At 47.6% G+C, this 138,950-nt stretch overlaps 6 protein-coding genes across 11 annotated transcripts; 2 read left to right on the plus strand and 4 right to left on the minus strand.

The window, feature by feature from the left end:
* Positions 1-10,924: 10,924 nt before the first annotated feature.
* On the plus strand, positions 10,925-24,300 carry LOC309883045 (endothelin receptor type B-like). Of its 2 annotated transcripts, none has more exons than XM_082770703.1 (8): positions 10,925-11,278; positions 14,052-14,574; positions 16,449-16,561; positions 17,048-17,252; positions 17,938-18,087; positions 18,752-18,885; positions 19,466-19,574; positions 20,339-24,300. In XM_082770703.1, exons 1-8 carry the CDS (start codon positions 11,220-11,222, stop codon positions 20,486-20,488), a joined length of 1,443 nt encoding a protein of 480 aa, XP_082626829.1. In that variant the 5' UTR covers positions 10,925-11,219; the 3' UTR covers positions 20,489-24,300. The 2 variants fall into 2 exon arrangements, with proteins under 2 accessions (XP_082626829.1, XP_082626830.1); XM_082770704.1 differs by having other exon boundaries at positions 10,927-11,205.
* Positions 24,301-25,453: 1,153 nt separating this feature from the next.
* LOC309882952 (DNA-directed RNA polymerases I and III subunit RPAC2-like) lies at positions 25,454-27,902 on the minus strand. Of its 2 annotated transcripts, none has more exons than XM_082770494.1 (5): positions 27,852-27,902; positions 27,665-27,762; positions 27,169-27,245; positions 26,175-26,257; positions 25,454-25,626 (listed from the first exon to the last, which is right to left on the minus strand). In XM_082770494.1, exons 1-5 carry the CDS (start codon positions 27,888-27,890, stop codon positions 25,582-25,584), a joined length of 342 nt encoding a protein of 113 aa, XP_082626620.1. In that variant the 5' UTR covers positions 27,891-27,902; the 3' UTR covers positions 25,454-25,581. The 2 variants fall into 2 exon arrangements, with proteins under 2 accessions (XP_082626620.1, XP_082626619.1); XM_082770493.1 differs by having other exon boundaries at positions 25,454-25,629.
* A 2,992-nt stretch (positions 27,903-30,894) lies between these two features.
* Positions 30,895-44,636, plus strand: VAMP7 (vesicle associated membrane protein 7). Its single transcript, XM_082770610.1, has 7 exons — positions 30,895-31,053; positions 34,035-34,092; positions 34,656-34,793; positions 38,162-38,252; positions 38,795-38,862; positions 40,314-40,406; positions 41,000-44,636. Exons 1-7 carry the CDS (start codon positions 30,908-30,910, stop codon positions 41,045-41,047), a joined length of 642 nt encoding a protein of 213 aa, XP_082626736.1. The 5' UTR covers positions 30,895-30,907; the 3' UTR covers positions 41,048-44,636.
* Positions 44,637-45,484: 848 nt separating this feature from the next.
* On the minus strand, positions 45,485-71,844 carry LOC309882928 (SLAIN motif-containing protein-like). 3 transcript variants are annotated; one of them, XM_082770436.1, is made up of 10 exons: positions 71,706-71,844; positions 71,144-71,237; positions 69,446-70,170; positions 59,747-59,883; positions 57,106-57,255; positions 52,130-52,270; positions 49,840-50,157; positions 49,485-49,622; positions 49,005-49,323; positions 45,485-46,985 (listed from the first exon to the last, which is right to left on the minus strand). In XM_082770436.1, exons 3-10 carry the CDS (start codon positions 70,150-70,152, stop codon positions 46,919-46,921), a joined length of 1,977 nt encoding a protein of 658 aa, XP_082626562.1. In that variant the 5' UTR covers positions 70,153-70,170; positions 71,144-71,237; positions 71,706-71,844; the 3' UTR covers positions 45,485-46,918. The 3 variants fall into 3 exon arrangements, with proteins under 3 accessions (XP_082626562.1, XP_082626563.1, XP_082626564.1); XM_082770437.1 differs by lacking the exon at positions 57,106-57,255 and having other exon boundaries at positions 45,486-46,985; XM_082770438.1 differs by lacking the exon at positions 45,485-46,985 and having other exon boundaries at positions 49,159-49,323; positions 49,457-49,622.
* A 1,899-nt stretch (positions 71,845-73,743) lies between these two features.
* Positions 73,744-116,913, minus strand: ZNF185 (zinc finger protein 185 with LIM domain). Its single transcript, XM_082771114.1, has 33 exons — positions 116,774-116,913; positions 103,345-103,421; positions 101,661-101,799; positions 101,018-101,077; positions 99,451-99,489; positions 98,760-98,834; positions 98,259-98,333; positions 97,543-97,623; positions 96,464-96,547; positions 95,252-95,290; positions 94,546-94,629; positions 92,877-92,951; positions 92,164-92,244; positions 91,671-91,739; positions 89,986-90,063; positions 88,639-88,683; positions 88,110-88,259; positions 87,154-87,237; positions 86,607-86,705; positions 85,830-85,928; positions 85,220-85,327; positions 84,465-84,560; positions 83,100-83,180; positions 82,769-82,870; positions 82,157-82,315; positions 80,732-80,845; positions 80,366-80,461; positions 79,125-79,226; positions 77,973-78,041; positions 76,382-76,462; positions 75,920-76,022; positions 75,276-75,374; positions 73,744-74,551 (listed from the first exon to the last, which is right to left on the minus strand). Exons 2-32 carry the CDS (start codon positions 103,367-103,369, stop codon positions 75,276-75,278), a joined length of 2,691 nt encoding a protein of 896 aa, XP_082627240.1. The 5' UTR covers positions 103,370-103,421; positions 116,774-116,913; the 3' UTR covers positions 73,744-74,551.
* Positions 116,914-126,719: 9,806 nt separating this feature from the next.
* On the minus strand, positions 126,720-138,016 carry NSDHL (NAD(P) dependent 3-beta-hydroxysteroid dehydrogenase NSDHL). Of its 2 annotated transcripts, none has more exons than XM_082770763.1 (8): positions 137,914-138,016; positions 136,772-136,822; positions 134,254-134,415; positions 133,202-133,348; positions 132,145-132,273; positions 130,077-130,219; positions 128,378-128,480; positions 126,720-127,720 (listed from the first exon to the last, which is right to left on the minus strand). In XM_082770763.1, exons 2-8 carry the CDS (start codon positions 136,790-136,792, stop codon positions 127,385-127,387), a joined length of 1,041 nt encoding a protein of 346 aa, XP_082626889.1. In that variant the 5' UTR covers positions 136,793-136,822; positions 137,914-138,016; the 3' UTR covers positions 126,720-127,384. The 2 variants fall into 2 exon arrangements, with proteins under 2 accessions (XP_082626889.1, XP_082626890.1); XM_082770764.1 differs by lacking the exon at positions 137,914-138,016 and adding an exon at positions 137,817-137,889.
* Positions 138,017-138,950: the final 934 nt, after the last annotated feature.

The following is a 138,950-nucleotide window of genomic DNA, read 5'->3' on the forward strand; positions in this document are numbered from 1 at the left end:
ATGGGAGAGGTGTCTGAGGACTGGGAGAAAGCCTATATCATTCCAGTCTTCAAAAGAAGGAGGTCCCATGCAACTACAGGTCAGTCAGCCTCACCTCCATCCCTGGAAAGGTGATGGAGCAGCTCATCCTGGAGGTCATCTCCAAGCATGTAGAGGATAAGAAGGTGATCGGGAATAGTCATCATGGATTCCCCAAGGAGAAATCATGTTTAACCAATCTGATATCCTTCTATGACGATATGACTAGTTGGGTAGATGAGGGGGGAGCGGTAGATGTGGTCTACCTTGACTTCAGCAAGGCTTTTCACAGTCTCCCCTAACATCCTCATAGACAAGCTCAGGAAGTACAGCCTAGGTGAGCGGACAGTGAGGTGGATTGGCAATTGGCTGGATGGCAGAGCTCAGAGGGTTGTGCTTGGTGGTGTGTAGTTGGAGGCACGTAGCTAGTGGTGTCCCCCAGGGGTCTGTACTGGGCCCAGTATTGTTCACCTTATCCATCAATGCCCTGGATGATGGAATGGAGTGCACCCTCAGCAGGTTTGTGCTGCTGTTCAGAGGGACCTCAACAAGCTGGAGAGCTGGGCCATGAGGAACCTCATGAAGTTCAACATGGGCAAGTGCAGGCCCCCATGCACCTAGGAAGGAATAACCCCAAGCACCAGTACAGCTGGGGGCTGGCCTGATGGAGAGCAGCTCTGTCCACTGGTAGACAGCAGGCTGACTGGGAGGGAGGCAGCAATGTGCCCCTTGTGGCCATGAAGGCTGAGGGGATGCCAGGCTGCATTCAGAAGAGTGTTGCCAGCAGCTCAAGGGAGGTGATGCTCCTCAGCTGCTCGGCCCTGCTGAGGCCACACGTGGAGTATTGCACCCAGTTCTGAGCTCCTCAGTACCAGAGTGAGTTTGGAGAAGGGACTGCTGAGATGATTAGAGGATGGGAGCGCCTTTCACGCAAGGACAGGCTGAGAGAACTGGGCCTGGTTAGCCTGGAGAACAGGAGACTGAGGAGAGATGTCATTAACATATATATAAATACCTGAGGGGAGGGTGTCAAGAGGGTGGAGCTGGTCTCTTTTCAGTTGTGCCCAGTGACAGGACGAGAGGCAACAGGCACAAACTGAAGCAGAGGAGGTTCCAGCTCAATATGAGGGGACACTTCTTTACTGGGAGGGTGCCAGAGCACCACAACAAGTTGCCCAGAGAGTATGTGCAGTCTCCCTTCTCCGGAAATATTCATAACCTGCCTGGATGCCATCCTGTGCTAGGTGCTGTAGGTGATCCTGCCCTGAGGGGGGGGGTCCCACCAGATGATCTTCAGAGGTCCCTTCCAACCCCACCCATTTTGTGATGAGCAATTACACAATTACGCAGGAGAATTTGCTCAGCTCTATGATATGGTCAATTTTAAATTGAATACTGAGAATTCAGCCAATGAACTGATAGAAAGGAATGAATATAGCATTTACAATGCAGCCCTGTCAATGCAGTAGCCTACCTTTAATCATGGTTATTGGCTGCTTCCAATGCAGGTTCATTGAGACCTTCCCAAAAGAGCTCAGAAAAAAATACACCTCATGGCATTTAAAATTTGAATGAAAAATAAACAAAAATAAGGTTTCCACATGCATTGCACATGTCCCAGCAGCACACCTGGCTAGTCTGGAAGAGCTCAGAAGCTGAAACTCAAATGGTACCCATGTCACCTCATTTCCAAACTCTCAAATCAGTTAAAGACCAACTATGAACCGCTACGGGAACAGTTCCACGTTTACCCAGGACAGGGAGGATCTTTCACCTGGGAGCTCTGTGAAGAGGAATGTTCCTCAGACAGGGCAGCAACAGCACTTGGGGGAGACTATTGTCATCTCACAATTTGGCAGCAGCAGCCCACCCTTCAGAACCTAAAGGGATCTGCACTCACTCATTTGAACGGTTTCACTACAAGGACCCCAAATGCTCCTCTCCATCCATACACAACCACTTCCTCCTCCCCAGCACTGCCAAAACATGCTACATTGTCTTTTGGAGAGCTTTTCCATTTCCTCAGCTCTACTCACCCCAAAGCCAAACCCAGGAGAGGAACAAAGCTCTGGGGAGACCCAGAGAAGAGGATGCCATGGGCTGCTTTCTGAACACATAGAGAGACTATTTCAGGACTTAAAAACATTCTTTATGCCTATCACATCCAAAATGAGCTGGGATTTTCCCTCCACTTTCCCAGGAAAAGAAAAACCAAAACACTCATTTACTTCTGTTGATGTGAAACCACTATCATTTTCTTTTTCTTCTTTTTTTTTTTTTCTTTTTGGTCTGGTTGGTTACCATCTGTTACCCATCCAATCCTAACATCAGCCAGAGATGGTTTAGAGAAGAGATTCTTGAAACACCAGGCCTCAAGTAGGCCTCACTCACTTGCCAGTTTTTTTTTTGTTGTTGTTTTGTTTTGTTTTCTAGAGAAAATGAATACAGAAGTAAGCACGGAGACAGGCTTGCTACAGGAAATGCAACACCAAACTCCTGACCCAGGCTTCAAGATGGGTGAATATCCAAATTAACCCAAAACTTGAAAAGGCTCTGGCAGAAAATCCCTACTAGATGCAACACAGAGGATACTGTTCTCAGTTTCCTGAGAACAGTTGGACCTTTAGCATCTCCCTCCCTATGGAGCTGAAGGTCAACATGCTTCTCAGCCCTTTACATCTCACTGGCAATGCAGAGGTGGCTGGAACACCAGCCTAACACCTGGCAGATGCTTCCTGTCTCTGCAGTATCCAGAATTTGTGGAGTGCCTGGAGAAGCAGGTCCCCTCTCCACATAGGTTGGGATCAACATTCTCCCATCACGCTGGTTTCAGTGGTATCTGAGGAGAATGGAGATGGCCACAGTTTCTATGACTTCCTTAAAGGTTCCCTCCACCCATGAGGAATACAGAGTTATCCTGAACCCTGACAGCTTCTAATCAGTGCCTTGCTTTAAGGCATCTGAAGGAGACGAGAGGCTTGTCCACACTGCAAGTCCTAATTTATCTAGTGTCAAGCAGGAAGTCACAGACGTGCTCCCTCAGCCCTGAGGCTAGGACCTGATGGACAACCTTCAAAGAGAAGAAGCTGGCAAGCATCCCTTTCTACTTGTGGCTACTGTCATGGAACTCCCTGAGGCTCAGAAGTCAGAGCTGCAAACCCTCTGTCATCCGCAGCCAGCTTGACTTTGCTTGTCCCCAGCTGATAAGAGCATTGCAAGCATAAAAAAACATCAAGTGCAGGGTCAGTGCAGGCTCGTGGGAACAGCGGAGGTCTGGCTTTGCGGCACGGAGATGCTTTTTGATACATCCCCTCCTCCAACAGGAAGGAAGAGGAGGAGCACCCCATGTGCTTTAAGCGAGCCCATTCCGCCTCACACCCATCCTGACTGGTGGAAAGGGATGTGGCTGCAGGCACACTCACAAAATTACTATTTTCCAGCCCTTTGCAGGGGAACACACTGAAAACATTTGGTGGGGTCCAGCCATAGTGCTGCTGGTGGTTGTGTTGTGTAGGGCCCACACAAGGCTGCCTGTGGTTCTTGAGCTGATGCAGACCAGTTGTGGGGACCACTGACTAAAGTCTGGGGAGCTGGGGCTTTCCATCCCACTGCTTCAAAGCTTTCCCAAGCCAATGGGACATCTCTTTGGGCTCTTCAGAAGAAAGGAAGAGAGCAGAGGATAAGAAAGGTCTTATCACCATCGTTTGCTCTTTACTGTCCATCACTACAGCAGTTGCACCAGGGGTTAAAGCTGGAGAACATCAGCCTGGAGAGGGTAAAGAATAAGACAAACATCAGAGTGCAGCAGCAGCAGAGTGCCCAACACGAATGAAAACGTTTGCAGCAGAAAAGCACCCCTGGAAAGATGCCAGAGCTGTGCTCCAGGACTCCAGGGCTCCCAAGCAAAAGTAAAAGAGTAAAAAGGAAAGCTGGTGGCAAAATATAGAGAGAACTAGAAACAAAGGCACCTTGCTCTTCCTCTAGAACATTGGTTTGCTAACAGGTTTCTGAGCTGTTGACATCAGCATTCCTAGAGCCCCAGAACTAAACCCAAACCTTCCTGGAGCATCACCAAACAAAACCACACCAAACTTGTAAATCAAATGAGAACAGAACCCCACAAATGCAGGAAGATTTGCCTCTCATGTCCCTAGGGAAGCATACCCCTAAAGGATTTGTTCCTGCAGGTCCCCAGCAGGCTCCTCTCCTTAACATTTCACCTCTTCGAATTCCTGCCTGTCTCTGAGCTTTGCTGTGCAAGTCCCCAAGGAGATCCAGTGCACTGACACCTGCAGGTGTGCCCTGTCCTCCCAGAACTACTGCACATTGCTTCCTACAGCACACTGCTGGAATTTGGGATAACACAGACTCGCATTCCAGGAGATACCAGCTTGGACAAGGGAAAAAGCAAATAGCTATTCCCCCAGCTGATTACACTGACTAATTGCAGGCAGTCTTAAAATGATATTGACTGAATTATATTACTTCCTAGTGGCAAGATAACTCTTCATCATATTTGTTTTGGAGTGGAGCATAGGGGAAGATGAGGACAGGACAGAGAGGAGGGGAAGGGCAGGATCTGTGGGAGTGGATGAGGAGACAGCCATGGCACTGTGACAGGCAGGGAGGAAAAGGAAGGGGAAGACGAGACAAAATGAAGGAGCAGATGACAAGGTGGCCCTTGGGGCAGATTCCTCTTGCTTCCTTAAGGGGAGATCGAGGAGAACCAACTTTAATGCAGTTTCTCCCCATTGAGACAGGTTTTTCCTATACACACAGTGTCCACCTCCCCATCATTGCTCATGCAGGCAGGCCACCATCCCATATGGCACCACAGTGGCAAGCAGCTCCCCAAAAACCATAGAACCAAAGGGATACCCCATGGCAGTGCATCATCAGCTGTTGCTTGTCAAGCAGGAGCTAGCTCCAACCAAAAGCCCAGATCACTGGGTAACAAGGCAAGCCCTGAAGTCAAATCAACCCACAAACAGGAGTGCAGCAGAGAGGAACCCTCTTACAGCTGGTCTGAAATAGGGCTTCTGGGCTAGGGCTGCAGGTGGAGGTCTCAGGTGAGGCTGTTCAGAGCCATTAAGGCCAATTAGTGCCCTCAATCACCTCCAGCCCAGGCCTGAATGTACATCAGGGTACAGAGCTGCTTTTGCTTGGCAGGATGGACATGGGTGTCTGTGTGTCCATATGTCAGGGGCTGTAAGTTGAACCTCTGATGATTCTTCCAGATGTTCCTCAGCTCTATGACCATATCCATATGATCTGTGTGACATACGATTGCACAAACACACAGAAGCACAAAGAAAAAAAAAAAAAAAAAAAAAAGTATAAAAAAAGAGCACAGTTTGGGGACAGTTCCAAACTTAATTACCTGCAGGCTAAATCCAGCGATTCCGGCTCAGAGTGGAAGTGATTATTTTTATTTACCAGCACTTTAAGGACTGCAGTTCCAGTGGCTTTGACTAGAAAGCCATCAACATAGATCCTCATTTCCAAAGCTAAGGAAGGAGGCACATCCTAATCTGTGCCTCTCTCTAGACAACAGAGGAGAGCTGATCACACCAGTAAGGGGATTTCCTGCTGTAGCGCAGCACAATGGGACTGGGGTTTTCCTTGGTTTATCAGCTTTAAAACATTCAAAGTTAGCTCCCAGGCAAAGCTGTGCATTGAGATGCCTAACTCTGAGACGAGCAGGAGGCTGCAGGCCAAAGGCTGGCAGCAAATTCCAGCTGAGCTCAGAGCTCTGGAGAACTGCTTCCCAGGAGTATCTCAAACTGGGAATGCTGGACCTCAAGTTACCGGCCAGAGATGGTCCCAGGGGGCACAAGCAGCCTGAAACTTGATTGCCATTCATTTAATCTTGGATTGACCTCTTCCATCACAGTAGGACACTTTTAGTTATGCTTATTCACAAGACCTTTTCTATGATGTAAGAAATTCATGCTTCTTAGGTTCTACCTATTAGCCCTTTCTATTGTGAATGTCAAATATTGTGATATTCGAGTACCACAAGGACAGGAATAGGTCAGGAAAGAGCAAAGGCTGTCAAGGTAGATGGCCACCAGCTGATCCAAAGCCTATGATAAGAGGAACTAAGGGATGCAAGAGGATGAGCACTGGACAAATCAAAGGGCTGATTCAGGTGCTTGAGAAAGCTATGTTCAGGGTAAAAATGTGGTTTTTCCACAGTGTAGCTTCTTGCATAAAAAACAAACTGGAGAAACCACAGAAGTTTAGTTGCAGACATCCATTTTTACAGTGCATCCTTCCAGCAACTCACTAAGTTAAAAGCGAAAGCTACATGTTTTTTCTTGTGGTGTGATTAAACCGTGGTATTTCATTTCACCACAGACCCATCGTTCTTCTCAATGACAATGACTGAAGCATCAGCAGGAGACACTGATGGGCAGATGGCAGTCTTCAGCAAGGTCTCATCCAGATGCTCTCTCAAGGACTTGACAGCGCATCTGATTTCCAAATGAAACTTTAGCTCCAGGCTGCACATCAATCATCCAGGCTTAAACGTAGAGCGAAGACAAAGTATCTGTCTTCATCCCTTCTAACATGTCAGCAAGGACTCGGTGTATTTCTGAGCCATGGTTCCCCTGAGCTTGCCATGCATGGGACTAGCCAGCTTTGCCAAGCCACCTTCAGTGCTGAATGCACAGGAACAAGTTAAGGACAATAGTAGCAGAAAGCAAAATTAATTATACTTGATGTGTTGTTTTTAAAATGGAAGGGCAGTTTGTGCCAGACATGAAGCTGTTGTTTGCCTGCACGATGCTGAATGGTTCAGAAGTAGTTTCTTCACTCTGATCGTTCAAGTGACCCTTAACATCAGCCCTGAATTATGTTTCGGGGACAGCAGTTGACTGTACAAGAAGATTGCTATTTTCCTGGGGGTCTCCAAAGGGGGCTGGAGCCGCCCTTTGTCTCCAGCAGAACAGAAAGTCCCATTCATCCCCCTGTCACATGCCAAAACATGACCATCCCAGAATAGGGCTGCAGGATGCCTCCCCCATGGGGTGAAGAGAGAGGTGCTGTGCAGACTCGTGTGTGCTGGGAAGAGAGCCAAGGAAGGGCTGCAGCCCTCCAAACAGTTTCCAAAAGGTTGCAGGAGGGGGTGACCGATGTGCAGTGACTCCTGCCCTAGGCTGAGATGAGCTGTTGGGGGTGCCTGGGGAGCATAAGTGTGCAGGGGAACAGATTCTCTTGGGGACTGGGGAGAGGTCACCTCAAAAGCACCCCAACCCAGGCCTGTCTGTGTCAGGGACATCCACCAGGGTGTAGAAAGAGTTCACCAAGGTCCAGAGTCAGGCAAGCTGGAGACATCTGTGAGCATTGCTGACCAAGGCAGGAGGTACCAGATGAATGCCTCTGGCATGGGCTGTACCCATCCAACACAGACCACTAGCTGCCTTTTCCCTACACTTCCAACCCCAGAGGTGCATGGGGGCTACCTGGGAGAAGGAACATTGCTGGGGAGAAAAAAGCTAAGCTGAGATAGGCAATGAAGCAGGAGAAAAGAAAGCAAAATGATGCAGTCCAATCACTACGTGGCAATGTCAGCACAGAGGGTGAAAAGCAGGATCTACCCCCTACAACAGCATAAAGTGGTTTTAAATAAAGCATTCAACTTAAAAACAAAGGGTGAGCAAGCAAAAATAGATCCCTCAACACCTGTGCATCACCTCTGTTGCTTCTTGTACCTGAGCAAAGTAGTGGTGGGAATGTGTCATCTCCATCTGCAGAGCAGGCATGTGCCAAGGCATGAGAAAACACGGAGAGGCAGTAGTGACAGGCCTTCCAACTTGGGATGCTTCATAGGCTGAAGAGAGGAGAGTCTAAATGGAAGTTTTGTTCCCCTCTCTACTGAGCAGGAGTCATCTCTAATAAACAAGGGTTAGCACTAAATAAAGACATTAACTTTTCTGTGGATTATCCACAGCTCTGATTCATCAAAGCTGCAAGGAATCGTGGAGACAATTAAGCGGAGAAACACGATAATTTGCTTCCACACCAAGAAGAAAGTTCCCAAACAACCAATGTAGATTATCTATACCCTATTTACAAATCTTGACCACTGAGAAAAGCTAGGCTGGTCAAATTCTCATTGGCTTCTTTGGCCAAATCTCGAGATGAAAGGGAGTTTCTTTCCAAGTCCAATCCATTCTTGTGCCTTGGTCCACTCAGGAAAAGGCTGTAACAGCACATAAATGCAAAAATATTTTATTATAAACTGCTAAAGCTTTCCCACAAGTAGCAGAGCCCCCGCACAAATTCAGTCATGATATCCATGAAAAGGGATAGCCACAAATTTGAATGCTATTGGAGTCACTTAGAAGTAAAGGCAAATGTAGCATCTTCCATCATATTGCTTGGCAAATGCCAACAGTAATGCCAGCAAGTTTTCTCTGCTGAGAGTTGTCCAAGTTGTCATGGTCTGATTCTCTTTTCCTCTTGAAATTACAGGTCCTTTAGAATCACAGAATGGCTCAGGTTGGAAGGGACTTTAAAGATCATCTAACTCCAACCCCCCTGTCACAGGCAGTGGTGCCACACATTAGATCTGGTTGGCCAAGACCCATCCAGACTTCAGGAATTTGTCCCTCATCAATTTGGTTCTTCTTCAACACTAAGCTATTTTGTTACTTTCTCAGTTCCTGAAGGAGACTTGAACAATCTCACTTAATCTAGTTTAAAGTCTATGATTCATGCCAAGACCACATAAATCACGTATATATCTTTATTAAAAATAAAATGGAAAGAATAATTAATTAATCTTTTTTTTAAAAAGAAGAAAATAAACCAGACCAGAAATAATCATCATAACCACAATCTGGTCTCTAGTGTGGGAATGGACAAGATTTGAAAGCATGTACTTATGCCAGATGTAGGTCTAGGAAACTAAATGCTACTCCAGGGTCTTAGGAAGTCACGAACACCCCTTGGACAAATGAAGTTTGGGCAGCACTGGGGGAAGAAGGCATGCCATCAGAACAGTCGGGCTCTTTTTAGCTGAGGGAGCAACTGAGAGAGACATTTATAGCCATGAGAAGCAGAAAAAGAGGTCGCTAGAACAGAGGAACACTGGCAGGAGAAAAGCATCCACATATTTTAATCCTGTGTGTTAATCTGTCCATTGATTGTGTTACTGCAAGAGAAGAGTGGTCTCACGATTTCTTGCAAAATCCACAGAAGGACCTTCAACTATTTTGTGTCCTCAGAGTACTAAATGGTTAAAGATGTATGAAAACATGTTTTAAGATGCAACAGCTGAAGACCAACAACGACTAGTGGGGCTGAAAGGAGCTGGAGTCCAACCACTTCCAGTAGCAAGCAACAATTTGCTCCCAACCAGAAGGCAGGACCCAGGAGGGTGTTGTGCAGGAACCTGCTCAGACTCAAAAGTCACAAAGTCACAAAAAGAAGCAGAGTAGAAGGGAATTAACATTTTATTTGCCATTTTCAATGCTGGGCACACTTAACTGGCTATTACATTTGAAGACTATGGTAATGGAAAGGTAATGGAAAACGTAGCAAGAAAAGAGAGTAGAAAAGATCATAGCTTGAAGATAAAACAATATTCAAACAACATGATGCAACTGGACAATGTTCAGAAATGGGCAACAAGGATGGGCAAGGCTGAGGGATGGCTTCCTAGGAGAGAGCTAGGTTGTTCCTCCCTGGGGTAGAACTTGGGCTTCCCTCTCCTGACCTGTCAGAGGTTGCTGCCTGCCCTTCCCCAGCCTGCTCCTGTCCCTCTGGATGGCAGCATGGCCCTCTGGTGTACCACAACCATCATCTCCTTCTACCTGAGATGCATTCAGCCTGGGAAGGAGCCCAAACCCATTCTTTCTGTCCTTGTTTTGGGCACTAAAAGGGCAAAGAGATTCCTACACCTAAGTGAAGTTGCTTTGATTTTGCCAAGACACCTTCCTGAGCCATCGAGGACACTTAAACAAGGTGATTTGTCTTTTTTTTTTTTTTCTTCTATTTTTTAGTAAAACAACCTGCCACATACCAAACAACCCCACAGTTCTGAGCAAAGCCAGCTTCAGAGCATGGTGAGGAAAGAAAGTCTTCCCCAAGCAGCTGAGCCAAGGAGGTCAGGAAAGGCTTTGTGCACAAGCTGTGCAGCAGCACAGGTTGTCTGCAGGCTCACAGGGGCTGGAGGAGGACAGGAGAAGTCCCACGGATGAGCTGCTTGTGATCTGTTCACAGGCAGGTGGAAATCAGAGGGAAGTCTTTGATCCAGAACCGTGTTCAGAGACAGGACCGGACAAATGGCTTGTGGGGGAGGCTGGTGGGACCCCATGGCAGCACTGACGTGTTGGCCATGAAGAGCTCTGCCCTGCATCTTGAGCAACTGGATGAGGCTCCTCAGGCAGCTCAGGATGCTCAGAAACAGCAAAAATCAGAAGGGCTGGCATGTGAAAAAGCACCTCCTGGCAGATGGCACTGCGGTCTGAAACCTGTTCTCAGCCTGCTTCGTCCAGACCAAGGCTCAGGGAGGGAGCAGTGGGGTCTGCCACCTCCAGCTCCTCACTGGGGACTTCTTGTCCCCCGTCTGCTCAGCCAGCAGGGAAACATCATCACATCCCCTTGAGCTGCCCGTGCTCCCGAAAGCCCCTTCAGAAGCTCCATGCAGAGCAGCTGGCTTTCGAAAAGGCTTCGATGCCTCCCCAAATCCTTTCCCCAGAGGTGTTTGGGGCCGCAGGTCCCTCTGCCAAGGCGCAGCCCCTCAGAGCTGTCACAGCATTGTGCCGTGCAGGCACGCTGCCTGCGGTCAGCAGCCATCCCCCAGCTCCCTCCCTCCGCCTGGAGCTCTGTTTGGTTGTTATTTTCATCCCTCCACGGGGCTGCCCGTGTTTCTCCCGCTTCGCCCTCCTCCTCCATCCCTGTCCTGCTCTTCACTTATTGGTCACAGCGGCTGCGTTCGGGGGGAGCCCTGTGATCTTCTATATAACCAAGTCCTCTGTTTGGAGAGACCTCAGCAAGTCACGAGAGGGAAGAAACTTCCCCCCCACCCCCCTGAAGCACCAGCCCACAACGCAAAAGCAAACTGCAGGATCTACAGCGCTGCCGTCCTCCTGGGACCTGCAGGACATGGCAAGGGGCCGTGAGAGGGAGAGAAACTGATCCCGAGAGCACCCAAAGCTCGTGGCCTGGAGGAAGGTAACCTAACGCTGATGAAAAGCTTTGCTGTGCCGTGCACTGATTTGCAAACAAAACGATTTCCTGCAGCTGGGTGAGTTTTCACACGTTTCTTGGTGGGACCCGAGCAAGGTCTAACAGGTGGTGCAGGGGCTGGAGAAGACATCCACCCGGCACGCCTCTGGGCAAAAATCAGCCAGTTTTGGGACCATGGTGGGTCCAGGTCAGGGAAGCAGCTGGGGATGTGGTGCTCATATCTGCCTCTCCCCCCCCTCTTCCCACCCATTGCACTTTTGCTGCAAGAGATGTTTATTTGCAGAAAAGAAGAGCCTCAGCTGGGCAGGTGGGATGGGGATGTCGGGCGCAGAGTCACCTCCCTGGAGGATCAGAAACACAAGGATTTGGGATCAAGTGATGCTGACTTTGGTTTCACATCTGCTGGGCACCCAGCAAGCCTCTTGGCCCTTTTGTGCCTCAGTTTCCCCCGCAAATGAGAAAGAGTTGTGTTTGCAAGCACGCTGAGATGAGGGAGGGGAGAGGCAACTCGGAGGACAAGAAGTCTGTGGGCTGTTGAGCAGGAGAAAACAATGCTCCCCTTTTACTAAATTGTTGTATATTAAGGCAAGAAGGGGGAGAAGCCCTTTTCTTTTTTTTTCACTGTGGAAGGGATGGGCAGGATCCAGTGAGCCATGTCCTGTGATCCTTACTCACATGAGCTCTCCTGCCAAATACCCGGGGGCTGAACAGCACCAGGCGGAGCAGAGAGGAGCAGCCCGCTGCTGCAGAGGGCACAGGACACAAGAGCTTCCCAAGGACGCTCTGGTACCTACACAGGTGCTGAGGTAAATATCAGGAAGATGGTGCTGGAGAAGCTTCTCCAGCCACAAGGTCCCAGGCTGGGCAATTGGGACTTAATGGATGTACTGGGACCTTCCTAGCCACCACCACGGAGCGAGGTTCTCCTCACAGCATTTTACAGGTGATAAGCTGGCACCCCAAGGTCCCTGCCTCAGGACATCAGCTCTGCCCACGCAGGATGGGCAGGAGGGGCTGAGGGTTCCCCAGCTTTTGGATTATTTTGTGCTTAGGAGCAACAGGACACACCTGCAGGCATCCCTTGGGATTGGGATACCCACATAAACTGGGTGCTTATAGGACAGGTGAGGGTCCTGTAAGATGTTCCCCACCATCATGTGAAGACACTTCTAAACGCTCTTGAAGGCATTGAAAACTTGCTTCTTTTTTTTTTTTCCCTCAGCCAGAGGCAGGCAAATAACTTTGTAGAGGCTGTCCTGGCTCACACCAATGTGGCTTATCTGCCAGATAAGTTTGCAAAGCTGCTTTAGCCTGCGGAGATGAAAGGTACGGTGAACACACAAGATTGCTGTGCACCAGGCATGAATATTTTAGCACAGGGAAGCATGCTGATGGTGAGCTGAAAAGAAAAGCGATGGGATCTTTAACTTTCCTGTGGTGAAACCATATCTGAGGTGCCATCACAACACAGGGGTTCAAACTAGAAAGAAAACATCTTCAAAATTTGGCTGCTTTAACAGAACTGAAAGCTAACCTGTCTAGTTGGTGAGGTCTGAACTGTGGCTGAAGGGATTTGGTTATTTTATTGCCTATGTTTGATGTGTAACTGAGAATAATTTGCAAGTTTCCTCCCGACACTGCCTGTTTACAGTGGCACGCACTAAGGACCTGGCCGAAGGACGTAAGGGGGTCGGCGAGAACCGAGCCTGATTTAGATTTTCTGGCAGGAGCAGTGGGGTGAAACCGAGAAAAGGGTAGGTCAGGTTAGGCTGGTTCCTTGGGAAAGAGGCCAACTTCACGTTGATCACGCTTGGAGACTTCCAAACAAGCAGAAAGCTGCACGTGCTCCTACAGAGCCTGGGGGGAAGCCCTAAAAGGTTCCCATTTTCAGTCCAGGCATAGCAACTTTTCCTCCCTTCGAAGCTGCAGTTTTGTAGCTTGAGCAATGTGCTCTTCACCCACTTCTAACGGCAGAGCCAAGATCTGCCCAGGTGGCACAGCTTGGCAGGGTGCTGGCACCTTCCCCTCCCTCCCTGGGCTCATTTCCCACCAGTGGCCATATCTGGATCATCCAGAAGCCCCTTCCCCAAAACCACATCGTGCCAGGACAGTGCTACAGCGTCCTCAGCTGTCTCATCAGCCACTCGTGGCCACAGAGCTGCCACTGGGCCAGTCCTGCCTGAGAGCATTGCCTGAGATTTGCAAAGCAGAGCCTGCTCGGGTGATATTTATTAGCAGTGCTCCAGCTTTGGTCAGCTTGAGAGACCTTTTACTGCGCTCAGCAGCCAACGCCACAGCCAACACAGAGAGATTAATGTCCCCCGGTATGGAGCTGAACAGCATGGTGGATTTGGAAAGGAAGCAGTTCAATTAACAGCGATAAGGATGGGGAAGGAGGGGCCACTCTACTAGCACATAAATCCGAATAAGATGTCAGGTATCAATACAGCATTTCTGGAAAAACCCTCGTGGCATTTTCCCAGCACGTTTCCCAGCAAGACCGCGCTGAGGGTTGTCTCTTTGTGCTGAGCGATGCCGCATAGGCTCTGCTGACGTTTGCACTGCTCCGGTTTTCCCATGGCACAAACTGGAAGAAAAGCTCCCCTGGTTCCATGGACCCAGAGATGGGGTTTGCAGAATTACCCCGATGCGTTGGTGGGGCAGGTGCCTCAAAACTGCTGCTTGTGCTCCACTGGCTGCAGGTGACCGGAGCACAGGCCACCACCGCCTGCTTGCAGCCAGAAGAAACCCTCTCCAGCACCTTCTCGAGCACTACCAGACCCCCTTCTCCTCTAACCCATTTTCCCCCTTGTCCCTTTCTCCACCCACAGATCCAGACCCAAGCAAAGACGCCCCATGAGCATCCCAAGGGCTCCCAGGGCCAGCTTTGCCTCTCAGTCCTCCATGGCGAGCATCCCAACTCCCATCACTCTCGCCATTCTCCTGACCTGCCTCTTCTCCGGGGCATGCAGCCAGACCCCGGGGGTTTTCCCGGAGAGCACCGTCCCCTTCGAGGTGCTCAGCCAGGAGCAGGCGTACAGCCTGCTCCAGCCAAGCCTGCTGCAGGACACCAGGCTGCCCAACCGCTCCGAGAGCCTCCCCCGGAGCAGCGGCTCCGAGCCACCCCTGCTGCCCGTGTGCATGAAGCCCGCGGATATCAGGCACATCTTCAAGTACATCAACACCATCGTGTCCTGCACCATCTTCATAGTGGGGATCATCGGCAACTCCACGCTCCTCCGGATCATTTACAAGAACAAGTGCATGAGGAATGGGCCCAACGTCCTCATCGCTAGCCTGGCGCTCGGAGACCTCCTCTACATCCTCATTGCTCTGCCCATCAACGTGTACAAGGTAGGTTTCGTGCGGCAGGAACAGCGTTTGCTCCCACCTGCCTCAGTGCCCTGGGGAATAGCTATCTTCCGCTCTTTATTTCAGGCTCCAGTTTGGGCAGGAAAGGGGGAGGGAGATCCTGCTCTCCAAAGGAAAAGGAAAACATGAGCTGACGCAGTATGTTCCTGGGAAAGCAGAGGTGTTCCCACCTACTGCTGTGTTTTCCACACACACACCCATCCAGATCTTTTAAATCTCATTTAACATGTCAAGAAAAGAGCCACTTGCAGTCTCCTGACATTACAACCCAAAGTTTATTTCAGTCGAGCAAAACCCGCTGTTCTCGTGCGCTAGGCACACCACTCCCAGCACAGCTCACAAACCAGCCTCAGGCAAACATCTGCTTTATTCCAGCTAAGCAGAAAGACTCACCCAGGAACAAGGAACAGGGCTGTCCTACAAAACAGGGGGCTTCTTTCAGACATTGCTCCCCATGCTAGAGGGAAGAGATGTGACGAAGAAGCGGAGGAACCCGAGCTCTGCCCACTGCAGCGGGGTAGAGAGGGGTGGGCAGAGGTGGCTGTGGGGCTCAGACCCCAGTTAGGAGCAGCAGTCGTGTGGCGTGAGATGTGCTGGGGCTTGTGTGGCTCCTTCTCGCCCACCACATTAGATTTTGGTGGGCCGGGTCTTGAAGGGATGCCATGGGGTGAAGGACGTGGATCTCAGCTTGATTTATATAACTGGCTTTACACAACAGATACGTTGGATATAGAGCTGTTATATAGCTGATTTATTCAACAGGACCAGCAGTAGAGATGTCTAACGGCCCTCCCTTTTGGGATCTGTTTGCCATATTTCATAAGCCTGTGCTATAGGAAGGTCCTGTGCTTCATAAAAAAAAAGGTGTGGGACCAGATGCAGGCTTCAGGAATGACCCCCCTGAGGAAGGTGTCACAGGCTGAATACCCAGCCCTGCATCCAAGACAGGCAAGAACCGGGGGGCACAGCTCTTCATGCTCATGGCTTATACCAAAGGCCTCACCTATGGGATGGTTCATGTTAATGCAAGCTCTTGGCTTGGAGACACAGCCAGCCATCTCTCAGAGCTCCCTTTCTGCTGTCTCCGATGCATATTGTCCCCAGTGATGCCCTCTGCTTGCCCCAGCTGGGTTTCAGGCCATGAGTAGCTTCAAAGGGAAAACCAGATCAAAAACTGCCAGAGGTGAGAAAAGCTGGGAGCAGGAGTGAAGAAGGCTGTTGGCATTGGTGGTAGATTGGGGCTGAGGTGAGGGAAGGAACCCTCTTCAAATTCACGTGTAAGCAAACCTTGCTTCTTGCCTTGCCCAGATTTGTTCAGGGTGTTCTGACATACAGGGGATACCCGATTGCTTGCTGAAATCAACCGTTGCTTTCCTTTGGTCTCAAGCAACCAAACATCATTAGTTTCAAATAATGCTGCACGAAAGTTTGGAGGAGGGTTTGCGCAAAGGCATGGCAGAAGGGCAGAGCACAGTGAGGACGTGAGCCTACATGGCTCTGAAACAAGCTGTCCTTGCTGGACTTTGGCTGCTCAGAGCACGACACCCTCCAAAAGTGACCCAAAGCCCATTGTGGCTTTTCGGATTCCAGTCCACCCAAAAACACCCAGGGCGTGGGTTCAGGACCTGTTGCCTGGACGATCCCTCCACATAGGTGTCAACCACGAGCCCCTGGGGAAAGGAGTGGTTCCCAGCATGACGCAAAGCACCGGGAGCACACACCGCACAGCCCCGGTGGAGGTAACCTCAGAGTGCTTTCAGCTGCTCCTTGTGGGCTTCTTGCACCTTGTGGGCAACCACCTGCCATTACGGGAAGCCAGAGGCACTTTCCCTGTTAATCCTGTGGTTCTTCTCCAGCTCCTGGCCAAGGACTGGCCTTTCGGCGTGCAGGTGTGCAAGCTGGTCCCCTTCATCCAGAAGGCGTCGGTGGGCATCACGGTGCTCAGCCTTTGTGCTCTCAGCATCGACAGGTGAGAAACAACTCCCACAGATGCCTTGCCCATCCTGGCCCATATTTAACCACAGCATAGCCCCCTCTGTTGTCACCGATGGGTTGGTTCTGGGCCAAATTCAGAGAAGGGAATAGGGTGTTGTCACATGGGGCTGAAATCCATCAGGAACTGACTCCTCCCTGTGGGGATGAAGTGTAAATCCTGCTGGAAAAGCTTGAGAGGAGGAGCACAACATGTGAGAAGAGCTGCCAGGGTGGTGGGGAAGGGTGGCACCCCTCCCACCGGGAGGTGGCCAGATATTGGCCAAGGAGCGCTGCCCTCACACTCCTCCCCTGAGCCCCTGCTCCTGATCCTCCCCATTCCACAGAAGGAGAAAGCTCAGGGGTGGTGGAGGAAGGGGCAAGGGAAAGGGGACAACTCTAATACACACCTTCCAGGCCCCTTTCCTGTTGGTGGCTCTTCTCACTCCTCTCTGCTCCTGTTGTGTCCCCACGCGTTGAGCAGGTACCGAGCAGTGGCCTCCTGGAGTCGGATCCAGGGGATAGGGATCCCCATGTGGAAGGCAGTGGAGGTGACGCTGATCTGGGCAGTGGCCATCGTGCTGGCAGTCCCCGAAGCCATAGCCTTTGACATGGTAGAGCTCAACTACTGGGACCGAGACCTGTGGGTGTGCATGCTTGCCTCCGAGCAGAAATCCAGCTTCATGATGGTACGTACGCTGCCCCATCCCGGCTGCAGCATGAGGAAGGCATGGGCAAACGGGGCATCCTCCCTCCTCGATGAGAGGTTGGATGCTTCTGCAGATGGTTTCCAGGCATCGGGGTGAATTTGGGGAGAGCAGCATTAGGCAAAGCACAGAAGACTCAGAAAGTACTAACGGGGTAGAGTTGCTTTGAGCGTGGGGCCAGAAAACAGGCAGAAGGTCCTTAAAAGCTGTGTTGTGTCCTCATTGCCCACACCAGGTCATGACCCATCTCAGGAAACCTCAGCAAGATGCTAGGCTGTCACAACAGGCCAAGGAGCATCTCCACAACCAGGCTGCATAAGTAGCCATTAGCACAGGGGCAGCTAAGGGTGAGCAAGGGGATGAAGACACTTACAAAGCATCAGAACTTACCCTCCCAACCCTATATCTGCCAAAACATGCTCCTTGAAACTGGTTCTTGTACAAGAGTGCTAGACCAGCAGCCAGATGTAAAACAGGCTTCACTTCTTTGGGTTGAACATGAACCAGCCTCAGGGCAAGATTACCCCAGGTGTACTTAGCCTGGGGCAGTTACACTTTCACCCATCTGAGGTGTCGGAGTGAGCTGATGGGGGCAGCATCAGTGTCAGGGACCGATGCCCCATTACCCCCTTCTCCCCGTTTTTGTTCCTCTCTGCTTTGCATGCAGTTCTATCGTGACGTGAAGGACTGGTGGCTTTTCGGCTTCTATTTCTGCCTGCCCCTGGTATGCACTGGCATCTTCTACACACTCATGTCGTGCGAAATGTTGAGCAAGAGAAACGGCATGAGAATCGCTCTGAACGACCACATGAAACGGGTAAGAAAGCCAGGAGGGCAGAAACCCCAATATTTCCCAAAATGAGAGGTAGTGTTGTAGAAAAGGAGAACAATCCCAGCTTCCTGTAGAGGACACATATGAGCTAACGTAGCTTCACAGTGGTCAATGACTTCTTGACCCATCAATGCATGGATTCAACCAGGAAAAGCGGCCCTCAGCTCCAGTCTCCCACCTCAGTGCCAACACAAGCCACCAGCACCGTGGCCGTGGGCCAGCTTGCTTTTCAATGTCTATGGCCATTTATTTCTGGCCTTGCTGTAGCTTCCCATTCCCTCCCATGCTTTTCTGAGGAGCTGGTTGTCACAATAACCTAGCGTGAAGAGTGGACAGATGAGGGTCCATGCTCCAGGGACTAGCAAAGCGACCAGGAGTGATGGTAGGATGGGGTGAAGGAGACCCTATCCTGATCTATCTCGTGCTACTGGTTACCTTACTGCTTTCTGCAGCCTGGATCTCATGAGTCGTCCTCCTGAAGCAGGAGCTGGGAGTGTGCTTTGGACTCAGAGGGGTGCCCAGCCCTGCTCGGGTTGTAGAAGTAACTCGAAGGGCCCTTGCTCAGCACGGGGAGATGGTGCTTGGCCCCGGCCGCTCTCCAGTGCTCAGCCAGAGCATCCCTTCTCCCCTGCCCACCTTCTCCTCGCAGCGCCGGGAGGTGGCCAAGACCGTGTTCTGCCTGGTGGTGATCTTCGCGCTCTGCTGGCTGCCGCTCCACCTCAGCCGCATCCTCAAGAAGACCATCTACGACCAGACGGACCCCAACAGATGCGAACTGCTCAGGTAGGGGACCCAGACAATGTTCCGCTGGGCTCATTGCAGGCTGGTGGAGCTGCCTTCCGAAAAACTTTCAGGCCGCTTTTCTGGATGGCATCGCCCCCCCAGAAAGGCACAGAGAAAGGAGGTGAGGGGCCTCAGGAAAAGAGGAAATTCAATTCTGAAACGTCTCTGTAAAGCCTATGGGTTAAAGAGGTCTCCTGGGCAGAGAAATGTTCTCAGCAGGGCCAAAAGGACTGTAGCACACTTTCTGCTACATGGCAGGTGCCCATCTTCCCCTCTCCTCCCTGCCCATCACCCCGAATCCAGCTCAGGACAGACCCTGCTACTGTGCTTGAATGTGGGAGCATCAAGGCCACCGGGGGAAATCAGATCTCCTGCTCTTAGGTTCCTCAGGAAATGCTCCTCGCAGGAAAAATTGTTGTGCCACTGCTGAATCCCAGGAGGGACGGTTTTGTGCTCTTCTGTCTGGTATCTGTCACCGGTCCCCCCATGGAAGCAGGTTCCCAGGCCAGGTAGCTTGGAAACCCTCCTTCAGGGGTCCCCTCGGCGAGCTCCCAGCCCCTTCTCTCCCCTCTTGTCTCAGTTTCCTCCTCGTGATGGATTATTTTGGGATCAACATGGCCTCCCTCAACTCCTGCATCAACCCCGTGGCTCTCTACTTCGTCAGCCGAAAATTCAAGAACTGCTTCCAGGTAGGGCTGGCTCCTGGAGCCCCTGGCTGTGCTCATTTTGGCTGCAATTTCATGCACGGTGCGTGCCCAGACACCGGTCCCAAGGCCACCAGCTCCCCCAGACCAGGCACTCCCATCACCATGGGCTTCTGGGCGTCCTAGATGGGGAGAAAGGCAGGCATCAGGCACATGCTGGGGCTGCCAGCAGCTCACAGCATTCCCTTTTTTCCTCATTGTATTTTTCCTCCCAAATTTTCACCCTGCTGGGTGCCTCTCTTCCCAGCTCCAAGCACGCTAGAGCTTCCTACCCTCTTCTGGTGGGGCTTTTGCCAGTGCAAGACCAGAGAAGACTGCTATTCTGGGTCAGAAACATCCCCACATGCCTTTAAACCAAGACTGGGGCTGCTCTAAACTTTTGAGCCCAAATTGCTCGGAGAAAAATCTCAGGAGGGGAGGCTGGGGAAAGGAAGGGGATGGGATGGGAATCACCTCCCAGTGGCTGTGGCAAGGGGCTGAGCCCAGGCAAGCATCAGCCCTATTTGCTGATGAGAAAGCACAGCTGCAAAAGGTGCACAGTGTTTTCCTGTCTTCACTTCCAAGGCTCACCAGCCCTGTCTCGACACACCTGAGCTGCAGGAGAGCCGCGCTCACCGTGCCTGTGACTCCCAGCCCGGCACCGTGCGGGTTGACCCCCAACATCACTGGGAACTTTCCCACATTTCCTCCTCTTTTACCCCATAATCCACACGTGTAACCTCTGTCTCCCCCTGCTTGTCTCCCCACAGTCCTGCCTGTGCTGCTGGTGCCAGAGACCCGCTCTGAGCATCACGCCGACGGATGAGAAGGGCTCCGTGGGCAAGTGGAAAGCCAACGGGCAGGAGCTTGGCTTGGACCGGAGCAGCTCCCGCTTGAGCAACAAGTACAGCTCTTCCTAAAGCTCCCCACGAGGCACAGCGGAGAAGGCACTGTGAAAAGACAGCAGGACACCTCCATTTCTCTCGCACAGCCATCTCCTGGCTGGGCTTGAGTTGTTTTTGCCTCCGCCTCGTAACCCACCTGGCAGGAGCTGCAGCATTTCACTGATGCCTGGGACTAGCTCTGAACACTGCCTCTGAGCTCTGCTTGTCCTTCCTCCCGTCCAAATCGCCTCTGCAGGAGGAGAGGAAGAATGGGATCCAGCCCCTTGTAGGATTTTTCAGTTCCCTGCGGAACAGCCGAGTGACTTAGAGCCATTCGTCTTGGGTAGCAACATGGGGTGGGGAGATGGGTGCGAAAAGGGAAGGAAAGTTGAGATGCTGCCATCTGGAGATGGATGTGGGATGGGGAGGAGAGGGCAAGGCACCTGAGTGACAAATTTCCAGCTGAAAAGGCCAAAAAGACATCTCTTATGATCTCCCTCTGCTGCTGGAACAGTTTGTCCCAGGGCAGAGAGCCAGGATAAGACCCAGGCACACATAGGCCTCGTAGACCATCAGTGGCCTGAAATCTCCCCGCCTGCAGCCACGGCACGGAGGGATGGGCAGCAACCCAGCTTTGTGATGTGACCAACCTCACCTGGGACTCCTCCTAAAGGACTCCTCCTCTTTCCCTTTTCCTGGGAAATCTGCTCCAGGTTCTCAGGAGGTGACTGCATGCATGCGACAGCACAGCTTAGGAGAGCAGTTGTCCTAGGCAGGAACCAGCAGCAGCATCCAGCCACACCAAACCATCTGCCCCAGCTTCCCCCTCCCCAATTCCTCGACCCCACCACGTCCTGGACACAGCACTGTGACACCACAGCTCAGATCCTCACCCTCAGGGTCAAGCTAAGATGCAAAAGGCAACGGGGAAGGGGCAGTCTCAGCTGAAAGAGCTGCTGGAGCTGACCGACACACGGCAAAGAGCCTTACAAATTTACTACTCAAAATGATTAATCCCCAAGTGCTTTTTCCTGCATGACTTCCTAAAAATCATGCTTGTACCTCTTGCCAAAACTTCAAGAAAACCTACATGAGGAAGCTTTAGTTGCCAAGGTTTTGATGATGTCCCTGTTGTTTTTTTCTTCTTTTACCTCTTTCTCCTCTCCTCTTTTCCCTTTTCACCTTATCATGGAAAAAAGGGAGAAAGGAAAAAGGGAGAAGAGAAAAGACCTGCAAATAAAGCAGAACATTTTTGAGGTGATGGTGCTTGTTTTTTGTTGTTTTTTTTTTTTTTTTTTTTTTTTGTAGCTTTGCTTACACTGAAATGCAAATTTTTACAAACAGATCGTATTTTTGAAAGACGAATGGGTTTCAGTGGAAACCAAAAAACTGAGGGTTATCTAGACCAGCATGTTTTCCATAACCTTACCTCCCCACTGGAGGAGATTTGTCTGTATCCATTTCACAGCACTGCTGCTGTGTGCCAGAGCTGGACAAGTGGAAGTTGATGCAGAAATGGTTTAGACTGAAGTGTTCTAACACAGGTATCTTAGCAGAAGGATTTTTTTAAACGACTGTGCTTATTAAAAAAATACCTAAATTCTGCATGTTTCTATATTTGTCCACATTTACAGGCGAAGGGATTCTGTGGCCTCAAAAGAGCACCCCACACCACTCCAAGGATGTAGCAATGGGTAAGCCAGCGGCACACCAAGCCTTGTTCCAATTCTGCTCTATCCTAAATTGTGGCAGATGCAGCTCTGGCCAGCCCAGCCTCTCAGCAGTCTCCTGCCAGGACAGGGCTGGCCCCGACCCACCAGGGCCTGTCCTGCTGGCTTGCAAGCAGCTGCCACGGGGTGATTTGCTTCAGGTCAACACCTCCGGCGCTGCATCTCGTTGGTGCTCCCTGAAACTCCTTCACTCGCCTGGATTTAGCCAGCTCAGGAGGTGCCAAGGCAGACGTGCAGTGCTGGTGGCTGGAAGGGAGGGTGGGAAGAGGCAGGTGGGACGCAACGAGGAGGCCCATGGAAGTGTCAAATGGCTTGTCAGGGAAAGAGGTCCCGTAAAAAGCAGTAATGAGGATACAGGCTGGCAAACCGGGCTACAACCTTCCTCCCACTCACCTGGAACGGCTGGTGCCTCGGTCACAGGTTGAGCCAAAAGCTTTTTCAGGGTCCCCGTTACATCGCATGGGCCTGGAATGGTTGGAAGTCCTGGCTGGTGGGAGCCCCAGAGGTGAGCAACCCCGCATAAGCCCAGGACTTGCTGGGGGCTGATTTGGGCCAGTGCCTCCATAGCCGGGATGGCCTGGAGGAGGCTGGCAGCTCCGGAGAGCAGACGATGCTGGGGGTCAGATTTGGAGACGGAAATCTGGAGAAGTGTCAGGCTAAGCTGGTAAGTCTGGGTTTCGGCAGGTACCTCAGGGACAGCTGCTGCACTGCCTCTGAGCAGGGCCAGCTGCAGCTCCAAAGCAGAGCCAGTTAAATGTTAGGTCAGTCCCAAGTGGTGAGATTCAACATTATCGTGCTCTGTTTCAGCAAACGGTCCCAAAGTGTCAGAGCAAAGCATTCAGGAGTCCTTTTCCATCCAGGACAGCCCCAGTTATGTCAGCCTGGCCTCCTCCTGCTCTATCCAAACCAGCGATCAGCAGCCAGGCCGTTTGGTGCCTGCCAGGAGCTGGGCAAGGGTTGTTCTGTCTCCTGCTTGCTTGCATGTGAGCTAGCAGATGTAAATGCACAGCTCCCGTTCATTTCAGTGAAGACTGAAGCATTTGAACAGCGCCCCAGCAGTGACTTTTGGTAATGCCACAAGGAGCAGAGTCCTAAACATTCAAGATCCTCTCCTAAGGACAGCCAGGACCTGCTGATGCTCACAAGACAGACAGCAACTACAGGAACACGGGGGAATCCTCTTACCTTATTAACCTCCTGGGCCCCACATGGCTAACATCTCTTTTTATGCTCCAAGAGCAGATTTAATCATTCCCGCATTAGCAGCTATGCTCAGATCAACATTTTCACCTTAAATGCTTCAAAACCAGTCTCAGAGCTGCACACAATTAATATTGCAACAAGCAGGCTGCCCTGTGCTCCTCCCAGCTCTGGACATTGCTGGCACTTGCTGTGTGTCTGCCTAACAGGGACTTCTGTCTCCTTCACTTCCCCCTTGTGTTCTCCTCCCAGGTGCCTCCTGTTATAACCAACATCACAAAATTTGTGAGAGGGGAGGGAAGAGAAGAGAGTTATCAGCTGGAAACAATATCCTTTTAGAGCTCTTCTGTTGTGTTGGCATTCTCATGGCACCTTCCCAGCCCTCAGGGGTCTCTGTTAGGGTACAATAAGCCCAGGATCAGCTCAAAAAGAAAGCAATGAACGTCAGAAAAGGGGTGCACATGCAGCCTCATTTTATCTGCTCATGGAAGTGTAAAGGCAAAGACAGCTCCCTGCTGCCAGCTCCTGGCCTTCGAGACCTTTTTGAAGGGTTGTCCTCCGTGACACCTGGGCTGAGAGGTCACAGCACCGAGCACAGGTGGATCTGGTTTACCCAAACCTCCTCCCCGACCCCGCCAGGCCAGGAGGATGAGCCAAAAGCAGCAGGGCCACCGCAGACACTTGCTGGAGATGTGGGGGCCTTTCGACAGGGGCAAGGTGAACCCATCACCAAGCAGGGAGGTGAAGGAGCCTTATTACCGAGTGTAGGGTTCAGCTAGCCTCAGGACCCAATGCCTGCCAACACAACCCCACTGCCAGCCCGGCAGAAAGCAGGTCTGTCAGTTTGTATTTGAGAGAACAGTTTTCTGGAGAAAACCTGACATTTTACATCCTCTGCGTGTTAATAAAACATGCTGGCGTTTGAAAAGGAGAGGCTCCGGGTGTTTCTTATTAAGCAGCAGGGGGTCTGCAAAGTCTGCTAAATACTTAATTGGGTGCCAGCAGGTTCCTTTGGTAGCGGCAGACCTCCGCGGGAGAGACAGAGGTGTCCCCCTGGGCAGGGCACAGTGGGAAGGTTCACAGGCCTGCACCCCAGCACGGAGCAGAAAAGCTCCTGTTATTTCATGCCACATTAGGCTGGATGAAAGGCTCTCCCCCCTCGGCTGGCTGCCAGCGGATCCAAACGAGGCCAGGGCTCCAGCTCTGCACTCTTCAGACCCGCTCACGAGGAGCAGTCTTGGCTTGCAGCTGCCTGCATTCCTCAGAGGTTTAAAGAGGAGAAAGCGTTGTGGTTTTTTTTTTTTTTTTTTAATTATCTCACCCCCAAATGAGCAGAGGAACCATTTTATAGTCATCTGCTAACAAACGAAGACTGGCTGTGTTACTGAACGCCTCCAGAGGAGGGCAATGAAGTGGGTAAGGCAGGCAGGTCCTGTGAGGAGAGGCTGAGGGCACCTGGGATGTCTCGTCTGGAGAAAAGGAGGCTGAGAGGTGACCTCGTGTCTCTCTGCAAATTCCTGAGGAGGGGAAATGGAGCAGGAGGTGCCGGTCTCTTCCCCCTGGTCAGCAGTGATAGAGCACAAGGGAACAGCACAAAGCTGCCCCAGGGGAGGCTCGGAGTGGGCATTAGGAAAAATTTCTTCACTGTGAAGGTGGCCAAACGCTGGAACAGGCTGCCTGGCGAGGTGTTTGATGGCCTACGGCTGTCAGTGTTGAAGAAGGACTTGGATAACGTCCTCCTCAATACACTTTAACTGCTGTTCAGCCCTGAGGTGGTCAGGCAGTTGGACCCTACCTTTTAGGTCCCTTCCGAGTGACCCAACTCTTCTAATTCTCACCTGTTGGAGTCAGGAGCCCCCAGTAAGAGGAAGATTTCGATCAGGAGAGGGTGCTGCCTCTCAGAGCCTGGCTGTGCACAGCACTCTGCTCCCCGTGGACGTTGGGGCAGCCTAGTTCTGTCACCTGACCATCCCCAGCAGAAACCAGCAACATTTGGAGAGGGGAAGACATGAAGAGCGAAAGAGCTGCCTTCTAGCTAGCGTTCACACAGCAACAACTCCGCACGTCAAACTTTATATGATTTATTATTAGAGAAAATACAGATTTGCAGCAAAGTAGTCATAAAAAAAGCACCTCCTGACACAAGGAATTGGACACACAGACATTACACACATCCATGGGGACTTCCAGCCCCGATTGCTACTGCATCTCTTCCTCCTTCTGGGCTCTGTATTCCTTCATGCTCTTCTGTGAACAAGAACAAAGGATAAAGGTTAACAGCACGCATCTGAGCAATTCACACACCTCTGCCCCCACCCCACTCTGTGCTGTGACTTCTCTGCCCAGCCTCTGGGAAGGCTGCGGGACCCAAAATGCTCTGACAGAGCTCCAGGTGCTTTCAGAAGCGACTGAGCCCTGCCCCTGTGCCCAGCTGCAGAAGCGCACCCTACAGAGAAGCTGTGCAGACGCTGGCATCATCCTGCTGGAGACCCTGAGGCTGCCCCTTTCCTTGGAGCAGACAATCCAGCACGCTGGGTCTCCTCACCAGCCCACAGCTCCACCTCTCAGCCTCTCTCGTGCTAAAACACACGCGGCAGAGGCAGCACTCAGAGCTGTGCAGCCCACAGACTTGGAAACCCACAGCCAAACCAAGGTCAGGCAGAAAATGTCTGAAAAAAATACATTTTTTGTGTGTGTCAAAAGCGCCTACGACACAGTTCTCAGCCCCCTCCTTTCCCCTGTGAGACCAAGAGGCAGAAAACGCTCCCCAGCTCTTCAGGCAACAATCTCACCTCAAAGGTGTTGAGCACATGCTGGCAAACTCCCATCAGGTCAGTCAGCCCCTTCCGGAACGGCTCAACAGCAGGGAGGGACCCTTGAGGAAAGGAGATGCATTAGTGAAAGGGGGGGGTGGCTGAGGACCTCTCCCTCATCACTGCAAGGCAGTGCAGCTCTCAGAGTCCCTGTGACGGGGAGAGGCTCTCACACAGCACCCAGAAACGTGCCCGCACCCTCCTGCCTCGCAGCCCAGCCCAGCAGCCTGAGACCTGACCTCAGAGGGGTGGTCCGGGCCATGCAGGAGCAGCAGACACTTACACTTCAGTCAGTCCCATGAGGAAGAGGTGGTTTTGGTGAGGCTAGACTAAGCAGGAATTATTTTTTAAGAAATTAAAGAGTCAGCAAGCGCAGACTGACTACTTTGCTTCCAGGAACTGGCTTCTACGGATCTGATGCTCAAGGGAACAGCCCCGTGGGGAAGGAATGAAACAACAGCACCCCTCCAGGCAGGGGGCACAGGTGCTGGGTTGGGGTGCTGGGAGCAATGAGCGAGTGCCAGACGCTCAGAGTTGTCAGTGCTACCTACTACCAGGGGACAAAGTCCTCTTTGAGAGGCAAGCCAGTGGGACAGCACAGGCAGGGGAAGCTTTTCAAGAGAGCCTCGTCCCACAGCTGGCAGGGAGAGGGAGGAAGGAGCTATCCTGCTGCAGCCAGGTATGTCAGCCCCATTTCCAAACCCCACGCTGATTTACAGATGATCAGCCCTGCCAGGGAGCAGCAGATCTGTTTCATCCTTTTGTTGCCGTTCAGGACCTGCTGCCAGCCAACCCAGACACCTGGGCCATGGGTTCCTCAGGCCTCGGCTGGCAGGATGCTGCAGATGGCTAGCAGAGAAACGAGAGGAAAGAGCTGTTCTTTGTTAGAACAACCCAGGGCTGAAACCTGACCCGAGCAGGGGGGATTTCCCCCAGAAGAAGCCCAGACACAAAGGGAACCCGGTGTCTGTACCTCTGGTCTGGATGCGGAAGTTGATCTTGCTTTCTGAGGGGTGGGTGATGCAGTAGCCACAGAACTGCACGTCGGGGCTGCAGGAGGAGAGAGAAGAGAGCAGTGAGGGCCAGGCCTGCCCACAGCACAGCTCAGGGAAGTCAGAAGCTTGGGCCAGCCAGACCCACTGGGGCTCATGGAGTTGACAGAACCGGGGTCTCACAGGAGGGGTACACTGAAGGGGAGCAGCCTGCGTGACTTTATTCGTGTTCTCCACCTCGCTGCAGCTTTGCAAAGGAAAAATACGCCCAGGCACCAGCCTCGCACCACCAGTCCAGTGGCGGGCCAGAGGGGTTAAAACACCTCTGACATATCAGACATTAAACTTCTCCCACAGCTAACCACGGAGGAGCAGAGAGGGGCAGCCGGTACCCAAGGGGCAGCGAGCTGGGGGCCGTAAACAAGGCAGCGCCACCCCCAGAGCCCCCTCAGCGCCCCCTCAGCGCCCCCCACTCACTTCTTCATCACCATGTACCGCAGGGAGTTGCCCAGCGTGTGGTCCTCGTCGTGCAGCACGAAGGTGACGCAGCTCCCGTCCGTCCCATCCGCCTGCACCTGCCGCAAACGAGGAAAAAAAAGGGGATTTGAGGCCCGGAGGGGGATAGGGGGGGGTTCCGCGGAGCCCCCGCCGCGCCGCCCCTCACCATCTCCAGCGCCGCCTTCCTCTCGCCCTCCTCCGCCATGCTGCGCCGCCGGACTACAACTCCCAGCATGCCCCGCGCTGGGTTTGGGGGAGCCTTCCGGGATGCTAACCCATGGTGGGACTACAACTCCCAGCGTGCCCCGCGCGGAAGGAGGGCTTAGCGGGGACGACGCCGCCCGCGGAACTACAACTCCCAGCGGGCACCGCGCCGCAGGCCGGAAGCGCGTCGTGGCGGGGCGGAGGAGCCGGGCGGGCGGTGAGCGGCGGGGCCGTGAGGGGCCGGGGGGCGCGGGGGGGGCTCCCGTGCCGTGAGGGGGGTTATTTTTGCTTTTTTTGAGGAAAATTCATGCGCTCCCTGCCTGGCAGGCGCTGTCTCACGGGGCTGGAGGGGCCTGCAGCGGCTGCTGCTCGCGCCTGTGGTGATAACCGCAGTTACCGAGGGTTTAATCGCTGCCCGCCCGCTCAGCTCTGTGGTGGTTTTTTTTGTTGTTTTCCCCCCGGCTCCTTCAGGCGGAGGCAGCGGCTCCTGCAGGACGCCCCCAGGCTTTTTCAGACCACGTTGGCCCCGTTTGCAGGTGGGTGGCTCCGGCCCCGCGTTGCAGGCCTGTGGTGCTGCGGCCCTGGGGGGCTGAGGGGGGCCCTGGGGGGCTGAGCGGGGCCTGGGGGGCTGAGGGGAGCTCCCTGAGGCAGCAAAATGTTTTGGGACCTGCCACTGCTGTGCCTGCTGTCACACAGGCAGCGTGTGGCTGATGCAGCAGGTCAAGGCTGGCTCAAAGTGATGGATGCGCCAGCTTGGCCCACCTGAGGTGGGATTTTGGGGAGCTCCGGGTTGGGGGCAGCCCCTCTGGGAGCAGCTCTCTGTGCCCAGGCGGCCCTAAAGCCCTCTGGGCGAGCTGCGAGCCAACAGGCAGGGAGGAAATGCTGTGGTCAGGCGTGTGAGAGGCTGGCAAATGGCTGGGCGCTCTGCTCTGCTCGTCATATGATGTGCTGCCTGCCCGCTGAGCTCGGGGGAGCCATGCGAGGAAGGACGGGGCGCTTTGGAAGCGGGTTTTGAGGCTGCTGTAAAGCACCTGGAGTGGTGGGGCGGGGGCAGTGCTGAAATGTGAACGCTGGGAGGGTCCCTGCCTCAAATGGGGCTCTGACGTGAGTGCTTGAGGTAAGCTCTTAGGCTCCAGTGAGCAGCTGCTCGGATGCGTTTGGTTTGATGGGATTCTTTTCCTCCCTAAGCCTGTCAATCGCTTTCTGAGCCCGTGGGAACCGTTCTGCTCCTCGGTGTGGTGTGGGAATGAGCTCCGGAGGATGCGCTGTGGGAACAGCCGCTTCCTTCTGTGGGACCTGTCCTTGAACTTCTCAGTTTTGTGTTAGAAACAGCGAGCAATCACAGCTTTCTTCTCCGTGTGTATATTCCGTGCCCGCAGTGATCTCCAGGTGGGCGCTGACATGGATTGGCCTTAATAAGCGCCGGCTGTGCCTGCCTGCAGAGATCCTCCTAGATCCGGGACGCGAAGCCGTGGGGCTCGCTCGCTGTGTTGCTGACAGACTCTCTGCTAGAGGGCAGCTGTGAGCCTGCAAGTCCTGGGCTGGGGGAGGAAACCCAAACCTGGCTGGTTTTCACCTCTCTCTGCTGCCACTTTTAACCGTGCTGGAGTTCCAGCCCGGAGGGGAGAGGGAGCAGGCAGGGGAACACCTCTGAATCTTCAGTAGTGAGAGGGGACTGCTGGTGTGGGCACTCCTCATCCTCTTCCCTAACAGTGCAGTTGTTTAAGTCCCTGAGCTGTGTCCAGATGAGGATGGAGAGGGAAAACAAGCAACGTGTGGCGCAGGGAGGGCAAGGGGAGCTGTCATCTGGTGAAGAGCAGCAGGTAAACGCAGCGCGCTGCCTGTGCTCCGAAAATAGGCCTTGCTCTGAGGCGGGGTAAGTGAGAGGCCGGCCATGCAAAGCAGCACAAGGGGCTCCCCCGAATCCCTGGTGGAGATGCGTGGGGCTGAGAGGTGCCAGGTGTAAGCCGGGGGAAGTGAAAGCAGCAGCTCTGCCTGAGGAGGGGCTGCAGCCCAGCGCTTCCTTCCCCCCGCAGTTGTTGGTGTGCTTTTGTGGTACCAGGCAGGAGCAGCAGAGAGCAGCTTCTGTCTGCACGGCGCGGGGCTTTCTGGGTGTCCTCCCTCCCCCCCTGCTGACACCGAGCTCTGGCAGTTTTTCTAGAGTGTGCTGTGCTGGAGCTGCGTGGTCTGAGGGCTTCTGCTGCTCCAGATCCCCCTTGGCTTGGTCTCTTCTCAACCTAATCCTCTGCCTTCTGCTCCCTTAGGCGGTGCTGGCCCTGAGTTTCTTGGTGCTCCCAGCTGGTTACAGATTGGGGATTAACCATGGGGTGTCTCCTCTGGATTAATCCACACCTTTGTGCTTTTCCCCTCTGATCTGGAGCTCTCACACCCGCAGGAGGTTACCTGCTGCTGGCCGAGCCTGAATCCCTACAGCTCTGGCTGACAGAAAGCAGAGCCGTGAGCCCTGGTGCACTGCTTGGTTGTCTCTTAACTTCATGGTCTTGCTTGTGGTTGCTTTTTCTACCCGTGGTCTTTGGATCCTGAAGCTGAACCTGTTGTACTTACTTCTGGAGAAGTCTCCAAGCTTTTGTGTTGCCCTGCAGTAGGCGTGCAGACATCCCAGAACAGAGAGACGGCGCAGTGCAAGGCCGGCAGAGTCAAGTGCAAAGTGAAAAATGAGATTGCATTGATCTGTTGCTTTATTTTGGTAAGGTCAAAAGTCTTTCCGAAGCAGAAAAGAGGCTGACGGAGGTACTGAATCGGGCATCAGTCACAGCTGTGGTCTGATGTGGTTTCATAAACGCTCTTCTAGAGGTCGTGGTAGCATTGGTGGTGTTGTGAACAGAACGTAAAAGGGGGAATGAGAGAGGTTTTCTGCTAACAATATCCCGTTGGAGCACTGACCACGCTCCCTCCCGTCATGCTGAGGGCTGGGAGGATGTTGTGAAGGTTGCAGTGTGTTGTCTGCCAAATAACAAGCCAAATTCTCCTGTTTTTATTTCCAGATAGCGTGAAGTCATGGCTATCCTGTTCGCTGTTGTGGCGAGGGGCACAACCATCCTTGCCAAGCATGCCTGGTGCGGAGGAAACTTCCTGGAGGTGACAGAGCAGATCCTGGCAAAGATACCTTCGGAAAACAACAAGCTGACCTATTCGCACGGGAAGTGAGTCGTGCTTCTCTTCTGGGTGTTGGAGAACCTGGCTGATGTGCGGGAGGATAGCAATACATGGAGGCAGTGAAACTGAGTTCTCAGCAATGTGTCTGGATGCGTTACGTTAGTCTTTCCTCTGGGTTTGCAGAGTAACCAGGATTTGAGCTTAGCTTAAGAAATGAGTACCAGAGCAGCTGGTGTGAAATGAAGTTTCCTGTCCTTACACAGCTTCCACAGTGAACGGGAGGGTGCTCAGCTGTGCGTGTGTGTTTGGCTTGTTGTGTCTGCTGGCTTTTCCAGTGCTTTAGGCAAAACCATCGCTCATCTCAGAGCAGTTGTGCATCCTGGTTGCTTTAAGGTAAGTCCCCCAGGTTGTTTCTCTGAAAGGCAACCTGAGCTACCACGAGTCCAGTGTCTGGGACAGGCGTTTAACTCGGGCTGGTGTTGATGGAACATGTTAGATTCAAACCCTTCTGGCACTCAGCTGATTTATTGCACGTGAGAAGTAAATAAGTTAATGTGCTGATGGGCACACTAAAGAAAAGGGCGGAGAAAACAGATCCAGCAGCACTGGATGCTATGTCAGCTGTCTTTTGAGTTAGCATTGTGGTTGGATTCTCAGTATTGTCCAAGCTGTTCTCTTAAAGCTGTTTTGGCTGCCTGAGGATTCAAAAGATAAGAATTTGGGCAATCTTCCTTCGCCTTTCTCTGCCTTGGGACCACTAAGAGTCCCCGTGGAGGAGCTTTCTGAGGAGGCTGCCCGTTCTGTGGTCTAAAGTACTTTGGATGCTGAATCATTTTCTACTGTAATTTTCAGGGAATGGTCATTTCCTTTTGTGTTACCTTCGTCTTGAGCGCTGCTCACCCAACTACAAAACTGAGCTTTAGGAGTGCCACGGTGTGTTCTTAGAGCTGAAAGCTGGAATTGTGGTGTAGAGGTTGATTCTCTGTGCTGGCAGCACTGAGAGGCAGTTAACTGATGCATCTACACTTGCAAAGCGTGCTGTGAAGTGTATAATCTTTGTGCTCACTTCTGAAGGTTTCCTTAATGAGGCTCCAACAAAAGTTGCAGAAGATCAGAGCAGCTCGCAGTGTGGTTGTTCTGCTTTGCATTGTGCTGTTAAAAAAATCAGCTGGGGCCCGTCTGCAGCTCTGGGTGCTGAGCTTAGCATCAGTGTCTCCTCTGCTGACGTTCAGTCTCTTCTGACAGGTCTTCTACAGCTTCACTTTTCCTGTGCTCTGGAAGAACGCCCTCCTAGGTCAGAACCTGCCAACCCTGCCTCCCCGCTGGCAGAGGGGAAGGAAGAGTGCCTAGCCATGTCTTTGGGCACAGCATTCACTAATATCTTCCACGTGCATGCTTTGGAGCTGGCGCTTTCTTCCTATTGTCAAAAAGCAAGGATTTTGGTTTGTAGAGGTGCAGAATAGGCACTCTTTCTTTTTTTCTTTGCCTGATCACAATACCTGGACAGATCATTACAGCTTTAATGAAGCTGAGTGTGCTCAAGGAGTTGTTGTTCTTCCTGTCTGCAGGATTTCAGAGATCTGCCTTGTCAGGGCCCCAGCCAATAGGCTAGAGAATTGTACCATTGCCTGTCCTGGGTGATTGTTTTGCAACAGGAGGATCTTCTTCTTTTGCAACAGGAAAAAAATCAGGTTATATTCCATTTAATGAGGGTTGTTGCCATTGGTTGTTGGTTTTTAGAAGAACTTCTGGGTCTTTCATGTAATCTCCAAGGAAAATCAGCCTTTTAGCATCAGGAGTTCTGGGTGGTGTTCTGTCTCTGCTGTTAAGATTCTTCTACAAGTCACTGGGGAGTCCGTAAGGCAGTGCCAGGTGAGCTTTACCTCTCCCTTCAGAACAGAGGGGCAATACCTGTAGGTATGGAGGAATTTATTTATTTATTTTTTTTTTTAAGATAAGTCAGCTTAAGGACAGCAAACTATTCCTACAGCATGCTCCTGGGGCTTATTTCAGTGTCCAGTTATTCATATAATATAAACCCTGAGTTTTAAAGCTACAGAGCTGCATCCTTAAAGCTGTACAATGCAACTGCTCTGCAGCAGTTTTTTGCAGCATTAACTCCCCTGTATTGTAGAGGCTTTGTGAAAGGGTTCTGCAGTGGGTGGTGAAGGGACAGTGTCAGGAAAACAACAGCTAAAGCCAGTGAGTTGGCAGCCAGTGAGCTGCTCTGAGCAGTTCTGGTTTGCATTTTGTTGTGTATGAACTTTGCTTGTTTTTTCTTCTTGTCATGTGCCTCGAAACAACAGCCTGGTTTTACTTGGAGAAGAAGATCCTGCTTTCAACCATGGGTTGTTTGTTTTGCATTTACCTAACGTCTGGTTGCACCACACCTCCCAAGGCATTAACGCAGCCACGTGCTTCAAGCCAGTTTGCCCTGATCACTGCTCTGTCAAATTCTTTTTCTTCTGTGGCTGCTTTTGTTTCGTAGTCTTTGCAATAAAAACTTGAGGCAGTGCAAGGTGGTCATACAAACACAGCTAAAGCAGCAAGGCACTCTAGTAATGAGGTTCGTTAAAGTATTAACTGGCCTGTCACCCCAATCAACTCATCTCTCAAGCTAACTATGCGTGGATGCTTGGATACCCTGACGAGGGTTAGACAGGAATCTTACCGCTGGGTATCCCATCGAGGTTTTGTTTTTCACAAGTAGCTGGAAGAACATGGAAGAGAACTTGTTCAGCAGCTGAATGTCCCACAGTTACTGCAAAGCACAGGATGCTGACAAGTGCACGATGTCAGGGATCCCTTAATGTGTAAGTGGTCTCTCAGTGGAGCCTATAGGAATGGAGATGCTTAGGATCTGAACAAAGGTGGCTGGGGTATGTTGGCATCTGTGCCTTTTCCTGTACTGTAGCTGGAATTTGCCCTTTTACAGCCCTTGAAGGTCCTGCAGACACTGGCATCTTCCAGAAGATTAGTCTTGTGGCAGCTTCAGATGACTTGTTTGGTTTTTTTTTCCTCTTTGCAGTTATCTGTTTCACTACATCTGCCAAGACAGGATCATATACCTCTGCATCACGGATGATGTAAGTATTTTGGGTGCAGCTATTGCATATACAGGCTTTTCACGAGATTTAGCTTTTTCTGTCAAAGAAAAATCAATAATGGGTGCTAATTTGAGATGCCTTTTTTCCACTGGAGCTTTTAACTGATAGGAATGAAAACGCAGCTCTGATGGCTTAGCCTTAAACTCAAATGCACTGAATAGTTAGCCTGAAGTTAAGTTCTTGTTTTTCTTGGTTTCTCTCTCAGCAGCCCCAGTGCGTAGAATCTAGATGCAGAGATTGGTTTTTAATGGTCATTGTACTCCAGTTCTAGAAATGCTAAAGCAAAAACTTCTCCCTCATTAGAAAAAGATACCAGGCACAGAATGGGAACTACGTATATTTAAGTAATGTCTGCTTCCAGCTGATGTCCAGGAAGGTGCCTGGGATTTGGCTGCTATTAAAACCCCGGGATAACCAGTCAGATCCTGCAGTGTCGTGCATGGTGTGCCTGCTAGGAACTGATAACTGTGGTGTCTTTGGCTTCATGCCCCGTACCCTTCATTATCTAACTGACTGGCTGTGGTTTGCTCTTTCCCTTTTAGGACTTTGAACGTTCCAGAGCCTTCAACTTCCTGAATGAAATCAAGAAGAGATTTCAGACCACGTATGGCTCAAGAGCACAGACAGCCCTTCCCTATGCAATGAACAGCGAGTTCTCAAGTGTCTTAGCTGCGCAGCTGGTGAGATCTGTTGCTACAGGGGATATTGCTCTGACAAGTTAAACTTCTCCCCAGAAGGTCTTCCTGTATTTGTTCACTTGTAACCGAAGTGCCACGTTGAGACTGTAAAGCCAGGGGAATTGGCTGTTTTCCCTGTGCTCTCCCTACAGCTGGGTTGCTTTACTGCTTCAGTGATTATTATCCTTAATCCCATTTTTTTTTTTTTTTTAGTGATGCATTCACTGTTTGCACCGTATAGGTGCACTTTAGATCTTAAAGATAACATTTGAAATCTCAGATTTGAAATCTCAGGGCATCGCTGCAGCACAGATGCAGTGAGGAAAGCCGCTGTCTGAAAGGGAGCTGCCAGCAGCATAGTGCATCTTCTTGCCCAGTTCTTAAGAAGTTGTCAGGTTTCAGAAGAGTTTATTACACAGAATCACAGAATTTCTAGGTTGGAAGAGACCTCAAGATCATCGAGTCCAACCTCTGACCTAACGCTAGCAGTCCCCACTAAACCATATCCCTAAGCTCTACATCTAAACGTCTTTCTAGCTGCCCTGTGCCTGATTTTGGAATCCTGAAGGGACAGGTTGATCTGGTCTGGAGTCCCTCTCCAGCTGGGAGCGCAGAGGAATTGCGTGCTTATTTCACTCGCCACAAGATCCTGGTACAGCCCTGGAGCTACATTCCCACTTTCAGAGAAGTGCTTTGCTCGCTGCTGATTTGAGGTGTGGCAAAGCCCACAGCTGCCAGATGAGGTTTCAAATACCAGTATTGATTTGTGTTTTATTCACAGCAGTGTATGGGTATAGCTTCTGAAGTATTTAAGTGCACAGCACAGTGTTTGCATTTTCCTTCAGCTTCTGTAGAATGAGATGAGCTGCATTTCAAAGACAGCACTGACTTTATGGGTAACCTGAGTCTGCAGACAACATCCTGCCCTTCTTCAGTGTTTTTTTTTGTGTTGGAAACGCAGAAAGCAGTTGCTCTAGGAAAGAGAAAGGATGCTCTTAAAATACAAGGTTTCTGGTAGTGGCAATGTTGTGGTTCCTGCTTATCCCTGGTGTTTGGTTTGCAGTGGTAAAGTTCAAGCACCTGCAAAGAAAAGAGTCCTGTGGAAATGTACAGGCTTGGTCGTGGTTGCTCGATGTAATGTCAAATTAGAGGAATGAAGTCAGATAGGAATAGAGACGGAATAAATAACTGCCCTGTGACTCATGATCAATAATGTTATTAGTGCACAAAGCCTCAGGCTACATGGCCTGCAAGAAAAGTGTTTTTAATCTTGTTTAAAGTTCAAGTCACACTTCTAAGAGTTCGTAATTGACTACAGACAATTTCATAAGTTGAGCAATGCTATTTTTTTGAGACCTGTCTGAAATTAAAAGGAGGATGTCCTTGGAATATTGGCTTTCAGAGCCAGTACTCAGGCTGTATCTGGGGCAGCTACAGCTGGCACTGTACACAAGGTGTAGGAGGCTCCTCGTTTGCTTTGCTGTGACTGGTGAGCATGTTAGTGTTGCTGCTGCTGCCCTCAAAGCTTGTTTGTTTTTTTTTCCTGTTGATTTGCTAAAAATGCCAAATTTCATGATATTCCAGGTGCAAAAGGAAAAGTGCTTTGCTGCTGGTCTGGGAGCATAGCCTGAGTAAGTGCAAAAACCAAACTTAATAACGCCCTCCAGCAGGAATAGTTGCATTTTGGGATGCAGAGTGTAGCTGTTTTTTTGACGTGGGGGACCCTGAAGGAAGGATTTGTGCTCACACTGTTACTACCTGAAGCTTGTACTGGAGCCTGTGAAAAGAGTCGTTTGTGTTGGTACCTTCAATGACGAGCAGAGGTGATTCAGAGCATGTAGAAGTGCACGTAGTTTATTGCAGAAACTATTCTTTGGCTTACGCAGCAGACAGAAAGCAGTGAATAACAAAGCCAGTGTGGCTTCAGAAGAGCCCAAGGAGTTGTGCATAACAAATTAGGTTCAGTCCTATCACAGATAGGAAGTTCGTTTTTCCCTTTCCACCAAGCCTTGCTGTGTGGAGTCTGAAACTGAAACTCCTCGAAGTGATGACTTGTCGAAATGTGATTCTGGGCTGCAGTAAGCCTAATGAATTGCCTTATCAGAAGAGCCATGGTGGTATTACTCCTCTAAAAATCCCAGCTTTTCCATCTCTCTAAAGCACGGAGTAGAGCTGCTTTCCTCAGGTTTTGCATATTGATGAATTCCAGGCATCGACTGATAAAGGTTAAGCAGTAACAGAGAGCTGTTCCCTCAGGTGGCTCTAAAACTCGCTAAGATTAGAGCCCCTAACGATCAAAGGCCTCATAGTGCAGGAGCAGGGCTGTATCGAGGTGGTTACAGAAGTAACTTGAGGATGCTGAGTGTGGAGGAAGAGACCATGTGGCAGTTCAGAGATCACACTACTACTCAAGTGCTATCGCTGTTGATTATGGCATGAGCATATGGACACCGTTAGAAACTGTTGCTTCTTCCCATGTGGTCAGAAATGGATGCAAATTGAGTGCTTAGGGGGGAGAAAACTGGGGGTTAAGAGGCCACACGGGTTGTCATGTAGTACAGCAGATGTGATGTCCTGGTCTCTGCTGTCAGCAAGAGCGGTCTCTTATTAAGAGGTGCTTTGTGAAGGCCTTCAGATATGAGTGCAGTGGCTGCAAGTGTAGAGCAAGCTGAAGGTTTATCCGTGAATTTTTTGAGAGAGACCTGTTCCCCTGGGTGAAGGAGACTTAGGGAGCAGGGCAGTGGAGCTGTAGCCAGTGTTACTTGACTGCAGAGGATCTGTGAGGACAGCAGACTTAAAGTCAATCCAGGAATAGCAGAACGTAGTTATCTGATACTGACTTCACCTCAACTCCCCTCCTCTGCTTCTGCAAACATCGTGAGACTCCTTTTACGCTGGGGATGTTGGCTGGTGCTTCTTCCCCCTAGCAACCCACCAAAGAACCCACCAAAGGTTCACTGGTGACCTGCTTACATCTTTGGAGGGCAGCTCATACCGGCCATCCCAAACACTGTGTGGTGTTTGCAGTTCACAGGCCCCCTCTTCTTCTTTGTCAGAGCTCCTGCTTGGTGCTCACCTACAGAGAGACGCGTTCTGCCTCGCGTGTGAAGTTGCAGGGCTCTCCTGATATGTTTCACAGAGAATTATAGAAGATCGTGACAAGTTCTGAAGTATTACAAAGGCAACAAAATGGTGTGTGGGAGTGGGAACAGTGTCCTAATTTTCCTCGCTGCAAACTGATTAAACCTTCAGAAGAGGCTGTTACTTTTTGGGCACTCTGGAAGTTGCAGGCACTCGTCTGCTGCCTTCCCTTTTTGTTTGAAGTGCTGTGTGTGCGATGCTTGCTGTCACCGACTATTCATTTTTTACAGAAATACCACTCGGAGAGCAAGGGCACTGACCAGGTGGCGGAGACGCAAGCCCAAGTTGATGAACTGAAAGGAATCATGGTTCGAAACATAGGTACCCGGCTGCTTCTTGTGCCTCCCCTGCAGGGAGAGTTGCTGCGAGCAGAGCTGGTGGTGGGCTGTCCTCTCCTGACAGAATAAACTGGGGAAGCTCGGAGTTTGTGAGCTGTGAACTGTGTTGGATTTGGTACAGGGGGGCTCACGGGGGCAAGGAGCACTGCTTGATGGCACTGCAGAGCTCGCAATGGGGTGCAGCGTGCTCTGGACTTGGTCTCTTTGTCACTGTGGCCTTCCTGCAGCTGCTGTGAGGAAAATGTTCTCAGCATTTTGTCCCATTAAGACTTTGGACTGGATTTGGACAACTCTGACCACTTAAAATAGAGGAGTAGATCTGGGACTGACCCAAATTGAGTGGGCTTAGTCCCAAAGCATGTGAGACTGTTCCTTAAGTACCATTGCCTGGCAATCTGGAAGTGTTGAGGACCACTTCTTGTCTCAGACACCACTGCCAAGAGCTCCTGGCTTGCACTTGAGCTTTGGGTATTACAATCACAGTGCAAAAAGCTTCTACCTACCAATTTTTCTTTCTTTCTTCAGACCTCGTGGCACAAAGAGGAGAGAAGCTGGAGTTGCTGATTGATAAAACCGAGAACCTCGTGGATTCGGTGAGGCTGGGGAAGAGCTTTAGAAATGGGGAAATTGGGGCCCTGCACCTGTTGTGCTCATCAAAGAGCAGCAACTAGAGCTGCTTTTAAACAAACACTGAAGCATCAAGATGCAAAGGCTCCCTGTGTCAGAAACGAGTCCTGTCTCATTTCCACCCTTCTTACAGCTGTTCTACCCACTGCATACCAGCCTTCCAGCTCCTTAACAGAATGAAGGAGTAAAGTAAGTGAGAAATGACTGAGGAGGCAAATTTAATGCAATTACAAAGCATATGCTACCCAGTAAAATGGCCTGGGCTCTGGGAACTTTTCTGCCTTTTCCCTAGGAATCCCTAGACCTGACTCAGCATCTTCCTCTGCAGGGTCCAGGAGAGTCCAGTGGGTCCTGTATGGGGCCTGAGGAGATGCAAACGTCTCAGAGCTGGCAAAAAAAGAGTAATGCTTTAAGAGAGAGACACTAGAGAAGCTTGTGGTTACCCAGTTGGGAATACTGTCCTCCAGCACTGGGTGTTTAAACCTCACCACTTTCTCAGATAGTGACAGGAAGCATCGGTATCCAGCAATCCTAGAAACACCTAGAAACTTCACAGCTGGGGAAGAGAAGTGTTCCCAAAGTTGAGGTGGGGGCTGAGCCTGGAAATCAGCTTTAAATCAAAATTACATTTAGGGATGCAGTTCTGCTCGGTGCCACCTTATCTGAAAACGCTGAGGGGTGCTTTGTGGGGAAAACTTAAAAATAACCAGCAGAGTGTGCTGCTGAGCCAGCTCAGCACAGGTTCTGCAGCCTTTCTCTGTGCAGGCATCTTGCATGCATGTGAAAAACGTTACGCTAACGCAGCCTGGTGGGTGTTCAAGGTCATCTAGCAACCACTGCCTGTCTTGAACAGGAGAATTGCGGGATATTGGGCAGACTCGGAGCAGGACAAGCAAACTGGAGGAAAGCTCTAGTATTATAGGGCTTGTTGACCAGCCTGAGTAGATCGGCTGTTGAGTGTAGGAAATGTCATGAAGTCCTTAAACATTTTGGAGCACTTCAGTTCTCCAAAGTTTTCAAGTGGAATGAGAATCCAACCAGATGTAATCCAAGGTAAACTAGTCCTTGTGGACAGCCTACAGACCTGGTGATGTTCTGTGTGCTTAATTCTCCCGAGCTAAGTGTGGGAGGGCACAAATCCAAGCTGGTTCCAGACTTACTGTTACGCTTTTTTGTTTGTTTGTTTTTTGATGTCACCCCTACAGTAGCATGGGAGAGAATTTTTGTCTTGATGCCTGTTTGGCTTTGCAGTATTGTGACTGCAGGAATTAAATGACTGGAGGAGATAACTGTAGTGCTCTGGGTTGTTAGGGAGGTAGGATGGTATGGGTGAATGCATCTTCATCTAGCTGCTTGGGATGCAGCTTTCTTTACAGTAGGTTCAGGAATGAAACAGCTGCTTTACTTTCTCTTGCAGTCGGTCACTTTCAAAACTACCAGCAGGAACCTTGCTAGAGCCATGTGCATGAAGAACCTCAAGCTCACCATTATCATCATCATTGTATCAATTGTAAGTACAGAGCTCTTAAGTCAGGTTTAACTACTGGAAAATGCCACCAGCACGTAGCTGTTGCATGAATGCATGCATGCTTGGAGTGGTCTTCACTCTAAAACAAGTGTTACGGTGGTTGTATGGGAGGTGTGGAGAGAGGAGCATTGTGCCAGGCAGCTTTTCTTTCCGAGGCAACAGGAAAAGCTTTCTAGACAACTTTGTCTAGCTTGTAAGAACCTAAGACATTAAGCTCATGGCTTTTTAGGCCTTATTTCTGTTGGTATTTAGTTAATTAACTTGGGACGGTGTACCTCCAGCCTGCAATAAATGCAAATGGTGCTAATGATGCTGAAGTGTAACTTCAGCTTAGATACGTGAAGTACTTTGTCAGCACTGAACCCTTTGCTGGAGGACATTTCTCATCCTGTGTTGCTGCGTGGATGTGGAGGAGGAGGTCTTGGTGCAAAATTCTGTAGGGCATCTGACAAGTTATTTCAGGGTGTTGATAACCTGGGCTTTCCAAACTTGTTTTGATTGCCAGGCCAAGTCAGCAGTTGGCTGAAGGACAGAAATTTGATTCTCTACTGAACTTTACTGTTTTCTTTCCCCAGGTTATCATCTATATCATTGTATCGGCTGCCTGTGGTAAGCTTGCATAGCCAACCTGTGTGCAGAAGTAACCAGGAGCAGTTGGTGCTGGTCAGTTGGAGATGAGAATCACAGGAGTGTGAAGAAGCGACCTACAGAATAACTCTTAATCTTTCACTACTGACACCTTCTCATTCTTCATCCCTCCAGGACTTCAGACTTCTTTGCCTTACCACCCCAAACAGGCCCAGCTGGTCGCTGCTTCTGTGCAGCTGTAACCTCAAGAATGGGCTGTTTTAAATTACTTGAAGGGATTTTTTTCTGTTTTTCTGTCCCATCTACAGCCTTCTCAGCTGGGTAGGCAGTACAGCCAGCTCAGGAGGGCACACGCATGCTTGCCCATGTGCCCCTGCAGCTTTGCACTTCCACGTGAGTGTGCAAGTGGAGAACTACGGTTTAGCATCCTACCCACAAGGATGGCACTGGAGGGTAGTTCAGGGTGGGCTGAGCCAAACTAACAGGAGAGACACGAGATGGATGTGTGTATTTCCCACAAAGGGTGGAGATCCAGGTGCCCCTCCCTGCACATCTGGCCTCTTGCAGTGTTCCAGCATGTCGCGGTTGCAAGTGCAATATTGGTAGGAAGAAAATGGCTTTGGGGCTGGGCTTTATGCACTGTAAGATGTAGGTGCTGCTTCTGTATGAAATCTCCCTTTTTCCTGGTGGTCTTTCTGCAGTTGGTAGGAGAGGGTGTTAGGTCTCCTCGGAGCTTTGAAACGGCCTCCTCTTCATCAACATTTCTTCCTCCCCCTTTAAGTTGTGGCTAAATCAATCCAGTAAAGGAGAGTGTTCCATATAGTTAAGGTTGCAATAATGCATATGCTTTGTCACCTATTATTTCTCTTGTTCTTTTGAGGTTGGACTAAAATGAATATTAACATTCTCACTTGCTAAGGTGAAGTTGGGGGGCCAGTCAAGGCCAGACTATCAGTCTGGCTTAAGGTGTCAGGTATTAGCTGCTTGTGCTTCTACTCAGAAGGTTTGTGCTAAAAACTGAAGACAGAGAAGGAACAGAAGGCTGGAGCTGAATGGATGGTTACTTTCTCTATGGTCTGAAGCAGAAAAGCTCTTTCAGAGGATGTAGTAACAGGTATTCCTGTGTGCAAAAAAAAAAATAATATATATATATATACCCAAATCTCCAAGGCTAATAACCAAATGTAGGATCAGGTACCCTGGTAATGTGCTGCTATCAAGAGTATAGGGACTGCTCTGCCTAGCGTTGGAAGCTGTGATCACTATTTTTGTCCCATCTGGATATCTGAATTACCAGGCCACGAGCCCCAGACAGCCCCAGGATGGGGGCTGTGCAACAAGCAGGCGGGGCAGTGTGGTGGCTGGGAGTCCTGGCTGACTGGAAGAGAAGCTGTTGTTGCCTGGGGGGCGAGGAACGTGGGGCTTCCATCTCATATCCTTAAAGGATTATTTCCAAGAGAAGAAATGGGAACACCTGAAATCTCACAAAAGCATCAAGTGGTGTAATGAGGAAGCTGCACTGCTCTGGCACAGGGAAGTGACTTCTAAGGGTGGGTGGAAGTTGTGCAGCTGTGGGAAAGGGAGGCTCAATTTGGTGACTGAACTCTGACACTTGGTGCCATGGGTTCCCTGAGCCCTGCAACGTGGGCTTGCCACAGGCAGGACAGTGATGTTAAATGGCTGCTCCTTCACATGCTTTGCTTGGTGTATGGTACATTGACCTTGGAGCTTTCCAGCAGGTGCCAGGTAAAAAGTCTTCCTGTAAGCTTGCATGGTTTTGACTAATTTTACTGATGGTAATCAGATCTTGGATATCCAGAAGGTGTCAGTGGTTCTGATCAGTACTGTGGTCACTGGCCTTGGTTTCTATTTTGTGTTACGCCACTGTAAAGCAGAGAAAGACTTCCTCTTACCTGGAAGTGGATGTGGAAGAGAGCCCTTCTTCCCCTCCTTAGTATCCGTACAGCCTCCCCCCGGCTCAATGTACAATTGTGCATGTTTTAGGGATTGTTGATGTTACTGTGTTAATTTCTATGATTTGTTGTCTTATGTACAAACACTTTTTAATGAAGACTTCCTTTTCTTTTAAAGGATGCACTGAGATATTAGTGTAAAAACAAAGTTAACCTGATTTAAATAAAATTACTGTACAGAAAGCAGGTTTCCTTAGTTTTGTGAAAGGCTGCCTGATGCTAGATGTAGACCGTTGATAGGAGCTACTCTGTGAAAACAGTGTGTCTGTGGGGACGTGGGTCTCCCTGTGTAACACTGCAGCTCCAAGCCTGATGTCACCCTGTGTGGCTGCTTGACAAATCACACGTAGAAATCCTGCTGTGAAACAGTTCCCACGAAGCCCGTGTGTAATTTCTCAGGTTTGGGAGGATTCTGACTTAGCTTTGATGCAGGTGTTAGAGCCCGTCATGACTTGACAGTGGCTTTCTTTCTGATGATGGAAAGAATCTGCTTCTGCCTGGTTTTAACTTAGAGCATCTGTGAGTCCCTGGGACAGAGGGATGCTGAGAGATACAGGACAGGATGCCTGCTTGCTCAGGGCACTTGTGGGGGTGGAGGGAATATAAAAAGAAGTGATGATACAGGCAGTGGTGCTGTCACTTGGAAGCTAAATAAAAATTTGTGTGAAAACATGTTTTAAGGCAATTGTCAGCAACATGAGATAAAACCCCTGTGTTAGGCAAAATCCCTAATAATGGATATCTTTCCTCTCTCAGTCTTATCCAGGAAGAACCCATCTTTTCTGGAAGAATTTACCATACTGTGCTGGACTGGTTTACTGCAGCAGCAGCTGGTGCCTAAGCCCCTGCCTTGCACTTGAGTCTCCATGTTTAAAAAAAAAAAAAAAGGCAATAAAGCTTGGTAGCCTTTCATCTACCTCAGGAATGTTAAGTGGCTGGAGTAGTGTTAGGTGCTGGAATCAGACTCATGCATCAGTATGAGGGGGTTGGATTTCCTCTTAAACTTGCAGAAACTGTTCAAGTTCAGTTGATCGTTATCTTGGTGTGAGGTAAAGAAAACTTGCATCCTAACCCTGGCTGCTAGGGCTTAGAGATGATACAGAAGATCAGACTCTGAATGAAGATCACCTGCTCTAAGCCTGGCTGGGAAAATGAAAGGATTTATCTTGAATTAACATCTCTTTAGTCTGGTAGTTCTTACAGAGCTGGGTTTTGTGCTTCATGCTCTTGATCTGGACCATATGGCCCTCCTCTGAGGAGGGATAACCACCTTCAAGTGCTTGTTGGTATCAGGTGTATATTGAAAATGCCCATGAATTCAAGCAGAAGCTAACCTCAGAATATGGGCCGGGCCTGATTAACCTTTTGGCTTGTTTCTTCTAAATTAGCCTCGGCTCTGTCTAGAAACATGTATCTAAAACTGACTCTGTAGACAGCTGTCTTGCTGTTCACAGAAACAGTTTCAAAAAGCTGTTAAACTTTATCTCCAATATAATCTTAAAGTATTTAAACACTTTTACTTTCTCTAGAAAGCTTTTGCTCTTTATTTTCTATTAAGTACCTGATTAAATAAGTAGCAGCTGTCTCAACTTAAGCAGCTGCAGAGAACTGTAGTGCATGTAAAATGCTGGCATGCTCTTAACTTTGGAATATAAACCCCAATAAAGACAAAAGAAAAACTCTATGTAAAAACAATAGAGAAATCTAGCTAAAGTGTTGCTAGTCTCTTAATTACTTTCCAAATGCACAAAGACATGAGTCCAATGTAATGAGGTTTCCATTTTTTCCACCAGACAGGTGTTAAAGAATCTTCTCCACAACAGAGAAGCTTTTACAAGACCATCCTGTACACTTTCAAGGCTTTATCAGGAATAGCAAGAAGCCTGTCTGTCTAACAGCAGTCATCTCTGGCCTTCTGGCATGTGGAGGGGAAGTGCTTATATTCAGAGAACGAGGAGTCACCTTAATTCATTCTCATTGGGCTCTCTTCTGAAATGCAGCTGTGCTCGTAACAAAAGCCTTCCTTTTTGCCCTTCCACTAAGTGGAACTGGCTTTGAGATTTACCAGGGGATTTCTCCCCATCCGCTCCTATCCACACTTTTCCAGCTAGAGGCTGCTCTAAAGTGGAAGAAGTGTCAAGAAACAGTTGTATACAGCTATCTTCTAATAGGAAAACACTGATATTCATTACAAGGAGCATGTGGAATGGGAGAAAGAAACCCTTGCAGTTCTCACTAGCTTACACGTATATCTCTTTCAACAGGCAACAACCTTAGTCTCAAAGCTTGCTCACCCACTGCAAAAAGCTGCTATTGTGTAACTGTTCTCTCAGCCCCTTGTGCAAAAAGGTCAGCTAAGACCAGTCCTGCACCAGCATTACCTTTCTAGCAGCAGTCAGTAGGTGACGCAGGAACATATTCATGAGAGCTAGTCTGAAACTCAATTTGATACAGCTCTCTTCCTCTTTTTACCTTTCTAAAACAAACTTAATGCAAAGCGTGATCTCTGCTGTGGCTTCCTAGTTGCAAGTAGTTTCCTATATTTTATTTTGCTTAAGCCCGTTGTGGATGTTCTCCTTTAAGGCATGAACTGAGTGCTATGAATTGTTTTCCATTGCTGACACCTACCTCATTCTTCTGAAATCCAAAGAGCTGAAAGGTAAATACCGATACTTGCATCGTAAAGCTCTGTCTAGGTAAACAGGTCTCCAAAGGGAGTCTCTCAAAAGAGCTGAAGCAGACTTCTGTAGCGCTGGGGCTGTCATGAAAAGCAGCCTCACTCCTAGCACAAAAAACACGCAGTCAGGCTCACTGTTTGAGTAAGGCAGATCTATTTCAGCACCATAACATTTTATTAAACTACACTATCAAAATCACATTGATGGCAGGGAGAACATTGCTATCAGTGCATATTTTGTGTACTAAGACTGTAGCCTCCAGCACTTGCTGAGGAAAAGGACATTGAAACAGAATCCTTCATAGCCAAAGAGACAGTAGAAAACTCTTCTACAAAAATGAGGGCAGTTAGGGGCTAGTTGAAAGATCAAAGGGAACCACTTCAAGTCAAATCAGTCAGTGGGAGCTATTTTTTTTTTTAAAAAAGTTTGCTCGTAACTGGTGTTTGTCAACTTCCTCGTATGAGATATGAAGATGCTGATAAACAGCAGTTTTCAAATAGCATCCCCCGTCCCTGCAACTGCCTGGTCACAAACCCACACAAATATTGTGTACTGCTCCTTCACTTGTGAACTGTGATGCACACACTTGAATACAACAGCTTGAAGTATGCTACAGTTATAAAAACCTGCTTCATTTCCTAGAACAAACAATAAAAATTAGCAGAAATACATTCTATACAGAAGTAAAAAAAAAAAAAAAAAAGTTGTTTCAGACCAATATTAGAATACACCAGGTTGAAGTTAAAAAGTCTTACTTCTAACACCTATACAGCTATTTCTAGTCTCCCCAGGCCACCGCCATGTAACACGCCACAGCAGTGGCTCAGAGCTGCTTTCTGGCACAAGCAGGGCAACCAGCAGCCTTTTTAAGCAAGCATCCTCAGGAGCAGTTCGTAAAAAGCATTTTTTTTTTTTTTTTTTTTTTTGCAACAGGCCTTCCAAAGGGCTGCAAATAGAGGTTAGTATGAAATAAGGCTCTTTTCAGTCTTCGTGTGAAGACTTGTATTTCAGTAACGTTTTGAACGGTGGGAACATGGTAAAGCAGTTGTGTGTTCCACCACTCAGGACAGGCTCTTGACAGGGTTTTGGAAGGCGAGGATTGTTTGCATTCAAGAGGAGAGGAACTATACACATCAGTCCCAAAGAGATGGGTCTCTCACGTAGAGGATTGTTTTAAAATAACGTTCTCAAAGCCCAGCCAGCTGGGGTTCTGCTTCACAGAGGTGTTTGGCAGTGCATCGGCATTTTGGTTGTGTCAGTAACACCCATCCTTCCAGGAGTCGTCCACAGTGTTCTGAGTGGTCTTTGCTGATTGAAGAAATCTGGTTTGAGAGACAAAGAAATCACTACCAGCTACAAGAAGCAAAGTTCCAGGTAATCTGCTGGTGCACACAGGAACGAATGCCTGTGTGAGGCTTCAGCTTACACAGGGCTTTTGCAGCATCTGTCACATGACAGTGCCAGCAGCAGCCTGTTTTAGGTAAACTGCTGCAGTCACACAGGTACCCAGCCTGCCCAGCCCCTGCACCACGAGGCCCACGCAACAGGTACAGCAGCAGCTATTTCAGGCAGCGTAAAGCAATTGAGTATGAATAAATACTTCAGCAGAGACCTATTTAACCTGCTGTGCTACCTTATGAGCACTACTGTGGGTTTTCCCACACCTGAGTCTAGAACAATTTTTTTTCTTGTGAGTATGACTGAATACATGAACTACATTCAAGTTGTATGTAGAGTACTGCTACAAGTCAAGCACTTAAAAATTCCCTTTAGTGTGCTTTTGTTGTTGTTTTTTTTAAGTAGTAGACACATGTCAATTTAAGGCTATAAGCAGACATTTAAAAATCAGAGTACAATATTCCTTAGCAGGCTGATATTCAATCAAGTTAATTTCCCATTAAAAGTTTACATTAAAATTGTGCTGCGAACAGCTGTAAAAAAAATAGCTTTGGGCAATTTGGTAGGGGGCTTGCCATACACAAGAATACAGCAGATGGCTGGGGACAATGGGATAAGAAAACATTGCTCAAATGGCATAAAGCAGTCCATGCATGTAGTTGTTAAAGCCATTTTAGAGGTTTTAAGGAGATTGGATATGTTCTAACTAAACAGCTGTTGCTTTAGACTATCTGCAAACTTCAGACATCCACTGTCTAAATATTTAAGTATCCAATCACAAAAGCTAAAGAGCTAGAAGTAATTGTAAAACAAATTCAATTGCATCATACTGGGTTAAAATACAACCTCAAAATCAGTTCACTTATGCAACAAGAAGAAAAATTACATTTTTTGGATACCATTATGTTTGCTTTTTTTTTTTTTTTTTTTTTAAGTTACTTTAATGACATAGGGCAAAATAGTCAAGGTTTGTCTTAAACATATTCCTATTTTCAAAACCCTTCTAAAAACTCATTAGGTTTTGGACAATGCCCACCTAGACTCCTAGCTAAACACTAAAAAAATTAAAATATTTTACGAGAAGCAAAATTAGAGTATCACAGTCAGTCATCTAGGAAGATTATTATATTAACAGAAAATAGAGTTTGTCTTTTGAAAGATTTTTTTCCTTCCCCAAACCAGGTGTATGCACCAAATAAAAAAGTTTCATAACGTTCATTTCTTATACAAATATATTTGAGCCTATGGCTCCACGTTTTCCTGGACAACTAGCTTTGTTTAAAAAATAGATGAATAGAATTATTTTTTTTTAATGATGGAATACTGAGGCACAGAATATTGTATGACTTGGTCACAGGGCATTTAAGCAAGAAGCTGATGAGTTCTAGCCTATCACTTCACACATGCATTCACTGAACTTAATTTTAGTGGTATACTAAGGAACTGCAACTCTTTATTTCCTGACTGGCAGCAAAGTACTTAACCTCCATGAACGTAACAGCTTTGTGCTACCCTTTCTTTAATGGCTTCCCAACCCGACATCTAAACATCTGCATTAGAGCAGAGTTTAATTTTCATATTCATGGAGATCCATAGGCAGACACTGTATTAAAATCCATCCAGCTGCCTCTCATGAGAGAGATAATAACCAGTTTGAGAATTCAAAAAACAATTTCCCTGTTTTAGCTATGATTTCCTGAAAATACCAGGACAGATGTGCTGAACTATCACCTCCTACAGCTTCACCTGCTGAGACTGTGAGATCTGAGCCTCAAGCTGTTTTCAATAGTAGACATCATCAGTAGGTCATCAGTACATCTGACCCAAGCTTATATCCATGGCACACTTTAGAAGAATTCCAAGACTAACATCACTCTATTAAAAAAGCTTCTAATTTGTGAAATGAAGGTAGACATTCAGGTCTGTGAAGCTTAACATCTTACCTCTTGGACGGTGGCGTCAGCTTGCTCTTGGGCACTGAAGATCCTCCAACAGACGTGCGTGCTTTAATGGGTGAGTTTTTGGCCACAGTGACCATGTTGCTGCTCCTAGTAGCGGAACTGCTACTGGAAGAGCCTGTGCTAAGCGAAGAACCCTGCGGCTTTCGAACTCCACTGACAGGATTTGTGTAACTGCAGGCTTTTACCGGCTGCCTGGGTGTTAACAGAGAGTTTGTGCACGACCCGGCTTTCATTGGTTGTCGCACTGTTAAGGGAGACTGCCCAGCACTGGAGGAATACCTGAGCTTACTGGGAGCCAGACCTAGAAATGGAATGACAAAGAAAGAATAACCTGGTTGGCAACAGTATTATAAGAACTCATCAGGACACAATGCGTCTTAAGGGCCTTGGTTTTAGTCGGGGAGGTTTAAACAAAAAAAAGAAAAATGCACTACAGCAATGTGTAGAAGGCATTGCACTGACTTGCTGATGGTTGCTGAATTCTTGAAAGTCGACTGCTTGGCACCTGCAGGTCCGACTCCAAGCTCCGGCTGCTCCTGACAGACTCTAGAGCTCGAAGACTCGTCCTGGCTAGGTTGGGCATGCTGTGGCGCATCTCCTCTGAAATCAAAAGCAAATCCACTGTTTGCTGCTTCTGGTAGCAACCACGAGGTAAAACTGTTCAGATTATTAAAAAATCTAAAAAGTAGACAGGTATAGAACTAATTCCTGAATGAACTATTTCCAGTAAATAACAACACTTTCGAAATGAATGCTTCAAAATATATACTTTATTTTTTTTAAATTAACTTGTACCAAGAGCTCATGAGTAGCTTACCTTCGCTGTTCGCGTACTTCAGCCGGTCTTGCATCGGGCTTTGCACGGATCTCCTTGGGGGACGGATACGGGAAGTAGATGCCCTACTATAATCTGTACTGGAAGAAGGGGACTGGCATCTGGGTGAACTGAGCGGAGATGGCGAGTATCTGTGAGCGCTGCGGTATGACAGGGAACAGTCATAATCATCCTCATCCTCAAGGCTGTACGTATCGAACTCCTGGTCACTGTAGGTTCCTCTTCGCAGGGAGTGAAGGGAGGCGCTGGAACTGCGACGTGATACGGAAGCAGAGCTAGAGGCACAATCCTGACGGAGACCTGGAGGCGGACGGCAACACAGCTCAAGGTCACCATATGTTAAAATAAAAATTCCTTACCCATAAGCAACACAAACTCAGAAGCAATACTTCCATCAGTAATTCATTTCACCCTTGAAGGAGACTCAAGCTGGTACAACTGTCTTTACTGAAGGCTCTCTCAGCACACTGAATCCCTAAGCTGGAACAGGAGTCACCTGTATCAGCATTGTTTAATTAGAGCAAATAATTAATATTCAAAATGACCTAAATTACTCCTTATATCACACACATGAGCAGCTGTGCTTGTGGACTATGTACTGCCATGCAAGCTCTGTTAGGTGAGCTCTGTAAATGAGTCTAAATTACACTATGAATTTTTCAGTGCAGTTAATTATGCACCCACCAGCATTTCAATGTGAAACAAAGATTTGAACTTATGCCTCCAAGTGATAAAAGGCCTGCATTTACTGATATCCATGGTGCATCTGCCTAGGTTACTTATAGCTCCTCACCCAACTTGTGCCTTTATTTAAGCTTTCTTGCCTAATAAAATGCAAGCAACTTCTTACCAATAACTAATTTAGCGAACTCGTTGATTGGGCTTTTGAAAAACATGTTAGTCAACATTCTCAAAAACTCTTCTCACTGCATTCCCTCCATCCCAGGGAATAAAAAAAAAAAAAAAAATTGTAATTCTCCACTTACTTCCCTTCACAGTACAGATATGAAAAGGGTACATAATTCTGAGGATAAAGCAGTCTTTTCCTACCTCACTAGAAACTTTGTGATGTGACAGGATTTCTCTGCTATACTCTTTTTTTTTTTTTTTTTTTTTTTTAAGTGATCACAAAGCCGAAGAAAATACTCAAGTTTAAAAAGAGAAGGGCCGTTACTTGCTTTATTCCCTTAAACAGAACTTGCTGCACTCAAGCATAATGAAGCAATAACACAATCTTTTGCTCTTTTTGGTCTCACATCCAAATTACTGTTTCATAACATCTTTTATATTTATAAACGTACAGTACTAAAAGGAGGTGCTCATCAAAAGAAAAACAGAGACTTTCATTTTCTGTTTCCAGTAAATCAAAATCAATGATTAATTTGCACAGACTACCAAATCCTACAACTTTGTTCCACCTTGATTTTCAGTCAGGACTTCTACAAATTGCACTGAGGTCAGCAGTGAGTTTTTACCAGGAACTTAATGGGAACTGGCTCATGGCCCTGAAATCCCCACGCCGTGACGCAGACATGCTTTACGCTTGGTTAAATTTGCAGAGCTGTCTCTAAGCACTTTACCAGAGAAAAGCTTAAGTTGTAATTTCAGCTCTTTCAGTGTTAATGCTCTTCAACTTTTGGTTTACTCAACACAGCCATAGAATACAACCTGCGTCTTCTGTGAAAAACACAGCTTGTAAAATTCGGTTCTCTAGACAGCTTCTAATATGATTTCATGCTGCAGTTAGGCAACCTTGCTCAGAAAAACAAAAATTTACAAGCAAAATTGTTTGCCGGGTTATTTTCTCAGCTGGATCAGTTCCCCAAACTGACACACACTGCAGCTCCACAGCTGCTCACGTTGGCTGAAGCAAGGCAACAGCAGTCAAACAACTCGATGAGCAGCTGCTGTCTGAACTGCCACTGCTACAGAATGGTTACTCATGAAACCTCACCTGTATTTGAGAGACGGTCTGGGTTAGAACATTTTGAAGACTAAAGGGTGCTTGCACATTTAACAAGGCTGGGGTTTGGGATAATACTTTCAAGACCATTCTCTGCTTTACAAGATATAATCTTGACAATGTTACACAACTGCTAAGTTTAAGTGGCAGTTTGGGTCTGCAGACTTTTAAAGGAAGCCCTTGCAAAACACAAAGGTTACAAATGATCTATCATATCCTTTTGTTGTTTGGGGAACAGAACAGTTGAAATCCACCTACATTTATCTACGATTCTAAAACCGTATCACACATAAAATCGCTGCCACATACTTTCTTCCTGAAGGCGTGCCATAACCTGGACATCAGTCAAGTCCTGCAGTTTGTATCCCATAGAGATGGAGTCATCAGATGTGCTCAGCTCACTGTCCACAGATGACTGAGAGCTCAGTGCAGAATGCATGCTCAAGTAACCTTTAGAAGAGAAAGAATAGAAAAAACATTCAACATCCGTATACAAAGCAAGAATGAGCAGAAGAATATTTATTCCAGTAATAAAAATCAGTACAGTTATGAAGTTAAGGTATGATCGCTAGAAATAATTAAGAAGTTAGCAGTGACTTGAGAGCACAGTGCTCGGGGCTTTAACTTGCAGTTTTAAGGAGGCAGAGAGTCTGCATGGGGATAAAATTGCCACCTTCTGGACAGAAGGTAACAAAGATATATATTTCTAAGTTCAAACTTGCCAATAAGATCAGTATTTATTATTGCTGCCAATTTTGAGGAAGGGGCAGCTATTGATTTAGATATTAAGCAGCAGAGCTACATGAAGCATCTGCTAAGGCGTTGGTGAGCAGGAGGAATAGGAGTAAAAGGCTCCAAATGGCTTTCACACTACAATACCTCAAAAATCATTCATGCAATTTGATTATGTAAAGTACAGTTCATACAGGATTACCTCCTCGTTTTAGAGATTTATATTCTTCTTTCCTCCCATCAAAAAACAAATTCTCTTTCTTACAGGAAAGGATACAGCTTATACATAGAGCAGGTCATGGAACCTTTACTATAGCTAATAAAAACCAAACTGGAAGGATCTTTCTGCAAAGGGAAGCCTTTCAAAAACCAGGCATTAGAAAGAAGAACAACCAATTTTCCTTTAGAATAATAAATAATAACAAAAATAATCACAATTAGCACGTGCAGACCTTCACCTGCTTGTACTTTTTCTGAGGTCAAGCAAGGCAGTGTTTTCCATGGTGTACAAGCACTACTACTTGCCACAGAAATAGGAAGACAAGACCAAGTTGTGTAACTCTTGGGTTATGCTGGTACTTGTTCTTCAGATGTAGGCAGCTTGCAAATAACCCCGTATACAGAAATCAGGTATCGCAACAGCTTTTGGGTTTCCTCCAATACTTTTCTTCCTGGCAACTTGCTGTTACTGCAGCCAGGGTAAACATCACCAGCAGTTAGCCCGTCCCCATCTGTAGATGGCAGGCAGATGCAGGCAATGTTACAAGAGCCTTGCTGCCATTCCATCAACATTAATTTCAGCTTGGGGTAGTATCTTTGAAAGACAGCAGGAGAGCTGGTGAATGGTTATTACACTAGCCTACCTCCATCTTCTCCCATTTTAGAACATCCATACTGCTTTGTATATATAAAAAAGCATTACTAGAAAAACTTCTGGAAACACAGGAAGGGATTAGTGAATCTCAAGCCTCTACACAGCAGTTGTGCCTGTCCATGCTGCTTGTTACAAAATACCACATGCTCCTAGCATAACTAAGCCTTGAACCTTCCAACCTGTGGAGCTATTTTAGGAGACAGAACCCCATTACCTTTGAAGAAATTACAAGGTTGTCTAAATATATATAGTACTAAATGCAAAGAAAAAAAAAAAACAACAAAACACAGAAATACAACCAATTTGATAGAAGATAAAGCTGTGGATATGCAAGAGGCTACGAACACTTGCCATCACTTAAAGCTAGAGTAGGATTAAGGAATACAAATCCTGCTCAGACAGAGATTCAAGCTCATCACTGATACAAGAAGCAACAAGTAGGCTGTTACAGCATCAGCAGATAAATCAAGAACAAAACATCAGCCTCCCATTGCATCGATATGATGTCATTTACCACCTTCACTTTAGCTCAGTTTTGCTATCTGCTTTCTAGGAAAAAAAAAAAAGAAGTATTGAAAGCAATGTAGCTAATTGACTAATTCTCAACAATACTACAAGTGACACTTGAAATAAAACATTTTGTCTGTTCTCAGCAAAACATCTACAAATCATTCCTGAACAACCCTTTCAAACAACAGTTAACTCCCTCTTGTGCAAGAGAAAGCAGCAGATTCCCAGTGTGATCTCTTCAAGGTTTTTTTTTTTTGCACCAGTTGTTAAGGGTGGTAACGGACAACACTGAAGACACACGTTTCAAGTCCAGGTGTAAAACAAGTTCCCTACATGGGTATTGAGCAAAGTGCCTTCTACCGATGAACTTCAAATTCCTCATCTGAAAAGGTGTAACATTTTTCCAGTTTCAAGATGCTCACATATTGCATAGTAGCGTGACTGTGGTGTAAGGGACACATGTGTGCGTTATACAACCACACTCGCCCTCCAAACCAAGACAGTCCAGTGTTAAGACTGAACTTAATTCCAGGGATTGCACCTCCAGGACGCAGTATAATGAATAAACTACAGGTGCTCTAGAAACATTTCACTGATTAAAAGAGGAAGGCTGAAGTGCTCTGATGCAAGCAGCAGCAAACGACAGAACACAAAGTACTACCTGACACTTCAAACCCGGGAAAAGGACAACCGACTTGTCTTAGTTGACAGACACGATGATCTTCCAAAAATCAACATACTTCCCTTTCTGGCTCTCCAGAAAAGGTTTAAAGACATTCTGAGGCCAAGAATAACAGAGACTTCTCACTGACTGAATGCATGTCAGTCTAGTTCTCCCGTGACACCTGGGATTCAGTGTCTCAAAGGAAATGGCAAGGATGTAATGATGTAAGCCTTATCCTACAGACATGCAGTCTGCTTGACTCACTATATCAGCTGTTCTAAGTATGCAGAAGTAGTTGAAATTTAGACCTTGATATTATTTTGAAACTCTTTGCAGCAATAAAAGCACAGAAAAAAATGTCTCCATAGAAGAGAAGATGAGACTGGATGGGAAAGAAGAAATCAGGAACAATTTTTAGACTGTAAGAAACGTCCATCAATTGCCTTTTTCAAGTTATTCATTAGTTGACAAAACTACATTAGAAATAAAATGAGAGAGAAACTACAGAAGGTTACGAAAAAGTTCCTGCTGTCACACTCTCATAGTCCACCAGAACAGCTTCAGAGGTAAAGGAGGAGAAATACATGAATACTGAATCATTTTAAAATGCAGTACTCACTCTGCATGCAGTCAAATTGCTCAGAAGAAACTCAGATGAGTTTCTGTATCTTTGTAATGGTCTGAATTTGCTGGCCTTCTGTAAGTATATTTAGATATTGATACTTGATTGTTATTTGTGGACAGGGAAAAAGAAGTTATTGAAGAAAATATGCATCAGGATTATATAATTTGTTTCTTCTTTCCTGTTGTGACTATCACCTCCCAGTTTAATACAGCTTTTTTTAAAAGCAAATTTCCTGCTTTAGTTGCGTGTATCTCCTTGTATTTCAAATTACAGGTCTACTTAGAAACAGTCAAGAAGGAAGGGAAAAAGCCAAAAAACTTTTACACTCTATCATCAGTAAAATCTGCAGTGGCTCAACATTGCAAAATGAACTGATTACGGTTTTCATTTCAGAAGCTTAGCACTATGGATTTTGGAAGAGCTTTAAGTTGCTGTTGAACATTTTTCACTTGAACTATTAGGAAAGCTCTGTTTTTCTGAGAAATAAAAATAGATCCAGATCAATCAAGTTGAAAATGAACTTTGAACTCCGTCAGCACTTACAGAAGGTGTGTTTTCAACAACTGAAATTAAAGGAGTGGGAAAGGAAAGAGCCACAGAACAGGTGCATAATGACCCTACGGGGAAATAGCCTGTGCTATGCTCTCTCTTTATGTGGTACTCTTGACAACTTCAGATTTGCAAAGTGGATGATGAATTTTAGAAATTGCACAGACACTTCAGTTTTAAACAGTAACTGTTTCCATATGAAAGTGATGAGATCATAAATCTAGATTTAAACCCTGCTGCTAACCATCTTCATATTAAAAACCAAGAAAACCTATTACGGATATATTAAAAAAAAAAAAAAAAGTTTATTTAGAGCATTTTCCCTGAAGAATTCAACTATCAAAAATAATCAGGTGTACATGCATCTTTTTGTTTACAAAACAGAGCCAAGTGTTCATTTCTATTTACAGCAGGAAACCAGCAGATCTCCTGCAGCTGTGAAAACATCCATATGCAAGGTGGTGGTGTGTTTTTTTTAAAACAGGTTCTTTTTACATCAACTTTCAAGCCAGAAACTGTTAAATACGCTTTATGTTTCTAAACATGCAAATTAGGATACAGCATTCTCCACAAGTAAATAAATAAATAAAACAACCAAGGAAGACTCTTGATAATAAGCAAGGAGGCAAAGCATTTCTATTTGGAAACTGAGCATAAAGTGCATCAGGGATCAACAATGCTACTGAAAGAGCCTGTGTGGACTCTTAAGGCTGCAGCTTAAGAGCAGACACAGACTTGAGGCCAAGGCATTTAGGAGAAGCTTCATTATTATAATTCATTAATATAGCCTTCTGACAGGAATTTTGTACAAGTTGCCGTGAATTACGAAATCTTACTCCAAACACAATGAAGTCTGACGGAAAGCTTCTGCTATTTGTGTTTAGTTTTTCATTCAGACAGTTTACAGACAAGCACAAGGCTTCTTTTTGACTGTATTAATCAATATTTTCAAAAGAAACTTCACATGCTCAAGCCAAAAAAACAGAAACCAAGTAACTTTATATAGTTAATAGCTACATATAACAATGTTATTCGAGACAAAGGTGTTTCCCCCCCCCAACATCTGTTTTCTATTTTAAATCTATTATAATTAGTACAGTTTAAAGGATATTAAAAGTTATAAAAACAAAAACAACAAAAACTATAAGACATTTAGAATGCAAGGAGGTTTTCTCCCCACAACAGATGAAACCTGGATAAGAGAGCAAACTAAAAGGAGAAAACCCCATGGGTGAACTTACAGCTCTTGACAGCTTTTCCCTGTGTCCTTTAGTAATACTCCTTGCATTTTAAACACCACAGGGTTGCACTGCTCTACTGACATGCCATACCTGAGCTGCCACAGGTTAGTAGTGCTTTGTTAGTCGATTTGAGATGCCCGGGAGAGTTTAGTGCATTGCTAGAGGAGCATGTCTCTGTATTCAAATTATGTGCGCTTGGTGATGCCAGCGGACTGCAATACAGGTTTTTCCATCTACTGGCTAGAAGGAAAAATACAGAAAAGCCACAAAGGTTATCAAATTATTAAAAAAAAAAAAAAAAGCATAAGTTAAAGAAAGGCATTGGGACAAACAAAATTAAATGTTGTGAAGAATGAACTTCGAATGAGACATCCTGATGGCGTCAGTTACAAGATACAGGAGGCAAAGCAGTGCCTGTTCCCTTGGCTCACTCTCCACTTTAACTTGTTTTTGTCACTTCTAAAGAATTCCAAGAATAACTTCTGAAAACCGCTTTGAAGAAGTTGTATGTTCCTGAAAGTTTCAATGCTGGTCTTCAAAGATGACTGTTTCCATAAATATCTGTCACTTTTATACTCTGTCTTCATTTTAAAGAGCTCCATTGAACTTTATGTTTAAACGTGTATCATTTTGAATTCTTAATGACAGAATCAAACCAGCATCAAAACTATAAAAGCTATGACTTTAAATTAAAAGGAGAGCAAATGACTATGAAAAACAGCTATTCTGAAGTATTTATTCAAAAAAGACCTGCATGCAAGTTAGCGGAATGATAAAAAAGAAGCCAGGTAGCAAAATTCAGTGTATCCATGCTTACTGAATTTGGAAATAAGCAGCTACAACATCAACAAAATGACTCACTCCGTGATCTGCATATATTCAAGGGGCTGCTGAATTACCCACCCCTGAAATCCAGAGAACAGTAGCTGAGGAAGTGAGTGAGAATTCACCATATAAATACAATTGTTGGTCGCCCACCTCCCCCCCAGTGCACACAAATATTAAGTATTGTAGTTAAAAAGACTACAAATAAAGCTTGATACATTTCAGTTAGAAAGCAAAGAGTTAATCAAATCAATCTGCATTTAAATTGTTAAGCACAAATGGTTTATAGAAGTAAATGAAGTTTGTTCTCCAACTACATTCAGTTATCTTAAGTCAGGAATTTCAAGGCTAAACTCAAAGTGAGCCTGATTGCGAGCTGTGCCAAAACACTGCTGGGATGTAATCTTGAGAAGTCAGCAGCCTCTGACTTCCTATCACTGAGTTAGGACTGCTGCTCAACCTGAAATCAAAATGATTGCATTCATATAGAAGACAAAGCTGACACCCACGCAGACAACTATTTCTGTACCAAATTGGTTGTATTTTCAGCAGTTAACATCAAAATGTTAAAATGATAATTAATAAAATGTTAAGGGACTCCCAAGTGTTAATTCTTGCAGAAACTTCACTTATTGAAGCACACAGCTAACTGCTGCTTTGTGGTTAGGTGCTCCTGAGTCGAACCAGACAGATGGGGCTGCAGCATGTCCCACACTACAATGTTTTTCAGTGAAGAGTTGTTAGAAGGAAATAATAAAACTAGATATCCCTCCAGCTGCAGGGAAAATCACAGCTGCCTGTAAAGAAAACTATATGATACAGAAAGCTGCACAACATAGAAACCGATTATTTATTCACTTCAAATCCCTCAGTGTCTTGGCTACAAGCAATTCAGCTCAGGACTTGCACATTTTAAATACAAACCAGGAGCACATTTGAAAAGACAAAAGGTAGGATTATCCACCAGATGGTTTCCAGGTGATGGGCTATGGATATGTAGAAATAAAACAACAAGCTTGGTTCTGTAATGAATGAACTATGCATCCATTCTCAGAGCTTTTATATCAGTGAATGATTAATATGGGATTGATCCTTCTGTGCTTTGAAAAAGGAAAATACAAACATCTCCCTGCCCTGTTTTAGAGAATAATAAAACTGGAAGCAAAACTAGTTTCCCAACTCACACCATTTCTGCAAGTTCCAGGTTTTAACATTTACTTATTAGAAGCTCTTAGTGTCAGACAATTACTTTACTCAGGTAATATCAGTAACAGTAACATACGGTAAAAATAATCATCATTAGAAAGAGTCAACATCAGCAGAACTTTTTACTTGAAAAAAGATGTAGCAATGAATTTATATAACCAACCCCTCCCGCCCCCCCAAAAAATACACTTTTTTCATATATATATTTTTACATTAAAAATTTTTAAATACTAAAAAAAAATAAGAAATTAAGAGTCTGAAAACACTGATATGAATTGTAGTGTTTTTAGGCTCTGCACACATGAAAAGAACAGAAAACAAGGTGGTCAATTTGGCATTAAATTTGTAGTGTCTGTATTTGCGTCTTAAAAAGATACACGAAGGCAAAACAGCAGGGTTCCTCGGTCAGTCTCTTACTTGCAATCAGCGCAGTTTTCTTAACGTTTAAAGAACAATCTCTTACCTTGGTCAGCTGATGGCACTACTGTGGTAAACCAAAGGCAGGGAGGTTTTCATACAGTGACAAACACTGCTACACAAATACGCAGTAAGAACGCAACATCTGAAGGTGCTGTCTCTGCAGATACTCTCCAGGACAGTAACTGCAAACTTCATGTCTCTTTATTACTCCTCAATAACATAAAGCATGCAAGGGGAAATAAAAAGATACTCGAAGAAGCAGAGCCTGTAGTTGACATACCTTGATCCAGCCTGTTGATCAGAGTTCGGCAGGCTGCTTCTGTCTCGGGGCTGGGGTTGTCCAACACCTGGCGGCACCATTTTAAAGGTGAGCCCGTTTTCTGGTCCGCAGCAGATTTTCTTGGGGACACGTACAGCCTTTGTAAGGATTGAAAAGGGACAGCAGAAACGCCCATTAACGCATGCATGCAAGCACAGAAGTAGCAGTTACTGAAGTATAGCTAGCAGTAAGCAGCAGAAATGTTACCCAACTTAAAAACAGGGGAAAAAAAATGCAAACTGTGACTCAGACACCAAATGTACTACCATGATAGTTAAATTCACTTAAAAGACAGCTTCACAGAGAAATACACAGCCTCTGCAGAGCAAGCTTCAGGCCTGACATGCTGCAGAACTGCTGGAACTTTTAAGCTGTTGAGCACCAACTTCCATTTGGCACACTTGCCATCACCTATTGCCACTTCCTCTCTCTCCATCCCTCCCCTCCAAAAAACATCCCATGACAAAGATGACAAGGGTGACAAGGGGATTCTAATTTGATCTTCATCTTCTTTTAGAAGTCTTTAAATGTTTGGTTGGTTTTTGGTCTGTTAAAAAACCCTACAGGTCAGGGTGTTAAAGCTGTATTACACAAATGTCTAACATTTGTCTCCTGCCTCGTAACAACAGCTCTCAGCCCCTGCAGGAATTGTATAGAGACTAGCCACAGACTGACAGGATAAGCAATTTAATTAAACGCTTTAGAAATCTTCAAACAATTAGGGAGTATTAACTGCACATTACCTTTCCTTTTTTCAATTGTTGTGTTAACTAAGTTCTAACAACACCCAAGTTTTTGACAGTTTTAACACTCTTAGCATCATTTTGCAGGCCTGGACTTATGTATAAACAGTTTAATTACCTTTGAGCCTTGGATTATTTACAACTGATGATGTGTAAAGCAGCGTCTTAACTATTCCATAAGTAGACAATTTCTCTCAAGAAAGGTCAAAGGGTATAGTTTCTGCATACAGTAATACATGCCTTGCTTCAATATCAGAGTTCCACCTAAATTGTCTTAATCTGCACATGGTACAATATTTATTGTACTATGAATGTGTTGCTACAAAAAGGGATTTAATAGAGCGTTCTCCTGGAGTCATCCAAAGCATCATACAAAAAGGATTCACAGGTAGGGAAGCACGTTCTGAGATGACAAACTTTAGGACCCCCATCTGGGCAGTTGATGGAAGGGTCTGAGAGGTGACACCTCTGAGCTCAGGAAGAAGCAGAGAGCAGACTGCTGAAAGCAAAAACTTTTCTGATCTTGTTAACAAGGCCGTAAGATTCTCAACCAAAGGCTCAAACTGCTGAATTTGGATTGAAGCATACCAAAAGATGTAGAGATCTCCCAACTCTTTGAAATCTTTGAGGTACTGAATACCTTTCAGGAAGAGAGATGGTTTGAGACTAAATCTTTGGGGTTGAACAAGAAGCTGTTGGAGAAGGTTAGCTGTTCTTTGCAGACACAAAGTCTGCGGCTCCCAAGTCCATCTGTCTCAGCAGGGCCTGCTCAGCGCCCCTCTCCTAGCAGGAACATCGTGTGCTGCGGCAGCGAGACACATCAGGTCCTTCTGCTCTGGGTACTCCTCACACTGATATCTCATACTCAATTCAAAAAATCCCCCTTCCCCCAACAAAACTAACATAAATCATCTGATATTTTTGTAATTATCCCACTAATGTCTAAAAAAAACCTCTCATGTTTGAGCTACATAAACATTCTGGTGAACTCTCAGTTTTCAGGTGTCCTACCCATGAAAGCGAGGACTGGCCTAAAGAAAACAAAGAGCTGCGATGGTTAAAATACCACACCAACATCCAAACATCCATCTAAGCTATGGCCCTGTCCCCTATCCTGCCCCCAGGCTCACACAACAGAACAGCAGATCGACCCAGAAGCTGTCCTTGCACAGAAAGTTCTCCAGGACTCCCACACCTTTGCTATTTGGGGCTACCCGAGTGAGCATCTCCACACACAACAGCTCCCTACAGATATTTTTTTTTTCTTATCTCCTTTTGGATCCTTCTCTCTCTTCTTTTAGCACCCCTGGCAGCCAACTGATGCGCTGGGACACTTCTGTTTGCTTGCTGTGAAGCTGTCACCTCCTATTTACTCCCAGTACTGCCCAGTTCTTGGGGAAGGGGATGCCAGTGGAGGGCAGCTATTCTCCATTGTCTCCTGACATGCCACTCACAACTTTAGTGATCTTAATTATATTCTTGCCCCTGGCCAGACCCTCTTTTTGGGGAGCAGAGGGTCAGTCTACATTGCCATGTCTCATGCAGAGGCTTTTTCATAGCAACCTTTACATAAAACCACACACAAATAAAAAAAATCCAGAAGCCAGTTTGCTATGGGAAAAATAAGTGCTGAGCAAAGGGAAGGCAGTATTCCTGAACACACAGTATTATCTCTTATAAAAGACTCCACAAGCAAGCCTTGCTGTTTCTGCATGGGCAAACGAGCATTACAGCCACTCAGCCTGAATAAAACGGAGAAAGCAAAGCGCTCGCTCTCCCTGGGTTTGTTTTACAGTTCAGACCAAAAAAGCAGCAATAAAACCATTAAAAAAAAAAAAGAGGCCAACAGCCTCCTTAGGGCAGGTCACGCTGTTCTTTGCTTATTTTAGGTTTAGGGAGAAAATCTTGCTCTACTTTGGGAAGTCCTTATTCTACTCAGCTCCTTCTAATCACGTTTCTACCCAGGACCGCACCAGCACCGAATTACGATGCTCGTTTGATTGCTGGAGCCACTTCCCTGCGAGGCAGAGCAACCTGCTCTGCGGTCTGCCAGAGGGCTCATTTTTTCAGCTGACAAGTCTATCGGCAAGAGACGGCCTCACTTACCATTTAACTAAACTCAATTAAGTAAGGACAACTCAATTTTTCAGAGCACTGCCAGGCAATCTATAGAAAGATAACGCCTTCGGAGGAATTCTGCCTTGATTTCACCAAGTCCGTGCTGCGCAGCTTTGGGTTCAACGTTCCCCAAGCTAACTCGTCACAACATGCTCTCATGGCTTATTCTCCCACAGCTCTGCACACCACCAGCCTAACAAACCAAACCCACCTGCCCCATTACCAGAAGCAAGGATTTTTCTGGACAATATTCAGACCTGAAAGTCTGTCCTTATCACTGCCTCCACGGAGTGCTGTCCTCCATCGCCCTGGTGGCACAACGGCCGCAGCAAGCGAGGGAAGTTCAGACAGCACCACGTTTGTAGCCCAACTAGAACAAGTTTTTTGTCTGAAAGAGGTTTTTGTGACAAAGCTAGCTCACTCTGCTCTGTTTCCAAATACGCAGGGTTTTGTTTCTGGTAGTTTCACCCCATGAGCATGTTTGATTTGTCAGGATAACTTAATCCAGTAATCACTGGAAAAAATGAACTCAGGCATGCCATTAAGCGTGCACAAGGCTGCCAGTTTATAAGTCAGCCAAAGTCTTTGGGGTTTAGCAAATACCTGCTTAGTGAGTAAGCTTTACCTTGCACTGTTCCTACAACTCAGCAGTTTTTGGTGGCGAGCATGTTCTGTTTAAAACAGCAAAAAGTTATGCTTTTAATATTTTCTTCTGTCGAATCACAAACTAAAACTAACAAATTGTTTAAATAATGCCAAGGCCTAACACAGAGCTCAGGAAGCAGACGCTGGGCAGATATCTATTCCCAGTTTGATATATTGGGGATTTGCTGTGTCATTCATTAAATATGAACGAGATTTTCTAGAGCTTCTGTGAGGAAAACCTTACCCAACGCATCCTTAGTTTCTCCTTACTCTGCACGTGTTTTCCTTTCCCTATCAAGTATTTTGTGAACTGCACCTCTGCTAAGAGGCAAGTGGGTTTGGTTGGGCAGCGAGCACCACAGGAGGTTTTTCTTCCCTTACGAATAATGGAAGAAAAAGTATTTCAAGAAATAAATCTGTGGCATTCCTTGCAGTTTATTCCAATGTACTAACAGCAAAACACCCGCTAGCAATTTTCAAGTGTTACAGGATACATGGGAGCCAGTAGCCACTATTGTTTGTTTTAGAAAATACCCCCTTAGAGAAAACAAACAACAAGGACCTAGACGATACTATGACAACTTTCTTAAATCGATCTCTTCGCTAAAAAAAGCTTCTTTACAATTTAGTAACGCATCAGATTGATTGTAAGAGCAAAAGTCAGCAGTGACTGAAAATGTAAGGTTCTAATCATGCAGAATATTTACACAAGTCAACCTGTAGATCATAAAATGAGAAACAGGGCTGCAGAAAGTTCTATAATTAATACACTTGTGAGCTAAATTGAAAATAAAATGCACCCCGGTTGTTATGACACAAGCTTGGTTTATTACCCGTCACCTACAGGCACTCAGCACCAGTACACATGCACCAACACATGAAGACAGAACCCTGAGGTAGCTAAACGTGTTTAGAACATTTTAGATTTATAAGGTACACCTCCAAAGTGCTAAGAAGGCAGCTAAATTCTTCTATAAAGCAAGCATTTCTAACACAATGCACTCATTTGCCTTTCCTTTATGTATCAGCCTTTAGAGAGGTGGATTTTCAGATTTATTACTGCACTGCTGCAGTTCCCAGTGCAATCTGATGCCGCTGTTGAACAGAAATATCAGTGATGGAGTGCTGAGGAAAGCAACAGTAGGAAATATATATATATATACACACACACACACACACACAGAGTCCATGAAATGACAGACAAAAGAAACAAGGAGAAAATCCCTGTGGAAAACACTGCCCAAACACCAGCAGCAGAGCATTAGCTAAAAGAGCAGTCTGAGCTTTCATTCCCAAGAAACATAACTAGAGAATGCAAAAAAACAGCGCGCAGCAGATCCCAGAGGCAGCACCACTTTTTTTTTTTATGTCTCTCTAGCGACTAATCCTGCTGAACAAACCACCAAGAATCACGGCACTAAATCAGAGGAGCTTCCAACAAGGCATTAGCCTAATCTCCTGACACAGCCGCCCGCCTGCAAGAGCGAGGGGCACCCACAGGTCCCATCGAGGAGCGGGGCAGCACCGCTCCTGCTGCAGCCCCCCAAGGCCCCACAGACAGCCCCCTGCCCACCCCTCATTCCAGAGGGAACCCTCAGCACCTCCAGCACTTCAGGACAAACTCTGGCATTTCAGGCTTCCCCCATCACAAGCAAGCGAAGCCAAAAGGCTGCATTTTGCACGCAGGCATCAGACAAGCCGGTAGGCTTTCCTTCCAGTTAACTCCACTCGGGCACTGGCAGTTACCAGTGCTGAAGGCTGCTGATGGCAGCGTTACCTTAGAGCTGCACAGAAAGGTTTTGAAGGAGCTCCTCTGCCCAAGCATTGCGCACAGCAGGTCAGACGTTGCCCCAGACATCAGAACGGCTTCCTGCAGCTAACACAAAGGGCTGCTAAAACAAGCTGGAACATCAGGAAATGGTTTTGGTAAGTCATCAATACATTAATGCCACAGAGCGAGCTGAAACAGTATTAAAAATACCTCCAGCAGCTTTTCATAAGCTAACCTTGTCTGAAAAACTAACACCGTGCAAGTTACTGTCACTAATCATGCAGTTGTTGGCAAGGGGAGATCCCTGGAGAACTACTGCATGGCCTCTGAAAGGTACAAAGGGAGTCCAGAGATGGAAGGCAGTTAGAGCTCTCCCCAGCTTAGAGGGGCAAGATGTCACGTTTCCAGGATGCTGTTGTCACCCTGCAGTGTATTGAATTAAACGCTGCAAAATTGAGCCAGAGCTAATGCTGAAAACATACACTCCAAGGAAACACCTAAATAGCAATTTATTTGTAGGGACTGGGCACACGGCTGGCTCAAAGATTATTTCAAGGAGTCCCTCCTTGCTGTGTGAAAATCCTGGGTTCAAACAGGAGACAGCAAAGCACAAAGGTGATGGTGGCACAGCCTGCTTGCAGTAGGAAGACGTGATTTGGGGGACAGAAGCCCTGCAAGACACAGATGAAACAGCCACAAAGGGATTCACCTGAGTGGCACAGGGATTCATTCACCTCTTCACCCCACAAAATAAAAATAACAGGATACAAGGCCGAGTAGATTTGACATTCATGTAGACACCCATTTTACTGCTTTTTCAAAAAGGACCTCAACAATTTTAAAGAAACTTACAAAGATTTTGTTGAATTTGCATGATTGGTAGGTTTGAGCTTAAAAAAAATAAAAGATAAAAGGCAGAAAAACACACCTAAAAGTCTACCTGAAGCCCCATTTTAACCTGCTGGCAGTTTAGCTTTAGAGCCAGGGATGCAGAACTTTTGGCTTAAAGATCATTTCAAACAATAGCAGTAGCACCACCGGGGAGATGTGTCCAAGGGCCTCTTTTTTTCCTTCCACCAAGGGGAAAAGGGAAGCTGCTCAAGGCAATGCGTGGATGGAAGAGTTGGTACTCATCCCGATAACAGAAAAACAGGCATTAGGGGGGACGGAGATAAAAATCGTCTGATCTGGTAACAAGGAGAACGAGTGCAAAGCCCAGCTTCTTCAGTACTTGACCATTTTTCTCTCCCTCTTTCATGCAATGCCACACCAACAGGAACGCTTTGTGTTTCAGAGGTGGGTGGAATGTGAATCACTTCATCGTAATTCCAAATCCAAATCCTCTCCCCCAAGTCTTACCAGGAAGGATAACTGACAATTTGCAAAACACCAGAACAGCAGCAGCGGTCTGCATAACGAAATGCTGAATACAAATCACCGCATGAAGAACATCAAACTAAGCTCACGGAAAACTGTAACTTAATTCTTCCATGCAGGGAGTTCACAGGAATGACAAACGAGGCAGGACGACTGCACGCGTATCCCATCGGCCCCTTTCTGCCTTTCCTCAACCAGCTCAGGAGCTGACGTGCACAGAAATGTGCCACGAAGGACTGGGCTGGAATCTAATACGGGGCAGAGACCACTGAAGCCTAGACCAAGCATTGTGCTGAGCTGAACAGCACGGAAAGCTGACTTGCCCTCAGTTGGGCCTCGAGGATATTTACAATGTTGAACAGCTACTTGAGAAAGCGACCTAAGGAAGCAAGTCAAGGGACAGACACCAAAGAAGCGCAGAGTACCGTTACCGCCTGGGACGCCCTACCTCATGTTTCACAGGAGCTCATTCATCACACCCTTGTTTTTAAAAACAGCACACGAGACACCAGGTCTTGCTGACACCGAGGGAAACTGCACTGCTAGCCCAGAAACGCCTGCAGTCTGGACCAAGGAATGGTATTTTCAGGGGTGCAGGAACCCAGACTCTACTTGTGCATGCAGAGACCTGGGGCAATTCCTCAGACCCGCTCCGTCGTGCTTCCCCCTTGGCACTCCGAGTGCAGCAGGCTTTGCTGTTAGCTCAGGTGGCAAAAATCCACACGGGAGATTTTTGCTGGAGGTTTCAAACCCTGTCAATCACAAGGGCACCAGCACAAGGCCACCCTCTGGTTTTGGAGTATTCTTAAAGCTGGAGAAGTGACACGAGGATGTAGGAACTACAGCCTCTCACTTTAAATGCTATTTTTTCCCCATTCCGTATTTGAAACTGGTTCATATTTCAGAAAACTACAACATAAGCTCTCAGTATTCTTTATGGTATAGAGCATCATCCCACCCACCAGAAGACATTAAGGAAGAGGTCGGGGCCAGTACCAGCCTGTCAGCTCAGCACCGAGAGGGGAACACAAGCCGCAGGGCGCTTCTCAGAGACACCAAAAATCATAAAACGTCAAAGATCTGCTTACAAGATTATCTTCAATATTAGCTACTGCTTTTTTCCCATACATATGGTATTAAAAAAGACTGCAGCTATGACAATATAGTAAGCTATTCGCTTTGACTAATGCGCTGCTTGACATATTTAGTTATTACTTCTGTCCAGGCAGTACAAAATCCCCCCAGTCAGCAAAGCCACCTTATTAAAGTTGTTCCTAAATCCATATAGCATTAGAAGCTTTTCTTTTCTTTTTTTTTTTTTAAAAGAAAAAAGAAAAAAGAAAAAAACACCCACATAACCACTGTTATCTGGCTATTGCTGATAGGAACCCAAGAATATCAGCACAGACAGCATATGAGATGTTCTTGCAAAGTGAATTTCAAGTACTTGGCAATAAGCAGAGGCATGCGCTATTAATTCTACATCCATTATTAGTTCCTCACTTTCAGTACTTGGTAAAGAAGAACGAGGTTATTAGCCACCAACTCAAGAGGAGATTAATAAACTCAAGCCTCTGAGTGCAGAATCTCTCCTGGCTTCATTTCACAGTATTCATTGCCTGTATAAATCTCCAGCTGTGTCTGGTTTCTTTATCAAGACAACCTAGTTTGAAGAACATCTCATGTTGTAGGCTATAAGCATGTATGAAAGACTGGAAATAAGGAAAATTACCAGCTTGTTAAATATACCAGCTTGTCAAATACATCCCCTCCCCTCCCCCCCTTTTTTTAAAAAAAATCTGATCAAAATGCTTTGTAGGTATGCTGGATTCTCACTGATCAAGTTAGAACCAGTATTTGGGTGTCCAAATGAGGCTTGCATTGTGACTGTCAGTAGCAGTCACAAACAAATGAGGAGTCACATGTACCAGCTGCAGCCAGGAAAGGTGTGCAGGAGAACTTTCTGACTGCCAAGGGAAAACAAAAAAATTTAAAAAAACAGCACACGATAAATCAATTTTGAAGAGCACTTCTAACTTTCTGAATTCTTTTCCAAAACTAATGCTGAAAAGCAGTCTTACTTCATTTTGCCATCAGAAAAGTGCTTTCCCTGTTTCTTAAATAATAACAATAGATTTGAGCTGACATCATTAAGTTACTTAGCTCCATGCCATTTACAAACAGAAGTTTACCCTTGCTTGCAACAGCTAATGAATTTTTATATTTTATGGCTTGTTTTGTATTTAGTAGCCATTCTGGAATGCTATCTTCACTGCCAGATTAATCTCCAGCTAAATAAGTTTGGAACACAATTTGTAGATCCCTGAGGCTACCCTACAAAGTCTTAATTTTAAGAACTCTGGATAAAATCTCCAGTCCCAGTTATTGCATGAGCTGGAATTAGCCTCAAACTTTAACTAGTTTTGGAAGGGCAAGGGAAATTAATCTGCTGATTTATACAGCCAGCTGTAAATGAGGCTGCTGGTGGAGTCCTACAAAGTAAGGTCAGTTAAGGATGACATCATTGATCTGTTTCATATCATGTCACTAAACAAAAGAAAACGGTTAACTGCAAAGAAACCATACTCAGGAAATGGAAACAGATTCTTCAGAGATGTTAGCAAAAGCCACAAATTCCAGATGCTCTAGGATCTCAGTCTGCATTTTGCTAAATACAACATTTGACACTTATGTACAAAGATTAAAAACCCACACTTCTGCACGTGTTAATGAAATAACAAGGAACGGAGGATTTCTACACGTGCTCCAGCAGCTTTAGCAAGTAAGGGGACAGACAAGCTCTACAGTTAAACTGCTTCAGGAACAAAAAAAAAGTTCTGGCAGAGTGTTCTTAAAAATAACAACAATCAATAATGTCAGGCACTTTCTTGCTGCTAAAAATCAAAGCATTTGGTATCTTTAAAAACATATTGCATGTTTAAACACAGACACTTGGAATTGCAGCAGCACGAGTTCCACGTATTAGCAAAGTTTCAAAATACATACCAGCTATCTTCCTCTTCATTGCAGTTCTCGAGTTCTAACACTTTCACTTCATCCAGAGCTGTGTTATTCAAAAGACTTTCTACATCTCCGCAGTTTTCATTTGGATTTTGTTCATGTATTTTAACCGAGGCATCAATACCTGCAACGACCAAGTTTCCCATAAGCTCTGTGCCATTACTCCCATCCACACGTGACGAACGCCTAACGTTATCATCAGTCTTCATTTCCACCTTGTACGTGTTGGAAGACAATCCCTCAGTGGCACTGTTACAACTATATTGCATTTGGGCATCTTTGTCTTTTCTTAAGCAATTGTTCTCTCCCTCCTCCTTCCTGATTTTGCTTAGCTTGTTGTGCAGATCTGCCATTATTTGCAACTCCTGCTTCTCGGTTATAGCATTGATGCTATTATTTATTTCCATCCCATTGAGACCAGAGTCGTGGTTATCCACGCTGGCATGGATCTCGCTTGGCGTGGTCCCAAGCAGACTCCTGCGGCTCCTCGTTCTTAGGTGCTGATTCTGGATCTCCAGCCTCCGCACCAGCTCCTGCAGCTTCCGCACCTCATCCAGCTTCGGGCCGACCTCCTCGGACTCCGGCTCCGTGTCGGGGCCCATGGCAGAATTCTCCGTCGAGTCTCGCCCTAAGCCAGGCTCCAGAGCATGGTCCTGCTGTATGAGCGGGGCGCTCCCAGGAACTACCATCATCCAAACCGCGTGGCTTCACTGCAAGACACGACAAACATACAGGAGCTCCATAAAGACGCACGATATTCTAAACAAATTGGACCTGAACACCAAAAACACTGACTTCTCTAAACATAAACTAATGGTACTGGGTTACGAGGTGACTGAATTCAATCAAAATCTAGAGAAAAAGAACAAATGCATCGCTATGAAGACTTTCAACACAAGCATAAACTACTCTTTTAAACACCTGGGTCTGCAACATTTATGCTACAAATCAGGCCATATAAAAGGAGAGTAATTTAATCATGCACAACAGTTGAGTTCCCATCTGGTAACAACCAAAACACATGAGAAAAAAAAAACACTGATTGAGCAAAGTCAGGAAACATAATTAACAAGGTACTGACGTCAGACAATGACAGCATTAAGAAAATGGTAAAAACATCCTTTGTTTGCTGCCAGGTTTATCCTGCAAAACACACAGGCACAAAAACACTTGAAGACGTTTCTGTATCAACTTGTATCAAGGCCTGACTATGTATCAATGACTACAGACAGGAACTTCAGTTACTGGGGTAGGTGAAAATAGGCATAGCTGGTGTCTTTATTGGTGTATCTTCCGTTGTCATTGAAGACACAGAAGCAAGATGTGAACACAGAAAAAAAAAAAAGAAAAGAAAAAGAAAAAACAAACAAGGCAAAGGAAATAGAGAGAAACAAATCCCCCTTCAGATGACATATTCCAGTAAGCGTTGCAGAAGGAAGCCATCTCTTTGCCATCCTCAGCCAAAGCACTACAATTCATCGGGTGGCTGCGAGGGCTGTTTAGGGACCCGTAGCTCAGGCAGCTTCACCCTACAACTGTGTCCCAGCCTCCGGGAAGCCATAAAGCGACCCGTTTAGCGGTACTGGGCTGCTTCAAGGCGCTGCATTTAGCAGTGAGGGGCTGCTTGGGGTGCAGGCTCGCAGCTCACGCCAACGCCGGTCCTCCCCTGCGCTAGTGATTTACCTCAGCGCTCAGCTGCGACGTGCTCAGCTCCCAATCGCGTCTTCATTGAAAAGGAGCAGATCAACGCTACGTGGAGCGAGTAAACCAGGCACCCCTAAAAAAAAATAAATAATAATAAAAATTAAACCCCGTGTGGCAGGAGGATGGCACACAGAGGAGGGGCACGGCTCGAGGGCTCTGCTGCAGGTGCCGCAGCTGCGTTTAGCCCGGGGTCTGTGCGGCTGGAGCCTGCCTGGGCTCCCTGCTCCCTGCCCCCTTCCCCGCCGGCCTTTTTTTCCCCGTTTCTGACAGAAATCCTGTCAGTCCTTTATCTCCCACGCGCCGCCTGAAGGTGCAGGGCGGCGGCGTGACCGGCACAGAGCGCACAGCGCGCACCCCGCGCTCCCTCACCCATCCCCGGACGAGCCCCCCCAGCCCTAGGAGCACTCCCCGGGGGTCCCTGGAGGCTGAGGGGCGGCACCCGAGCAGGGGGAGCCCGACCCCGTGAGGGCGGCGGGGCGCGGCCATGCCGGGCCCTCAGCCCGGACCCCCCCCTCCTCCCCCCATTTTCCCGCCCTTTTACCTCAGGCGGTGCCCGCGGGGGAGGCTCCGTTCCGCTGCGATCCAGTCCGGTTCGGTCCGGTCCGCCCCGAGCCGCTCCGTTCCGCTCCGGTTCGATCCAGTCCGGTCCCGCCGCCCACCCGCGCCGACCGTTGGTCGGGGACCCGCGGGGCCGAGAGGGGAGGGGAGGGGTGGGGAGGGGAGGGGGCCGCGCGCGCATTCGCCCCGCGGCCACGCCCCCCTCCCTCGCGCCGTGCGCGCGCCCGCCGCCTTCCCGCCCTCTGCGCGTGCGTGGGGCTCGGGGGGGGGGGGGGGAGCGCGCGGCTTCGCTCCCCTCACGGGGAGAGGGAGCCTGAGGGGGGTGGAGGCAGCGTTTGCGGACAAATAAAATGCTTTTGGATTCGTGTCTTTAACTCGTTTCACTTCGTTTCTTTTGTGTGTGGGAGAGGGGTGGTTGCGATTTTTCAAGAAGGTAATAAAAGCGGTATTATTTTTAGAATAAGCGGGTGGCTCGTTTTGGGTGACGCGTCTTTTTTTTTCTGAGGGGGGATGGCGTTAGGGGATCTGTGACGGGTTTTGTGACAGGGGGAGGGCAGCTCTCTCCATATAGACCAGATAATAATTATATTATTATTATTGGTTGGAAAATACCCCCCAGGATCATAAGGTGGGTGAAGGCTGGGCAGTACCGCTGAGAGCAGCCACTACGGCAGAAAAAAAAAAATCACCCAGCTCTTTTTATTGCACTTCAAATGGTTTCGTGTGGACCAAGGCTCCTTTTTGCCCAGGCAGCAGCCAATTTTTGTGTGTGTGACTTATCGGCTGATAAATTGGCTGAGCCTGACCCAGCCCAGCCCCTCACGCCGTGGTGATTCTCAGTGTCCCCCCCTCCAGTAAAGCAGTGAGTTTAGGGTCATGGCCTCAGGCCACTGAGAAGAAAAACAAAAGAAAAAAACCTCACTGAGCTCTGTTATATGGTGACACAAGTAAGCAGGCTGCAGGTGAGCGGTGAACGTTTATTAGAGCTGTGTGCTGGAAGTTAAACAATTGCTACGAGGAAAATACAGCGATGAAAAGATGATCCGAAATACAGAGGGGGCAAATCCTGCTCCCCAGAAGGCCACGCACCCCCAGGAGCTCCGGCGTGGGGGAATATGTTATTTCTGCAATTCATCTTCTCAAAGTAATTATATACCTTTAATTATAGGCCGTGGTTTGTGGAAGTGAGCTGCTTGGGGAAATCAGATGCTTTGTGATGCTCTTCTGTTCAGAAAGTATCATTTTCTATAACAGGGGTAGCCAAAATCCACTGATATTTTTGATAATCTCATGCCTGTGCGCCCACCACGATGTGTAATGGGGTTGGGGAGGGTTGTTGGGGTCCCTGTTGTACCATGCACTCAGGATGGAGCAGCCCCAGTCCCTGTACGATACAACTTTATGGGCTCGCCCTGAAGCTTGCCAGTAGCAGAGCTGTTACTGGTTGCAACTGGAGTTCCCCTCATGGAGTGCTTTTAAGGTTATGCCTACACTTTACTCAAATAAATGGTAGTGGCCTAAAAACAAAACAAAACAAAACAAAACAAAAAAACACACCACTATGTAGCACTGGTGCTGTAAAAACCCTAACGTGCTAAGCTTTTGCATGCATGCCAGCTTCCATCACTAAAAGCATGAAGAATTACCTGTCTAACAATAGTCTGCTTCAGAGCTTTTGCCATGACCGGTTGGTGTGTAAGAGCTGCTACAGAACTGATCTGTGTGCTTTGCAGATACTCCTAATGCTTTCAAAGAAAGAAACAGTAACTCCACGGACAGATTCGGAGGTGTAGTTTAAGGCACAGAGGCTGACTTTCAATTTTCTCACCCTCTCAACATCTGAATTAAGGGCTAAAATTATGCATTTCTGACGTTTAGTATGTACAGCACCTGCTAGAAGTTCATTTTTGTGAGCGAGCATTTGAGATGTAAATAACTTAGAGCAATAAAAGAGGCAACACAGCAAGCCTTTGCAAGGTGGAGGAAAATTCAGATTTCAGTCAAGCAGCGTTCCTTGTCAGGGGAGCCAATTGAGACACTGATTCTCTGGCACATTTTGTATGGCCATTGGACACCTACCATCAGAGGCCAAGTTAACACTCTTTCACCTGGTAGTTTATCTTCCCAAACAGACAGCAGACACACATGCTGCTGGAGGAATCCACTAGGGAGTAGGCAGGAAAGGGAAATTAAAGCTGACACACAATTAGAGTAAAGTGAGTCTGCAAGTGCTCCTGAAAGCCCATGGAAAGCAAATGGAAATCAGGCAGAAGCTATTTCTAGGCAGAATTTGGGGGTGAAAGAAGCAGAAATAGGCTTTTGCTATGAGCTAAATTCAAACCCTCCCAAGAATCCAAATCTAGTATTTAACAGTTCTCGGATCTGCTTGCTTTGTGCCAGCTGACACGCACTAAGCTGCAGCCTGATTGCAGAAATGAAAAAAAAAAAAAATCAGAAAAGGTTTCTTGCAATTAGCTTACATAGATCTAAGGAGCTCTGCCTGATTTCCAGCACAGGAGCACTCTGGAATCTTAATGAAGTTAAAGACAGGTGGAGGGGCTCAGCACCTTTGGAAAATCAGCCCACTTATCTTTTGTAGGTGACACTGCCTTATCTTGTTAACATTGGCACTTGTCTCGCGTGCAGCTGACAGCATAAGCTAGCGGATGTTAAACTCATTCATTGTGATGAGGCAGTGAGAGGGAAAATAACTTGAGGAAGGGGGAGCAGGAATTCTGCTATCTTAGCCATTCAGGAGCTGGTAGATGTTTTCAGATACGTGCTGCTGAGGACTTTTTCACTGGCTGCCTTCTCCAGCTTTGCAAAACCCTGCAAGCAAATAAAGAGACGGTGAGCACAGGAGCTGAGCAGCACACAAAACGCTGCGCTACGGAGGTCAGTGGAGCAGACGAACATGCAGGAAGGGGATGAAAAAAGCCAGCCAGTCACATCACGTTAAGGGATGAACAAAGCAGCCATGGATGCGGTGAGGCAGGTGCCCCTTTCCCTCCCACTCTCCATCACAAGGCAGAGGAAGGAAAAGAGACACCTTTTCATGGTCTCAGCGCAGCGGCAGGGTTTCTGATTGCCACTGTGGCAACTCCCACCTCATCCAGGTCATCAGACAAAACAAAATTATATCCGGTCTAATTCCTCATCGCTCTGCCAACCTGGGAGGGGTTCACCTCAAAGGAACGTTACATAAAACAGGTTAGCCCAGGACAGGAGGGGGAACTCACAACCCACTCTCAGAGAGTACTCTTATCCCCTAAGGGATATTTCTGTCATCATTCCAGCCAGTCTTCCACTTTCCTCCCCCAAGTGAGGCTAACACAGCCTGTCTGTCATGTTATGACCCCAGATTCTGGCTCTGAAACCTCTGGGGCCAGCTGGAGCATGTTTCCAGCTACTTCTGCAACTAGGGTCATTACTTCCCACTAAAAACCCACAGGAAAACCCAGTAATTATGAGGGTTAAATGCTCTTCACTCATTAAACAGTCCATAAGCTCTCTCATCGAGTCATTTATGCTGACACCGAAAAGGGGCACTCACCTAGAAGAGTTTCTCGTAGCACTTGTCACAGTGGACAATGTCCCGGTGGATGAATATTTTATCCAGAAGATCTCCCATCGCCTTGTGGCAAATTCCACACTGCCAAAGGGAAGACAAGGTGGTTGGACGGTGACCAAAGCACCACGCGTTAATGGCAGTATGAAGGGGGCAGAGAAATGAACAGCATCTGAACCTTTTTACGAAGTGTGAAGAGGCCAAAGCAGTGACCTTTGAGACTAAACTTTCCTACAACAGACAATTGCCGCTGCAGGCTTCCTCCACTCACACCCACCGTTTCCACGGTCTTCACCTGTAAACTTTGCAAAGTTTGCAAGGTTCAGCAAGCCCTGCACTGGGGAACAAAGGCCACAAAGCACCAAGTCTCCTCACGTCCCTGTGGCAAAGACCATGCTGCTATTCTACCAGATGACAATGAAGAATCCTCCTTGTTCTGATACGCATTCATTTAAGGAGATGAAAAACTTCTGGGGACTGCATCATTTCTTGTTTCAACGTGGATGCAAGCATTTAGCACAGCTTCTATACTCTACACGAAGTTTGAGGACAAAATTTGTGGAATTCCTCCTCCCACCACCCCATTTCACAGCAGCACGTCGAAGGTGGTCAGCAGAAAGGCTTCTTACCCTGAAGCAGTATTCGTGGCAGTAGATGTTAAGATGCTCTATGATGATCTTAGGGCAGTCTCGGATCTCACGGCTGCAGTAAGTACAAACAGGTTCACTGGACCTGTGAAGGAACAGAAAAGTGAATTCCTGCACCGTGGTGCCTCTGTAACACAACAGTTTTCAGTCCCATTGCCGGCAGCAGCAGTTTCTTACTCAACACCAGCACTGCTCTGCACCAGATACCTGCTTCCACACGTGGTTGTGCCAAGTGACAGCACAGAGGGGCATGGAATAGCCCAGGGATGCAGAGACCAGAACAGAGCTCTAACTAAATATTTCATTTTCTGAAGATCATTTAAACTTCTATTATTTATTATTATGCTATTATTTCACCGCTCGCATACCTGTATTCTAAAAAACTCAAAGTTATTTCTGTTTAACAGCTTGCTGAAGCCCCCATGCAGCCCCAAACTGTCCTACCTCTGTGGAGGGGCGCTGGACAGGTAGCTGTGGTGGCTGTAGGCTGCTCTCTCTGGATCAGTCAAATCTACAAGGCTGCCACTGGAGACAGAAGGAGATGTCAGCACTTGACAATGATACAGGGGAAGAGCATTGCAGACGGAACCCTTAATCATTAACCTAAAGCCCTAACTGCAACGTCCCAGCTGCCTGTTCCTTGGCCAGGACAGTCCTTGCTAGGGAGAGCCGAAAAAACATTTCACTAGCAAGGAGATCCTCGGTGACTGGCAGAGCTGGGCTGTCAGCAGAGATATTTCCACCTCTGCTGCAGATTCTGCGTGGGGGTGGCTGTACCCTGCTCCCAGACACGTACCACAATCACGGGAGGGCCAGAAGCCACGGTGCTGCTCTCAGAGGTCCCAGGAAGTTTGCACGGAATGGAAACCTCCAGGGGCAGGCCAAAAGGGCAGCAAAGAGCTGGTGTCCTGAGCACCCATGTCACAGCACTGAACAACGTGTCTGCCTGCTGCTGTCACCGCAGCAAGAGGCAGGATGTGGGCAACGTGGCCGGGAAACCAGGGCACTTACCCTGAAACAAGGCCCCTTTGAGCCTGAGGCCAAGGGAGGTGGCACAAGCAGAGAGCAGCCTGTGGAAAAAAGGAGGAAAATCCCTCCTCTGGGACGTTTCCAGCCACGTGCTGCCACCCACTTGCTCCTCGCCAGCCAGGAAAAGGCGAGAAACATCCCTAAGTCTCACCTCGCTGAGCGTTCCCCCTCTGCCTTCTGCTTGCCTGTGGTTTTTTAGGCTGAGCAGCGAGGTGCTTATCTCTGGCTGCTGAGATCTGCTTTTGCAGACCGGTGGGAAAGGCGAGAGATTTCTGGAGTCTGTCATCAGCCCCCACAGCAGTGCCAGCACAGCACCGGGGGGAGAATAAACGTCAGCAGGGAGGCAGCGAACTGGGTGCTAACTGGCTGCCACATCAGTGCAAGCAGGATGTGCCTACAGCCAAATTCTGCTCTCGGCCACCTTGGTGTCAGTCCGGAGTAGCTTAATTTAGTTACGTGCGAGCAGAATGGAAGACTGAAGATTTTAGCTTCAGAGTGGCACCTCTCCACCTTTTCTAACTTATAAAGTCTCTTCTGAGAGAGAACCCACAAGCTCCACATTTCCTCACCACTTCCAACCTTTTTATTTGTGTGCGCCAACGTGCGGCGGAGCCTGGCAGTGCCAAACATGCAGCCTGGGGAACTGCAGCAAAGCGTTTTGACCCCATCACCCACCTCAGGGCTGATCCAGAGGGGCAAATTAACCCTTCCCCAAGGTGGTGTCGGACACAGGTCCTCCTGTCACTGCAGTGGGACCAGGCAGCAGCGTGCAGCATTGTGGGGGGACCTCTCTGGGTCCCCAAAACTACTGCTGCCTTCGCAAAACTCTTTGCCCACCCAGTGCAATAATCCCTCCAGGGCTAATTAGCTCGGGCACGGTGCCACGCTGACTCAGTGCTAATGGATCCAGCTCGGGAGCTTGCTTGGTGTGTTAGCCAGCAGAGCTGCACGCTGTTGCTTTGCACACGTAACCAGACACACGGCTGTCTCTGGACACTCCTCTTACCTGCCATAGCGCGGGGAGGCCGACAGCTCGCTGCTGTTCACGTACTCCTTCACAAAGAGGACCCCTTTTCTAGAAGCAGATAGAAGCAGAACGAGAAGCATTTGCATTAGAAAAGGCTGCGACTAATGAGAGACAGCACAAGGGACCACATGTGTGCACTTGGACACGTAACGTGTGTGTGAAAAGGCACAGTGAGCTGCTGTTGTTCTCGAATAAATACTGCGTATCAAGCGTCCCTGCTAAACAACACCTAATATGCCCCTCTAATTAACCCACCAAAACAAATCAAGTTAATTAGAAAGAATGGGATGGATAATACAACTCTTTCATCCAGTTATCCCCTGTTTTGCAGGGATAAGTCTTTTTCAAATCGTGTCAGGATTATGCACACAATGCGTATTTACAGAGCTTGTGGTTCTGTCCTTTAACATTAAAGCCCTACTGGCACAGCACTACTTACAGTGACTGTTTTGTCACTGGAATATCTCCAGAGCTCTCATGCATTATAAATTGCTACCAGTCTGTCTGTGGGATGTTTTTTTCTTGCAGAGATGACCTTTCTTGCATATTTCTCCCTCTTTAACATTCTGATTTCAAAACGACGTGCCCCCATCTGTCCATCTGTCTAGAGCTCTGTCACAGAGCGAGGGGAGACACCGTGCCCACCGGCTCTCTTCCCAGAGCCATGAAATGAACTAATCAGCCTCTTTCTCCATGGTTCATTTTCGTCGCTGCCTTTAAGCTATGATTAAGCTAAGCCATGTCACAGCTAAGGAAAGAAAAGATTTTTAATTTATTTTTTTTTAAACTTAGCATAAACACTTTCCATGTGTCTGTTTCAGACCGGCGTACTTAGGTGCAACAAGCAGGCTGTGGCAAGACCAGGAGGACCCAAACATTGCCTATCATGCTGACCTCTCACTCATTTGAAACACCTCCCCAGATTGTGCAAATCTGTGCAGCACTTTCCATCTTTGAGATGGAGCACATGCAAATTACAAACCCCACCACAGCAAGGTCTGCGCTCCTCGCTAAAAAAGCCTGACAAACATCCAGAGGCCCAGCAGCAAAGCCTGGCTCATCTCCACCAAACAGGACGGCTGCCTGCAAACCCTGCAGCCTGGAGGACCGTGACCACCCCTTGCTCCTCACCCGGCAGAGCTGGCATCAGGCTGGTACCCGGAGGCCACGGGGCTGTTGTAGGGTAAGGTGCCCATCGGAGCGCACATCCTCTCGCTCGAACTCGAGAGAAGCCTGGCGAGAGAGGGAAAAGTCTGTGAGCACTGGAAAAGTGAGCCATAACATGATCCAAGCTGGCAGGCAAGAAAAGACCTACAACTACCGTCAGGAGGGTGATTTGGGAAGGAATTAAAACCCTTAAGCACTCAGATGAATTCATCTTTACTGCAGATCAAAGAGGCTCCTTCCTCTTTTTATACCTGCCACGTATCAGTAATTCTTATCTGTAGAAGTGATTTGGAAAACGTTCATTTATGGGGCCATGGGAGAAAAGATCAAACAAGATCTTCCAATAAGCACAAACCGTAAGTGAATCACATAGACTGAATGGAAGCAGCTGTACAAAGAAACAGCCCGTGGCATATTGCTGGAGGGGAGGAGAAGGGGACATACGGGCCAAGGTCCAACATAACTGTCCCCAGCTTAATCATTTCAAAAGCTGGAGCATGGAAGGTGCAAAAATCATGGCTAAAAGAATGTCTTCAGAAAACAGCTCTGCCTATCCCCTCAGCAACGAGACCTGTTAAATCTGCCTGGAAGGGATGAAGCTGGTCTTGCCTGAAGCTATCCAAGGATCTCGTGCCTCCTGCTCACACCCACAAGACATTCCCCCTTTACAGATCCAACACTGAGACCCACATTGGTGCCTCCACACAGTGTCAGGAAGCACTTGGATGGACTGACATCACCAAAAAGGACTCTAGAAAGCTTTCCACAAGAGGTACCCTCCTACCCCTTCCAACAGTCTTGTTCTGGGCCCAGTTTAGTCATTTAATCATTGGCTTTCTGGAGATAGCGTTCTTCTCTCTTGACATTTCTTTTTGATTTTAGCACTCTTCTTTTTCTGTAGGCTCTGCAAAGGCTGATTTCTGGTTAAAGGAGAATAGCCAGAAACCAGCCATTCAATCTCCTTTCAATCTGTTCTGGCACCCTCATGGCAAAATCTCCAGAGGCCAGAGACGGATGTATCACAGACCCTGTGCTAGGTAGCTTTTGCTAGGAACCGTTTAAGAGAAGTTCTGCGCCTTCAGATCACACATGCACTCCCCGGAAATTTTTCTTCTCTCTTTCAGCTCTTGGCTTTACTTCCTAGCTCCTCTTCCACAGCAGCGTCATGGAGGTTTCCATCACAAGCATCGAGACCACCCATTTACCTGGTGCTGTTATAGTTTGAGCTGTCCATGTAGAACGGCACCCTGTGGCTTCTCGGGGAAATGGACACGGTGGTGTCTCTGGGAAGGGAGTGGTAGCTATGAAAGGAAGTGATACAATCTCAAGCAATGAACTTGAGCACGTGAGGGATTCTCACAAGCGGCAAGAACCTTGGATGAACGCCTCCCTGCTTGGCGTTGAAATCACCCATGCACCACAGCCATCCATGCAAAGAGAAACTCACTGAGCATGCTTTGACCCAGGGAATTAAGAAGAAGTAGATCAGGACTCTCCAGATACCGAGTAAACCTATCAGTGGGGATGTTCTTTGGGTCAAGAAGTCTGGATCCCACTGTTTGACTCCTTACCTTGGAGCTGTGGGGTTAAATTCACAGTGCCCCCTGGCAATAGCACTGTCATATCTGCTGCTCCTGGGGCTGCTTCTCCCGTCATAAACTCTCCCTTCATAATCCGGGATAGGCCTGGCAAGGAAGCACAAAGCCCTGATTACATTGTACCAGGAACCACTGGAGCCCCCACACTGGCTAACTAATACTTTGTCTCAGCAGTCTCTGCCACGATGTATTCTCCTTTTGCTATGCCTGCTTCACCCACGCTGGTTTTGCAGCTGTAGCATGCGTACAAAGCTCTGAGCCTAGGAAAGCTTACTCAAAATCTAACAACTGAGAGTAAAGCTGAAGCAGTTCATAAATGGATGCATTGTGAATTTTGCTTCCCCTCCCAGTACTCTCCAAAACCACCACTGCACCACCTGCAAGCATGAGCTGCTGACCAGCTGGCCTGCCTGGCTATCAGACCTGCACATTTTCACTTCTCCAGGACAGAACTTATTTATCAGCGTGGCTTTAACATGCAGACAGAGCTCAGGCTTTTTCAGTAGGAAAAATGAGCTTACAGCTTATGGTCATTCTTCTCTTACAAGCACTCTGGGGCACAGATTATGTTTATATTGTGTATTAGCACTCTGATCCTGATTATAGCTTCAGGCAACTGTATAACTTAACGTTAAACAATGCTGAAAAACACTGCAAATCAATGCTGCATTAAAAAGTAAGAGGGACAGGCTAAGCTCATCATAAGACGAGAAAAATCCCGCTTTGGGCAAGACAAGCACTTGGTCTGTGATATAAACCCCAGGGCAGAACGAAGCATGCATTTGCTGCACTGCAGAGAGACGTGTCAGCACCACACAGTGCCAGGGGTAATGACAGGCTACAAAGTACAACAAAGGTCTATCCCATTTTTCTAGTCCTAGTCCACAAATGCCTCAAATGCAAAGAAGAGCTGTGTTACACCGGCTCTCTGAGAAATGCTAAAAGAGATGAAAGGGCAAATTCAGATTGCATGAATGTAGACACGTGTAGTTTTAAGTGTGCAACTTGTCGTGTCACTTGTGTCACTGAGGGACATGAGAAATGAAAAACAGATCGCTCCTCAATCTCTGCATCTAGAGAGGAAAAGCAGATGTGGTCTCTACAAATCTGTCAGGTGTCCAGGCGCCATGTATGTGGTCTGAACACAGCCTGCTGAGAATTCTCCAGTGTTACAGACCAATTACCAGATCTCCAGAATCCCACCTCCAACCGTTTTGATCCAAAAAGGAGCTTTGTTGCACGTGCTGTGGGAGCTGGCCTGGTTGCTTTCTTTGGGAACAAAATCCTGTTCTCACCTCTTGATGCAACGATCACATAACCTGAACCGGGGCTCCTTTCAAATACATGTAATGTGCCAGCAGCTGTCACGCTTTCTGCATCTCACCCCCAAACCCTTACCTTCTGGTGCTGAATACTTGGCTGTCTGCGTAGGAGGGTATCCTGTGGCTAGGTGCTGGCATGCTGGTGTTAAAAGGCTGCCGGTCCATGTACAGTGGCATGGGATGCTGGGTCTCATACGCACTGAGAGCGCTCTCTTTCGAGCTGAAGTTAGACCTGCTAAAGAAATAAAGCCAATGCCTATTTGCTACAACCAGCTCACACGTGCGGTCAGTTTGCAGAGGTTGTATCACACCCCTCTCTGCTGGCAGTAAGGAAAACCTGGGACACCGTGCTGTTAATAGGTTCTTAAATTTAGGGAAAATGGCAGAGGGCTGCATATTCCCTCTGTGCATGAGCTGAATTCCCAGCATAATGGATGGCTGTGAGATTCAGCAGTGTTCTAAACTAATTTGATAACTGAAATTAAATCTGAACAAGCATATTTAGGTGCAACCCTAGACCTAATATTCCCTTTATCATTCTCCTTGTCACTTCCATTTAATTAGCGTACCCAGGAGACATTTACATAGGTCCAGGATTTCAGCCAGGGCTATATCAAGAAGCAGAAATGGCAAAGGATGAGGATTCGAAAGCTGCTGATGAGCTCTCGAGGGGAAAGTCCCGCTGTACCTGGCCGCCATCGGGTTAAAGTCATTGTGTCTCCAGGCCCCAGGGCTCTCATGGCGACTATCCGTGGTGAGAGGGGGTTGCTCCTCATACCCTGGCGTGGTCCTGGTCAGGGAGGAAAAAGCCTGTTAGCAGCTTGAGTGCTTTTGTCAGTGCCTACCCACCGTGGAGAGTAAAAGCAACAGTAGCATGATTATGTTGGTTTCAGAACTCAGCTTGCTCTGTTTTCACTAGCCAAGAAGCAAGCATTTGTAACGCCTTTGAGCGGGGAGCTAGGAGAACACAAGATGTGCAAGGCAGCAGTGAAGACAGGCCTGGTTCCCTGGCTGTGTACCTTTCCCAGCATGGGTCAGATTCATTTGCACATGGCATCTCTGGAGCAGTGAGGCTGCTTTCTCTCGGTAGGGAGCTGGGCCTGCCAAGACAGAAGGCTCTTACACTCTGCAGAAGTACCACCGAGCACAGAATTGTTGTAGGATGTAGAAGCAACCTCTAGAGAATCTCCTGCCTCCAGAAAAGTACAGTATTCCTCTACTTTTTTATTGAAAGATGCCAGATAATTCACAACCATATCGGGGGGAGAGAGGGGAAGGAAGAGAGAAAATACAGATCACTTCAAAAATAAGGCTGAAAGAAAAATGTGGCTCCTGATGTTCATCAGTTCTCTCCTTCTCTTCCCAAACATGGCAGTTAATTCACCTAACAGCGCTAAACCATGATGATTTACCCAGTACCTCTCTGCAAGATTTCAGACTGCTAAGCTGGCCTCATGGGGGTACCATCTCGGAAGCACACCCAACATATTTCTTCAACCATTGCACAGCAACCCTGGATTTGCACTTGTCTACATTAGTCTAGGGAGAAGTTCTTTCACATTTTCTGTTTTTGCATGTTTGTGCTTATTAACCTCTCTGCAAATACTGATACACTGCAAAAAAAAAAAAAAAAAAAAAAAATCTCAAAACTAGCACGGATTCCTGCAGCAAAACTGCATTTAATTAGACTCTAAGAGACTATTACTCAACATGCTTTCAAAGATCCAACCCTGAAATGTTACATCTGATGAAAGAGGAGGCAGCCCTTACCCCGTGCTTGCTATTATTTGAGGGTTTCCCTTCACCAGTGTTACTTTGATCCCTGCAATTTCACCAAGTGGATAAGCCAAAAAACAAATGGTACAGTCACCCAAATGAAAGCAAGATCAAATTAATTTGATTCTTTTATAACAATGGTAGGTATCTTAAATCCTTACTTCTAGCAAAATACTAGCGATCACTAACTACAGAATCCCATTCAGGTTGGGATGTTCTGAGAAAATGCCTAAAGATGACACATCTGTCCAAAAGCTCAGACTAAAGATCAATTTACTGAGCCACAGACGTTGTTTGTATGTATGGTCCCAGCTTGTGGCAAAGGCAAAGCAGTTTGCTTTCGCTTAGCCCACAGTGAGAGGGTTGAGAGGAATCACCTAGGTCACACCACTTGCTTCTGACTCAGGTTAAGGACACGCAGAGGGACAGGTACAGTATTTCAGGTGGATGTGCAGAGACACGGACATCCCCTTGATAAAACGTCCCACACATGCTAGAACCTAAATGTGTCTCAGTCCCTACTCCAGAACCACCTGTAGTAAATTAACTCCCCACATTCTCTCGTGTTCATTCTCGTATAGAATAAGCAATTCTATCGCTTCTCTTGCCTTCTTGAAGCAACTTCTTCACCCTGCACATAGGGCGATACTCCCTCGTTATTGTCTGTGCTCCTGCTGGTGCAGTCCTGGGAGTATGGCACGCACCTGGGGGAGCAGAACAGTCTGGTTTACAAGTTGATTCAGAGACGGGTTACTCACTAAAACACATACACGAGGAAGCGCAGTTCAGCCAAGATCCTCAACCCTTTGTCTTTAGGGGCAAAACACAGACAAAAGCAAAGAAATCACACAAAATCCACCAAGCCCTTCCATTTGGCCATTTATCCACGCCCTGTTTTGCATGAGGCAAGCTGAAGGCACTGAGGCAGCCCCCACAAACCCAGCAGAGGCACAGGTCAGTGGGAAGGACAGTGGTGCTGTGCCAGGGCGACCAGAGTGCAGCCTGAGACCTGACACTGCCTGTGCGAGTCTGGAAACGAGCCCCAGCATTACCCCAGGGGCAGGCAGCTTATTGGCACGTGTCTCTAGAGGCAGTCTCTGCTTCCAAATTTAAGGTCTAGACAGCAGGTCCTGGTAATCCAGCTGGACGTTGTTTGATGCCTCCAGCTAATTAGCAGGTTTTCTCCCAGGCTTTGATACAAAACCACAGTAAGAAGGTCAACAATTAGGAGCAATGCTAGCATCAGGCACACAAGGGGAGCCTGGAAGATGACTTTCATCAAAAAGCATATGCGGGGGAAGACACAAAAGGAATTAACTCTTGTCCGAAAGGAAAAGGGTGGTGGGGAGGGGTAATTCCTTACACTGCTATACTCAGGTCATGGTCAGCATGTTCATTTGACTTGGGAGGCTCTGGGTGGACATCAGGAGGTTCTTGTCCCTTCTCAGCATGGTGGTTTGAGTCAGAAAACCTAAAAGAAAAATCTGTGCTTAAGACAGTAAAGAAAAAATAGGCTGGGGTGGGTAGACATCTATTCTCTAGACAGGAACCCATAAGGCATGGAGCAGGACACGCCATTTCCTTGGCCAGAGCCATTCCAAACTGCCCTGGGACCAAAACTGTTGGGAATTATGTACAAAAAAAAAAAAAAAAAAAAAAACAACATAACTTTCAGGAGCACAGCTAGAGGCCTTTCAGATGAGATTGTCACAGAAGAAAAACATCAGTCACAGGAGAAGGCACTCATGCCAGAGTTCCTCAGCCTGAGAGATGCATCTAACACCTGGACACCCTCATGTATGATTTTGCAGTGTTCATAAATGTTTGGATAGTGCTTCCTGTTCGGAAGTCCTCACTCGTGGGTGCAAGGCAGAGAAGCAGCTCTGTGCTCTCAGTTACACTGAGAACACAATAAGACTCACAAGAAGTACAAAGCAAAGAGATACTTTGGGCTAGTTCTAACAGGTATTTACCGTTCTTGGAGCAACTCTGGTTTATGATCATCTGAGGTCCGTGTGCTCTCGTGCTCCCTGTCTCTAGGGACATTCCCCTCTTTGAAATCTTGGGAGGACCTGGAAAAGGAAGAGAAGGCCCACTCGTGGATATCAGACATAAAAACCTGCTCATTTCAATGCACATTGACAAGTGAAAAAGTCACAAGGCTTTGGTGGAAGCAGCTAAGCTGTAACCAGCACAAGAAGCGCTGACTGCTGAAGCTTATCTGCTTGGAATTCAACAGGTGGGCCAAGCAGCAACATCTCCATTGGCTGGAATTAGCTCCTCAAAATACCAGTCCAAATCGCATTTTCTCTAGACAAGAATATTGCTTTCTAGCATGGAAGTAGACCACCAGGTTACCAGATTATGTTACTCCCAGGAGTGTGTTGTGTCCCTGCTCTAAGCACCTCGCCCCAGCTGTCAAACCACCTCAGCTCACGTCTGGCTATGTCCTAGGCTTCTCCTTGCAGAAGACAAAGGAGAAGAGGATGATGCACACTCACATCCTACTGGGAAGAACCTGGGAGAAGTTAAATGCATTTGCTGCAGGGTTTGAGCCTCGAGGGAACACCATAAGACATTTGATACTTCAGTGGATAGCAGACAGAGAAGTGGTTTATTGCTGCTTGGACAAACAGCCCTTATGCTGTTGTTCTTGGGCTTGATATTTCCTGTGGAATCAGGACCTCTGAGTTTTCAACAAAGAGAAGGAACACATTAACAAACATGAGGTTAGCACCCCAGATCCTTACATCACTTCATTCCAGTCAGGCTTGCTGTACGCTGGGACTGTGGGACTCGTGTATTTGCCCTCTTGTGTGCTGCTTCCCTCCTCGTAGCTCAGGACAGATCTGGTAAGCAAAGAAAGATCTGGTAAGCTCCTGCCAAGCTGTACTATTCAGTGCCCTGCACCAGGGTCTCTCCCCAGGGACCACACTTAGGCTACAGCTGCATTTCAACGTGCTCCCCTTTCAGCTGACCCTTCAGCTCCCTTGCTGCCACTTCAGCACCACTTTGTGTTTCTCCATCCTCAGCAAATGAGAAGGTAGTGACTGAACCCCACCGAGTGCACGTGCACCAAAAGCAGGAAAAAGCTGCAGTGTTTGGTTCATACCAAAGACGATGGGGGAAGGATACAACCCAAATCTCTTGTTTTATGTTGCATGCTACACTATAAACCTCAGCACAGTCTGCTTTACTCTTGGGACAGCAGCTGTAAAAAGAAGCCTCTTTCTCTGCTTTTCCTCTCTTAATCCTCAGTATTACTCATATGCCCACGAATATTTATTCCACTCTAACCTTTTAAATGAATATTCGGTGTCCTCGAGGTGTGCAGGGGCTCTCTCAGTGGGAGGAGAGGGGACATTAGACTGCAAGCTAGACCTGTCAAAAGAAAAATATAAAAGAAAAAGAAAGAAAAAAAATCAACAGCCTGATGGCTTGTGAAAGGCTGTTAAAGTGCTTCAGGGGGGATTCACTGCATGAAACAACACTGCACTCCATATCAGACCAGAAAATAGAAAGTAATTTTCACAGAGAACTGCTTTTCCTTCAGAAAAAAAAACACTTTCATTATCTCTAATAAAGAAGAATAGAGGCTGTTAGTGGAACTAATGCAGTTACTTGGCCTCAATTCACACACACCCTAGCTGGATGCATCACTTTCCTGGCTTGTCACAGGACCAAAAGCACAATACCTGGGACAAAGCACAATACTAAGGGCTTTGGGGCAGATCATAGAATCATTGAGGTTGGAAAAGACCTTCAAGGTCATGTTCCTACACCATCCTACTAGGAGCTTTGTGAACCTCCTCATCTCAGCTGGGAGGTTGGAAGACATCATTTGCTCACCTCACGTTCTTTGGTAAGCCAGTGCATGGGGCCAAGTCCAAAATAACTGACTAAAATAAGAGAGGAAAGAAGCTTCAGGGAGATCAGCATGTTTAGTGTCAACAGCAGCAATTCTGTGCTGACTCTGTGCCTCAGACACTGTCAGGGCAGCAAACATGCTCTAAAAACATGTGGAATGGAGGTACTTCTAAGGTCAGTGCTAAAAGCTGTGGTTAAAGCTGCTGTACCTGCTCCCAGGCTGCTTCAGTGAAAATAAAAAGCTGGTGTGTAACAGTGAACGAGTGGTGCAGCTCCCAGAGTTTATCCACCTATGATTTTCTGTCTCCTGTTGCTTTGTTGCACAATCTGGATTCTGCTTCCAACTCTACTCCGGATGAATTACTTACTGGCCCCCCAGTATTTACCCTCTGCTAGCAGCAGCACCGTGAGCACCAGCTCCAGGCCCTGACCCTGCAGGTTCAGGCTTCGCATCATCCAGGCAGGGAGAGGTCTCGTGATGACGCTGCAGGCTGTCTGTAGCAGCCGTGGGTCTGTCTCTGCAACCAGGGTCAGACCTGTAAGAGAGGGAGATTCACAGGTCACAAAGGGAAGCTTGGCAAGTTGGAGAATGGAGCAAGAAGTGGAAACATCAAACATGAGATTTGCTTGTCTCAAACAATGCCTCTTCCTGCTTAGTTCCATAACTTTCTTGCAGCAGACCTGAAGGGCAGAGACAAATCCAACCGAGCCATGCTAGCACAAGGAAAGAAGCTGAGAGATCTCAGCCCATTTTGAGCTGGTGGATCAGGGACACTCCCCTTTGTAAATGCATACAAGTGCTGCTCCCAGAACACATTTGTTAGGGCAGTACCAGGTCAGGAGAAGACGCCTCTCACTTTAAAATCGAGAAGAAAAAAATGTGAATTTTATACTGCTAACAGACTTTAAACTTACTTTGGTGGGTAGAATCCATTGTTTGCTTCTGTGTGTTCAGAGTAACTGTAAAGGAGAAAAAAACAACTTTAGAAAGCATCCTTGTTTTGATTTAGGGAATGTTCTGCAATTATTTTCTCATGCATTTAATAAACAGAAGAAGGAAAAGATCCCCAAGACTTCCCAGTGATATTCCTCAGCGTATTTCTGCAGGTAAAATGACAAGAACATTTGGGGAAATTCATTGTGTATCAAATGCAAAGGAGCAGTTAGTAACCCTGAATCCTGTCACCACGTGACAGATGCCAGTGATGATGGAGTCACCTGGAAATCCAAGCCAGGACTCTTCCAGAACCAGTGGGATCATCCTACAGCCCAGAGCTGCAACACAGGCACCTCTAGCTTCACCCACAGAAGGGGAGGAACAGCCCTTATCTCCTCTGACGTGCCTCAGGGGAGCTGACAAAATCGGGAACTTCAGGTCTCATCCAAAATTGTGTGTTTCTGTTTTCTTGTCTCCTGGCTGTGGGCAGCGATAAAGCAGACCACTGCCACAGTGGTGGCGAGCAGCACAGCGCAGAGCCCAGGCTAAGGAGCTCCATTGGGTGTCAGTTTGGTTGGATGCAGAAACACTGGTGCTCACAAGAGAGGGGCAGGATCCTGTCCAGGATAAATCCTGGAGGGCTGGGGACAGAAGATTCCCATACACACAAGCGGCAATCAGAGAGCAGTGAGGGTGGACTTCATTTGGGCATTTAGAGACAACAAATAGCTCAGCCATGCCTGTGGTTAGGGGATTTTTAACTACTTTCCAAGATACCTTGGAGTCAGGACACAACTTTTCCTAAGTCACTGAACTTTTTGGTTTGCCAGACACTTTAAAGGAAGTGGAATTTCTTCCTGTGTTCCACCTCCTCCTCCCTTTTTCTTTTTTAAGGGATCTCTTGTTGCAAAAGTAGATAGGTGAAGGCTAAAGACCTAGAGATGTATTGAGCATGAAGCTCTCTATACCGTAAAAAAAAAATAAAATTAAAAAAAACTCTGGAATTGGTTTACATTTTGGAATATATCTAGAAAATGCAGAAGTGACCCGCAAAAGTGGTATTTTCCTTTTCTTATAGAAAGCAAAGAAAAAAAAAAAAAAAAGGAACAGTGTCATACACCCTCACGTAAAAGAGAGCAAGGTTGTTTTTTTTCCCTCCCTTCTTAAATTAAATTTTAGATAAAGTGCTGCAGTTCTGCAAAGCACAGACTGAACTGTGCTTCTCCATCAGTAAACATTCATTCAGAGTTTCCAGATAGCTCAAAAGGAGCAGTTGTTATTTGCATGATGCTCAAGTCAGCAAAGGAATTTCACAGTAACCTTACCTTCCATTTGTGGAAACCACGGTTGCTCTGGGCTCATCCCATGACGAGGGTTCAGACTTTTCCTCAAGAGTCTTGTCACTAGACAAAGAAAAATGCCAGTAAGATAAGACTGGGATCACCACAGAACAAATCTACTAACATTTAGTTAGGATGAGCCCAAAATGGGGTTAGCCCAGTGTAGCCGTATAGGAAGCAACCTTTTAGGTTTGGGGTACTCAGAGAGATGTGCTGCTCTGTGCAGTGAGGAACTGATAACCATTTTGCTCAGGAAAGCTTAAGAGCCCTCCAACAGTTGCTCTGTCTGCTCCCAAGCAGGAGAGGCCTTCCTGCTGGCCCACCAGCTGGACCTCTCCGTGCCCAGCTACACCCACCGCTTGCTCCCCTGACCCATCAGGCCACGCATCCGTCTCCTTCCCTGCCAATTATTTCCTCTCCAGTTTAGATGGCTTAATTAGAGGCATCCTCTAATTTCTCTGGGAGACTGGCTCACAATTAGGAGCAGCTGTGTGACGCAAACAACCCTAAGCACAAAGAGCGCGTTGTACTCAGGCTGTCCCCGCAGTGGCACACAAGGACACATTTATGGGCCTCAGCTGAACGACCACGGCAGTAGCCCAGCCTCTACCTTTTCTCAAGCGCTCTAGACATTGCTTCAGCCTGAGATATTAATTTGGGAGCATTTCTAGCTTTGTCTTTGCTGATAGAGGTGGGAAGGGAGATGCAATTAGCTGTGTATCCTGCAAAAACTCATTTGGTAAGCCCGAGTTCTCTACAGCTGCTTAAGCACAACGGTGAAAGGTGAGCCCAGAGGGACAAGTCCCTTTGCTTCAGTCTCAGCACTGCCAAAAATTCAGCGTGGCAACACCGGGAACAAAACCAGCCCTGCTAATAGAGGATATATTTCGGAAACCTCTCTCACTCTTCCCCATTTTCAAAGGAAACGGGGCACGCAAATGACACGCAGAGGACGCTGTCTTCAGCCCAAAGGACACCTGACTGCAGACCAGCCAGCAGCAGCCAGCGTGTGGCACGCCTGCTGTGTGTGACACTTTCTGCCTACAGCGAGGCTGGGTTCATCTGTCACTGCTTCCCCCTCAGAAGTCCCCTCCTCAGCCACCTTGCCACTGAGGATAATCAGATAAACGCCCTGCTGTGTGGATCTATGTGCAGCCACAGTGCCAGAGCTCTGCTCCGTGATGTGTCAGCCATCTGTACCCGTTCCTTCTTAGTTTTTCATCATTATAACAGAGCTTTTCAAGCTTCCCCATTGCTCATTGTTTCCCACTTTCTGCAAGGGGCAGAGGACCAGAACCAGCGTTAGAAGCCACCACCAGCGACTCCTGTTTGACACATCCCTTGCAGGTGGAAGAAACTCCCAAGGGGACAGCAGTGGGAGGACAATCAGAGTGGTGACAAACACGTGAAGTAGATTCTTTAGGGACTGAGCCAGAGAGGAGAATCCTTTCCTCTCTGGGAGAAGCGGAGGAGGAACAGGAAAAAACGGATGAGTTGCAGCCTAGCCAGCAGATGATGCTCTTGGAGAGCAGCCCAGGACCGTGACTGTAGAGATCCCATCTGTTTGGGATCACTAGCAGGTATATACCATCTCTGAGTGAAAAGCAGAAGGCAGGCTGATCTGTGCTGCTGAACATTAGGCTGATCTGTGCCTTTTCTCAAATTCTTACCCGTCCCCACGCTGTGGCACAGTTTCCAATGAGGGTTTCCCATTAGAAGACTGTCTGCTTTCACCATTTCTGCAAGCAAAACAGCAAGAACAATTAGGTCGGGAGATGTCGGGACACAACGTGAGGCACAGGAACTCCATGACAAGGAGCTTGTTCCAAGTGTGATAAGGATGGCGCAAGGACTGGATTAAAATGAAAGCCTGTTCAGGACATGTCTGCAAATTTTAGACTCATTCTCATCAGAAAGAACTGGGTGATGTTTGAGCTGTGGGAGGCTCCTAAGCTTTCATCTAGGTTTATTTCCTCCTAGATTGTTAATACTTTTGGGAGGTGCTGCTTTCTTAGAGTCCCCATGCTACCATACTTATTGTTCCATGACTGCACTGCACCCAGATTATGCGTGTCTGGGAAAATACTACCAAGCAGAGCCAAACTCTCCAGTGCAGCAACTCCCCACCTGTCATTTGAGAAGATGCAGAGCCAGCAGACCTACCTGGTTTCAGTATAGGTGGACAATTTCTCTGAAGTTTCACTCAAGGATGTGATTGTTTGGCTCTTGCTGCCTGTTTCAGTGCTGCAAGAAATGTTAAAGAAAAAGCTGTCATTCTTGAGCAAACCAGCTCCCTGTTGCAGCTTGCCAAAATGTTCCTGCACTGAAACGTTCTTTCTGAAAGTAAATAACATTGAAAGCAAACATCACTGCTTTCAGTATGTTCACTTAGAAGTAGTCTTATCAGAAACAACTCTGAAATTAAAAACACTGTCTGTTGCCATGAATATCTACAGTCTGCCAACGATAATCAGGGAAGAAAAATAAAATAACAAGGTCAGCGACCAAAGCAATTTGCAATGCTGTGGAAAAACATCTCAGCATTTTTTATACTGTAGTCATGAATTCAAACAGACAGAGTGGAAAGCAACTGAAAACGATTCCACCGCAGATTTAGCAAGAGTTCAGCAGGTCTCCTCCTCTTGGGTTTCGAGCTCTTTTATCAATATGCTGTCAGATCCTTTCAAGACGCAACATGGATTTCAGACAGAAAATCTTCTTCTTAAATGCAGACAGCTGTTTTAAAAGTCTTCTGTGTACAAGGCTGGCAAATTTGATTCACTTCACCTCCCAGAGGGCTGCTGACAGAAGTCTCTGTCGTGCTGACACAGCAGCAGCAGATGTCCAAGGCACACCGGCCGTGCTCTAACACTCACCTGGTGGGAGACGCTGCTGTTGTCTTCGGCTCGTTCCAGGAAGACCCAGCTGTGGTTTTCCTTAGCCCATTGGTACTAATAAAACAACAACAAAACCAAAGTAACAAAGCATTAAAGACAGAAGACCTTTTGGGTGTCATCCTGCTCACTGTCCCTCAGCTCTCATGTCTGCTTTCTGGGCAGTGAGAGGCCAAACCCTGCTGCATAAGGACTCAGCTGGCCCTAAGCACTGTGGCAACTAATATCTGCCTTTTTGCTGAAATGCTCTGTCTTTAGGATTTTTTTCCCCCAATCTAACACAGCTGGGGCTATTTCCATCCCCAATATTTAAGTTTGTGCTAAAAAAACAACCTGCCCAAATGTACAGATTAAGGCTCAGCGTGTTTATAAAATTGCTCTCACTCTCTGTATGTGTACAACACGTGAGGGAGTGAAAGGGCATCCCACCCCTGCTTCAAACCTGTTCCACAGTGGCACAAAATCGCACCAAAATCCATGAGGCAGCTCCTTCGTTCTGAAAACAAAGCATTTCAAGATGAAAGGCTTCATCTATTGGTGCCCCTGCTGGGTCCACAAAGGACCAGAGTGGCAGAGAAGCGAATATTGCTGCCGCCTGGCTTCAAGCCACAACTCACAGTGGGAAGAGAGAGCTGAATCCCAAATTAAACGAATCTGCTTGAAAACAGGAAGATTTTTCCTTCCCAGTACTAACACTGCTATCTCTGTGTTGGTGTCAGTCCCACACCACACATCAGCAGCTCCTGAGCAGCGTGGACTGGGAGAGGATGTCACCTCTGCTCTGTCACACCAGGGACAGCGTGTCCCCAGGTCCCTCACACCACAGCAGGGGCTCTCTAGCCGTGTCTCCGTGGTCTGCCATGGTTCCACGTGAGCTTGGGGAAGGGGCCGTGGGCTCAGAACGAGACTAACATTTACCGTCAAAGCAAAGATCAATTTAAAGATAATGAACCTCTCAAACCTCCCAGGTCACACCTATCTGTTGCTATCAAGGTAGAATAATTAAATCTAAAGTCTAACAAAAGCAGAGAGCTGGCTCAGGGGACTGGAAATAATGAGATATTGAGTACTTCATGTCTAGGTGATGGGGTCAGTTCATGCAGCCAAGTCTGCTAGCACAAGAAAATCATTACTATCTGATGGCTGCTTGATGGGTAGGGTGAGCTCATCTAAACCTGCTCTGACTCTTCCTGTGTGTTGTCTCTACCGAACCACTGCCAGGCTCATTTCTGCACCACACAAGCACCTCATGAAGACAGAACTGATGGGGCTGTGAAGCATGATCAGGAGAGGGGCTTAGTGGCAAGTTTACATCAGGTAACTCACACTATAGCTGACCTGTGGTTAAATACAGTCTGCCACTCTCCAGGGCTGTCAGCTGGATTCCTTATACTACCTTGTATATATCCCTGTGTCTGCCCGTTTGCTTCAGAAAATTGTTTTTTTTTTTTTTTTTTTTTTTTTTTTTTTTTTTTTGTTTTTTTTTTTTCATTTTGGATTATTTTTTTTAATGCAAGACAGAGGCAATCAGAAAAGTCCACTGAAAAACCTCCATCCCTAGCTGTGTTCAGCCTGCTACCTTCCAGCTAAAAGGAAAGTCAGAGTGCCTTAAAATCAGACAGTCAACACTACTCCAGAATGAGATCAATACCTGTTGTCATCTGGTGTAAACTTGCATGAACCAGACACAGCTGAACTCCTCCTCTGCTGTCCTTCTTCTTCTTCTATTTCAATTCTTTCAGGCGGAGGGAGGAAAAAAATAAATATCACATCATTTCCCATTTCTCACTGCTAGCTAATCTAGGCAGTTTACTTTGCTTTCCCTTAAGCTATGTTTTCCCTCCGTTTCCCTTGGAGGCACATTTTTCCTGTTCTTTGTGCTCCATGTGCTGTTACTGGTGAGTATCTCAACTGGCTCAATGAAGTAAGAACTTCAGCCAAAATCAGTGGCAATTTTCTGTCGCAGTTCCTTTACAAATAGCATCAGCTGATGCTTCAAGTTCCAGTAAATGACCTAGACATCATTTCCCTGTGGTACCAAGTGCTTTAGAAGTTAAACGCCTGAAGAGTGTTGGCACTGCTGCTTGGAACCAGCCTTTCTGGAAGAAGGAAGGCAGTGAACGAATCCATACAATCCCTCCTCACTTCAGGTTGCCCATATCCCAAAGCATCATCATGCATTCCTAGAGTTCATGACAGTGTGAGCCCTCAAAAGCAAGCATTTTTATTTTTTTTTTAACCCCTTCCATGGGAACTGTCCCCCCTCTGCTTTGAAACACCTGGGAATCTCCCGACCCAGGCACAGAACACAGCCGTGCAGCCCCAGCAGCGTTTTCAGAGCAAGGTCAGCGACCTACCTCTTGGCAAACAGGGGTGGGAATTCTTGTGTTGGGCTGCTGTAAGGGAAGCACAAAGGCAACAGTTACAAGTTTGGAGTTGCAGACAGGCTTTGGGCAGAAGCAGCTTGGCCCATGTGGTGCAAAGCATCAAGGGGTCCTATTGCACCACTTGGGCAGAGCTGACTGTGAGGGAGCATGCTGAACGTGTGCAAATTGCAGAGCAGAAAGTTATAAAACATGAAGTAGAAGCTCCCCCAAAGGGCCTCTTTCATTTTACACCTTCCCGCTTTCTTTTCTTCTTGCATGCAAGCCTGCCTCCCACTGCACAATATTGGTGCACCAGAGGAATTGGCAGCCAGTGAAAATTCCTTTAATGCCCTTACAAATCCTACCCAAGCACGCCTCTCGCTCTGGGCACAGCCAAATACTGCTGGCACATCCCCTCCCTGCTCCCTCCCCCACCACCAACCTCTCGGTACCTCATTGTGTCACCCTGAGTTAGTCAGGAGGAAAAGGATTTACAGTGAAAGCAAGCTGCAAAAAAGTCACTACCACAATTCTTGGAAGACCTGAGACCTTCTTAATCTGTTTTTATTTTCCTCCCAGGAAGGAGATGGACAACAGAGCCTTGAACACCAGCAGCTCCCACATGTCCTTCATGTTGTTGTTGCACACCCTCATGTTAGTTAGGTTTTTCACTTTGGTTTTGTTTTCTTCCCCTACAGAATTATTTTGAAGCTGAAACTAATATCAGGATCTTGTAAATCTAACTATTATTCAAACACCACATAAAGGCAAAATCTGTCCCAAAAAGCTGATCCAAATTGGATGCAATTTCTAAGAATGGTTTATTTTTGTTCTGATTTTCCCCTACCTTCCAAGTAGTTCCTGCAATGAAACTAGAGAAACCAACATTAAAAACTGACTCTGAAAAATTGGGTCTTAATTTTGGGTCCCAGGGAATTAGGGACTATCAGTTTTTCTCCAGCTGAAATTTCATCCCTCTGAATAGAGGAGACATCTCAAGATTCCTAGAAGACTTCCTCAATTCTGCAGTAACCAGCAGATATCCTTGACACTTGGAGAGAGAGACTGGCTAAATTTTCTTCGTTTACTGGAGAGGTACACATCTTCTCTGGTGAGTCTTTGGATCAGGCCACCGCCCAAGTCAGACATCACCAGCAGCCTCTTCGCTGCCTCCTGCCCCATCCTCACATGGGGAAAACTCACCCGTTGCTTTTCTTGGCCGCTGAGAGCACATAAGCACGTTCCCTGCTGGCAGTGCGTCTCAGGACACTGTTGGCTGCCTCTGTCCTGAAAGGGAAGAGAAGGAAGGGGTCACATTCTGCCCATGCTCTTAGTAGCTGCCGGGTGTAGCCTCGAAAAAACAATAGGTGAACAAACCAGTGGAGACTTGTGCTAAACCTGACAGAGCTCCCATGGCTCCAGGAAGCTTCTGAAATCTAGCTAGGGGCAAGACAAGTGACAATGCCAGATCTTTTTCCACTAATATCATTTTTTCCCTTCATACTGAGCCACAGCACTTCCTCAGGGATATAAAGCATCAGGCAATAAAAATCCTTCTCTCCCAGGAGGGCAGAGGGCATTCCCCATCTCAAGACCTGAACTGTTTCAACATTGCATACTCTGGGGCAAAAAAAAAAAAAAAAAAAAAAAAGGGATACAGGCTTTGTGGCTAATATGCTCCACAGACAGCACACGTCTTTGCAAAGATCAGTAGCACCAAACATACCACAGGGAAAGTTCAAAATGAAAGGACTGTCACTGGTTTATCTCCGCTGGTCAGATTACCAGGTTTCATTCTTGAAACACTTGTATCTGAGAAAAATCATCTTTAGAAACAAGACCATCTAAACCTGAAGACCCAGAGCCCTAGATCTGGACTTAGATGCAAGTCCTCAGGTGGTCCAGTCTCAAAGACACACGTGTAGGCTGTGGAAGGAGGACTCCTTCCTTTACTGCCAGGCTATTTGTACGTCTCTATCTCTTCACGTAGACACTATGCAGCTGATAGATTCCACAACCCATTTCCAGCTGCCAAATTAATTGGGGTAAGCTGTCAGGTTGAATCATGTCAGGCTTTTAATTATATTTTGTTGGGAGAGCAGTCGCCTGTGGGCACTGATGCGCTCCGTGTAGAAATATCTGCTTATTATTATTTCATTGCAATCAGCCCTAATGGCTCAGCTATAATCATCATCAAACTGACCCTGCCAGTAAAGAACAGCTAAGTCAGTCCACTTGTCACTGCCCCTTGCAAGAGAAAGGTGGTTACCTGGAAGGCATACCTCTTTTTATGTTCATCTGGACTAAAAGGCACATCCTCCTCATCCAAGTCCACTGATTTTTGTTTGACATTATACGGAGCTCTGAAAAAGGAAGAGAAGGGGAGAAAGAGTAAGGGAACTGCCTCTGTATATTGTTGCAGAGGCAGCACAGACAAAACCCAAGTTAAATCTTAGGGCTGGGTATGGGGAAAAGGGTTCTGACCCTGGATGTGTTGCATAGGAGTGGGAAGACACCTGTACTTTCCATGTGCATTGGGGTACATGTCTTCATAGGATTTTGTTTTATTAGTGTAGGGGTTTTAAGCCTAGAAGCAGGCTGATGATAAATGCTCAGCTGCATTTCAGACAGAGCCTCTGCCAAGAAAAGCTGTGTAGGAAATGTCAGGAGGGCTGTTCTGCGATGGTTTCATAAAGGCCTGCAATGCTGTGAACCAAGTCCCCAGGCTACATCCTCCAGTTTTCTGCCTTAATTACTATGAAGTGGTAAAATTCGCTCCTTCCAAAGGCCGTGACCAGGTCAAGGAACGCCTCACAGCCCACACAGGCCTGGAGGTTGCACTGAGGAAGGCTTCACTTTCTAGAGACAGCTCTGCAGCACTCAGCTGATGAAGCCATGCCTGGCTGGGCACCCACATGCAGGTGGCTTCATCACTGAAGCTCAGGTGCTCTTGAGCCCACACACGGGCAGAAAGCAGAGCTCTCTTTTGCACACTCACAGCTTCTTGTAATCCTCAGTCGTCATCCTGTAGCCAGAAGAAGAACGGCACGAGCCGGGTCCCTTCACGGCAGTGCTGCAGATGGCACAAATCACATCTGTTAACATGAGCCTCCTGAGCACTCATCCTCTGCCACCCTGTCCCCAGGTGAGCTCCACACAACAGAATACAAGTGTTACAGAGCTGCAAGGATTCCTTGCAATTTATCCCCAATCAAATCTCTTTGCCAAATTAACCCCAAATCCATGAGTAGTTTCACAGTCAACTGCCACCCCATGCTTTGGTGGGGGAAATACAGAGTTTGACATCTCGTCTTTTCTCCATGCCTGCTGAATAGAGCTGTTAAGTAAAAGGCCCTGTCTTCGAACTTAATCACTACTCATTTAATTAGCAAAGGAGCTCAGTGGAAGCCCACAAGCACTGCCCAAAGTAAAAGGGTCACTAAAAACAGAAACAATATTTAAAAGCTCATTTTCATGAAGAACTGGAAGACCTACGTACCTTTTCTGGGCTTCCTTGGAGGATGAAGAATTAGGCACAGAAGGAGTCTTATCGATGGTTCTTGTGAACACTCCCCTGGGGAGAAAAGAGACACGCTAAATTGGTTTTGCAGGGCAGAGTTTGGAGCTCAGATGAGGGGGCATGCAGCCACTCTTCAGCCTAATAGCACCTGCATGTCCCCTCAGGAGCAACGTGCTGGCTCAGGACAGTCAAAATTAGAAGGTGCTTCCTTGGGAGATTCCCATCTGCCTGCTCCCTGGCTTTACAGTAAAATCAGTTTTCACTTGAGAACAGCCTGGGAATGCCACCACAGGGCTTGCTGACCTATTTAGGGTAAGTGCGAAATTAGGGTCCCCTCACACAAACCACGTGGCAGAGGAAGCTGAAGCACATCAGCCCCATCGACAGTGCTGTCCTGAAAACGAGGGTGGTGGAACATTTTTGCAGCATGATCATCTTCCCATGCGTGATCGCTGCATGGTACAAAGAGCAGATTTTCTGTTAACATCACCAAACCACCTGTGAACAAAACACCAGGGACTATCTCTTCATCAAGGAACACCCTGAGCATTACAGCGTTCCTAACTGGCAGAATAAACCAAGAGAACACAATATTTTTCATGTTTATTGCTCCTGATCTAGCTCTCCTTCCCCTCCAGCCTACGTGCTTCTTGCCACCCTGTATACCAACCTGATGAGGTAACCGGATTGAGGCTTGGAGACAGGAGGCCTGTGCAAAGAACAGACATCAGTGAATGAAGAAACATGTGGAAAAGCAACAGCAGCAGCACCAGTATTAAAGAGAAACGTCCACGTGGCTGTCAAGCCAAAAATCCAGCCAGATGGGCTTTGAGTGCACCAATGTGGCCGTGGGAGGATTCTTTAAAAACGAATTAGCTTCAGAACAAGCTCTGTGAAAGAGTGTCGTAAGAAAAATGAGTTTTAGAATTCGCCCATTAAAATTAGGCACGCTGACAGTTTTCTGGATCAAAATGAAGTCCTGAGATTGATGTGGTAAGAGAGGGGAAATTAGGCATAGTACGGACTCTGGCTGTTTTACCACAGGAAAACTTCAGCCTCACACTAACTTTCCTGAGTGTCTGTCTTCAGAAGGGGAGTGCAGCAGAGCTCCCCTGGAGGTAAAGGCAAGGGATACCAGCAGGTGGGGACCTGGCCTCTTGTGGCAGGGCAGGAGGAAACATCCCTGGAACTTGCTTCAAGCTGGCTTGAAGAAGTCTTCTTGAGGCCAAAGTGCGGACCAGGATGAGCCTCAAGGTCTGAACATGGCACAGACAGGCTCGCTCCATCCCTGCCCAGATGCCAACCCCTCTTTTCTTGCCTGTCCAGGTGCCCTTAGGATTCCAGGATAACACGGTGGCAAGGAAGCTCAGCAGGTCTCTGGTGTAACCCTCCTGCTCCAAGCAGGGTCAGTTTTACACTGCCCAACACCACATGCCCGAGGTGGCTGCCAGGCTCAAATTTATCCTGTTGCCTTCAGACACAAAAATGCAAACCCACTGCAGGCTTAGTTTAGCTTTGGAGCTCTCTGGATGGAGAAGCTGGAGGCTGATGAGTGCTGAACACGGCACCAAGCTCTTGGTTCTGCAGTGTCCTCAAAGCAGGCACCATCTCAGCCTCACTGCCTAGCACTGACCTTTGATTGCCACCTGCAGGCACAACAAAAAGGAGAGGAAGCAGGAATCTGCTCACGGGAGAGGGCAACACTCTCCCAGCAATGGCACTGCAGTTGGCAAAGAGCTCTTATATATGAATAAGCCCCTTTCAACAGTTTTGCACTGTAGGATGGAGATCCTACCAGCTGCTAAGTTCCTGAAAAGCCCTCATGGTCTGTGCCTGAAGCAAAACCGACTCCAGTACAGAATGGCTTCTAGTCTGAGGAGCCTCTGGGCTTAGAGCATGCAGGTGTTGCACCAGTACAGGAGCTGATGTGCACCAGTAATCCTTGGGATCGTGTCCTCGAAAGCACCCATTCCTCTGCACTAAAGACCGAGATCCATCTGGTCACACATCTCTCCATCATCCATCTGGACTTTGCAGAAGCTGAGCCATGCTCTGTATGAGGGGACAGTTCATAAGACACTGCACTGAACAGGCTCTAGATTTTTCCACAGGACCTATATTTTTCAACAGTTATGGGAGTGAGTGGATAGGATTAGGAAGGACCAGTGAAAGCATGCACTGACTCCATGGGATAACACAGAAAGAAAGCAAACAACAGGACGGGTCCCCCAGCTTACCTGTCACTCTGGGGAGCAATAGGTGCTGAAGCTGGGGATCCCCCACCAGCCCGTGCAGACCTGAGTAAAGAGGAAACAGTCACGTAATTAACTCCTGCAGTTGCTGATCTTCCTTATTGAACATGGCAGTGATGTTTTACAAGATGGCTGCTAAGAGAAAACTAGTTTGGGCTTGATTTTGTTTCTGACTATGACTAAAGAGACCCTGGTGCAGACCGTGGGCGTTCCTGGTGCAGGGGTGGCTCCATCCCACAGCCTGTGAGCCGCAGGGGCAGATGCAGACCTGGCTGTTTTACACCACTCACAAACTCCCTCCCATCAAGGTCTGCTTCTTTCTTTGTCACTCTGGAGATGGTGAAACACAGCCTGGCTTCAAGAAGACTTTGGAGGTCTCCTGAGACTTCAAATCTGTCTGTGCTGCTGGATTCACAGCTCCCACACCAAAGGCCATTTCATTTCTCAGTGTTTCTCCCCAGTCTGCATTTATCAAAATGAAACAGGAGGACTGCTTCCTTGGCATTATGGGAACCCCACAACAAGCTAGGATAATGTGTGCTTTTCCTATAGGCTGGAAAACAGAGTTCTCGAGTGAGGCTGATGAGGGAAAGGAAGAAGAGAAGCATTCCTCAGTGGCCACACTTACAGCGGGCTGCTCTTCTTTTCATCCTCAGAGTCCGAGTTCTGGTGGTGGATCCAGCTCTTGTCTCCCTTCAGGGTGGTGCGAACCTTCATCTGCTTAATGATCCTTCTACGGTCTTCATCCGTAGGTGTAATCACGCGTCCTAGGGGAGGCAGAGGGAAAGGAAGGAGAGAGAAGGGTTGTCGAGAAGATTTCAGTGTCAGCAGGTGAACAACTGGTAAATCTCTGACAGCAGGGAGCACAGGTCCCCCATCGGCCAGAGATGCAAACACTGAAGGAGTCTTTTGCTGTTTCTGATGAAAGATGGAAACGAGCTATCATCCTGACTTCAGGATCAATTTCCTCCAGCTCCCCTGATGTATCACCTCCTCTGCAGAGATCCATAGTTTTTTCACTCCTTTCTGGGGACTGTTTAACATTAATGAGTCATTTTCTTTCATGAAGACCAAAGACATTCAGTGGGTGGTCTAATCACATATTTACAAAGCAGTGCATTTCCTCTGGCATTTCCCATCAGATCAGCTCTAGCACAAGGCTTTTTTGGTTTGTGGGAGAGGATGATATGTCTGGAGCATGATGCTGAGCCAAGGGCTGGGGGATAAGCCATAAAATGCAAACACCCAGCTTTCTCTGGTGTCCTGTCAGAGCTGGGGGAGACACATCCTTTGAATATTTAAAAAAAAAAAATAGGAAAAAAACAATAACAAAGATATTTTAACTGGGAAATTCCCCATTTAGTGTTTTCTTCTGAAGAAAATAGCTGTTTTTAAGATGAAGGCCAGATAAGGAAATCTCCTTTTCTGTGTATTTATGTTTATCTTCCATCTTCTGCTATTTTGGAAATGGCTGCTAAGAGATGAAAACCTCAGGCCTGACCTCCTCATAGGACATGGACCAACACAGCTCAGGGGTTTAGAGATACCAGGAAGTTATTGCAGCTTTACAGCTAACTTCTTATCAGCCAAGCCAAGGAAATCGCCTGTCTGCACCCTCTTAGCTGGTGGCAAACATGAAATAATCCAATTTAGCTACCAGGAAAGGAGGGTCACTAAGTCTCAGTATCTTGTGCTCAAAGTGGGTTAAAAGGCCGCCCAGAAATAGTTATCACTGAGCAGTCGACAGGCAGTAAATTGTTTAATCTTGACACAAGATGATGTGCTTCAAGACTAGGTTATGTAGCAGAGGTATGGTGGTGGATTTTTTTGGACAAACACATGCATCAGATTGCTGTTGAGGAAAACAGCCACACCGATGGAAAGAATGTCCTTTCTCAGGTGGAATTAGCAGCAGCAAAGACACTGATATACAGGGCTATATTTACATTGGGGTGCAGGCTGGGGGACCAGCAGTAACACTCTGCAAGAAGCAGAGCACCTGGAAAAGGAAGGGCTGCTTTTCTTGGCACTGGAACTTCACATAAAGTCTACCACTTTCTGGAAATGAACAAGGCACTTCCACTCTTCTCCAGGTTATCTGTGGATTTGGAAGCATCATTCCACATATTCATATCTAAAGGTCCTATGAGCATCTGTCCTATGAGTCCTATGGGCATGTTGCTGGGTCAAAACACAGCAACTGGTAGCCTTTGTGAGAGTTTTCAACACTTCTTTGATAGGATGACGTTAGGAGTGTGTTATTGATACAGCAGAGGACAGATCCCCACCAGCCTGATGGGGAAAGGAATTACCTTTGTTGACACCCAAGGACATCATGGTTCTCACAAGTGCCTTCCCCCGTCAGTTACTGTTTGAAGACAACAGGTCCCTGGAATAAATGAAAAGGAGAACAGATTAGTAGTTCTGTCAAAAAACAGCTTTTAAGCCATGCAGAAGAGGAAGTATCACAGCAACGCCACAGCCACAGAGCCCGAAGGGTGGGGAGATCATGGCACATATACCAGAGAGCTGCAATTTCTTCCCATGCCATGCACCTTCAGCATCAAGGATGGAAAAAATCCAGTGGGTGCGTTCTCCATACTGGTAAATCTACAGATTGGCTGTGACAGATGCATCCTTCCAAGTCTGGAAGGAAAGCAGTGGGGGAGACCTCACCAAAGGTGCCCAAATCCGCCCAGGTGGGACAGATCTTCTGGAGTCACTATAATTCAGAGAAGCTGAGGCTGCGTGGGCGAGCCTTGGCATTTTCATCAAACAGGTGTAGAATATAAGGACACCTGACAAATTTCAGTTGACAGAGATGATCTGTGTTTCCCCAGGAAACAGAGCAGAGGGAATGCCTTGCTGTCTGCCACTGAAGCGAGAGTTAGCTCTTCCTTCTGATGGCCAGAGTCCCTCCTGGAGGTGACCACTGTAAAGCAGCGAGGAGAAACTGCTTGGAGATGCTCTGAAATAGCAACCTGGCAGAGCACTTGTTGCTCAGTACTGCAGTTGAATAAAAACTACCACAAAATAAAAATCAGGAAATATATTGGTTGTTTCAGATACTGCCAAACCAGTATATATATATATATTTTTTTTTTAACTGGGAAAAAAAAACACACAAGGGAACAAAGGAAAACATAAATGTTTCTTTTTTCTTTTTTTTTTTTTTTTCCCCCACCCATCAAAGTTTTTGAGTTAAGCTGCATAAGCCCTTGTTTCAAAGACGAAAGTCAAGGGCAACTTCCAACCTTCACACCCCTTTCCTCCGTTCTTTCCCTGCCAAAACTATCTGCTGAACCCGGATTCTTAAGTGACGATACCAACCATTAAGAGAAATGCCCAACCCTATTCGGGAGCCTGCGAATCTAAAATTAGGTTGTTATGATCTGCCGGTGGGCTTGTCTCTGCAACGCTGCTGCAAAGCCCCACGCCCATGCGGAATGCCGAGCGCTGATCTCACAGCATTGCTTCTTGGCAAAGGCTCCTCCGCTGCCTTGTCTCAGCCAAGGATCTACCTCAGCTCCCTGCGCATCCACTCCTCAGCCGGTTTGCGCTCGGATCGGGAACAAGCCCTCTGCAATTACCCCTAGGCTCCCTCTCCCTTTCGCAAACACTCCCAAACATTAATTCAGCTTCCACCGTGAGCTGACAGCCCACCTCTTCTCTTATCCTGCCCAGATCCCCCTTCCCACGCAAATTTAGTTGTCCCTGCTATTTAAAGAGAAATGAAAACTGGAGTGCTGCCTTAGCTACCCACAAAGAGCCTCTCAATACTTGGGTATCTTTCCACCGAAGGTGGGAGGCACGGCTGTAGTCCGTAGGAGCACAGCTGAAGGACCTGTAATCTGGCAAGTCTGGATTAAAAAGAAGTCAGTATCTCGGACCTGCACGTAGAGAAGCCACGTGGAAAGTGGCTTCATTACCTACTGTAATGAACATGTGTCCGAGTGAGGTCCGGAGCACAGCTACCCTGCTGACCGCAGGTCAGAGGTGTTCCTACATCCCTGGTGCCCTCTTCCAGGTATTAAATTTCTTCCTATTCCAGGACAAGATAAAGGCTGAAGGAGGTGGAGGATGAGAAGCAGTGGAAAAGAGCTATCCCAGGAGCTTGATGTGGCTCCAATCCCCGATCTAGGCTACGTGTTGTGAAATAATGGAGGTATTTGGAAGCTGGAAAGCCAGTTCCTGTCTAGCAGCACAGCTGAGAGGTGATCAGCCCCCCAGCACAGGCCCACTAAACGAACAAGCAGAGGTTTAGGAGCACGTAGGAAAGATTCTCGGGAGATGCAGAGCGAGGGCTGAAGCTCACGGAGGTGCAGCACTGAACTCTCCTCCCTGTCGTGCAACACCGCCCCGCTTGGGACCAGCCCTGCGAGGGGCATGGTCTCCGGTTGTTGCTTAAACAGAAGCTTTGCTTCTTACTCACGCAGCTCCCCTAACTTCACAAATACACCCAGAAAGGAAGGGAAGCCACGAAGGGTGGCACTCTGTGTGTGTGTGTAAATACACGTGCCAAGCCTTTTCCTCTGGTGCTGCGTTCCCTCTTCCCGGCTCACATCATCCTGGGAGGGACCGCAGCCAACGCCGCTGCACGCCACTGATATTTCTGGCTTGACAAACAGGCGTCGGAACATGTCGGTGGTGATCGCCCGGCTTAGCTTTGGGGGACTGGCAACTTTTTCTGCCAGCCTGCTTTTTCCACCGATGATTCACGCAACGGCAGCAGCAGCCCAGCTGTCCCAGCAGCTGGGACCAACCGGGAGCTCTGTACGGACTGAGGGACAAACTCGAGGATTTTAGAGCCTGGCTATGTCCCTGTCCCACACCAAGGATTCTGCCCTCATCACAAACACCATAACGAAGCTGTCCAGAGTGATGCTTTCAGCAAGAGGAGTGTAAAGATCCTTCTGCGAGAGCTGGAGTCGGTCCCCTGCTTCCTTTAATGCGCTTTTCTTTGGTTCGTGAAGGCTGCTAGGTGGATATTTTTCCCTGTCACCTGAGGATCAAGGCAACGCAGACTGAACAAGATAGCCACAAGCTGAGAGGATGCAGCAAGAGAAGAGCAACTCGAGTACCCTATTTCTTGCCCATGTTTTTGAATCACCTGCTGTAGGCGCCTGCTGGAGTTGGGACAGGGAGCTTCGTAAACCTCTGTGCTGATGCAATGAAGACCTCACATGTCTGCTCAGTGCCTGCTCAGTAACAAGAGCATTAGAAGATAAATTACTGCGGGTTATGCCATGGATCCTGCAGTTAGAATAACTCAACATTCCCTACATGAGAAAGAAAAAGCTCATTTTCTTCTTTTAATGCTTGCTGGCACCCAGCAAATGAACCGATGCCTACAGATGCTGAGATAGTAGCTGTGCTGAAGGAACAGGAAAAAGAGAGAGATGTGGCCTGCTAACCCAAACCAAAAGAGACAGATCAGCAAACCAGTACCAGGAAAAGCATTTCTCAAAAGCGAGCTCATATCATTTCTCCTTGCTTTGATATTCCAGTGGCTGGTGGTTAGGACACGAAACGGGAGGCGCAGCTTCCCCAGCCGCACGAGGCGGCAGCGGGACCGCGTCCCAGCATCTGCTCCAGCCACAGGGCTCTGCAGAAAGGAGCACGGGATTTTTGGGGCCAGAGAAGATTAGCCAAGGGGTGTTGGTCTCCAGGGGGCTGACACAAGACTCCTGGGAAAAAGCAGTTCTCATTGCTCCAAGAACTACTTAGAAATGACACAGCTTCCCCTTGCTGGCAAAGTTTGAGTTTAGGCTTCAACCCATGCACTGCAGGACCTCAACACGCTTCAAAGCATTTTTGCCCTTTATATTCAAATTTGTAAGTCTCAAAGACATCAGATCTGGATTTGGAGGGGTGTCTTCAACTGTTCCCAGTCACCCACCTTTATTCCCTTGAAAGGCAGTGACAAGCCAACGCGGAGCACTCCAGAAACCTCCCTTATCACCATGTCACCAAGGGACGTGGTTTTTCACAAATGTGCTTTTCTCTGCTATTGGAACCTCCACCACAGACAGTGGCTAAGTTACAAGGGTAAAAAAACTATTTTTGTTGGCACAGCTTATTTGGGAATCGATTACAGCTTCAGCCCTGGGATACAACAATTTCCTCTATTGCTATGGAAACAAATCTACTTGCCTGCTTCTGGCACAGATTGCAGCTGATCCCAACAGCTCCACTTCCCACCTGGAGCACAGGACTAGGACCTGCCACTCGACTGAAGCTTCAAGATCTGAGCTCAGCGGGTGCTTAGGATCCAAAAGCACCGCTCCACCTCGTGAGAGTCACCCAGAAGCTGGGTGCATGGCCTGTAAGTTTGGAAGGAAACAACAGAGATCGTCTTCTGGCAGCCCCGAGGGATACCTGCGGATCTCTGGAGCTGGCTGAGTCTAATTTACAGCTGTAGGCCACTGCAGATGTCTTTTCAGGACAGCTTCTCCAAAAAGCCTCAGAGGAAACCCCTTCCTCTGGGGCACGCTGTCTCCTGCCCCCATTTTACCAACACACCTTGAACACTAGCCCAGCACCTGGCCCTGGTGGCAAAACGGGAGATAAAAGGGGAGAAGGCACTTCAGACTAGCTATGACCCCAAAAAGGATGTTAGAAATCACAGCAATACCATCCCTCGGTATTTTGGGCACCCCGTGTCTGTAGCACCCCATTGCTAAAAGCACTCTGCATGCACAGGAGCTTCCAGACCCGTGGCCCCACAGAGAAGCACAACAAGAACAGCTCGTGGCCTCTTTTCCTGACACACAAAGGTGACCTTCCCCTGAAACCCTCTGCTGGCCAACAAGCAGGGCTCAGATTTTGGGGTGCTGGATGAAGGACACGCAGGTACAGCTGGAGTTTGTCACCTTCCTCGCAGCCACCAGCCTTGTTTTAGCCACCAGAGCAGCTCAGGAATAGATTCTTCCTCTTAGACATTCACTACAAACATGAAACATGAAACGTGAGACAAAGACATCATAGCAACAAAAAATCCACATCCCTTTCATGATTTGTAGATGGGAGGTTTTCTTGCAGAAGTCCAGCGGGAGCCCTTCAGAGCCTCCCCTTTAGTGCCTGCACACCATCAGTGCAACAGGCCCTTGATCCTAATTGGCACCCTTGGGTGCCATCGCTATGCAGATGAGCAGTAATCGCTCTTCATTTCCCGATCCAAACAGTTACTGCGGGCTCCGTTAAGCGTTGCCTGGTTTGCTGCGAGGTGGCTGCACTTGGAGGGATGGATCCCTTAATGTGCATCCCCCCAACAACCTCGCAGAGCTGCCTCAGGCTTAATGTTTGTAAAACACCCTGGGATCCTCGAAATAAATATCCGAGTGGCTCGCAAAATGCCAGCTCTGAGAGGTGTTTCTCCTCCAAAAGCAGCTGCAGAAGAGTAAATGTTTTTGGAGAAAAAAAAATAAATAGATTGGTAAATATGTGCCAATCTCACCAGGCTTAAACCTTAAAACAAAACAAGGATGTAAGTGCTTTTACTTGCAGAAGCGTAAGACTCTGTGGCAGCGTCCCTGGTTTCACACAGTGGGTTCTCGGACCGACTACCCTTTGGCCTGTGATCTGAGAAAAACACCGTGAGCTGCTGAGCACCAGCTACTAGAGAGACGTCAAACAGGCAATAACAAAAACACAACAGACTGACCACGGTGCCTCGACCTGCCCGTTGCAGTGACTCCTTCCTCAGCAGGGACAGCTGGGCATTGCTACGGGCAGCGCTTAAACAAGGGGACGTGTGTGCCAGGACCTACCTCTCAGTCCAGGAAAAATTTCGAGGTAGCACAAGGGAGAGAGCTCAAGTTCCTCCCGTCCCTTCTCACAGGCTTCTAAGCTGAAATGATTTAGGTTTCACCTGGTTTCAAAGACCTGGGGCTCACAGAGCAGCGTGTGCCACTCATGCGGAGCACACCTGGGTCCAAACTCAGCCACCACCTACCTGATGTTTCTGCACACACAGCCCTGAATGGATGCTTCAGATGGTACAAAACCACCGAGACTTGTGTTCATCTGGAAAGCGTTAAGAACAGTATTTGGAGTGATTTGTTGGTTTTTTTTTTTTTTCCTCCAAAAATAAATATATTGCAGAAAAAAAAAAAATGGGTAAAAGCTGCTGATTTCACTGCACTTGACCTTAAAACAAAAGATGATGGGAGGGCTTTATTTGCAAAAGCACAAGACTCTGTGAGAAACCCCTTAGCTGGAAACAAAGCCAGCCAGAGGAGCCTTTAAGAGCTGTCGCAGTCAGCCCAAACCTCAGTGGTGCTGGACACGGGGGATATTAAACACCTTCCTTCATGACTGCCTTTAGGAACAAACCCCAGGCACAGTGATCTAATGCATCTCACCGCAAAAGACCCCTCATGGTCTGAGTCAAACCAGCTATTGAATTTTTGAAGAAATAGCTTCGAAAAAGCCCAGCTGGTTTAATGGGAGATAACAGAATCAAAGCGATTTGCTTTCCTGGGGCAGATGCCTACAGGAGTTTTCATTTTCCAGTCCTCAAAACCCTCAGGGTCCTGTGGATGACCTATAGGAACAAGCCTTTAATGAAAATAAGTGTGGAAAGGCTACAGCCAGGATGCCTGGTCCTCCGGTGATAAAGGTATATCCAGAGGAATTGCAACCTGCAGAGTGGAAAAAGCTGGGGAAAAAAAAAAAAAAAATCACAGGTTTGCTCTTTAAGGAAAAGAAGAGCCCTGAGCCATTCAGCGAGTGCCTGGCTGTTGTAAGAGGGGTTAACTCCTGACTGCCTTAGCACGAGGGAAAGAAAATCAAGTCCCCAGGTGCCATCCGAGTCTCTTTAATAAAGAGGATAAAAGAAGAGGCCTAGCACGCTGCTCAGCACCGCGTGCAGCCCGGAGAAAACACCTGCCTCTTTGTCGAGAGGCGCTGACGTGGCCGGCATCAGCAAGCAGAGCCAGCGGCTCTGCCAGGGAGGGAAACACCTCCCGAAATCTGCGGGGACATCGCCCGCCTCAGCCCCCAGAGCGGGGCCACGTCCTGCACAAAGATGGCTTTTAGGGGCCTGGATCACACCCCGCTGCCAGCTCGTCCGGAGGGGTTATTCATCTCCTCCTCCTCCTCGCCGTCATCTGCTTTATTTTTTCTTTAAACGTAGCAGTGGGATATCAGAGGAGTGGGAGATGAGCAGGTTGTGGGGCTTACTCACTGCCCAGCCATCACTGGGAACAGGCAAAAGATGGAGGGTTTTATTCACCCGTTGTTTCCAGAAGAGAAAAAGGCCGTTCGGGTTTGCCATGAGGACACAGCTTTCAGCAAGCAGAAAGATTCAGACTAGATCACAACAGCCAAAGAATTTAGTTTCACACCACACTGCTATACATATTTCAAGCAAGATTAAAGCAAAAAATGCACAAACAGCTATGTTGTTTCAAAACAAAGTGAAAAGGTTTCATTTCAAAAGGCTTAAATTCGCCTTTTGTTTCAGATTTTAACTTTTTTTTTTCCCCCTTGGGAACAAGAACTTAGTGAAGCTTTTTTTGAAAGGGTTCAGTGTTGCGAATTTTGGAAAAAAAAGTAAAAAGAAACGCGCAGCTCTACCCAGAGCTGTATCAGGTTCATCACTGCCAGCCTCAGCCTCCTGAAAGTACTCCAAACGTCTCCTTTACCCCAACCCCAGCCAGAAAAACAACGTGAGAGCCCCTGAGAGTCATTTCCTCCTGTTCAAATCCCCCCAGGTGCCCACAGCCCAAGCTTTGAATTCAGGTTATGCCTTTCCAGGGGATCCTAAGGACAGACCTGACTCCACGCAGCTGGCCTCTGCTCTACCCCTCCGACAGATGCATCTCGCTGCCTCCTTCTGCTCTTGAGCAAGAGGAGAGGCTTTATCCTGTCCCAGGAGCTTCATTTCCCTCCCAGGTGCTTGCTGGAAGCAGCACATCAGGGCAGGGTTGTGCAGAAATACTCCACAGTGGCCTGCCTGTGCCTTCTTTAGTCCCTGTGGTGACACCCTGCACCGAGAGCAGGGCTGGGACCTTTTCAAGGACCTTTTTGCTCTTGAAAACTTTCCACCTCACACCTGGCTCTCACCCCGTGCCCACAGCCAGCGTGCTGCTCAGCCCTGCAACCACCTCCTCATCTCTTATCTCCCTGGCTCCCAAACCTGTCATTCTCTCCTGCTGGATCTATCATTGACTCGGACAAGCTGGCACCTTACCGAGGCTCTTCATGGGATGGGAGGTTTCCAGCACGGGGTATAACAGCAGAGGAAACTGATGCCGTGGTCCTACAGGGGGGAGAGGCAAGGCGCTGGCCCCTCGCCGCTGCGCAGAGCAATTTTTAAATTCTTCTCTCCCCAGGTTCTCGTGAGCCCTTCATGAGTCAGGACCTGACCACCTTCCAGGCAATTAAACCCAAATTGCCTCTCCCCTCTCCGTGATAGCAGGTCTCAGGTATGCAGCGCAGGTGGAGCTGTGCTGGGGGAGGCGAGGCCGATCACCTGCGCGATAGCACCGGGAGAACCGGAGCGCCTCTGCTGCTGAGCTGGGTTTCCCTCTCCACCAGCTGCACGGGGCTGATGCCAGCAGGAGCAGGGATGAGTTTGGCTTGGTTCCGACAGCTGACGATCTCCTGACTTCTGCAGAGCACTCGACAAAGCTCAGAGGGGTCTCCAGGCCTCCCCCTCCTCCTGCTTCTCTCTCCAACTCCTCCCTACGAGCAGCGTTAGGATGGCCAGCCAGTTTCCTGCATCCTGGGTGATAGGAACACATGACAGCTACAGGCTGGATACAATTCCCAATATATGAAATCTGGGATTTACAGCACATCTTAGCCTCAAGTTGTTTGTAGGATACGGCCAACGCAAGTCCTTCTGTGCTGGGTGATCGCAGCTGGTGCTCATCTTTCAGACACTGAACCCTGGGATGTCCCACACAGCAGGTGACCCATAAAAATGGGAGTTAGGATGACAAATTCCTGCTGACAAACCCTCCAACGTGAACACCCCGGCACAAGAAATAAATGTTCGATCAAAGCCCCGTTAGTACACCGCACCCTGAGACCGCATGCTTCAAACGGAGCTGCTAGCTAAATCCATCCCAATCGAGCCCTGATTTTCAAAGGCACAGAGCACCAGCAAGACCCCATGGTCCTGAAAATCAGGGGCAGGTTATGTCCATGTCCAGGAAACCACAAGGTACACGAGCAGCTTTGCTACGGAGCTGGACGGGGACAGCCTTTGTCACGGAGTCACTGCAGGCAGGAAAGGCACGGTGCCCGCCGGCACGCTGAAGACGCTGCCTCTGAAGCTCCTCGTCATGTGAATGAAAGCAATTAGAAGCTACTTAATAAGGGAAGGGGAGCTGAAACCTTGTTTAGATTTTAATCTTCGGGGTGTGCCTGTCTGCGGGCAGCCAGCCAGCTCTGCTCACCCTCTGCACGCTCCCAGGTGCTGGAGTGGTCCCTGCCTCGGGTACCTCAACGTGCTCGGAGTTTTTAAGGCAGCTGCAAGGTCAGACAAAGCCTCTTCCTCTCAGCAGCATTTCGGGGAGCAGCCCCTGATGAAAATCCCCCCTTTGCAGGCAAAACAAGCTGCAAAGCTCGGTCTGGCTGCCAGGGCCACAAGGGTGGGCACCCTCAGCAGCAGTCCCAGCCAAGCAGCCAAGAGATGGCTCCAGCAAGGCCTCCTCTTACCCCGAGCAGGGAGCAATCCCTGCAGATCACAGCCTGGTCGTGCCCTTGTCCATCCCAAGGGCCACAGAGGCTGCAGCTGGCCCTGGGCAGCAGCGTGAGGAGGAACACGATCGATCTCTGCCCGCTTGTGCAGCACCCTTTGCTTCTAAATCCTCCAAGTGCCAGAAATCAGCAGCCCCTCGCTTAATTGGGCATGATTCTGCTTTCTGTGTAAGCCACTTAAAAAAGGTGTAATTATACCCCAGGAGATGAAACACGAGCTATTCTTTAAGAGCTGACTGCAGCTCTTATTACCTGCAAACACACAGAAGGAAAACTCGCCAGCCATCCCCCTTTTTGATGGCTCAACTGCAACTTTAAAATGTTAATCACCATTTTTCAGCCTGCTTTTGTCAGGAGTTTGTAGGCCACTTGCAGTAATAGCCCCTTTGCACCTAATAGCCACCTTGCCCTCTGTTTGTCTCGGCGATGAGCTGGATCCAGCACTGGCCCTAGTTCTGAGGACTAAATGAACGCCCTGGGAAAGGAAGCAGTGCTGCTTTGATCCCGTAAACACAGCTTTCCTGGAGAGTGCCACGGGGTGCCTTTACGCTCCTCAACTGTCCATGCAGCCCCGGCCAGGCACCGAGGTCACATTACAGCATTTGCTCCGCTTCCCCGGTGGCAGGAGGGGACCTCCCTTGGATGTCGGGGCACCAGGCCCCGCAGGAGCTGCACGCTGAGGAGCCGCGAGCCATAAATCCTGTGCTGCTCCTGCCTTCTGGGCAGGGACCCCGTGGCTCAGCCCTGCAGCTGTTAATGGACAACAAACCGTCTAAAGCAGGGTTCCTCTCCTTCAGCCCAAAGCATCACCTGCAAAACCAGCCCTGGCCTGGTGCCTTCCGAGCGATCTCTCGCACGCTCCTCCTAGGTGGAAGCACAAAACTCATCGCACCACTGAGCTTGTGTACCCCTGGGGGACCTGACCTGACCTGAATGCTGCAAACTGGGCTGAGGTCAGTCAGGAGGAAGAGTCTCGTGGTTTAATGAGAGTTAATGCATATTCTGACCTTCACGGTCCTCAAATTAAAAGGTATTTACAACTGGCAAAAAGGCTTGAATTAGAACTTCTTAAAAACTTCCTAAACTCCGCCAACTGTTGATTTTGTTATCTAGACCTAAATCGGGGCCCCAGTCCCTACTCTCCAGCCCCTATGGGACAAGGCAGGACCTCGAATTTTGCTCCAAAGCCCACCTTTTCCAACCCCAGAGGAAGGAAAGCCAGGGAGAGAAAGCTTCTCCGCACAGGTCACACACAGGCACGAGGCTCCCTGCCCCAAAAAAGCAGCATCCACGTTTCGGGATTGCTAATCCAGGTCTGCGCGCTGTCAGGCTGCCCTGCAGTGATCTGGATTAGGCGTGGGCACAGCCTCGCATTTCTCTTGCATTAGCCAGAGAGCACAATGCAAACCTTGTGCCAGTGTTATGCTTTTCTGTCAGCTGTTACCTGATCTGCTCCGAAGTCAGAGCAGCCTGGACAGACCGTGCCTGATCTGGCATAAAACCTGCCAGCGCACAGTTAACCCCTTAAGCTCATTTGAGCAAGTTGGAACCAGCAAAGGAAGTTTATGCTGGGTTAGCACCGTGAAATTTTTGAGCCAGCGTTGCTGTGATGGGATTTATTTCACCTTTGTACTCCGGCTTGAATGACACCCCGTGCCTGGGAAGGATGGGCGGCTTCCACCCCGCTGCCTGTGCTTGTGGAAGCGAGTGACAGCAGGAATTACACTCGGGGCTTCGGGCTGTGAACTCCCAGCCTGCAATTTAGGATCTCATCCCACCTTGTCCACGCAGTGGGAGGCTGCCAGCCTGCCTCTGAAGGACCAGGCCACCAGCCTGAATCTGCTCCAGGCCTTGGACTGAGCCCCCGGGGCAGATCTAACACCTCACGTCGTGATACGGGCCCTGCGTTGCGAGAAACTGGGTGGCTGGAGGCTTTCAAACAGACATAAAGTCATGCATAGCTGCCTCAGAACAGAAAGGCTCTTAGTGCTAAACCCAAGGTGATATTTAAGAGGCTGCAGCTCTTTCTTCTCCAGGCTAACCAAGCCCGGCTCTCCCAACCTTTCCTCACAGGAGAGGTGCTCCCGGACAGCCACGCCGCTGCAGGCGACACCTTGTGCCTCTGCTGCTGTTCTCCTGCCATGCTGGTCAAATAATTCACCTGCATCAGTCGTTAACTGCCTGCCCTCCTTTCTCAGGGCAGCCAACACGACCCTGAATCCACGTCGCAGGAACAGGAAGCACCTGTAGCTGCAGCCGGGCCTGCTGCCTGTGCGGGATTGCTGTGACGAGCCTCAGCCCAGCACCACAGCTCCTCAGATCCCCAGCACCAGTACCTGGGGACAGCAAATGCCTCTCCTTCCTCAGGCGTGGAGGAAAGTGAGATGAAGACCGGTGGCTGCCGTGGGGAAGCTTGCACAGAACTCCAACGGGAGCACTGGACACGTTTCAGCCGTGTCTGACAGCTGCTGTAAAGCTACACCTTTTTTTTTTTTTTTTTTTTTTAAATTCTCTTGCAACCACATACCCCACGATGCAAAATTTCAGACGAAGCTGGCGAAGACACGAGCTATTGAAGTCAGGAAAGCGTGGTACAAGCTTCCTTAGAGCAGCACACAACCCTGCCTGTCCCCAGAGACCTCCCCGGGGCCCCGCTGTGCTGGGAGCTGCACAGCCCCACACAGCACCACCACCCCCAGCACAGCAGCTCGCTGCTGCTGCTGCCCAAAATTACCGAATCGTTTTTCACTGCACTGGGTACGCAGTTTCATTACTCTAATTACAAGGCATTAATTCCTAATTGCTCAACTAATTTTTGTATTTGAAAAGGAAGAAGGATGTAAAGGATGTTTACCGCACCCACATGCCATTGACCTTATGCCTTGATGTCTAAAGATGAAAGCAGGAAGGAAGGAAAAGTTTTGGGGCTTTCAAAGGCAGAGCTTCGCGTTTGTATGACGGACCCATAAACGGAGCAGGACATCAAATCCTACTGAAGCTTCATGGCATCTCAGAGATGCTACAAAGTTTTGCCACAAAAAAAAAACATTTTTAGAAAAGAAAATTAAAAATCCATCATTTGTGAAGACTGGGACTTACAGATAAATAATGCCGGGGAACAAATTTAATGTTTTGTCTTTGGCTGGATGAAGCCAGAACAAGCACAGGGTCCTGATGGATGTGACAGGGGAGGACATCCCTGCTCCGTAGCCCGTGGTGAGCAGCCTGGCTCCTGTCTGGCCACGGGCAGCTCGTTCTCCTGGCTGGGTTTGTCTTGGAGCAGCAGCAGGGCAGGGATGGGGGGAATGGAGATGTTCACCAAGCTCCGAGGTGGGAGCAGCAAGGACTGAGGGAGGGGCTGGTCTCCTCCGCATGAGCTCTACCACTCCCATCCCTTCCTTTCCAGGGTGCTGATTTCATCCTCAGGGAGAACCAAAACAAGGCAGAGGAGCACAGAGAGAAGAATCTCCATCACACGCTGGTTTTGGGGAAGGGGGTTAGGGGTGGTGGCACGCAGAGCAGCTGACCCCAAGCCTCTCGGGAGGCTGCCTGAAGTCACAGGCTCAAACTGCGCCAGTTCTGCAGAGCTGCTCGCTCGTGTCCACGCACAGACTCGTCCCTGCTGCCATACCCACTGCTATCCCTCCGAAATTAAGCAGGTGACAGATTTCAGAAAGACAGGGACGGGCAAGGAGGGAACTCAGCAATCAGACGAACAAGAGCAGCAAAACCTCACGGCCAAACATCCCCGTCTGCCTTATTTACGTGCTGGCACTACTGCCAGCCTCGTAGTGTCCAAGCACCATTTCAGACCCACACTTTGCTCCCACACAGTGGAGAAGAGAGCTTCATCTCCCTCTTTACAGCAGGAGGCAGCAGTTCAAGCCTCCCTCGTCCCCACCAGCTCCCCGTGTCAGCAGGTTAGGAGGGGACAGCCCTCCTCCTCCTCTCCAGCAGAGCCAGCAGGTGAAGTGCGGGTGGCAGAAGCACCCCGGCTGTCTCTGGAGCAGTCTCCCTGCCCAGCCCTACCTGCAAAGAAGCTCCTCAGCTGCAGCTTTCTCCCAGAAGACAGACGCGGAGCAGCCTGCAAGCGGTCTCCCAGCACCTTGCCCCTCAAGGGCTCGCAGCGGGGATCTCCGATCCTCCCTGGCAGCGAGGTGGCTGTGGGCGAGGCAGGGCCCTTACCTGCCGGCTGGATGGAGAGGGCTGGCTCTGGGAAGCCAAGCCTTGTTTTGAGGAGGAGACTTGGGTGTGTTTCGCCCTTCGGGGGAATCAAACAGGTTTCTCCATTCAGGCTGCACGGTCTCTCCCCTCCCCGCCAGCTCTCCTCTGCATTCCTCGCATTCTCCGGCCCTGCTGCTGTGGTGGGACAGCGGGGAGCAGCTCCCTGCTCTCGCCCACCGAATTTCTTCCTTCCCAGGCCAGGCATCACCAGAGCTGCCCAGGGAGAGGCTCTCCCCGCAGCAAGGGGGAGTGGGCACCCCACTGCAAGCCCCTGCCTCTGGGAGAGCTGCTTCCAGCAGTGGTACCTGGGGGAGCATCAGGGGCTGGCGCTGTAATTAGCGCTCAGAGATCCTCTCCTTGTAACTAATTAAATGAGGTACACAGGTGTGATTATCACCCTTCACAGCAGAGGAAGTCGTCAGCTACTATCACCTTCCTCAATTTATTTTCCCTTCTAATTAATTGCTGCAGTTGCCACAAGATCCCTGAGGCCCAGCTCCACCAGCCAGCCTCTCGGACGCAGCGGGGCCCTTGGACACGCTTTTTGCCAGCCCCTGCAGACTTGGGGTTAGAGGCAGGAGTTTTGAGCACCTTGCAGAAGTCAGGGCTTCAGCCCAGGACCGCCACAGGCTGACAAGAAGGTGCTGAAGCCCCAGCCCTGCATCTATCAGGACCTCTCCCCATCTGTGCGCCCACCTCCCCCTGCAGCTGCATCCTGATGAGAAGTAACGAGGAGCCTGGAGTAGACGGGCCCCCAGAGATCTCCTGACTTCCCTATTTTTGGATCTGCTTTGTGTTGGATCTGCTGCACGACGGCGGGCAAACCACCAGCAGGCTGGGCTGGGCCGGGCTCTACCAGGGCAAATAACCCATCCCTGGCTCGCAGAAGCAGCGCGAAGATAACGCCTGGAAAGCCCTGATGTCAACGTTGCGATTCCAAGCCCAGATCTTCCTCTCTGATCTACTCGTGCTGCAACACCTGCAGTGGCGCAGGCTCAGCTGAGCTTTCTTCCCCAGAGGCTGCCGCTGATCCCAGCTGAGATAGGCCCAGGAGAGGAGATGTGGGGCTCACAGAGCCTCGCCCTGAGCCCGGGGTACGCACAGAGCAGCGTCCAACGCAGGAAACAGCCTGCTTCAGAGGCAGCCCAGTCCCTGCCCCTGTAAAGCATCCTTCAGGGCTCCAGCTGACAGCGTAGCTTTATTTTCAGTAACCCCTGAGTCATCCCATCGTTTGCTGAAGGTTTCGTTCGAGTTATTTCCTGAAATAATAGTGACTAACAGCCTGGGCAGCCTGTCGGGTACAGCAGGTCCTCTGCCAGGTGAGCAGAAGGGGCACCCCAGGGGCTGAGGACTCTGATTCTTTTTCTGGTACAAACACACTTATTCTGCAGTAAACATTCGAAAAAAATAGCATCTATTATGAGCACCTCAATATTAAACACCAAAAAAAAAATGGCCAAGGAGGTTCCGAAAGAATATACACAAGTTTTACTGGCTGCAGACAACCAGTTTTTTGGACTGGCACAAACACAGGGCAAAACATTAGTCGTGATGATGTCTGTCAGCAACACTCTCTGCCTTAGAAGAAACAGAGCAAGGAATTGCTTTTCTAATTACCTAAGAAGAGATAGGCGCAGCGATAAGTCACGTTTTGTTATTAGCTGAAAAATACTGCTCCAAACACAGGTACAAAGCTTATAAAGACAGGTCTTAAACTCAGGGGTGTGGTGGCAGTAGAGAAGAGCAGAGAATGTGCTCCCCAGCTGGCACCTCCATCACAACAACACGGATGCTCAAGTTGGTAGTGAAAGACGTGCTGCACAGTGTGCAGCCATGTGAGACGTGGAGAAATGCCAAGCAAGACGCTTCTTTCCCTGCCACAACATGAACCACCACCACTCTAGCCCCATCACTATCAATTTTTTGAAGGCTCCCAAGCTTCACTCTGTGTTCCAACCCCTGGCGTCACCCAAAGCCCCAGGAATTCGGTACTGACCTCACGCAGCCTTCCTCCCCTTTGGGAGTCAGCCCCTTGCTGCTCCAGCCTGAACCAGCACCTGCTGGCACATCGGTCCCACGCTGGGTTCTCCAGGCTGGGCTGACCCTGCGGCAGCTGCTCCTGAGCAAAGGGAAAAAGGGAGACGTTTTATTTTACTTCATTTAGGTCGTGTTCACAGCACAAAACCACGGCTATGTCATCTCAGCTGCAGGCTTACAAAACTGTGGGATGCAGAGCAGCACATGAGTGAAAGGGAGCATTTTCCTACTCGCTGCTACACATCACACTGGCCACATGCAGCCTCTTGGGAGTAAGGCGAGAGGAGGTTTAAGGCTTGTCTATGAAAGCCACAGAACTGTAATGCTGCTACAACTGCCCCTTACATAAAATGGCTCGGGTTGGAAGGGACCTTAAAGCTCATCCAGTTCCAACTCCCTGCCATGGGCCACCCACCAACCTGGCCTTGAGTATTTCCAGGGATGGGGCACCCTCAGCTTCTCCGGGCAACCTGTTCCAGTGCCTCAGCACCCTCAGGGTAAAGAATTTCCCCCTGACCTCTAAATCTCCCCTAATTAAAACCTTTTCCCCTTGCCCTATCTGCCTCAGCAAAGAGTCACTCTCTGCCTTTTATTATCAGACCCCTTTTGAAGCCATTGAAAGGTCACAAGAAGGTCTCCCTGGAGCCTTCTCCTCCCCAGGCTGAACATCCCCAGCTCTCTCAGCCTTTCTTCGTAGGAGAGCTGCTCCAGCCCCTTGTCCTTGTGAACCTCCACTACCTGAGACTTCCACAGAGAAAACCAGGAACAACAAGGACAGGATTTGACCACGTCCCACAGCATCACCCAGAAGGAGCAGTCAAGCCCCAGCCAACCATGGCAACCGGGCAGCCCAGGGACTGCAGCTCCCCATCAGGGTAGCAGGGACTCCACTGTGGCAACACACCGGCTCTTCAGCTGGTGCTTGCACAAAAGGTCCTGGTTTATTATTGCAATTAAACCTGTGACCCCTCCAGCAGCGCCAGGGCTCTCAGTTTTGAAGCTGCAAAGCTCCTCCAGGGGAGTTGTTTTCATCTGCACTGGTGTAGTTGCAAGGGGAATCGAGCTCGTGCATTTTGGAGATGTGAGGTTTGCACAGGTGGACCACCAAGGGCAGCACCGTGACCCCAAAACACAAAGCAGCCCCAGCACCGTTTAGTACATGGCTGCCAACCACCACTTTCTGTAGAAAGGGTAAAGCAGGGAAACTTTTCTAGCCATGGCTGTTCCTAGAGAGGAGCAGAGAAGCAGATGCTCCAGGCACAGCGTGAACGTGACAGGCTTCCCAGTTAACAGCCCAGAGAAAGAAACAGGGAGCACGTTGTATGTTTTAAGACGTCAGAAGGGAGGGAAGTCTCATCAGCTGTTGTCTTCCAAGACCAGCAAACCATGGAAAGGGACTTTCTGTGTTTCTCACCTGGACTAGGACAATGCCGGTGGGTCAGAGACACTGGATACTACTGGAAGTGTAGTGTAAATGTAGGTATGTTGCCATACAAACACGCTAACATAAACCACAGCTTTGTCTTTTATTCCCCAGTAAGGAGAATGGTGTAGGAACACTTTTTTTTTTCCCCTATAGCCAAGGGTTTTCATACTCTACTCAGACCGAAATAACCGTGGCCAGCCATGCAGACAGCTTACCTCGAACTGAAGATTTCCAGGGCTGTGGTGTGAGCCCAGTCCACACCAATCCCATACTGTAAACAAAAGCACATCTACGGCGTGCAGCAGCTTGAACAGGTAGGGGCAATCAGTCCCAAACAAATCGTTGTGGTTTTATCCCAATTAAGCTTTTAGATAAACCACTCTTTCCAAAGTATAGGTGGATGTCGCTCACACCAGCAGGCACAGAAACCCTGATGGGTGTTTTTCTTCTTCATAATTACAGGCACATATTCAGCTTTTAATGACACGGCGTTTCAAAATCACAGCAGTGGCCAGAGGCAGAAGGTTTTTTGCCAGCAAGTGGCAGGTCTGTGTGACATCTAGAAGAGCAGCACACCACGGGGCCGCTCAAACGCAGCACTACCAGGTTGCTCCAGACCAGAAGCTGAAAGGCTGTCCAGTAAATCTGTAGGGAAAGTCGATTTGCTTCACTTCAGGCACTGAACCGAGACAATCACATCAGGAGCCTCATTTCTGTAGCTTCCAGAGGCTTTGGCACAAAGACTCCAGAATGAATGAATTCCTACCTGTGGTTCCTAACATAAATACGCAGCGTGTGTATGTGCGTGGCTGCATGTAAGGGGAGTGGAAGGAGGCTGTTTTTACTCCCTTCACTCACTGATACACACAGCAACAACCACAATTCGGATGCTGCTTTGAAGCCAGCAAAATTGTAACTCTCACCACTGCAAGAAGTATCAGCTTTTCCAAGCTGGCAGTTACAGGCTGAACACCAACAAATTCAGGACACCTCAGGACAAGGCCACCAAGCTCAATCCAGCCAGCAAGGCCAGCCTCACCTGGAAAGGGCAGAGTTAGCCTGCATGCCTCTGGAGCAAACCCTGCCTGTGCTGCTGTCAACAAAATAAAGTCCCTTATCTTCATCAGCAGAGGAACAGAATCCAGGAGCAGCTTTTTTCCTCTGTACGGAGTTAAAACCAAGAGGGTGTGCTGTGGAAACACCCCGACACGGCTGCGGATCTGGACTCCCTTCTCGGGCCACAAGCCAAAGGTGGGACACAAGGCACAGGAGGGACTTTCTTCCCCTCAGTTCCAATAACAACCTTCTCCAGGGGTGCACCCACTCCTGCAGCAGCAGAGGAAGCAGGAAGCAGCAGGTTGGAAGAGCCCTTTTCCATCTCTACTTCAGAAACATTGTTTTTCTGTCAGTAAACTTCGGCCTGAAGTGTCTGATTTTACCAGGAAACGGATTCTCCTTGTATCTTCTTTATTCTCATCAGGATGTTCCACGGTTAGTACTGGTTAATGCTCGTTTCACTGCTGTTTGTCTGTCTCCCCTATTTAGCGCACCACAAAGCAGATCATTTGGGATCAGTGAGACATAAAAATTACATCACACAAGGAAGCTGCAGCCACAGAAACCACTCACAGATTAGAGGGAATGCTTAACAGAAAAAGATTTAAAGAACTCTGACAATTTAGGTAAAAAAAAAATAAAAGAAAAGAAAAACAGAGGTGACTTGACTATGGCATGAGAGACCTTTTCATGGAGAGAAAGTGACAAGCACGAAGGCTGCTTCCATCCAGGACATAAAAACAGGAAAACTGAGGATCAAGCTGCAAACTAGATACTGAGCTTTTCGCGTTCAGAGATGGGTTGGTTGTTTTTGGAGGAGCAATGGGAATTTTGCTGCCACTTCTCTGAAACATCAACAGAAGGCTCATCCATTTCTCGAAGCCCAGAAGCTGTCCCAGAGGGGCTAGCAGAGCCACACAGAAGTCAGCGCTGGAAAGCCCACAGCTGGCAACGTGGAGGTCAGGCTGGGCTGCCTACGAGCTGCAGTCATGCCTGTAGGATGGCCGTACCGTGCTCTCTTCTAGGTAGGGTAAATCAGCCTGCTCTGAGCTCCCTGCTGCCAGGGGCGTGCTGCTGCCACTTCCAGAGACAGCCAACCTAAAAGCAGTTTGCGTAACCCTGCAGTACGTTCCTTCCCAGAGGTGCAGCGTGCATACCTTTAGAAACAGCGACGTCTACAAGGCAGGAACCTGCTCACCTTTCGAAACCCAGCCAGCCGTTTTATGGGTAGGGGGTTACGCACAGCAATTCTTGACATTCCTCTGACAACAACGACCTTCTGCCCAGAAGCGTGCAGTCTCCCTGACCAGCCCAGCCTGTATTTGAACAGTTACAATATATTTAGAATTTCTGAGTCTTTCCTAGTCACGGAAAATGAGTCACCACCACTCCACAGCACTCAACTCCACTGTGATATTTCCTCTCTTTTGGGTAAGGCTTTCTTCCCTGTAACCTCCTTGCACCAAAGGTACAGGGAAGGCACCAAGCACATCGATCCTTCAGGCCTTCGCCAAGGCGACAGCAAAGCAAAGCCTTGGTAGAGGCTGAGCAGAGTTGCGATGAGTAGAAGGGTGTAAAACCACTACACCCATTTGTTGCAAGGGAATCAAACTGGTTTTTCATGAGGTGTCATTACAAAGCGCTGCCGAAATGCCAGACCTCACCTTCCTAATAGCAGGTAGCTGAACAGAACCGTGTACCCTTGCCTATTCAGGGCTGGAATACAATAATCTCAGCAGGAAACCACCCATGGCCATGAAAACACACCTACAAAGGAGGTCAGGAGCTCTCACAGCTAAGACAAAATAATCTTGCCAGTGAACGCTGGGCAAGAGAGAAGCTGTGGCTAAGTGCCAGCCTGATGGTGCTGCTAAGACAGTAAAACAACGTGTGCAATCTGCTAGCAGAAACACCTCAGACACGTTCTGTTGCAAGCAGGGAGATGCCTATTTATTTCTCATCACCAGCTCAGCAAGCTTGCTCCGGGCAAACAACTGGCTTTCCTTCTCCCATAATAATGACCAAGTTGCACCATCACGTACATCTGTGGAGCTGGCACCTTCCAAAGGTTTGCACAAGCACTAACGAAACTTGGTAAACAGATCTCTGAAGGAGCAGAGTCCAGCCCACCCACGCCACGTTTGGCTTCGCAGCGCTAAAAGGTGTGGAAACTCGTACCAGGGCTCGGAGATCACTGCCATCAGCAGATCCGAAACATTTGCCTGGATTTACCACGTAAAGAGGTGCCACTTTCACAAGAAAAGGGTGCATTTGAGCACCGTGAGGCCCGGTGGGTCCCTGTACTTCTGTCACTGAGGGCAGTGAGCTTCCACATCGGTAACCACACGCCTGCATGATACAAACATCCTCCTGCACCTAAAAACTCTGACATACCCACCTCAGGCTTGACTTAAATTTGCCTCCATGATCTTTGGACACACGAGATGGCTTCTGACTTTTTTCAGAAATCACTCCTCTTACCTTTCCCCAAGTAATTACAATCAAGCCATTATCTTTTTCCTTTCTGGCACTGAGGTGTGTCTGGACAAGAGCTCCTCTGCCCTCCAAGGGCAAGATTGAAAAGCATTTCTTAGACTGTAACATTCCTTCTGCGCATACGCCCCTTTCACGATCTCTCTATAAGGAAGGAAACGGGGCTCTCAGTTGCTTCACCTCCACCTAGAGAAGCACTTTTCTTCCTCTCCCTCTCCTATTTCTCTAGGGAAAGAAACAGAAGATATCTCCTTTATCTCTCCCACTGCTTGTCAAACCAAAAAACCATCTCATGTCAGCAAAACGGGGAGCTGCAACAAGAAAAAGAAAGCAAAGTGAAAGAGATTAAAAGTTTGACAAGAGTGCTCTAGGAAAGTCTTTGATGTCTTCAGCAGCTCCTGTTGAGCGTTACAAACAAGAGCGGCAGATTTGACCCTAGATATTTGGAAGGAAATGTTGATAATGGCAGTTTTGCTTTGTAGCCTCCTGCTTACTTGCATGCTCACACACACGTAAGATGCAGGTTGCAGAGAAGGTGCATGCCAAAAATGACAGGCAAGAGTACAGAAGGAGCTCATTGGCTTGCCCAAAGAACGGAAGATGGGGCTTACTGGGTGCTCACTGGGAAAAGAAACAGAGCTGAGAGGAGGCAGCTCAATCGGGGCTAGAAGAGGCTGTGGCTAAAGCAAAGTACCTCCTCTATTGTGGCAGGGCTATAGGCACAGCGATGTCAGGTTCCACCACAGCAACAACGTGTGTTTGCTTCTGCATGAAAAACAGAAGCTAGTCAGCCTCCCAGAAATGCTGGGAACTGACCTAATTACATAGGGAATACCAAGTCAAACCAACTCCAGCGTGATGCAACGCTTCTGGCTGTGCCCAGCGCTGGGAAACTGCAAAGCAAAAACCCTGCTTTGCTCTCGTACTGACCATACTCTTGAGGGAAAACAAACCATCTGCTGCTTTTTATCCAGCAGACCTGAACTTCCAGTGCCTCTTGTTTCTGTAGCAGCTTCTGGACGTACCTTCACAAAACGCAAGGAGGTGAGTAACTCTCTCCACCTGAGCGGTGTCCAAGTTCTGAGAGACAGCATTTTGGAGAACGTTTGAAGCAGCAGCAAGGCAGACCTGGCTGGGAAACGCCATCTAGAGGCCAAAACGTGCTCTTACCGATTTATTTTGGAAAAATAATCGTTGAACTTGCTCCTTTCACCTCACCACGATCCTCTCACCACCTCTAGAAGAGCAGTAATCCCTACTTCACGAGGAGCTGAAGTTCCCTGCCGTGCTGTACCATGAGTCCTAAGAGCAGTACCCACCTTTTGTGTACCAGCAATGCATCTGAGCTAGAATGCTTTCTCCCTCGTGGCTTTTTGTACTTACCAGTTTGTGTTTATTGGCTACCTCTACTGCACCTAGCAGAGGTGCATCTGAATTGCCTGTTTCCACAAGGCCACTCCTCCAGGAGCAATTTACAAGTTTAGCCTCAGTTGACTGCATCACGAGAACTGGAAGCGGGGCCAGCTCCAGAGTGGAGCATGAAAACTTCCCTCGTCCTTCCTCACTCCATCCAGCAGGTGAGATTGGGAACAAAGCCATCCCTATCAGCCAGGCATGGTTTCACCACCAAGTTCACCAGAAGTTCTTTTTATAAGTCACAAACTGTAGAGATGTGGATGGGGCTCATATCACCAACCAGTGAGGAAAGAAAGGGTCTTCCCATTACCAGGGAATTCGTGGCAGCACATCGGTGCATCACATGGAAGGAAACACAGCCCAGCTATTTGGGAGCAGTATTTGTCTCCTACTGAAACGGGATGTGAGGTGACACAAGCAGATTGCACTCTAGAAGTTGAGCTTTACATATTTAACCCTACAGGCTGGGAAAAACAAAATGTGACAAAACAAAACAAAGAACAGCCAAGGTGTCTGATGAGTGCAAACATGAGTCGTGTGAAGTGACCCAACCACTGGATCCACAACCACTTCAAGATCAGGCAAGGCAAATGTTGGTGAAACTATCTAGCTGTTAAAGAAAAATAGCTTCCTGGAATAAATTTAAAAAAAAAAAAAAAATCCAACATAAAACTCCACAATATACCCAGAAGTTTTAAAAACTCCTTCATTCCTATGGGATTCTAGCAGCTCACTGAGCTCCCAGATGAGATCCAGGCTCACTGAGCTGGGCACAATGATGAATGCACAGCGAGGCACTTCTCATACTTCTGAAATTTGAAGCATCAAGAAATATGAAACATCCATCATTGCTGGAAAGCAAGGAACTGGCCACAGAGGGAAGTTCCACCCCAACCTAAGCCCTCATTTAAAAAAGACAAAATGAAACTGGAGCACTTAGCAAGATTATGGGGTAAAGTAGACTTAATTTAAGTGGCAACTAAACAATTTGGTATTTTAGCCATTTTCTTGTGTAAGAGCTTTTCATGTACTGAGTGGTCAATGCAACACAGTGACCATTATCACGTCTGACAAACAATGTCAGACAAGATGACAGCCTTGTGCAGCAGATCTTCCAAACCAATGTCATTCCTACGGGAAGCGAGCGAGCTATGGCAAAATATGTGCTGGCTGACAACAAGCCACAGCAAAGATTTCTCCCCCCACAAAGGGAATGATTAAAAATCTGTTTATGCTGAGCTGCTCAGAATAGGATCTGCCCTTTCAAAGATGGAACACGAAGTTAGGAAGTCATCTCTTCTTGTTTTATTTATATATTTTTAAATAGAATGAAGCTCCTGCAGAAATAAAGGCACATGCTTCCTTACAAGGAGGAGCCTGGCATGCCTTTTCTCAGATTTCCTTCCAATTACTCCATAAGAGGCCAAAGCAACCCACCAATCACAGGAAGATCCAAGAAAGTCCCAGAACAATAAAGTCAGTTTCAACAGTTTTAAAAAAAATAAATGGTGGCAGAGCTCCTCCTTGATGAAGGCCTCTTTTTCATTGCTTTTGTATAGAAAAAGCCAAACCCCAAAGAGAAATCAGTTGTGAGCAGTATTTCATCAACTGATCTGCGGCTGTAAGAGGCGGCTGTTATCACCAGAGCAACAAAACAGAGGACAAGGGTGGAGAGAGAAGACGAAGGAATGCTGATGTGCTGGGCTGGGACTAAAATGGGCACAGCAGGGTGTTTATTCACAGTCCACAGAGTTCAGCAGCTGTTTCAGAACAACAAGTCACATCAAAGGAAAGAACTGTTAGCACAGCTACTACGTGAAGTGTTTTTCAACCCAGAGAAGTCTGTCTTGATAATGGCGAGGAGGAGGAGGAGGGACTTTGGGAAAACTCCCGCATCCAGACAATTAGTGAAATCTGCTTCAGCGTTCACGTTAAAATCTCAAAGCAATTAGGAAAGTCAGGTAGAAATAAAATCCATCCAGGACTTCTCAGGCCTTAGCCCGGCGTAGGTGGGGGTAGCTCTGGAGGGTCCTGTCTATCGCTTCATCCAAGCTCACCACTGGCTTGTAGCCCATGTCTCGTTTGGCCCGTTCACAGCTGTAGTAGTGAAAGGTCCCAGCCAGTGCTACCCGCATAGGGGTAAAAGTGGGCTTGATGGTGACCAGGGGACTGAGCAGCCACAGCACAAGAGCCAAGAACAGGGCCAAGTAATACGCCAGCCCGTAGGGAATATAGTACTTGGGTGCATCGTAGTTCAAGCCAGTCAAGATACGGGACATGAATGCCCAGAAGGGAATTGGTTCGTCATTTGTGATATGAAATGCCTGAAAGAGAAGACAAAAAGCCAGATGAAAACTGTGCCATTCACATATTTGTCTCTTTGATGGCCAGCTCAGCTCACGTTCACGCCCAGGAGACTGACACCTCTGACTTGACTGCAAAGGCGTTTCCATGAGAAACTGCCTTCCACCAACCTCCTCTGTCTGAGAAGCGGTTATCCCCTTTACTAAGAAAGCCAGCGACTTCTGACAGGTTACTTTACTCACCAAGGGTCAAACTGAATGACACAACACAATGAAAACATATAAAAGCATGCCCAGAGCATGGTGGTGCCATGGAAGTCTGTAAAGAAATCCTGCTGCTCAGAGCTCTGCTGTAAAAGCTACCTAACTGTTTCTTCTGCCCGCAACTCCGCCCGGACTTCCTTCCACAAGATGTTTTGCAGAATGAAGTTAAAAGTATTCGCATGCATTTTGCCCCACACTGTTGCACAGAACGGTCGTCAGATGGGCAACGACTCATTACAGCCACAGACAGGAAAAAATGACCCATTTGTGTGAGCTAGCTCCACTCATCCGAGATGGATTTTTCAGCACAGACACATCAACGTGAACTACAGAGCAAAAACACATAACCAAGCAAGGCAGGCAGATGGAGTTGAGCTGGGGGACACCCACCCCCCTTCCCGGTTCCCTCCTTACCTTCCCACACAAGGGAGAGTCCTTCTGAAGGCGCTCAGCAGCAAGGATATGTCCATGGACCACGTTTTCCACATAAGTGAAGTCTACCAAGTTCTTTCCATCCCTGCACAGATGAAAGGAAAGAGAGTTATGTCCAAAGGTAATCTGGGCAAAAAAATCTGCTTGTGGCAGAAGGAAGGATATTTCACATAATACAGTTTAAGAATCCTCTTCTCCCCGTGCTGTGCCGTAACTTCAGGCTGTTTGTTACTCTGACAGATACAAAGTCACCGCATCTTATCTTGACACAGAGGAAAAGCTGTTACTGCTCAGCTCTTGAAAAGACCCTCAGGAAGTTTATATTCCTGTAATTGTACCCTATTTAAACCCACTGAGATCCTACAGGTCTCAGGGCCACCAGCAATCTATGGAAGCAGGACAGATAGGCACACAGTGGCAACCAGCACACAGAAAGTCACTTAAGGACAAGCTTTCAATTATGAATTTCTTGGCTCATGAAATTTTAACTTACTCAATAAGCCAACTTCAGTCCCAGCTGAAACAGATTCAGCCCACTGTGTTAAATCTATTTCTACACAGATACCAAAGATAGAGCCGCACGCCACTTTCAAGAGTCCATCTAAATCACACAAATTGTTTGGTACAAAGCCATCCGCACACTCATTTTGGTATAAAAACATTGCTGCAATCCAACGTTCTGGGAATTAATAATTTTCATTTTCAACTTTCACAGATAAATGGCTGTGTGCTTTCTTGATAGGGATAAGCAGGACTTTATAGCAGCAGGAGAACCGAAACAAGGAAAGCATGTTTGAGCTAGAAAGTGAAGACTTATACAAAGTAGAAAGCTTGAGTTTATTCTAATCTGTGAGCAGCCAACCTACCTGGGAGGTCAATCTAGAAGTAAACCATAAGGAAGAATAAGAACCATATAAACCCAGCCCTAGTCCCTTTCTTTTCCCTACCCTAAGCACGTATTCATTCACACAGGTACACACACAACAGCTTCCTGCATGCAATAAAAACCCATTATAAATTAAAGAGCACATTTATTTTCAAGATGATAATAAAAGTTTAAAAGATTTCTTAGTAGCAGCTTGAACTATTTCTTGCTCTAACATTTCAGTGGTCCACTGGAAAGTGCGAGACTTAACAACAATGCAAACATCTTTGATCTTATTGTCATGAGTATCAGAACACTGTCAAACACGCTTTTTAATTGCAAGACCCTCAAATACCAGTAGTATACATTAGTTTACAGCAAATTATCTGAGTTCTTTGATTAAAAAATGAATTCTTTAGACTGTGAAAAGCCAGCTCAAGTTACGTCTGCTTTCCCTACTGATAAGCTTTTGCATGAAGAATGCTTGTTCACCTCAGTGTGTGAGTCTCTAACAAAAGGGCTATGAAAGAAGACTACTGGATTACAAGCAAAAAGTTACAGAAACTTTTTCCCTCTCCAGAATGACACTGCAGTTCCCAAGAAGAGACTGCCAGCGCAGAAGGTTAAATCCTGCCTTCCTCTCCGATGCTGAACACCTCAGTACAAGGATCCCCACAGCCTTACTATTACCATGAATTATCCTATTTTTACATCAGAAGATAACTGAAAGCCACATCACCACTCCTGATTTAACATCATCCCCTTCCAAAAGGGTTTCAGGTTTAACAAGCTATAAAGTGACTCAGCCTTGCTCACCCGATTATGAACTTCATTTTGCCACTCTTAGCTGCTTGGATGAGGATGGGAACGAGCTGAGGGTCTCTAGGACCAAATATCCCATGGGGGCGAATAGCAAGAGTGAAGAAATTGTTGTCAGGGTCATTTGCACTCAGTACTTCCTGTAAGGGGAGGAAGAAAAAAAATGAGAGGTTAGGAAGAAAAATATGGTTTAGTAACATACCCCAGCTGCAGCACCAGAGCAAGGAAGCATTCCCTCATCTCTTTGGGAAGACATCAGTGGAAGAATTACTACTCATCCTACCAAATGATCCTTCCTCTTTTCCCTTCTTCTCTTTAATGAGAAAAAGAAACAAATCTGTTTTCATTAGTGAACACTAAGTGGATTGACAGGCAAAGGGAAGGAGCTCTTTGTCATTTAATACCACAGAGACCAGAGGAGCTTCAGGATGCGTGGGAGGAAAAAGGAAGGAAACTGAGCAATTCAATCTCTCATCATTTAATGGAAGACTTCCATCATGGGCTTTCTTGACCACGTTCAGAAAGGGTTTGGTCCCTTTTTCCTAGGAACACCATGTGCAAAGCAGATTTAACAAGGCACCTTTGAAGAAGTTTTAATTCTACTGGGAGTTTCTAAACAACATGTTCAACTGATTTTTTTTTTTTTTACTATTATTTTTAATAAAAAAAATCTGCTGTCTTTTCTAGTAAAGACTCAAGAACACCACACGCAAACAAACACTGAATACTTTCACTGCTTCACCCAAAGCAGATATAATTACAAGCATATTGACTCGATTGTTGCTCACAAGCTTCCACTCTGCTAGTCCACTTTGTAGTACAGTGGTTATGCTTGTGAATGAACAGATGTTTTTTGAGCTCTTTTCAGAGAACATGAGAAAAATTCTTAAAGGCTAATACTGTACGTAACAGGACACAGCTTCAATTTGGAAGCAAATCTGAATTCTTGTATAAAAAGCCTAAGTTCTTTCCACAACTGAAATGCAAACCATTAAAAAAAAACAAACAAACAAACAAACAACAACAACAACAAAAAACTTGATACATTTGTTTGCTTTGATTTTAAACACTAGCATAGCATGCTTATGCCACAAATACTGCAGCATCAACAACCTGAAACAGAAGAGATACTGGTGATCTGTAGAATTTCAGAGCAGTGGACATTAAGATGTAAGGGGGAATTTTTAAACACTAAGAAGAAAATTTTCAGTATATGGCCAACAACATTAATTTACAACACATTTTTTGGTTGTCGTGCTCCCTTAACATGGTTCAAATCTCCACCTCATCATCTGCTTCCCCAGTACCTTTTTCACAACCCCAGCTGAAATGCATGCCCACTACCACTAGTACCTTCAGGCTGCAAATCAGGTAAACGTGGAAGGAAAGCTTTCCAATGGGAGCAGAGAAAGCAAAAAAGTCTCCCCCAGCTTATCTCAAAGCCGAGATGGATCAGCTAAGAAGGGGACTTATTATCTATATTATCTCTGTCAGTTCTTTTATTCTTTCTCCAGAACTAGCTCCCCTCCCTCCCAGTGTAGCACCCTATTTCACTCAGCTTTCCAGGTAATTTGTCACAGCTTTATTTATTCACTTTTATTAAATGAATACATGGCTTAGAGTTTAACCAGCCAAGGAGGACAGAACTGCCTGCTTCAGAATTTGGGCTGCTGCAGGGCTGCTAGGAAAGCATCCCCTGTACGCTCAGGTAGAAGAATGCATGGCCACCTGCCACACTTCTCCTAACAGGATAAATGAACACATTTCCACAGCTCCCTAGTCTCCATGCTGAAAAAAACATCAAAGTCCAGAGGTTCTGTGTAAAACAAGGGAATTTTCCTGTTCCAGTACTATCCGAAAACTCTGGCCAACGTTGCTAAGTGTGCATCAATTTGCACAGACTTTCTCCACCACTATGGGTGAGACTTCTTTTTAAAGAAACAAAGAGTCTGGAGAACAGAGATCTGCTCAGTCTTGAAGTTTGTTGATGTCCCCCAGGGCACGCCCTACTTTTAGAAAGGCATTTTTAAGCATGGAAAAGTGTTAACCATTTTGTGACAGATACCTTTTCCTGTAGGATCTTTGTCTCCGTGTAATAGTCAATAGGTTTTTTTGCATAAGGGAGGTCTTCTGTTCCATTTTTAATGTCTGTACCCTCAAAAACAACACTGGCACTGCTAGTTAACACCAGTTTCTGCAATGGATGAGAAAGAAAACAGCTGTTTAAAGCCTCAGAAAAAAAGGATCATTATTTACAAAGACTAAGTAAAGACAATAATAATGTTTAATCGGCTGTTTCTACATAGAATAAACTGTGTCTGGAATAACATGGGTTAACAGAAGATGATCTGAAACTGCAGTTAAGAGTTAATTAAGAGAGTAGGAATTTTCTAACATCATTTATTGCTACCTTAAGGACAACAAACTTCCAGGACAACCAGTCAATGTGAAAACATCTCCAAGGAAATTGGAGCACCCACCAGGCTTAGCACATTCTAGCACTTAACATACAATGAATGTTTAAGATATCTGCTTATCTTTTTGATAACAGTACCATGCCAGATTACAACAACAAAGAATTCTTATCCTGGATATTTTTGTTGGATAAAAAAATATGCCCTCGTGGATTCAAAACAGGAAGCCAGTGATCACTTGGGCAATAGGAAATGTGGTTGTGAATGAGATCTACTTTTTAAAACATAGCCGGATCCAACAAGTTCTAACAAAACTTGCTTCTTGCTCTGTCAGAACCTAGACTAAGCCTGAAGATGAACACTGCACAGCCCATTTCCTAAAACGTTTTACGACTGGGGAGAGGGAAGGCAAAACAACAACAACAAATACCTGTGGGCTGGGAGTCCTATACAGCATTTAATTCTAAACGTTGCCGGGTCTGTATTTGTACATGGACAACATGCAAGGTGTCTTGGAAGTATCACATCTCTGCCCAGAGTAAGTAAGGGATCTTCACAGGCATTGTGCTTGATAATTTAGTAAGAGTGAATAAAATTGACACACTGAGATTAAAAAAGCCTTTCTTCCAGACTCAAACTGGTCCGTAGCTCAGAAATCACCAATTCACATTCACATCTTATATGCTCCCCAAGCTCTTCCATCCTTACCTGCACTCCAGCTTCTTTGCAGGCTTCAATGACTGTTTTGGTTCCCATAAAATTCACCTTATAAAACAGCTCCTTGTTGTCACTTGAAGGTGCTGGCGACGCACAATGAAATGCCACAGAAACGCCTTGTAAAGCTGGGAGCAAGGCCTACAAGAAGACACGTTGTGCAAGACAGCAATGAAACAGCAGCAACAGGGATTACTCAGGAAATAAAGCGCAGGTCTTAAGCTCATGAAAACCAAACTTCTAAATTTCAAGTCACGTTCCTTCCATAAAGGTGAGCAGCTGGAATAGGATTAGCCTGTAGGGTCTTCTGTGTCCTCTCCTTGCTAGGCAAAAGAGCACTACGTTAGCTTTGATTTACCCCCAAAAGAACCTGGGAATTTTCTGAGAGCTGAAGGCTATCTAGACCCAGCTACCCGTAATAGTCTCCAGTGCAGATATGAGACTCAGAATTACCTGGGGAGTTAGAGAACTCCACACACAGCAGGTTTCACAGCATCCCATGGCACTGCCTGCCCTGGAGACGACTGTCATAAAGCTCTGAGATTCGACACTTTATACTGGTGGGGAAACATCTCACGTTGCATACAAATGCTTTTGCCAGGGTTCATATGCATAACCTTGTCAAGGTGAGAGGTCTTTGTGTCTTAACTGTGAGGAATAATGCATCCTGTGGTGCTCATGTGGCTGAGGTTGCACATAGCTGCTCTCCTAGCTAATTACCAACAGTGACTGTAATCAGGCTCTACAGCTGAGCTAACAGCAATGCAAATCACAAATCAGAAACGAGTTCTGTTCCCTGCAGCTTCAAGCAGTCACCAGCTATTTCTTTAAGTGTTCCGGATGACACTTCCCCAAAAAACCGTTTAGGCCACTGACTTCAACGGGAAAGGCAAGGAGGCACCTCACATCTACGCACCCTTTTACAGCCTGTACAACACCTTCAGGCATTTAAGTGCTTCAAAAACAGCTCAGTTAGCTGTTTGCCTGGACGTTAGTTTATACAGGCATCCTTCCCACCTACGCAGGTTACTGTTGTTAGTCTGTACCTCTTTGTCACAAAGGTCTCCCAGGAAAAACTGCACCCTGTCATTCTCAAATCTCTTCTCGATATCAAACACGTTGACCGAGTAACCCTTGTCCAGGAGCTTCTCCACCATGTGCTGGCCTAAGAATCCACAGCCGCCGATCACTGTACACTTTTTACCAGCCTGCAAAGACAGTGAGAAAACAAGTGTTACAAGAAAGCAGCCACGCAGCAGCAAACAGCGCAACTAAACTGGGATTGGACTTCCTAAGATCTTAACGGGCTGCAATTTTGCACAGCTCTGATTGTTCAAGTCAGTCGTTGATTTGATTGGGGGAATCTAAACGCAGATATCACTTTCCAACATGTCTGTGCCACCGCAGCAACCTGAAGTTCAGGCATGCCAGTGGCCCCAGTGGTCCACACAGCTTGCTTGCTGGTTCCTATTTTGGCAGGACTCTGTCACGTAACCAAGTGGCTCACCTGGGAGGGAAGAAGAGGACCAGCTCTGACAAACTCTGCCCTGATATAAACCAGACAGAGCTCTCTACAGCCACGTGGCACAGATAACACAAACTACAAGACCCATCACAGCTAGCAAGGACAAAGCCATTTTCCCAGCACATGAAACTTTGGCTCCTCCAAGCCAAGAAAGCAATCAGGTAAAGGCAAAGCTTATCCTACCTAATTAGTCATTAGTTTTTCATTTCTTTTTTTAAATGCTTTATAATTCAATGGCTAGAGTCACTAATTAACAGATTCTGGTTTGGTCACTGGTCTAACTGCAATGAGTGTGGAAACCTCACCACCACCAAAGAACATGCAAGCGGTGAGTCGGAGGAAGTTTTTGTACAAAGACTGCTCCGTCCTGGCTGGAAATACATTTGCTCCTTATTGTTGCTACACAAAAACCCACCTCTGCAGTTATTCTGTTGAGCTGCAGAGAATTTTAACCCAGTGAAACTGCACAAAGACAACAATTGTTTGGAAATTTCCAGGGGCTACATCCCTAAACGAAGATTCAAAGCATCAGTTATCCACAGCAGAAACGAGGAAAGTTCAGTGAAATTCAGCAACTACAGCAGGGCACAGCCAGCTACTTGGAATAGTGCGTGCAAAGCCCAGCCTGATTAGAACCTTTAAATAAATGAATAAAAGTTCTTCTGGGATGGACCAATGGCCTGTCTGGTCCTGGATTCTGCTTTTGATAGTTGCAGAACACAGTATAGAAAAAATGTGTTAGTCCAAGGACTCTCTGCAGTTTGTTCTCCTTGCATCTCCCCCCTGCAACAGGTCTACATTTGCTTTACTCATCGGCTTCCTGATTTTGTAAATTCAGTCACATCCACCCCCTCTGCAGTCTCCTTTCCCCACCGAGGGGTTGAGCCCTTTGAGCTTCTCCTCAGCAGGCAGTTGCTCCAGTTCATTGGTATTTTTATCGGCCTTTGTCTGTGCCCTGTCTCACCCCAGGACATTCTTCATAAGATGCAAGCACCACAACTGCACACAGCACCGAGCTGAAGTTTTAAGCAGCAGCAGAATGACGCCCTCTGTCTGACTGGAAGTGGCAGCCTCACTTTCTCCCACTGCAGTTGATGCAGCCGGGGTTTTTCTGCATTAGTTTCCCCACTCACCCAAGTAAAGGTCAGTATTCGAATCACTGACTGAAAGATTTATTTAAATAACCTTTAGTGCCTGTTTATAACCTAAAGTACACACACCTCTTTGCAAAATACTAAATGAACCAACCCAGTGTCCAGAATCAGTGTGACTGCAGCTCACAGTAATGCTCCTGGACTCCTGGGCCCTTTCTAAAAGGCTGACAGAAATCCAGGCTACGTGAGATCACCTCAACTTCAGGAGAGGAATTACTATTTAGTGCTGTGCGGCCAAAACAGCCTGCTCATGCTCTCTAATGTTATGCTAGATTTTTGTTTTTTCCGAAATATCTGAGATTTACTTACAGAAGCCGGAAAAAAAAAAAAAAAAAGAAAAAAAAAAGAGAGAAAATAGACCAGAAAGCAGAAATTTCCCTATAATAAACAACAACAGGTAATGTAACAGATCAGCTTAGCAAGCTGTACTCCCAAGATAAATGGCCAAATAACTTCCTAAGCTAAGCAAAACATTATTCTTTCCGTATTAAAGCTTCCTGCATTCAATACAATAACGCTAGGAAGAAGTTACTATGGTCTAGCAGATCTCAGCAAGCCCAGCTGGGCCCTTATTTGCATGCCAACATGGAATGACATTTTAAGGCACACAGGAATGATCCTGGTGTAAGCAGATCTGCAGACACCAATTGATTCAGCGGCACTGACAAAGCCCCCGGTATTTTTCAGGGCTGGAGCATCATCAGGTCTCTCTGGAGTTGGAATGGCAGCAGAGATGCCCCTTTTCCAGCAGCACTATCTTTGGATGCAGGTGTTAACACACAACCAGCCTCATTTCTTCCAAGGATGCTTAGAGAATACGTATCTATGAAAACATGTTTCCATCAGACCAATCTTCATACAGCAAGGCTGAAGCCCTCTACTCACCGATCTGAGGCGTGCGGCCATCTCTCTGATGACTTGATATTAATCTAATTCCTACAGAAAAAAAAAAAAAAAAAGAAAATGTTTTATTCACAGTATAACACTCATATTACTTAGGCATGCCATTAACACGAACAACTTCTTTTTAAAACAGATTTCTAGTGACAAAAATTGAGGTGTGAAGCCACTGAAAATGCAAATTACAATTGAGAATCGAGATGCAAAGCAGAAACATGAAAAACATCAGCGAACTAATTCTCCCAGCCCAGCTGAACATGCTAAGCAGCACAAGACTAACACGGCCATCAAACAGCTTCCTGAAAGGCACAATTCTAATAAAACAGCTCTGATAACAAAGGCACCATTTTGTTTCGGTGCCACTTTATTTTGGCTAGCGTTAGCTTCATGAACTTGCTGAGTATCTGAGCATACCTACTCCAGAAACACAAAGGCAATTCTGTTGTTTTGGCAGCCGTCTCCTCAAAAATAGTGCTGCCTGAGGGTGCTAGGAATAACAAAACAGAACCGAAGTGCCACACCCGCCTGTACCAAAACAGCAGACACCGTGAGGAAGAAATGCCAGACCAGCAGAGAGGGAAGACAGTGCTGAGATTTTCCAGGTTTTCACATCACAAGCTGTTGATGGCACAAGTTTCATTAAAATTTTTACACTAATAGCAAAAAAAACCCACATCTCTGTTGTGGTCCTGCTGTGTGAAGTGTAACAGAAAGGCAGAAGATGACAATATGCCTATTTAGATCTGCTTCCATGAGAAAAACAAGCTGCACACAAAGATTTCTAGTGGTCTTACAGCCACTTTAATTGACCAGCACAAAACCTGTTGCTTTAGAGGCCAATTCGAGTCTCCTGATTCCCAGTCAGTCATTCCCACTGCCTCCAACATCACGCACTGAGGTGGGTGAACCTCAAAATTATGAGAACAGTGATGAGAAAATAACGATGAACCTCAAAATCGTGGTGAGCCTCAAATTAATTATGTTCCACCTGGGCTGGTTTCCACACGGAGCACTCCCTGACCCATCTCACCTCACAAACAGGCGCCAACGCAGCTGGATGCGACCCAGGCACAGCTACACCGAGGCTGCTGTAAAACGACCACGGAATCACACCCGTGAGCACGTACCTTGCAAGAAAACAGGTATGTTCAACTCGCCCCCAAAGCTGCTGCTTACTGCTCTTTTTTTACTTTCTGAGAAGCCCTTTGGAGGCAACAAGAAAAAAAAAACAAAGCTGGATTGGTGCCTGTCTGGCCAGGAACACCCAGCTGGCTTTGCCAACCAGACACGAGGCCTCCTGCCCTGCTGCTGCCCCCTCCCCTACCCCCACAGCCCCCTTACCACCCCCCAGAGCAACACCTTGCCCTGCCCCGGCTCCAGTTCCCCCACACACCCTGAACCACCCTAACCCTTAATTCCCCCTTTCCCAAGGATCCCCCCCTCATCTTGAGGACCCCATCCTGAAGACCCCTTGCCCATCCTAAAGTCCTCGCCCCCTCCCTCACCCCAAGCCCCCCCCCCCATCCTAAGGCCCCCTCCCTCACCCTAAGGGCCCCCTCACCTATCCTGAAGGCCCCTCCCTCACCCCAAAGGCCCACTCCTTCATCCTAAGACTCCCTCCCCTACCCCAAAAGTCCCCTCTTCACCCTAACGACCCCCTCCCTCGCCCCCAAAGGCCCCCCTCCCATCCTATAGCACCCTTCCCTCATCCTAAAGCCCCCTCGCCTATCCTGAAAGCCCCTCCCTCACCCCAATACTCCCTCCCCCGCCCCAAAAGCCCCCTCCCTTACCCCAAAAGCCCCCTCTTCACCCTAATGCCCCCCTCCCTCATCCCAAAAGCCTCTCCCTCACCCCAAAAGCCCCCTCCTCACCCCAAGGCCCCTCTCACTCACCCCAAAAGCCCCTCCCTCATCCCAAAGGCTCCACTCCCATCCTACAGCGCCCCTCCCTCACCCTAAGGCCCATTCCTTCATCCTAAGTACCCCTCCCTCACCCCAAGACTCCCTCCCCCGCCCCAAAAGTCTTCTCTTCACCCCAAGGCCCCTCTCCCTCACCCCAAAATCCCCCTCTTCACCCTAATGCCCCCCTCCCTCGCCCCAAAGGCCCCCCTCCCATCCTATAGCGCCCTTCCCTCACCCTAAGGGCCCCCTCGCCTATCCTGAAG

This window comes from Aythya marila (assembly GCF_965140915.1).
Source record: "Aythya marila genome assembly, chromosome: 13".
NCBI classification, from domain to species: Eukaryota; Metazoa; Chordata; class Aves; order Anseriformes; family Anatidae; genus Aythya; species Aythya marila.

Bases quoted from the DNA above. Each gene is read 5' to 3' on its own strand.
- LOC309882952 (XM_082770493.1), bottom strand. From the start codon at position 27,890: ATGGCGGAGGAGGGCGAGAGGAAGGCGGCGCTGGAGATG. The intron at 27,763-27,851 runs GTGAGGGGCGGC...CGTTTGCGGCAG, and splicing joins GGAAGGCGGCGCTGGAGATG to GTGCAGGCGGATGGGACGGA. The intron at 25,630-26,174 runs GTGAGATTGTTG...TCTTGTTCACAG, and splicing joins ATGTGCTCAACACCTTTGAG to AAGAGCATGAAGGAATACAG.
- LOC309883045 (XM_082770703.1), top strand. From the start codon at position 11,220: ATGAAAAGCTTTGCTGTGCCGTGCACTGATTTGCAAACAAAACGATTT. The intron at 11,279-14,051 runs GTGAGTTTTCAC...CTCCACCCACAG, and splicing joins AAACGATTTCCTGCAGCTGG to ATCCAGACCCAAGCAAAGAC. The intron at 17,253-17,937 runs GTACGTACGCTG...CTTTGCATGCAG, and splicing joins AGAAATCCAGCTTCATGATG to TTCTATCGTGACGTGAAGGA.
- LOC309882928 (XM_082770436.1), bottom strand. From the start codon at position 70,152: ATGATGGTAGTTCCTGGGAGCGCCCCGCTCATACAGCAGGACCATGCT. The intron at 57,256-59,746 runs GTATGTCAACTA...TTTTCCTTCTAG, and splicing joins GATCAACAGGCTGGATCAAG to CCAGTAGATGGAAAAACCTG. The intron at 50,158-52,129 runs GTATGTGGCAGC...GTCCGCCTCCAG, and splicing joins GGCACGCCTTCAGGAAGAAA to GTCTCCGTCAGGATTGTGCC.
- NSDHL (XM_082770763.1), bottom strand. From the start codon at position 136,792: ATGGCCGCACGCCTCAGATCG. The intron at 133,349-134,253 runs GTACAGACTAAC...GTCTTCTTGTAG, and splicing joins GAGACCTTTGTGACAAAGAG to GCCTTGCTCCCAGCTTTACA. The intron at 130,220-132,144 runs GTATCTGTCACA...CTCCCCTTACAG, and splicing joins CAAAGATCCTACAGGAAAAG to GAAGTACTGAGTGCAAATGA.
- VAMP7 (XM_082770610.1), top strand. From the start codon at position 30,908: ATGGCTATCCTGTTCGCTGTTGTGGCGAGGGGCACAACCATCCTTGCC. The intron at 34,093-34,655 runs GTAAGTATTTTG...TTTCCCTTTTAG, and splicing joins ACCTCTGCATCACGGATGAT to GACTTTGAACGTTCCAGAGC. The intron at 38,253-38,794 runs GTACCCGGCTGC...TTCTTTCTTCAG, and splicing joins AATCATGGTTCGAAACATAG to ACCTCGTGGCACAAAGAGGA.
- ZNF185 (XM_082771114.1), bottom strand. From the start codon at position 103,369: ATGATGTCCTTGGGTGTCAACAAAG. The intron at 99,490-101,017 runs GTAAGCTGGGGG...TTCTTTGCACAG, and splicing joins ATTGCTCCCCAGAGTGACAG to GCCTCCTGTCTCCAAGCCTC. The intron at 98,835-99,450 runs GTTGGTATACAG...TTTTCTCCCCAG, and splicing joins CAATCCGGTTACCTCATCAG to GGGAGTGTTCACAAGAACCA.